The sequence below is a fragment of the Rattus rattus genome, chromosome 7, assembly GCF_011064425.1.
Source record: "Rattus rattus isolate New Zealand chromosome 7, Rrattus_CSIRO_v1, whole genome shotgun sequence".
Classification (NCBI taxonomy): domain Eukaryota; kingdom Metazoa; phylum Chordata; class Mammalia; order Rodentia; family Muridae; genus Rattus; species Rattus rattus.
Genome location: NC_046160.1, coordinates 5,925,461 through 6,069,179, shown reverse-complemented (window position 1 = coordinate 6,069,179; position 143,719 = coordinate 5,925,461). Strand labels below are relative to the sequence as shown.

The 143,719-nt window shown below is 46.9% G+C and overlaps 5 protein-coding genes across 8 annotated transcripts in view; 3 read left to right on the top strand and 2 right to left on the bottom strand.

Annotated features, from left to right (window-relative positions):
* Tmem247 (transmembrane protein 247) overlaps window positions 1–21,960 on the top strand; it is a 23,902-nt gene extending 1,942 nt beyond the window's left edge. The window contains exons 3-6 of the mRNA XM_032908595.1: window positions 2,818–3,121; window positions 14,405–14,572; window positions 21,594–21,627; window positions 21,720–21,960. Coding sequence (XP_032764486.1) covers window positions 2,818–3,121; window positions 14,405–14,572; window positions 21,594–21,627; window positions 21,720–21,960 — 747 coding nt within the window. The remainder of the gene's footprint in view (window positions 1–2,817; window positions 3,122–14,404; window positions 14,573–21,593; window positions 21,628–21,719) is intronic.
* Window positions 21,961–25,687: 3,727 nt separating this feature from the next.
* Atp6v1e2 (ATPase H+ transporting V1 subunit E2) lies at window positions 25,688–29,692 on the bottom strand. 2 transcript variants are annotated; one of them, XM_032908574.1, is made up of 2 exons: window positions 29,074–29,442; window positions 25,688–26,659 (listed from the first exon to the last, which is right to left on the bottom strand). In XM_032908574.1, the coding sequence occupies exon 2, from the start codon at window positions 26,556–26,558 to the stop codon at window positions 25,878–25,880; it is 681 nt and encodes a 226-aa protein (XP_032764465.1). In that variant the 5' UTR covers window positions 26,559–26,659; window positions 29,074–29,442; the 3' UTR covers window positions 25,688–25,877. The 2 variants fall into 2 exon arrangements, with proteins under 2 accessions (XP_032764465.1, XP_032764466.1); XM_032908575.1 differs by lacking the exon at window positions 29,074–29,442 and adding an exon at window positions 29,604–29,692 and having other exon boundaries at window positions 25,696–26,659.
* Window positions 29,693–46,633: 16,941 nt separating this feature from the next.
* On the top strand, window positions 46,634–82,647 carry Rhoq (ras homolog family member Q). Its single transcript, XM_032908723.1, has 5 exons — window positions 46,634–47,263; window positions 47,810–47,868; window positions 77,100–77,264; window positions 77,545–77,640; window positions 79,535–82,647. Exons 1-5 carry the CDS (start codon window positions 46,813–46,815, stop codon window positions 79,688–79,690), a joined length of 927 nt encoding a protein of 308 aa, XP_032764614.1. The 5' UTR covers window positions 46,634–46,812; the 3' UTR covers window positions 79,691–82,647.
* Window positions 79,887–107,644, bottom strand: Pigf (phosphatidylinositol glycan anchor biosynthesis class F). 3 transcript variants are annotated; one of them, XM_032908726.1, is made up of 6 exons: window positions 107,558–107,644; window positions 105,908–106,156; window positions 103,943–104,034; window positions 102,420–102,536; window positions 91,620–91,728; window positions 79,887–82,737 (listed from the first exon to the last, which is right to left on the bottom strand). In XM_032908726.1, the coding sequence occupies exons 2-6, from the start codon at window positions 106,133–106,135 to the stop codon at window positions 82,672–82,674; spliced, it is 612 nt and encodes a 203-aa protein (XP_032764617.1). In that variant the 5' UTR covers window positions 106,136–106,156; window positions 107,558–107,644; the 3' UTR covers window positions 79,887–82,671. The 3 variants fall into 3 exon arrangements, with proteins under 3 accessions (XP_032764617.1, XP_032764615.1, XP_032764618.1); XM_032908724.1 differs by having other exon boundaries at window positions 79,887–80,197; XM_032908727.1 differs by lacking the exon at window positions 79,887–82,737 and adding an exon at window positions 99,442–99,494 and having other exon boundaries at window positions 91,622–91,728.
* Window positions 107,645–107,790: 146 nt separating this feature from the next.
* On the top strand, window positions 107,791–116,054 carry Cript (CXXC repeat containing interactor of PDZ3 domain). The gene is made up of 5 exons (XM_032908728.1): window positions 107,791–107,919; window positions 110,442–110,507; window positions 111,319–111,373; window positions 114,027–114,130; window positions 114,897–116,054. Exons 1-5 carry the CDS (start codon window positions 107,904–107,906, stop codon window positions 114,959–114,961), a joined length of 306 nt encoding a protein of 101 aa, XP_032764619.1. The 5' UTR covers window positions 107,791–107,903; the 3' UTR covers window positions 114,962–116,054.
* Window positions 116,055–143,719: the final 27,665 nt, after the last annotated feature.

Genomic DNA, 143,719 nt, shown 5'->3' with positions numbered 1-143,719 from the left:
CCAAACACCCTGTGATGAAAGACGTCATCACTTAAAAGTGGTGCCTCCTGCTCTCTAAAGTCATAGGTGCTGGGTAAAAACTATGGCTCTACGTTTGGTTTTTTTAAAACCACTTAACCTTGAGCACGTTGCTAATCCCCCTCGAGCTTTGGCTTGCTCATCGCTAAGGCAGAGCCCGCCTCATGGGGTCATCGTAAAGGACGAGTGGGAGAGCGCACAGGACTGCTTTGCACATTAGGTAAGTGCTCGGTAATTGTTAGCTATTACCATTTTTATGAACTCATATCGTTCACTTCTTGACCCGAATGCAGCCGAGTCCATTCATCACTTCTCGCTCTTCTTGGGATGTGATGGATTAGCTCTGCTTTCCAGCTCTGAGTCACCGTCGATTCTCAGAAGCTTGTCATGATCTAAGCTAGACCTGTTGAGAAGGACGTGTGTAACCTAAAGTAAATCCCACCGCAGGACCCCTCACTGCGGGGTATCCGCGGCGCCACGCGTCAGCACCGCGCTCACAGACCTTCTCCTGCTCACAGCTCTGCCGCTTGCCTAAGAAACCGGTCCTGTGCTGTGTCAGGAGGCTTCCCAGAATAAGGCATCACATTAGCTGAATCATTTGTCTCATGGCTGGTCAGCTCCGTAAAGAGAAGATAGGTTTGTTTGTCAGGGTCTGTCCTCAGTGAACTCATGCTGGCTTACTAATTATGTTTTTATAAGAAAAACACAGATACCTGCTTACGTATACATTAAACGATGCTACTGGGCCAGACCAAGCTTACTGAATGGGGACATTTGAAATACATTTCCCCTCTTCTAATATCTAGAAAACCTTTGCCTTTCTCTAGAACACTCGCACGTTCCCTGATACTTTCCAATTCTCGAACAACTTAGACTTTTCTCAGTGTCCGAGGGTTAAAAACTGCTATGAAATTTGAGCCATGAACTATTTAAATCAGGTATGGTATTTGTATCAGTCTGTCTGGTTGCTGCGACGGGTTCCCTGACAAACAGCTTAAGGAAGAGTCCGTTTGGCCCACAGTTTCAGGAACGGTTACGCAGCAGCAGGAGCAGCAGGCTGACACACACTGCTTCCGTAATGGACACCAGAGAACTCAGTCCAGAGCTGCAACCCACCCGATGGCGCCCTCCACAGGTGGGGGCGGGGGTCCGTCCATCTCAGGCAACCTAGCCGAACCCAGATAACCTCATAGGCATGTCTAAAGGATTGTCTCCTAAGTGATTCTAGGTCCTGTCAGATTGACAGGAAAAATTAATGATCCCAGTATTATTGTTAAGGTCCACATGTCCTAACCATCTCTTTTTAATTTGAAAAATATTTGTTCGTGCTGAATGAGAGGAAAGTCCTTAGCATTAAATCCTCTATCTTTTTAAAGATACACCATGAGAAGGGTTTTGAAAAAGTCTACAAATGTATTTATGTGTGCGTGTCCATATAACGCACACCATACACACACACACACACACACACACACACACACAACCCCACACCCCCACACACACACACACACACACACCCACACACACACACACACCATACACACACACACACACACACACACACACACACACACACACACACACACACACACACACATGACTCTCTCCCTCCTTGTTTAGGGCTAACAGAATGCAGGCTGCAGAGTGTGGCAGAAGTCGACACAGAGCCCTGACCACAGACTGCTCTGTCTGCCCCGTGTGGAGGACACTGGACTGCTCCCTCGGGCCCTCCACTGAGTGTCTTCCCTGCCTTTACCTTAGAGGCCACATGGCTGGAATCACTTCCTCCCCTTTAGCGTTGTTTCTTGACACAGTTGCCTTCTCATTTCCTGTATCTGTTTTCAGCCAGGACGTACTCAAGGCCTGCGCCCTTGGGAATAGTTTACAACGTGTTTTATTTGTGGTTCATTCACTAAAACAGGGGTGACACTGGGGGGCTTGGCTTGATTGTGGAGCCTTCCACACATCTCTTTCTCTTAGAGGTTGGAGGGAAAGGGGGGAGAGAGGAAGGATGGATGGATGGGTAAATTTAACTATACTGAATATATCTAAACGAGTATTTCTCACTAGTTTGGGGAATCTTAGTCCTTGCTATTTAGCTGTTAAAGATAAGACATTCTAAAAGAAATATTGTAGAGCAGATACCGTGCCAAATTCTTCAGTTCAGACCAAAACGTTTATATCACTGATAACAGTTAAAATAGGGTCAGTTTGAGCCCAGTTATTGACCTCAGAAAAGAGCATCTCACAATCAGACCTGTCCAAAATCCCAGTGCCCTCTGAGGAACCCATAACTCTAGCCACCTGCCCCAGGAAAGAGCCTCCACCCAGGGGTGGAGGGCTACAGGCTAACCGTGTGACATATGCCAGGACGAGGGAGTCTGAGACTTGTTCAAGGCGTGTGTCCCTTCAGAGTGCCACTGTCTAGAAAACTAACCTATCAGGAAACAATATCCAAAGAATGTTTCTAAGACCCAGAGTCCAGATCTGGGACCTTGGGATCCTTGAAAACTTGCTTACACGGGTAAGCCCCAGGGCAAGACGAGACAGAGAAAGGGCCGCAGTGGTGGCCTAGTGCCCAGGGTCACGAGGGAGGATGCAAGCTCAAGAGAGAAAATGAATGAGATCCCTCTGTGCACTGGTGACCTTGCCAGAAATATTTCTCTTTATTTTCTCCTTCCTCGTGGTCTTGGGAGGGAGGTCTCACTACACAGTGACTTCCGCGAGGTGGCCTCCAGAGTCAGGGCGCGGCTGAATCCAGCTGTGCTGTTGTCAGCTGTGCTCCCTTCTTTCCCACAGTTCTCAGGAGGCCTCCAGGACCTCTTGCTCCCCCAGAACCAATTCGCCATGTTCCTCTACTGCTTCATCTTCATTCACATCATCTACGTTGCCAAGGAGATGGTCTTCTTTCTCTTCTCCAAGCACTACCTGTTCTGCCTCGCGGCCATCTTGCTGTGTTTGATTAAAACCTTGTGGTCCTACTTCCAAGTGCCGTTGCCTCTTCCACCGCTCGCAACGCCATCCGTGCACCACCGAACTCCTCCCCTCCCGTCATACCCTGGCCTGATGGCACAGTCGCCAGCTGCCGACATCTGCAACAACGGTGAAAAGCAGAGAGTAGAGCTGTGTTCAGCGTGGCTAACACCTGAAAAAGGGACGACTCTGGGTCCTGATGCAAAGGGTAGATTCCCATAGAGAGCCAGGCGTATACACAACAAAGGCGTGGCCCTGCCGTCATAGGCTTAGCGAGGTTCTCCTGCAAGGTCTGAAAATTGTATGTAATCTCCTTCGGGAGACAAGTTCTCCTGCACCGGGCCTGGGTTTCCGCTTTCTCCTCCAGGTACGAGAGTCTTAGGGGGACCTCCAGTTCCTTGTAGTCTGTTGTTTCAGGAGTCTGATGGCCGAAGGGAGGAGCACGCGTACCTCTTAGTTTACAATGTCTTCATTCCTGCCACTATAGTTACAAGGCTGAGCCATGCTCAAGAACCGTGACGTGGAAAAGGAGTCTGGGTTATCCAGGTAGACCCAATATCACGACCGGTGTAAGGATCAATCCCCTAGAGTGAGGGGCTGCAGGGCCACAAGTCAGGGCAGCCAGAGCTTTGGCAAGGCAAGAAAGAAATATAGCCAAATACAGAGCAGAGGAGGGTCTTCAACGCAGCTGAGAATGCAAGTAATGGAGCATGGAGGAAGTCGTCACTGCTACTTTACTGGAAAAAATGGGGACGAAAAGACACCAGACACACGCAACTCAGTACAACAACAACAACAACAACAACAACACACACACACACACACACACACACACACACACACACACACACACGCACACACGCCAAGCACACAAGACTATTAAAAATGTAGCTACAAGTCGAGCAGCTGGATCTCTGTGTGCTGGAAGCCAGCCTGGCTAAAGAGCCAAGGCTATGCAAAGAAACCTGATCTCAGATGAGGGCAGTGGAGGGCAGTGAGGTGGGATTAGGGGATGGGATAAAGGGTGGGGAGGGGGGCGGAGATACAAACACAGACTTACAAAGATCATAGAAAACAATTTCCTGTACCGGGATAGTCACTAGGCTGCAAGTAAACAAAGGAGGCTCAACCCAGAGCCCAGGAGCGAAATTTTTACACAAAAAGGAGTTCAGCTCCTGCAGCTCCCCCTTGCTGGTCCCACCCTTCCCCAACGCACCTCTCTACAGATGTCAACCGCTGTGTTTCCACCTGCCCAAGCAGTGACAGCAGTCAGTGCTGGCCCTGAGAGTCACACGAGGGGGTAAAGCTTTTGGTGAGTCCATACCGACCTTCCTCTCCAGTCATGGGCTCGGCTGGGTTCTGTGACGCTCAGTGAAACAGAAGACCGTCTTGGGACCACACTGTCAGGACATATCAGCCTGCCGTTTGTGTCCACAGTGACCTCTCATCTTCCAACCAGTTCAATGCATCCATCCCCACTTAAGGCTGTGTGTGATAGGCACTTATAACTTGCAAATGGTGACACTGGCATTTCTCATTAAAGTTTCATCAGTGGAAATGCTTGCTGTGGGTCAGTTCTCAGGATCGTTTATTCAATTCGGGTTCCTGGCATGAGACCAAGGCAAAGACTAGGGGAGCAAATTGTCACAGGCCCATCTATTCCCCTGTTACAGACAGAGGTGGGCACTGGGTTAAAAACGAAATGTCCAGGCCACCCTGTCACTCCTGTTGTCTAGCAACGCTGGACCTAAATGCTTTTGGTTTTCCTAAGAGGAAGATGAGCTCTCTGAAGTCCTTGAATTAGCATGGCACACCCTGGGTTACAGGTGCAAACTCTCTTTCCCACTGCCCAGATCTGGCGTCTAAAGCATCTAAAGGCAGGAGTTAGGACCTAACTCTAAGTTGAGGATCCCAGGTTCCAACAGTCCCTCCGGGTGAGGCAGCTTTAACACACACGGTCGCTGCAGATAACTTACAGCCTGGAGACCCGGGGTATGAAGGGCAGTTGGTTGGAGCCAGTGGAGGCTTCTTGAAAAGCGGCCCCTGGTGGTTTAGGAAACCTGCGCAGGTAAGTGAGAAGGAAGAGGGAAGTCTTACACAGGGATCAGCACGGAGGTAGACGTTATGGAGCGTTCTTGCTCAGAGGAGTGCTGTAACGGCAGACAGGCTGCACGACTGGCTCCAGCCCAGTGTCATGGTCTTACACTGGTCTCAGAATACAACCTTGATCCTTTGTGAAACTGGGAGCCCTGATGCTTATGAAGAAGTCTAATGACACAAAAGAGGCGAGAGAGAGGCTTCCTCTCCCCATCCCCTCCCAGAAGTCTGGAAACCATGCTCACCTTGACCCCTCTTCCCATTTCTAGTCTAGACACCTTGTTTTAGAGATCAGAGTGTGAAAGAAGAAAAAAGCACCAGGCACTGCAGCTTAACTTAACCAAGGTCTGTTGTACAAACCAAGAAGTTCCAGGTGGTCAGCCCAAGGGCTGAAACTTTCTGTGAAATGACAGAGGGCCCTGGCTTGGGGCTGCCCACCATCCCCATGGCAACAGCTTTCATTTACATCCTGTGGCTACAGTCTAATTCTCTCATGGCTACCACAGCTCCAGGCACCAATCCCCAGGCTGAGAACAGGTGGGGAGGAAGCACTGCCCTTTGAAGGCTTTCCAAACTGGTTGTGGGGGCGAGAATCTTTGATCCCAGCACTCAGGAGGCAGAGGCAGGCAGAGTTCTGTGAGTTCAAGGCCATCCTGGGAGACATAGAACTTGTCTCAAAATCTTTTTTAAAAACCACCACCAACAACAACAACAAAAATATTTCCCAAGAAGCCGCAACCAGAGATTTCCGATTATATCTCATTGGTCAAATACAATCATAAGGCTGCGTCCAGCTACCAGGCTTCTGAGGTGGTAAGGTTTTGCTACAGGGATCCCACCATATATGACTACTCAGACACATTGTTGTAGAAATGATTTAAACCCTACCCAGGGTTTCTACCCTGCCGTTCTTTATGAAAGAACACATAAAACCTTTAGATTTGCCATAAGCCTTCAACAGTACAATAGCTGGACAGGTATCTCACTCTCGGCTGCTAGAATCTATTTTCCTATGGATGACCTCGAGTTATCACTACCTACTATGTTTCATCTGGGCTATTCTTAACTCTGATTGGCCAGCCCACAGGGCTACGCCTTCTTGACTCCTAACCCATGGCGGCTTCTCCCTTTTCCATTCACCTTCCTCTCCTCATGGTTCTCTGACCCCAAGCATGGGAAACCTAAATCCCTCCTATGTCTCTTCTGCTCAGCTATTAGCGGCTGCCATCTTTATTCACCAATCACAATAAACTGGGGTCAGGGTCACTGAGGTCAGGGTCACTTAGATATCGCTTATGTGAGGACTTTCTCATTTCTAGTCTCTGGGACAACCAGTTTGGGGGGGCTCAAATTAGCATCACAATACAAGCAGCATCAGGTCAACCTACTACATACATTTTATAGACATCTGAAAGTCTTTGTTCCAGCTAGCTGGAACTATACCCAGGTGTTCAGAAACCCAAGTGTGGCCCAGAGCATTTAGACCAATGGTCTTTTTAAAGGCAAAGCCCATGTCCTGGTACCTCAGTCAGCAGCTACAGAGGAAAGGTTTGCCCAAGCAAGCAGTTTAACAGAAGCTAGGACAAGCAGTTAGTTGGAAGGAGAGTTTTGCATACACGGACAGGAAGTTTAACAGAAGTTAAGATAAACTAGCAGGGGATCTTGACCTTGGGTTCCTAGAATAGGGTTGGATAATTTTCAATGGGATTCTCCATCAAAGAGATCAAATTCTGGTTAAAATTGAAGAGTGGCCTTAGTGAGAATACTAGACCGAGGAACCTCTGCACCGTCTTGTCATGTCAGTTTTTACCTGAGCACTTTTGCAGCCTGATAGGACAAGGGCAAGGGTTATTAACGGAATAAGAACTAGTCGTCCACCATTCCTGCTTTAGAAGGCCTGAGTTATTGAGTCAGAGCCTTGGTTAGTTGAGACACGCAGGTAGAGCATGGCAGCAGCCAATCTGGTCCTAGCCCATGCTATGTCCACCTGAGGAAGAGCACACCAGGCCACAGCCACATAGAGGAGTAGAAAGTTCATGGCTTCATCCAGATGCATGCATGCCTAGATCTGACCCGACATTTACCACCAGGGCAGCAGCCCTGCCTGGGGACTTAGAAGGGTATGCAGATCAGTGTCAGACCTCCAAAACTGCAAGACGTGTTCAAGGCTAGAGTCTCTCTCCTTCCTGATCTCAGATCCCACAGAACACACCCCACTGCCGGCTGGCCAGCGGTTCTACACCGTGGTCCTACACCCAGCTGCTAAAGATTGCCCCATAAAAGGAGCTCATCACCAAGATATGCCCTGCTTTAGTCCAAATAAACAAAGCCCTAGTAGCATTCCAAGTAGGCAGATGAGAGGAAAGACACAGTTTGTCTCCCTCCAAATAGAATATCATAGATTGCCCACCCAAGTCCACTATAAGCTAGAGCTAAGAGACTACTGTCATTTACTGAAGGGGAAGGGCAGCAGGCATAGTTCTAAAGGCCACTTCCCTCATCTTTTTCTGTTGTCACCTCTGTTGAACAAGTGACTACAAGCCCTTTAATCTTCTCGGGCATCATTGAAGTGACGTGGAGATTACCTAGAAACTCAGTGAGAAAAATAAAGGCTTCTTAATTAATATAATTAATTAATTAACATAGCATCTGGCTCAGTTGACCCAAGGTTGTGTCTAGAGGTGACTTTCAGTGGAGCTGAGGAAGTACCATACAGATGAGGCTCCCTGGGTTCTATCCCAGCCCCGAGTCAGGAACTTGTGATAGGTCCCACCCTAGCTAGGAGCTTGCTGCCCATGCTGGGGCTCCATTCACTGACTGTAGACCCTGTTGTTGACCTGGAAGATTTTCCAGAGGGATAAAAGGACAACGACAAAAAATGAGGCAAGAAGGGGGCCTGAGTGTGGGTCCTAGAAGTGTTGTGGGGGACTCCATTGATACCTGGCATGGGCAAATGCTAGCCGGAGTGTAGCATGGCCACAGGGTACCACCATCTGTCCCTCCTCCCTCTGCCTTTTGACCAGTCCTTGCTATGGGTTTCTGAGGACCCAATTAATTTCAACCAACACCCCAGGAAACACAAGAAAGTTCTGGACTCCCCCAGGCCTGTGTCTGCCTCTCCTGTGTGTGGCTCTGGGGGCTCTTGCTCAGACCCCCCCGTTTGTTATTGAGAGCTTGCTGCTGTTCCTTCAGGAAGGTTAGGCATGATTAAAAGATGGGATTGTTCCACGGGGCCCAGGAAAGCAGCTAGAACTCCCACGTCTTGAGGCTGTTTTGGCCAAGCCCCCTTATATAATTTAAAGTGTGGCTTATTTACACCTAATTAGACAGAGGGACACAGCTGCGGGTTCATTACCAATATTTCCTAAGCTTTGTGGGATCTAAGACTGAAGCAGGGGATTAGCTCTGACTTGCAAGTTTCTCACACCGTGTGCGTGTGCGTGCGTGCGTGTGTGTGTGTGTGTGTGTGTGTGTGTGTGTGTGTGTGTGTGTGTGTGTGGTGATGGTCAGGAGGAGATCGCTTTTGTTCCCCAGAAAGCAAAATGGTGACATCAAAGGTCTTATTGCCCCCACAGTGGCCCAGTAGAGATGGCAGCCCCTCGGCTGGGCTGTGAGCAGAACTGAGCAGGTGAAACGTGTTAACCTGAATTTAAGACCTGAGGGGGGTGGGGAGAACAGGGCTCCAGAATTTGTGAGCTCGGTGTGAAAGGATAGCACACAGGGTCTCTTGTTCAAAACCAATGGCAAGGGTTGTGGAGACAGTTCAGTTGGTAAAGTGTATTCACTCTTTAGAACCCCTGTAAAAAAGCAAGGCTCACCCGGGTAGGAGTAGGGTAAGGGGGTGGGGGAGAGGTCTGGTCAGTCAGCTAGTGAAAGACCCTGTCTCAAAAAAAAATAGAGAGGGAGGGAGGGAAGGAGGATGGGAGGGAGGGAGGGAGGGAGGAAAGGAAGGGAAAAAGAAAAACCACCAAATGGCCAGCACCTAAGGTTGTCCTCTGACACCCATGCCCACGCCATGCCCACGCCCACATGTGGGACAACTATTGGACTTCCTAGTGCTGACAGTAGAGCACAGGTACCATCGTGTGCTGGGCCCACAAAGCCAGCCTGGCAGTGAATGAAGATGTCTCTGGGGTCAAGGTTTCATACGGTCACTTAGGTCCCACCCCTGCGGCAGGGAGGAAGCTGGGCCCTGTGCACTGGAGTGCAACCAGCTTGGAGGTGGGGTGGGTTCTGAGTCTTGTGTCCAAGGCAAACCATTACATGCAGGTCTCAGCTCTAGGAGCAGACGCTGGGCTACAGGAGGGATCTTTTAGTGAACGTGTCACATTGCAGGCCATGGCCACTCCTCATCATAGGGCTTACTGAGAACTCAAGAACTTGGGCGCACCTCTCCTCTCCCTCCTGCCTCCTATTCACCTTACTCCTCCTCAGGCTTAGAAAGTCCCGGTAGAAGAAAGCTACACTTCTTGTCCTCCTGCGCCTCAGAGGACAGACGGTCACTTCAACTCACACTTCTCATCAAAGGGGCCTTTGTTCAGTCCTGGGACAGAAGGAAGGTCTTGGACAGCAGCCACCAGGAAGTCCTGCTGAAAGTGCAGAGCCAGAGAACCTGGCAGAAGTAGGGAGAAGTACGGGGAGTTCCTCCACCCCCACAGTCCTCCCTCACCCCGGGCTGCTCCTCTCTGAGGAAGTCTGCTGCAGCATTGGCTCCTGGAGTTGCCAGGACAATAAACAGTGAGGCTGAACATCCCAGCCAGCTGCTGGGCCCAGCAGCAATTCCACAGGGGGAAAGAACAAAAGAGGGCAAGGGGCGTCTGAGAAAGGGCCCAGGAACTCGCAGACAGTGTACAGGCGGCTTGCGAGGGGGCGTCTTGTCCAAATTCTTTCAGTACATTTGCTCTGTCCCGTGCATTCCCTGGACAGATCGATCACCCTATGGCCACCTAGTCTTAGGCTGTTCGGATCACCACAGCCAAAGCACAGATAGCTTAAGCAGGAGCTTCATCCAGTTCTGGAGATTAGAAGCCTCCTTGGCATACAGATGACTTTTCTGTGTGTGGACACAGCCTGTGTGTCCAGCATATCCTCATGCGTGGCTCTTTCTGGGAACACAGCGATGTCTGACCATCCCAGATACTGGAGACCAAAGAAGAATTCCACTGAAGTTCGGCCTGGTGATTAGTGAATTTATTAGGATGGCTTGCAGATGCATGGGTGCCCCAAAGTCAGCTATGTAGCCCTCAGAAGATCCCTGGGTGATTTATAGGAAGGTAAACCCTTGAGACATCTCACTTCAGTCAACCCTTTGATTCTTAGGTAATCTAGAGAGGAGCAGAGCCTCCAGAAGGTCTCCTGAAGGTCTTAGGAGCCTTCTGCCTTCCTGCTCACAGTATGCTCACAGCCTGGCATCATCCTGCTCACAGTATGCTCACAGCCTGGCATCACAGAAAGCTTCAGCATGTCCTTCAGTGCCTTAACGGGGATGGCCAGGGCCAACCTGGAGGAAATCACAGTAAGGGCGCCATTCACACAGCACTGAGGACTCATCTTAATTACATCTTTAAAAGCCCTGACTCCAGGGGTCAGAGGTACAGCTCAGTCAGCATAGAATCCCTGCCTTGCAAGTATAAGGACCTGAGTTCAGGCCCCAGCACAGTAACAAAAAAGCCAGACGTGATGACACATGCTTATAATCACAGCAGTAAGAGAGGCAAAAACATATCACAGACATACACTCACATACCCACACGTACTACATTCACCATATGTATAGACATACCACACACACATCAAACATACAGGCATATGCTACATACACACATAACCTAAACATACAGACATACATCACACATACATTCTACTCAATACACATACTACACACATGCATACATAACACATAACACTTATACAGACCACACACTGTTGCACGCTACCATACACATATAGACATATACATATACCACACAAACATTTCATATACACAGTACACATATACACATATACCCCTTATACCACACAGGCATACTATACACACATATATCATACATGTGCATATCATATACACATGTCACATGCACTATGCATTTTACATACTACTTACACTGCACATGCCACATATTACCTTACTTATACGCTATATATAACATACATATACCACACACTACTACATACTAAATACACATACATACAGAACATACACATCACCACACATATTACACACTGCTCAAGCATACACTATTCACACTACACATATACCACCCACATACTGCCACACATACTCCCCAAGTACACATATCACAAAACACCACACATGTCACACAAGTACCCACACATGCGTTATAAAATCCCCATTTATACACAAAACACAGCATACATATAACACATACATCCCTCACATATATCATGCATTTCACACACTACTACAATAGATCACATACACACTACACAGACTGCACACACATATCACCCATATCACACAGTACCATACATGAACACACCAGATACACATCACACATACATATACCACATGAACATCTCAAATACACCACACATATCAAATACTCACCACACATACACACATCATAGTACCACACACCACACACATATACCACAGAAACACACCACACCAAACACACACACACACCCCAGAACAGTTAGGGTACACACTCAGACATGTGGGTGCCAGGGAACCCAGGTGTGTCAGATGAGGAGAGGAGCTGATAAAGTGTTGTAGCTCAGGAAACAAAGGGCCAGTGGGAGCGGGAAGCAGGCAGCCCTGCTCCTCTCCTACCTGCCCCTTCACTGTGTGGAGATGCACACACCATGCCCAGCCCAGGGCAACCAGAACTTTCATCTGAGGACCTGCTGGCTTTCAAATGCTGGTTCCATTGTCTTTGGTCGCTCTGTGCCCCTGACAGAAGTCTTTGGGGCCAGCAGCTCAGAATCCCTGAATCTGAGACACTGTTTCTTTCAGGGTAGTCTCTGTTTCCCTCGGAGACACACAGGTGGATTTCTTCGAACAGAGGCACTCCTGGTACAGAAATAGAACGTGATTCAGCCCCTAACAGAGATTAAGCTGAGAGCAGCAGTCACCTCACCTTGAGGTGTTCCGAGAGGCAGATCTCCTAATGCATTTCAAATCAGGTTAGAGTGGCAAAAATCTAATTTTCATACAACTTCTTATAGATGGGAATTTAACTAAAGCCTAGATCAAGATTAAAGAAGGCTCAGTTTGGAGGCCTGGGAGAAGGGAAATGAGGTGGGAGAAGTGTTAGAGGTGGGTGAAGAGGGGACCCTGGCTGTGACTGGGAGAGGCTGGCGACTGCTCTTTGAAGTTTGTAAGACAAAGACAGGTGGGGTCTGGGGACCCACCTGAGAAAGCCAGAGAGGAGGAGCATCATTAGTTGCCATGGTAATGAAGGAAGCAAGGAAAGGGGGAGGAGAAGGGGATGTCGGGAGGAAGGACTGCATTTGCTACTGCTTCTGCCTTTGTTGTGGCCCCCTGAATCTGCTCTTCCTCAGCGTAAGTCAGTTACTGTGAAATTATGTCAAGAACACGTTAAACGTGGATGAGTGGGCACATATTTAGTGAATCTTAGTAAATCTCTGGGTCTCCAAAAAACCACTTGGATTCAGAGTGTACCCAGCCAGCACTGTCTGGCCATGAAGCCCGCGAGTCCACTGTGAGAGCAGCATTTTATGGACTCCTGGGGCTTCCCTCCTGTTCAATTATACATCTTCATTAGAAGGCTTAACGGCTCACTAATCCATTTCTAGGCTCTCAGAAGGCGGTAATTGTTGTGTGCAAGGACCTCGGTGTCATCTCGTGAATTCTGAATGTGTAAGACACTAGTGGGTGGACTCCAGACAGGGCATTGCCTAGGGTGGCAGTGACAGCCACTGTCTTAGTTGGGGTTTCCATTGCTATGAGCAGACACCATGACCAAGGCCACTCTTATAAAGGACATTTAATTGGGGCTGGCTTACAGGTTCAGAGGTTCAGTCCATTCTCATCAAGGTGGGAGCATGGCAGTGCCCAGGCAGATGTGGGGTTGGAGGAGCCGAAAGTTGTACATCTTGATCCAAAGGCAGACAGGAGAAGACTGGATCCCACGTGGCTAGGAGGAGGATCTCAAAGCCCACCCCAACAGTGACACTTCCTCCAACAAGGCCACATCTCCTAATAGTGCCACTCCCAAGGCCGCATACAAACCATCACAGTGACTGTATGGTTTTTTTTTTGTTTTGTTTTGTTTTTTCTTTTCTTTTTATCGGAGCTGGGGACCGAACCCAGGGCCTTGCGCTTGCTAGGCAAGAGCTCTACCACTGAGCTAAATCCCCAACCCCTATATGTTTATTCAAATGTGTTCCCTCTGGCTTTCTTTTGTCAGACTCCCTCCCCCACCCACCCCTACCCCGTGAAGTTCAGGTGAGCTGACTCCTGTTAGCTGCCTTTCTTGCATTTGTGACCAAGGGATAGAAGTCACTGAAGAGAAGATGCCTTTCAGCTTAGATTTCAAAAGATATGGTCCACCGAGGAGGAGAGGGTATGGCGGCTGGAGTGGTTTAGAGATAGTTACTAATCTTCACTACCAACAGGATTGGATCTGGACTTCCTAGGGGACACACCTCTGAGTGTGTCTTTGAGGGCATTTCCAGATAAGCTTAAATGAGGAGGGAACCCCCTCCCTTTCCCCACCGTTAAACTCACACACACACACACACACACACACACACACACACACACACACACACACACACACACACGGGTGGCATTATTCATGAGCTGGGGCCACAGACTGAATAAAAATGTATAGAGGAAACCGAGGAGGACTGCTGGGCAGCGGCCATAGTCCCCTCTCACTTTCTGACTGGGTACTAAGCTGAGGGAAGGAATGTTCAGAAGGCCTGGTAGCCATCTTGTTTTGCCTTAGGAAAGCTAACTGAGAATGAAACCAACTTAAAGAAAAGCAAAACCTGGGGATAGGAAGATACTGAAAGAGGAAACAAGAGAGGGAGAGAGGGAGAGGGAGAGGGAGAAGAGGAGGGGGGAGGGGAGAAGAGAAAAGGAAGAGGGGGAAGGGGAAAGGGGGAGAAAGGGGAAGAGGGGGAGGGGGAGGGGGACAGGAACGGGAGGGAGAGGAGAAATGTGAGTCCTTGGTGAAATAGTTGAGCTCTAGATCCACCAGAAGTAAGAGACACCCCTGAGCGCTCCACTTTTCCAGGTTTTGGGTTGAACTGCATTTCTGTCCTCTGTAATGAGGAACTCTAAGTTGTACAAGGGAAGATGCTCTCTTTATGTGGTACCATCCAGGTTCTGCTACAACACTGAGTCTCTTCCCAGCCTCCCAGTCTGTGGAGAAAGAGGCGGAGATGAACCCAAACAAGGGAGTTTCCAAGCCACAAGGAGAGTTCCTGGAGTACCCGGGAGAGCATGTGCCCTTCTGCAAGGAAGAACTATCGGACCCACTGCACTGGCGAGGTAAGGTAGAGGGCATTGATCATGGTACCCAGAGAATCCCAGTGGGGCCTGGCTGGGAAGGTAAGTCCACTGCACAATCCAGGGGACAGCTGATGCTGCTGATATGTCCTAAATGCCCGTGGTAGGTAGGTAGTAAAATGTGGGTCATCCATACATTATTCCACCATGAGGAGAAACAAAGTGCTTAATCCTGCTCCAGCATGGATGGGTCCTGAGAACATTTATGATGAACCCTGACACAATTCTGTGTCTGTGAGACATCAGAGTAGGAACCGCTGGAGCTGAGGAAAGCATTTGTCGTTGCCTAAGATTATAGGAACAGGGGAATTATGGGTGACAGCCAAAGAGTGCAGGGTTTCCCGTGGGGTCTTGAAATGCTCTGAAACTGATTGTGGTGGTGATTGGCTATAAAGCTCTACGAATAAACTAAAGGCATCCGAATTGTACACTTTAAATGGGTGAAATGTGTTAGATGAATAGTCTCTTAATAAAGCTGTTTCCCAAAGAAGAAAGGCAAGCTAAGGTTCCCAGTCTGTGTGGTAGGGTGAGCCTCGGAAAGCCCTAGGAGACACCATGGAGCTGCCACCACTGTAGACTGACCCCGTCACAAGCAACAGAGACATGATTTTAGGTTAGCACACTGACAATGACTCCAGCCTCAGTCTTTCTCCCAGGAAAGACCTCACCCAGGCGACACATCCAACCATGCTTTCTCTTTCTGGACCATTCCCTGGGGTACATAAAACCATGGAGTTCCCCACCTCAAAGGCCTGGAACCTGTTTCTCAGATCTTCCCCATCCCCCATATGGGCAGAATGTAGCAAGCTCAAAACTGGAGGTAGAGCTGGTGCTGGAAGAGCCACCTGTGGGGAGTGAGGGCCGCTGAGGAGGACTGAGGCCAGGCGAGGCAGCTCTCCACACCGCTACCACACTCTTAGGAAACCATCTGAGGAGCTGCAGATCCTAAATTTAAACTTGACCTGTCAGGTCATTATGAAGTATGATTCACCAGGCAGGATAAGAGGCTAGAACACTGGGCCATGTGTCCGTCCACTTTGTGTCTGCATTTAAATGTCTGTTTTTGTGACACTCCATTTGCAAGCTTCTGCAGGGCCTCTACAAAAGTAAGGAGCTGAGATCCTTAAAAAAATGCTACATTTGAGAGAAGAATCTCTCTCAGCTTGCCTTCCCAGTGAATCAGGGTGTGAGGTTTCCCAGGCTGTGATTACAGATTTCAAAAACACGGTTCATAGAGCCCTTGCTGCAGGCTAAACAGAAAACCACCGCAGAGCCGCCTGAAACCTTGAAGTTTAACGATTTCTCTCAGCTAGGTCTCAGCTGAGCCCAAAGGTTTGGGAGGAGGTCCCAGACTGAGAGGAGGTCCATGAGCTGAGCTAAGGAGCCTGTGCCAGTTTGACTTTCTTCACTTTGCCCTTTCAAGATAAAACAACAGCATCAAACTGACAGAAGCTCAATAGGAATCTCTAAGAACAAGGCTCCACACACTACCCAACAGCTCCCGGAGGCCTCCCTTACCCTACTCAGGCCAACCCACCCTCACCCCTCACCCCTACCCATGCCAACCCACTCCCACCCCTCACCCCTGCCCATGCCAGACCCACCCTCACCCCTCACCCCTACCCATCCCAACCCACTCCCACCCCTCACCCCTACCCATGCCAACACACTCCCACCCCTCACCCCTACCCCATGCCAACACACTCCCACCCCTCACCCCTACCCATGCTGACCCACCCCCACTCTTCACCCCTGCCCATGCCGACCCACCTCACCCCTCACCCCTACCCATGCCAACCCACTCTCACTCTTCACCCCTACCCATACCAACCCACCCTCACCCCTCACCCGTACCCATGCCAACCCACTCCCCCCCCTCACCCCTACCCATGCCGACCCACCCTCACCCCTCACCCCTACCCATGCCAACACACTCCCACCCCTCACCCCCACCCCATGCCAACACACTCCCACCCCTCACCCCTACCCATGCCAACACACCCTCACTCTTCACCCCTGCCCATGCCACCCACCCTCACCCCTCACCCCTACCCATGCCAACCCACCCTCACCCCTTACCCATGCCCATGCCAACCCACCCTCACCCCTCACCCCTACCCATGCCAACCCCCTCTCCCTCTTCACCCCTACCCATACCAACCCCCCCTCACCCCTCACCCCTTCCCATGCCAACCCACCCTCACCCCTTACCCATGCCCATGCCAACCCACCCTCACCCCTCACCCCTACCCATGCCAACCCACCCTCACCCCTCACCCCTCACTCCTACCCATGCCAACCCACCCTCACCCCTACTCATTCAAGCAACCTGAATTAGGACACACATACATACACACATGCATATATACGCACGCACACACAGACAGGCACTCACACACGACACACATGCACACATGTGCAAACACACATGCACACACAAATGTGCACACACAGAAGCAGGAAGGAAGTTGTTGGGAAGGGTTTGGGGGTTTGAGAGGGTAATGGTATTGTCGATCAAATGTAAAGTCAAAAATGATTTTTAAAATGACAAGAAGAGTGTACAGTCACAAGAAATTTGTTAAACAAACTCATTTCTTATGAACACAGGCATACAAAAATAGCCTTGCCGAGTGAGTGAGGCTACAACTACAGGAGACTTCCATTCATAAAGTGTGGGCTAACAGAGAGGTGGGGTAGAAATACGTGCCGACAGAGAGAGAGATGAGCTGGTTCCAACGTCCTCATGTATTTTTAAAAGGGATGGCAGTGGGTAGCCAAGCACTGTGGTGTTGCATTTAGAAACATGTTTCAGAGTACTGTAACCGTTTTATTTTAAAATGTCAATATTTGCAACATACCAGGAAGTGCATTCCGTGTAATGATTTACACTGAGGGAAAATATTTGAACGCTTAAGCCTAAAAATGCACAAGAAGCTGCATAAATTTGTTTCTTAAGAAGTCTAAGAAAAATGTATGTGTGTGCACGTAAGTGTGTATGTGTGCGCGCACACATCTGTGCATGTACACGTGTGTGCATTTGCTGTAGGTGTGTATTAGGTGTGTGTGCATGTGTGTGTTTGTATTTGTGGTATGTATGTGTGTATGTGTGCCTGTGTGCATGTGTGTGCATATTTGTGTGTGCACATGTGTTTATTTGTGGTATGTATATATGTGTGTGCCTGTGTGCATGTGAGTGTACACATCTGTGTGAGCACACGTGTGTGTATTTGTGGTGTGTGTATGTATGTATGAACGTATGTACATGTATGTGTGTGTGTGTGTATGTGTACACAGGCATCCAGGGGTCGGCGCATTCGAAGGCATGATTGCCTGCGATGGAATTGGCATTTGCATGTAATAGGAAGCTGTCTAGAACGCATGCAAAACCTAGAGCTGTAAATGTTCTCTGGGTCTTTGCCAATCTGTCGCAGGCATTCTAGAGGGAAGTGGAACTGTCGTAGACTGGTTAGGTGGGGGGAGAGCGCTCCTTCCCTCTGTGAATACTGTCCTTTTCTCTTTTGGTCTGTTTATCTTGATGGTTCTCTCAGAACTGCCCTCTCTGGCTTACAGATCCAGGTAAGTTCTGCCCTGTCCCATCTTGCCTCTCCTTTCTTTCAGGAAGTTCCCGCACCCCAGGGGTCCCAGCCTCAAAGGCGGGGTGGGGGTGGGGGTGTGGATGGGGTGCCTAAAGCTGCCAGTCCTGTCCTCACTTCTTTTCTCATTCTGTTCCCAAACCTATTTCCTGGCCAATAAGATGTGGATAATCAGAGTGCAGGGAGAGGAAGTGGGCAGATTGCCTGGCACAGAGATTGGTCTGCAGTCGGAGCTGGGCATCCAGCTGCACGCAGCAAATAGTTGCTAATGAAGCAGCGAAATATCGTTTCCAGTCCATCAGAAAAATCGGAGCATCTCCTTCCTTTGCACTCAGGGGACCAAGAAGAGTTCCCAGGCCCTCAAGTCTCCTTTAAGTAACTTGCCAACTTGGGGTGGTGCGCCGACCTTCCCTCCCCTCCTCCCAACAGCTGCTGAGCCTTGGCACAGGCCGGGAGCTATGAGGTCATGCTCATGCCACGTGACCGCTGCTGCATCTATCAACCGTGATACAATTACTAAGACAGTCAGACAGGGCGTTTATGACATTCAAACCTGCTCTTGCCTCCTCCTCCTTCTTCTCCTCCTCCTCCTCCTCCCCCTTCTGCGCGCTGGGCCCTTTCACAACCAAGGGACCGTCTCAAAAGTTCAGAAATCTGAAGTGTATGCCTTCCAGTGGGACACCTTTAAAATAGGAGGTAGGAGAGGGATGGAAATGTCCAAGGTTGTAGTTCCTGCTGCCACAGTTTGGAAACCTCACTTGAGCCCTGATCTTATGTGGAAGCAATTTAGCATATGCTTTAGAAGTCTCTTAAAAATTATGATACTCTTTAATTCCAATAACACAAGTCTAGGGTGAAAATACTTAAAACTGGGGCCGAAGTTTCGGTACCCAAAAATCACTATCTTATTAAGATATACAAAATATACAATGACATTGAATAAATTAAAGTACATACAACAGTATGGTACTAGAAAGTCACTACAAATGATGATTTCTGGCTGGAATAATGGCTCCAAGATTAAGAGCATTAGCTGCTCTTCCAGAGGACCCTGACTTGATTCTCAGCTCCTACATGGTGACTGACCACTGTCCGTCCAGTTCCTGAGGGTGTGACACTCTCTTCTGGCCTCTGGGAGTGGCAGACACCACCCACATATATGGACTCCCATATACATACATGCACACAAAATACTCAAACACACAAGACAAAAATTAAAACAATAAAAAAAAGTTCTCTCCAAGAATGCTTCCTGACATGGAACAAGCATTTTTTAAAAAATGGGAGTGGCTGGTATTTATGGAGCACTTACTGTATGCCAGCCAGTTCTGATGAAGGCTTTCTGTGGAATGATTCTTACACATTGAAAAGGCAAGTACTATAATCACCCTTCTAAAGTGTGGCCGGGAGAAGAAAGTTCCCAGGGTTCACCAGCTGACTAATGGATAAATACTGAGACTTGGAGGTTAGTTGAAGGATGAGTGGCAGGGCCTGGATTTTAATTAGGTTCAAATTAGTCTAGACTCTGATCTCCTAGCCCTCATGCATTTACTGCTTACCACAATAGTAGTGAGTAAAATAAATAAATGAATAAGACCATTTTAAGTCACATTATAGCACTGCATATGCACCATTAGACCAATAATGTATGTACAAAGGAGCCCTATACACAAAACGCTCAGGGAAGGGTGTGGGGAGCTGTGGTCCATGTTTGTATTCCCAACACTTGGGAGGCAGAGGCAGGAACATTAGGATTTGAAGGCCAGCTTTGATTACACAGTGAGTTTGAGAACGCTACTAGAATCTCTCTCTCTCTCTCTCTCTCTCTCTCTCTCTCTCTCTCTCTTCTCTCTCCCCTTTCTCCTCTCCCTCCCTCCCTCTCCTTCCCTGTCTCTCCTCTCCTCCTCTCCCCCACATCCCCCTCTCCTCTCTCTCACTCTCAGAAAGCATTATCTCCATATTTTACTGTGACACCTCTCAGTACCACAATTAGACAGAACACTACATGCAGACCTACTGTACTTTTAAAGATGTGTTACCCACAGCATTGTTTACGAAAGTGAAACTTTGAAAGTAGCTCGGCTGTCAATTTCTGCTGTGTTCATTAAATTATGAAACATGTTGCTTGCACAAGTGTATGGACCTTGAAAATGAAAATTACAGTTGGGCAGTGATGACACAGGCCTTTAATCCCAGCACTCAGGAGGCAGGGGCAGGCAGATCTCTGTGAGGCCAGCCTGGTCTACAGTGGGAGTTTCAGGACAGGTAGGGCTACACATAGAAAACTGGTAAACAAAGAAAATGAAAATTGCATAGACCCATGATCCTGTTATGTGAAAAACTTGGGTATAAAATAAGTATAATAAATAAATTGTGCATATAAAGATATCATTTTTTATCAGGGAAAGTGAGGATATGATAACTTTAAAAGGATAGACAAATTATAAACTTCAAATACTAAACTTTCAAAGTCTTAAGGCTTTTTAATTGTTCTGGACTTCCATAATCTTTTCTTATTTCTTGTATAACGTAGTAATAAAAATAATTCCACTGAGCTAAAGTCTGGCATCAAATTAGCATAGAACACATAGATCTCTTTGGCTTTTTCTGAGAGCTTTCTATTTGGTGTCCTTTCACCGTCAAAACACCCAGTGAGAAGTGATATCTCTCCGCCTTACCAAAGGAAAGTTAGGACAGAAACAGTTACTAGGTTCCTCCAGCAAACGGCTTGCAACTGCACCAAGAACCTCTGTCAGGCATCTCCTGCCCAGTGCCCAGCCTCTAATATGCTGGTGTCTTTCTGACACGGGCTGCAGGAGAACACTAGCAGCTGCTAGGAAGCCCCCAAGCTCTAAGATTCTAGCCTGCGAGCCTTTCCAGCTGGTGATCCTGTAAGCAGGAAGCCACCTTATTCATACTCTCTTGGGACGCTGAAGGTCTGACACCTCTTTTCTAATCCCATAGATACATTGTAATCCTTGACTTCCCAGGATCATACCCTGCCCTTGGATGGAGGGAGAAGCTTGGGTTCCAACCCCTTTCAGTGCCCCTGGTGGTTCCTTGTCTTGATGCCCTTGCCACCTGTATCAGAAGGTTCCTTAAGGCTGAGGCCTTAATTGTCCTGAGCAGATATGGGGCACTTAGTAACAGTGCAGAACATATTTTCAGAGTGCCTGAGTGAGAAGTCTGTTGATATGCAATTCCACTGAGTGAAAAGCCAGGACTCAGATTTAAAAAAAAAGACAAAAAAATTCTTCAAATACCTCCCACTGTTTTCACTCTTTCTCTCCTCCCCTCCCCTCCGTTCTGTCTCCTCCCCTCCCATCTCCTCCACTCCTCTCCTCCCACCCCTCCTCTCCCACACGTCTATATTTCTTTTCCTTTCCTCCCTCTCTTTCCTTCTTTTTCAGAGGTTCGTCAGGACCCACTGGGGGACAGCCCTAGGTAGGTGCCGTGCATGGTTGGAGTCCACCTTCTTGCCACCTTCTTGGGCGCAGTCCTTCCCTGGCCCCTCCTGTCATTCCTTTCTCATACAGGTCCCACTGGTCTGTGGTCCTCACTGTGACTGACCTGAGCTCAGACACCCTGAGTGTGAAAAAACGAAGGTTCCTCTGTGGTACCAGCTATGGCTGTGTAGTTACTGTCATATCTGACCCGCTGGCCACCAAGGCTCCCAATTCCTACACAGTGTGCTTTATAAAAACGAACAGTGACAACGTCAAGCTTTTCAGACTTGTTCCCAATCCCAGGTTATCAGCAGATATCAGCAGGTTATGACCCTGAACGGACTGCTTCCTCACTCCCTCAGGACTTCAGATTCAAGCAGACCTTAGGCTTGTTGGGTGCCCTAGACCTCTGAGCCTCATGACCACCAGGACAAATCTTCACAGGTTTGGGAGACTCCAGGATGAGCCCAGCATCACCCCCCCCCATAGGCTCATTGCCCAGTGATGAAAGAGTTCACACTCATCTTTCTCAGGAGATGACAGAGGATGTGGACCAAGAGTCAGAAGGCCTGTATTTTAGAGCCTGGGGGGTGAGAGGGGACTTTAGCTGTGTCTTCAGCAGAAGTACCCCCTCGTCCCCATAAAAGAGCATAAGCTACCCTGAAGGACAAGTCCCGTGAGCTATGAGTTTGCTCAAGAAAGCCAGGGTTTCTCTTGCTGTACAGCAGAAGCTGGGGGCAGTGATGGGGGAGGGAAACCTGAGCTGCCTTTCTCCTGCTATCAAAGGTGAGGGCAACTTCAGAGGGGGAATCTGAGGTGGAAGGAGTAAAGGGTAAACTGAGAAAAGCAATGTCCCTAGGCAGTCAAGCAAGGCACCACAGTCACTCTTCAGAGGTACAAGTAGGACTGTGGTTGGGTCCAGAGTAATCTGGGGACCCATTTCTAAGGTCCCAGTGAGGTTAGGGTCAGGCCAGAGCCCTACTGAATCCTCATGGTTGCAGGTCTGGTCTCTCAGCTCTCTCTGGGACTGGCCTCACATCCAGCCATCTCTGCTGCTCTCCAGGAAGCAGAGCCGAATGTGTTTCCTCCTCTGACTGATGACAGACCTAACTCTTGATGCAGCACACATCTGTTTGGTGGTGGTGGTAGGAGCTGCCTGTGACATTTAACACTCCCCAGCTCCCCTCCGTGGGAGGAGTCTCCACAGCACCCACTTTAAACACAGCCTCTCTACCGCAGCCAACAGCTTGCCTCACACCTCGGGAGGAGGCGCTAATGAGGGGAGCATGAAGTAGGAGCTGTGCCTGACAGTGGCTTCTCACAGTTTGCTCCAAGAGCACACTTTCTTTGGAGTAGGATTTGATGGCATGAGCACTTCTAAAGCTGTACCCTGGGGTACAGCACAGGGCTGTGAGTGCCACAGCACGGTGAGACAGCCTACCACCCATGTCCAGTTAGTACCAAAGCCATGCAGATTCAAAGGCTGGAATATGCATTTCCCATGACACTGCGGAGGACACTAGTCAGGCACAGGCCCTTCGGACAGTGCTGGTCTGTGCACACAAGTGCAAAGCAAGGCCCATAGAAGGAAGACATACAGAAACCTCCAGATGCGTCAGGGTGAGAAGCGAAGCAGGAGACATGGTGTGCCTTAAGTCCAGCTGCTCTGTTATAGCCCTTTCTTCCAGGAACAGTGAAGAAGAATTCTTTTGGTCAAGTTCTGGTTCTGAAATACCCCAGAGATGCCTTTCCCCAGACCCTGAGTCATTGCCCCTTTCTTTCTTACAAGCCGGAACAGGAGATACCCTGGAGTCCCACATCCAGAATGTGAGTGAATACTCACCCAGAGACTTTCTTGTCACCCAATGCCAGATGCAAAAGCTACAAGCATCAGGACAACAAAGACTGAAGAGGATCCCTGTCTGGAAGGCAGTGTGTGGAGAAGAGACCGGTGGGAAAGTGGTGCCAGCACATAAAGGCCATCTCCTGCTGGTGGCCATCTCGTGCTGGTGGCCATCTCGTGCTGGTGGCCATCTTGTGCTGGTGGCCATCTTGTGCTGGTGGCCATCTTGTGCTGGCCCCTCAAGGGGATGCAGTCCCTGTGGCCAAGAACTGGGGAAATGTCAGAGCTTGATTAAACATTGCCTTTTTGTATTGCTAAAGGGACATGAAGGATTACACTGGAACCATAGAGAGAAAGGACAAGGAGGAGGAAGAGGAAGAAGAGGAGGAAGAGGAGGAGGAGAAGGAACAAAGAGGAAAGTGTAGTACGGTGACTCTGTGAGAAGGAGAATTTGGCAAAACATAGGGATATGGAGACATGGAGACGGGACTTAGGAGATAAAAGATTAAAGTGTGGGGCTGGAGAGATGGCTCAGTGGTTAAGAGCTCCGACTGCTCTTCAAGAGGTCCTGAGTTCTATTCCCAGCAACTGAACTTGGTGGCTCACAATCATCTGTAATGGGATCTGATGCCCTCTTCTGCTGTGTCTAAAGACAGTGACAGTGTGTGCACATAAAATAAACAAACAAATAAATACACCTTTAAAAAAAAGATTCAAATGGCTTTCTGAACCTTAATTCCAGCCCTTTCCTGAGGCCCCATGAGATTTCTGCCTCTGGGTCCTGTGAAGCTCCCCGACTCACTAATAACCTGACCCCAGATTTGTGTTTGAGTCTCATGGGCCTTCTATTCAGTACACGGTTCTAGCCAGACATAAGCACTGACTCTGGGAAGTTGTTTGGAGTTTCCTCTGGTCCAAATCTTTTAATCAATGTCACATACCCAGACACAGATTCAACCCGAAAGCATACACAGAACTAAATACGGAATTCGTGGGGTCCATGTAAACTAAAAGTCCTTTGTTAAAGACAGGAGAAGAAAGTGTGATGCCATTGGGCATGCTTCCTGCCTTAGTTTCTCTGCTTTTCGTGTTTGTTTATTATTTAATGTCTTCTCGAATAAAGAAAAACCAGCACAGATTTTGCTATTCATTCGTTCATGCCTCATGTATGCGTGCCCACCACATGCGTGCCTGATGCCTGCAAAGACTATAATGAATTGGAACCCCTGGAACTAGAGTTCTAGATGAACAGTTCCAAGCTATCCTGGGAACTGGGAATCAAACTCAGGTCCTCTGAAAGAGCAACAAGTGCTCTTAACTACTGGGCCATCTCTATCTCCAGTCCCACTATTCATTTTACATTCTGTGATGCCCATGTGTAGACAGAAATGACCGTGATCTGTGTTTCTTGACTTCTCCCAGAAAGTACTTCAAGCCATTGGGAGAGATAGCCCAAATCCCACTGGCAGTCAACCATCCAATGGAGTACTGCAAGCAGGCGTGGGGATTCTATGCAGGCCATAGACAAACCCTCAGACATCCCTCAGGATCCTGCCTCAATTCTTGATACCTGATACTTTGACGACTTCTGGGTTCTCTTTTCCACCAGCCTCAATAACTACACACTGAGTCCGAGCTGAGATCAGTCTACCACTGTCACCTCTGCACGCCATAGAACACATACACCTTCCTCTGCCCACCATGCACATGGGCGGCAATGTTAGCTGGTAATGTAGAAGGCTGGGCTTCTGATGGGAGAGACAGGCCGAGAACAAGTCTCAGGAATACAGGCAGGCTTCTGGAATCAGTAGTGTGCATAAACCAAGGCCCCAGAGCCATGGTACATACCCAGTGTCCCGTGCAGCCTCTCCTACATGACAGAACTCTGGAGACAGCAGGAATCTCAAGGCAGTGGCTGCAGGGACATTAAGCTGTAGGTGCAGTTTCTGACTGCCTGGGTCTTTTCTGAGCAGGAGCCTGGGGAAGGTGTACTAGACACACATCCACGATGCTGACCCTCATTGAGTACCATTGTCCCAAGTCACTACACCTGAAACCAGAGGGAAAACACACTTCGTATTTGAATAAGCTTAGAGTTTCAGATGCCTAGGTCAAAGGCACAATTTACATCTCACCTAGGGCAAAGCTGACAGACTTCTTCATCCCAGACTTGGAAATGCCCCAGAAACTGTCAAGACAGATGAACTACAGTTTGATTTCTGAGCGTAATTTGGGATTTATTTTGAAGTTGCCAATGTATAACCCTCTTAGCTATTCAAAGGTAGGAAATGACTGCAGAGGAGGAACAGAGAGGAAGGTGACACCCCTCCCCCAGTTCCCCTTTGTCCAAATGACTTAGACTTTTAAGACTCTGCAGTTCAACCCGGGCTTCCCTTCCCAGAGCCTTATGTAAAGAACTTCCTGTTAGAATTATCCCCAAACAAAGTCCTTCGTATCTCTGGCATATTCTGCATGGCTGCGAGATTCAGTCGGCTTTCTAGGGTATTGGAAACCTTTATTTTCCGATCGCTGCTATAGACCTCCACACCTCCGGCAGCATTGGAAGACAAGTATTCAGTTTGATCAATCTGGACCTCCAAATGCTTCTGGCAGAGCATCATGTACTGAGGGATGGCTCTTAGCAGGGCAGACTGCACCAGGTAGAAGTCCTGTTCTCTGCATCGGACAATCATCACCGGCTCCAGCAGCCGGAGCAAAGCTTGGAGCACGAGCTTATCCAGCAGATCTTGGTAGAACTCTTCATCCGACACGATTCTACTGAGCCTCATCTTCGCCTCTTTGAGCAGTTCCAAGATGAGATTGTCTCGGGCTCTCAGGACTGTGATCCGAGCCTGGTTTCTCATGGTGGACAGCTGGATTTTTTTCTGCTGCTCTATCTGTTTCTCCTTCTTCTCAAAATAATCCATGATCTTCAGCCGCTGGGTCTGCACCAGGCGGCCTTTCTCGATGTTGAACTCTTCCTCTGCCTTGGCGTCTATCTCCTCCGCCTTCTCGTTGGCTTCCTGCTCGATGAACGCCATCATGTGCTTGATCTGTTTCTGCACATCTATGTCAGTCAGGGCCATGGCTGCTCTCAGGAATGGGGGCAGAGGGAGGGCGCGTGGACCTTCTCGTGTCTTCAATGTAGAACAAAGTTTCCAGAGTATCGCTAATGTCTGCTCCCTCCCTGTGCGGTACACAAAAGAGGAAAGGGGAAATCAGAGTCCGAAGGGAAGGAGATGGGAAACCATCCTGACAGCCCTCGGTTTGTAGATAGGGCAACCGACATGCAGAGACGGAAAGCGATTTGGAAGAAGCCATTCCCGAGGAACCCAAGCCTCCGCCAGTGCCGTCCTGTCCCTGTTCGCTGACTGTCACCCAAAAGCAGCAAGTCAGGGCCACGCTAGTCCAGAGTTCTCTATGTAGCGATGAACTAAGACCCAGATGGAAATCAATGGAGTGGAAATACCGAACCAATACCTAAGAATAAGAATGTCCCAGCATGGGGCTGCAGAGAAGGCTCAGCCATTAGGACCTGAGTCCACTTCCCAGCATTCACATGGAAGCTACCTGTCACTCCAGTCCTAGGGGATCGGACACCTTCTTATAACTTCTGCAGGCACTGCACATATGTGGTGCACAGACATATGTACAAGCAAACCCCCCATACGTACAAATTTTAAAAACAAAGATCAAAAAAATAAAAAAAATAAATGAATACCTCATGGGGTGGGAAGGACTGAGGAGAATCATACGAGCCTGGTAATGCAGGACTCAGTCCAGGAAGACTGCTTGCAGGCAGACGGCTTCACAAAACCTGTTCCGACTTAGAGTCCCGCTAAGTGGATAAAGGCACTCTGGGGAGAGGCTGAAGAGGCTGACGGCAGTCTTTCACCAGGAATGGGGTCCAGTGGCAGGAAGGACCTTTAAGAAGTCTGTCTTGGAAGGTCTCACTCCATCCTGCAACTCACTGTACCTGCTGGAGTCAAAGTCTCCACCAGTGTCCTCTGGGATCCTTAAAAAACCTCCAGGCTCCAGTCGGAGTGCTTGCGAGCAATCCCGAGAACCTGCGTTTGATCCCCAGAGCCCTCGTGATGGTGGAAGGATAGAACCAAGTCTGTGGGGTTGACCTCTGACCACTGCGAATGTGTGACAACGATGGTGTGTGAGCATCTTCTCCCATAGGCCCTCATCATACGCACATCCTCCTCCAATGGTAATAGTGAGGAGGAGGAGAGGGAGCAGGAGGAGGAGGGGAGAACAGGAGGAGGGGGAGGAAGAGGGCAGGAGGAAGAACAACAAGAGGAGGAGGAGCAGGAGAAGGAGGAAAATCCTCAGACTGGGGGTATATTTAGTGGTAGAGCATTTACCTAACACAACTTGACCCTGGCTTCATCCTTACACACCACAAACAAAACAAAACAAACAAAAATGAAAACACAAGAAGTGAAAAGATCTTTTCTACCTGGGCCATAAAATGCTGCCCCACGGCATGACATGGCTGCAACACTCGGGAACTGTAGCTGCCTGCACAGGGCCCACAGAAGACTGAACTCATGAGCATCCGGGCTTAGACTGAGGAGGGGTCAGCGGGGCCTGCACACCCGAGACAGCTAACGGAAGCCTTGAGTGGCTGCGGGACAGGAAGCCATTTTCTTTAGTGAAAGAGCTGCCCACGAGGGACTTATGCTCCAGGGCCCCACTCCACCCAGGCCCACAGGAGTGACCTGGTCAAACCCAGTGGGTCACAAGACAGAAACCAAAACGAAATCAACGAGACAAACAAAAGGTCAAGAAGACACGGAGGAGATTTGGTGAGAGGACAGGAGGCGTGGTGGGGGTTGGGGGAGGGTAAGGAGGGTGAATGGATGCCTGCGAGCGGAATGTATTAGATACGCACATGAAATTATCAAAGAAACTGATGTAAAAACTCAAAAAAAAAAAAAAACCTGTCAGGCTCAGGAAAATATCTGAACAAAATGAGAATATTCAAAATATAAAAAGAACTAAATTGTGGAGCTAAAAAAATTGAATTAAAAAGACATTTGAGGCCTAAACAGGACTGGTAAGATGGCTCAGTGGGTCACGTGGGTTCTATCCTCGGGATGCACATGGGAAGGAAAGACCCCAGCTCCAGTCAGTTTTCCTTTGAGCTGTGCCCTGATCGCATTCATGTAATTTTAAATCCTCACAAAGGCCAGACATGGTGGCTCATGCCTCTGAACTCTTGGGCTCTTGGGAGGCAGAGGCAGGCAGAGCTCAGAATCTGATGTCAGCCTCGTCTACATAGTGAGTTCCAGGCTGACCAGCTACACAGCAAGTTACCAAATAAAATAATTATTTACCTGAAGAGCATATTATTCGTATCACGTTATTTGGAGGTATACTTTTGAAAACTCAGCTTTTTTTTTGTCAATAGAGCAAAAACACTCCCTGCTCCTACACAAGACATGTCAATTAAATCCTTTTGAAAAGACTCCCCAAGTGACTCCGATGGTCACCAGCTTTTGGAGCCACTATGGATGAAGGGATAAGGGGTGCGAAATGTAGGACACCCAGGGCATGTGTGTAGAGGAACAAACACACCAAGCGAGCCCTTACCGGTTCCCTGCCAGGAGCCGCCTTTGGTCTGGCGCCGGGAGTCTGACACAGAATGTGGAACTTGGAAGGCTCACTGGAACCTGGCACGGCCATACCCTTCTGTACAGATGATTCCGGCCGTCTGACCAGGGAGCTCCAATTCACAGAGCCAGTCTACCCCTTAGGAGGGCTGGCCAGTTCTGCCAAGAAGAGTCTGGGACAAGGCTCCTTGGCACCTGGACTGTGGCCGGGGCTTGTCCTTGCACACTCAGAATCTCAATTAAGGAGGCACAGAGTTGGCCCCACTCTGGGGGTGGGCTTCCCTTAACAGATGTGTATAGACCCAGGCAGCCAGTTTATTAATTTACTAATGAAAAATACAGCTGCCATGCTGGTGGGTCACGGCCTCTCTAACTGAAGGCAAGTTGCCTGTGGAGACAAATCTGAAGGCTGTTTAATGAGAAAGCAGTCTAAGGACAATTCACCAGATGGTCTTTAAGAGAGCCACTCCCACCCCAGGGCTGCTGGGCTGCGTTTCACGAAGGAGGCACCTCTCCATGCCCAGACAGGGCCAGCTTCCACTGTGCAGGCTCCCCAGGGAGGCTGTCTGAGTGCCAGCTCTTCACTGACCACGCATGCGATCATTCCGAAGTCGCTCTGATCCCCCTCCTCATGAGTACGATGGAATGTGACAGCATCTACACCGTGAGGCTGTTGCTTAAACGGAAGGGCGGGTTTTTCATAGCGGCACGCAGAGTTGGTCTTCGTGGACCGTAATTAAAAAGGACAACCCTGCTTGGATTGGGGTGCCGCTCCTCATCACGGCCCCTGTTTGAACGTAAAAGATCTAGATCAGACCTGACTCTCACTAGCTTGGCCTCCTTGTTAAACTTAGTAGCCCTGTCTGGAGTTCATGAACTCTTCTAACATGTCTCGATGCCCTCATCCCCAGTCCAGACACAGTCAGACCCTCAGAGATAGCGGGTAAAGTTCTGAATTCCAAGGCGCTGGCCGGGGGAATCATAGCTCATTGTACACGCCCTGCAAGATGCTGCAGTCCACAGGTCTTGTGGCTCTCTCCGTGCGCACGAGCATTCGTTAGTACCGGACTTGGAAGCAGCTGCGGGGTGGCCTGGGCTGAAATTCAGGGCTGGAGAGTCTGGGCTGGAATTTGGGACTGGAGCAAATGTGTCTGCAGGAACTCGGTATCCATGTCACGTGTCTGGCAGATGTAACTTTCCGCCTGTCTGGGATAGAGATTATGAGCTCACACGGGCCTGTGGTTTAAGCAAAACAGCAAACCAAACTGAGAAAGCCTCATGATTGTTTCTGCACAAGGGCTTGAAAGTGGCATTTGCCCACGTTTAGGGCTGGGGCAGCAGGTCAGGCCTCTAAGGCCGACATGCCTCGCATTATCTCCCATCCCCCACCCCACCCCCTCACACAGACACACAGTAGCAGGCTATCTTTACTGCGTCAGACCCCCAAACACACAAGCCTGGTTCTACTGAGCAACACTTGCTCACACTGTCCCCTCAAGTAAAATGTCCACTTGTAAATCCCACCTTTGAGATCCAGTTTGAGTCACACTGCTTCTTGGGCCCTTGGGCTCCTCCCCAAAATGATGCCCACAAATACAAAATCATGAATTCTGAGATGTGCTCTCCATAGTCACAGTAGAGACGACTGTAGGCAGTCAACATTCTTTTTTTAAAAAATTAACTTTTAAAAATTAATTCTTTTTAAAAAAATTAACTTATTTTGTGTAGAAGCGTTTGTGTCTCTGGGACTGGGACGGTGACTATTCAGAGCTGGGTCCAGGGCCCCGGGGACTCCAGCGAGGCAGGTGCAGATGGGCACTACTTCACTGTGAGTGATGGAACTCGGAGTTAAGAGAAAATGTCCTTTCTCTTTTGTCTTCTTACATTGCAAAATACAACATACATTTGGGGAAAGTACCCAGAATGCAAATGCATTCAATGAATTATTGCCAGGCAAATACTTGGTAACTATTGACCAGGTCAAGAAAGGAACTAGCAAGGACCTCCAAGATACCTCAGTAGGTAAAGGTGCTTGCCACCAACCTGATGACCCGAGTTCAGTCCCTGAGAACTCAGGCAAGAGAACAACAGGCTCCTACAGTTGTCCCCTGACCTCCAGACATGCACACGGCATGTTCACACCAATATGCAAGCACTTCCACACAGAAGACATTAATGTTTTTAGCAAGGAATGTTGACACCCTGCAGGCAGCCTTACCATGGAGGGAGGGGACATTTTAGAACTCAAGGTTTTGTATTTGTGGACATGGGAAACTGTGTCTTCAGGCCTTCACCCAGGTCCTGAGGCAACCGTACTTCATTCCACCCTGCAAACATGCCTGAGGTCAGATGCGTGTGGCATGGTCTCTCTTCCCTGTCAAAAGGGAAGCAGGGCCGGCCTTCCACCTCTAGACACTTAGGGATTGCTAAGTAACAAGAGGAAGGGGGTTTCCCAGGGCTTGGAGCATGGCACAACATGTGGGGCCCAGGAAGTGGGTGAAGAAAGTTAGGAAATCCTTTAGGGGTTTTCAGAATTAAGTACATGGGGGGGGCACCCCCTTCTGTGTCTTTCAGCAAATACTGGCTGAGCTGCGTGTGAGACACTGCGCATAGGCAACAGAATGGACAAGGCGGAGAGGTGCCAGCTCTGGTTCCCAAGGCCTTGGTGTGATGGGAGACTCAGTTTGTAAGCTGAAAACCACAGACGAGAGGGTTAGGCACCAGCAACGCCAATAGAGCTACATGTGAAGGGACCTAGCCCAGACCCTTCCCAAGAGTGTCACCGGCTCTGTCACAACGCATCGTCCTGCAGACAGCTCAGTCTTGCAAGTACCTGGTTTCAAATGTCTGGGTGTTGGCAGTAAAAATGCAAATGGGGGAGCAGAGGATGAAGGTAAATGGAAGGACACACAGACATTTAGAGACACAAACCCTCCACCACCACCCCCAAAATGAGGTTTCAGGAGGATCCGGTACAGTGCCTTAATTTGGAGTAAGTCGCCTGGAAAAGAGAAGACATGCGTAGAATTCACAATTGAGAATGTATCCAAATTGGTAGGAATGGTCAAGACTTCTTAGAGACCCAATTCCCTCCCCACCCCCACCCCCATCAACTTTTATTGATTCTTTGTGACTTTCACATCATGCACCCCAATCCTACACATCTTTCTGTCCCTCCATATCTGTTCTCTGCCTTTGCAGCCTCCCCTCCCCAAAAGAAAACACAAAGAAATTTAAATAAAAGAAAATATAATAATAATAATAATAATAATAATAATAATAATCTACAGCCTTTTGCTTCACTGCAAATGTTCACTGTAATGAGTCATCGGTCTGGTTCAAGGCCTCTGGTTTCTGTGACAATTCAATACTGGATCCTCCCCAGGACTCCTCTCAGTCTCATGGAGATCCTGGAGCTTTGGATCTGTAGGACCGGCCCCTTCACAGGCTCCAGCAGCTCAAAGATGGGGTAGATGTTGGCGTGGGTCAACTGCAATCCCTGGATCTGGACCTGGGTGGTAGCTAAGTTGGTCAGCCCATCAACTCTCCTTGACCCATGGCGCCAGGGCCAGATCTTCTGCACTGCCCAGGCGAATGGCACGGCCAGCTCTGTGTAGCCCCAGAACATCAACATGGCCAGGCAGCAGCCCAGACCAGGGATGTCCACATGGCCTTTGGTGAGTGGGCCAAGGGCCGCAGACACTGACACAGACTCTTGCTGCTGCTGCAGGGTCATGGATCCAGACATAACCCTAGGTGGCAGCGTGGGCTGGGATGTCACAGCCTCAGGTGTGAGTAGCTCAGGCCACTCACATCAGGCTGTTCCTCACCACCTTCTTGGAAGACCCAGTGACTTGGCTGAGGCCTCTGGCTAAGATGTGTAGAAAGGTGCCTGCCACTCCAGGTGAGAAGGGAGAAAGGAAAGGTGAGGCCTGGATAATGCAGCTATAGGTTTTAGTTGAGTGACAGACCCCGTGGCTTTCAAATAGGGTTGTAATTTGCCCAAACGCTGGTCTGGGGGTTTACCAGGTGGTGGCAGAAGGTCATAAAGCAAGTTAGGGCTCAGATGAGGCCCGGGATGAGAAACAAGCTACCAGTGCTGAAAGGGGAAGAGAGATACAAACTATCAGATTTGATACCTGGGCTGGGACTGAGGCTTTGGACAGCAGGAACCATATGCCACTGTGTTCTCAGGAGCAAGCTGGAAGGAGGGAATGTAGGAGAGAACACTCATTAGATCGGGAGGTAGAAGCCCACTCCCAGAGGGAAAAGTGTCTGAAGAGCAAAGACTGCTTCAGTGCTGACAGTGAGGACATCAGTCTTGGAGACGCTCTCCCAGTGGCTAAGCAAGTTCTGGTCCGGGCTGCAGAATGTGAAATGCCTGTAGGGGCCAGGCAGAAAAAGGAAGAGTGAGCTAGCCAAAGACTGGAAACATTTCCTCTAAAATGATTTACATTAAGAACCCACAACTTAGCTTCTTCTAAAACAAACACCTGCAAATCAGGCATTTGAAAGCAGCACTCCAGAGAAGTTGGGTTCCCCCCAAGAGCAGTTTGCTTCAGATTAGCACAGCTTGGTTTCCAGAGATGACAGCGTCCTCCACCAGAAAAGCCCTCCAGTTCCATCTCGACTCCGAGTGACACAACACAAACCACCTTGGAAAAATTAGGGCATCTCCAAGATGCTGGGTTCTCCACTACAACTATGGCTGCGTCTTCACCAGAGGCCTCGCCTGGCTTCTTTAGGGACTCTAACTCTGTCACATGGTGCCACGCATGCCTCAGCTTCTCTTCCTAACCCTTCAATTCTGGGGTTCCCACTGCAGCTGCCCCTTCACCAGTGACCTCTCCATACACCTCACAATACCATGCCTCATCCTCAGCCTCCCCCTCATGACCTCTTCAGTCCTGCAACTTTCATGCCAACAATACCAATACGTGGGATACCAAGTTCACTCGCCAGCTCGAAACGCAGCCTTAGACCCTCTGGACCGCAGCTCTGTGTCCTGACTCTGAGGAAGTGCTTCCTAGGTTTCACCTCAGTGATGCCGGTCTCTTCTTTTTTTTTTTTTTTTTTTTTTTTTTCCCCGAGCTGGGGACTGAACCCAGGGCCTTGTGCTTGCTAGGCAAACGCTCTACCACTGAACTAAATCCCCAACCCCGATGCCGGTCTCTTCTTAATCTCAGCGGATTCTCCCGTTGAAGTTGACCAAGACCCACAGATTATCAATTCAAAACATCAACAGCCCCAGTAGTCTTTGCTTCCCTCTGAAATATTACGAGCCAGGCTTCCACCATCTGCTCACCGTTACCTTCTACACTCCCACAGGCAAGCTCCAAGCACTTGACAGCACTCTCAGACAAAACTTACAAATACTTCAAGCATCCTCCTCTAAACAACACGGCCCGGTCTGTCTCCATAATAACCCATTCTCTAATACCGGCTCCGGTCCTAACTTACTTCCTGTTGATAAGATAAAACACTGACCAAAAGCAATGCGAGAAGGTTTACTTCCTCGAACAGCTCACAGTCCATCATGAGGGAAGTCAAGGCAGAAACCTGGAGGCGGGGGCTGAAGCAGAAGACAGAGAAATGCTATTTCGACCACTTCCTTATACAACCCTGGACTACCTGCCCTGAGAGGGCACCACCCACAGTGAGCTGAGCCCTCCCACATTAACTATTAAACAAGAAAATGCTCAACAAACCCAGGCCATGGTGGTGCATATCTCTAATCCTAGCACTTGGGAGACAGAGGCAGGCGGATCTCTGTGAGTTCAAGGCCAGCTTGGTCTACAGAGTGAGTTCCAGGACGGCCAGGGCTACACAGAGAAACCCTGTCCTAACAAACAAACAAACAACAACAAAAGAAACATATGGGGGATGGGGATGGGGGGGAGTTCAACAGATGTGCCCTTAGGCCATCTATGGACTCATAATTGAGACTGCCTTTCTAGGTGACTCCAGTTCGTGTCGTGGTGACAGCACGGGGTCAGATGGCTTTGACACAGAGAAGCCCTATCAGTGAAAGAGGAATGTCGATGAGCAGTCTGCTACCCTCACAATGGAACTGAAAAGGACAAAGAAACAAAGGTTGAACAAGCTTTGGAAAGTGCTATTGAGTTTGATGTTACAAAGTGTAGCTTCCCTGGCCTCAGCTCCAAGGTCCCTCCCCTCTGACCTTCGCAGAAGCAGACTCCTCTAACCAACCGTGGGGAAGTGGACTTAGGTCATGAGGAAGTCTCCAAGGCATGTCCGAGACTCTAGCCGGCAAGCTGAGCATGGCAGCTCAGCTGAGCTGAGCAGGAAGGAATACAGTGTTCAGCCCCACTGACACATGGCGGTCATGCCTGTTCTTAGCCCACAGCCTTAAGGGACATGTCCAGGGCAAGCACTGCTCTGTCACCAAATTCACTCTCCTTGTGTGTCTCTTCAGAGACGCAGCTCGATCTCTGACACAGGGAAAGTTCTGGTTTGCAAGGAAGAGAATATAAATGTCTACTCCACATTGTCCCAAGCATGTCCAGGGTCTCTTCAGGTAGTTCTTTGGGAGGAGAGTAATTCCTTCCTTCCTTCCTTCCTTCCTTCTTTCCTTCCTTCCTTCCTTCCTTCCTTCCTTCCTTCCTTCTTTCCTTCCTTCCTCCCTTCCTTCCTTTTTTAAAAAGATATATTTATTTTACGTATATGAGTACACTTTAGCTGTCTGCAGACACACCAGAAGAGGGCACCAGATCCCATTACAGATGGTTGTGAGCCACCATGTAGTTGATGGGAATTGAACTCAGGATCTCTGGAAGAGCAGTCAGTGCTCTTAACTGTTGAGCCATCTCTCTAGCCCCCTCCTCTTTTTTACTCATCTCTTTGCTTCCCATGGAGGCCAGCGTGATGTAGCAATCTCATCATGGCTGCTCATGGAGCCCACACATGCAGGACTGGCTGGTGAAGACCTCTATAAATTGCCAACAGCCTTGGGGGTTTTCAGCCCTTTGTCAGAATGAGAGAGGATCTAATGCAATGGGGGCTGGGGGGCTACCCATGCGGGGTCCTCTTACACAGCCCAGATTGTCGGAGCACAGAGCTCCAAGAGAATTCGTAGAGTATGAGGAAGTTATATGAAGGTGTCTGGAGCCCTCTACGACTGTTGTACTCAAAATGGTTACTATAAGGCTGCCGTGGTGCTAACCTATACTCAAGGATAAAACCAAGCAGAGTGGCTCTGCTGGAACTGTGTTCTGTAGCCTCCTGCATATGGAGCTCCTCCAGAACCTAAGTCAGGAGGTCAGAGGGAGCCAAGGCTTGGGGTAGCTGCCCTACGGGAGCTCAAGGTGGAGAGTTTTTACCAAGCAAGGCAAAATTATCTTAGTACCTTTACAACCCGTTTAGTCATGAACTATGGGATATCATCAGCCGTAGGTTAGCTCTGGGTCTGTGCAACCTTCTGGAAGTCCCACACTTAGTTAAAGGCCTGTAGTGTGGGACAAAGGCGTTTTGCTTCCCATAGTGCGCAGTCTGATACCAGCAATATCCAGTGCCCTCTGACCTGTGGGACCAGGACACCTGGACGTGTGAGGGACCAGGGTGGTAGCAGGGGAGCAGACAGGACCGAACAGAGCTGGTGGCACACTTAGACTGCTCTGCCGGAAGGGGGTGCACCGGACATGTTCCTAGTCAGGCATTTGTTTACTTATGTCTTAGGAGCCCGGAATCCTCTTCCCTGACTCACCAACCCTCACTCAGAGAGCAAACCGCTTGCCTTTTTAAGTCCTGAAACACCAAGGTCCTCGTGTCTATATCCCCATTTCTGCGGACAATGGGCCAGGTGCCTCGGATTAGCCCTTGTTCTCAGGTATGGCGCGGTATTACACGTGACATGATTTTGAAGGGCAAAGAGCATGTGGCTGCAGCAGGCGCTCTTACCAGAAGGTCTGTGGGTTCATACACACCCCGCCTTCTTCCATTCTCCTTTTGCCCTTCTGTTCCCCCAGAGTAGATGCGGTAATACCATCTCGGTAGCAGAGACTGGCCCTTTCCAGACATAGTAAAGTCTGCCATGTTTTGATCTTGAGCTTCCCAAGATGTCCATAGGAGCCGGGCACGTCCATTATAAATCAGCCATTCGAGTACCTTTTCTTTTAAGATCAGGAATAGACAGAGGGAGACAACAGTAAATCACATTGCGCCGTCTTAGTTACTTGTCTATTGATGTGATAAAACACCATGACCTAGGCAGCCTGTAGACAAGTGTGTATTTCAGGCTCCTGGTTCCAGAGGGTTAGGATTCATGATGGCAGAGTGGAGGACAGAAGCCAGAGATGAGCTGAGTAGAAAACAGAGAGTGCAGTGCAGGTGAAGTCACTGTGGGTGAAGTCACTGCAGGTGAAGTCACTGCAGGTGAAGTGCACTGTGGGTGCAATCACTGCAGGTGAAGTGCCCTGGGTGAAGTCACTGCAGGTGAAGTCACTGCAGGTGAAGTGCAGTGTGGGTGAAGTGCACTGCGGGTGAAGTGCACTGTGGGTGCAATCACTGAGGGTGAAGTGCACTGTGGGTGAAGTGCACTGTGGGTACAATCACTGCAGGTGAAGTGCCCTGGGTGAAGTCACTGCAGGTGAAGTCACTGCAGGTGAAGTGCAGTGTGGGTGAAGTGCACTGCGGGTGAAGTGCACTGTGGGTGCAATCACTGAGGGTGAAGTGCACTGTGGGTGAAGTGCACTGTGGGTACAATCACTACAGGTGAAGTGCCCTGTGGGTGAAGTCACTGCAGGTGAAGTGTACTGTGAGTGAAGTCACTGCAGGTGAAGTGCACTGTGGGTACAATCACTGCAGGTGAAGTGCACTGTGGGTGAAGTGCCCTGGGTGAAGTCACTGCAGGTGAAGTGCACTGCGGGGTGAAGTGCACTGTGGGTGCAATCACTGAGGGTGAAGTGCACTGTGGGTAAAGTGCACTGTGGGTACAATCACTACAGGTGAAGTGCATTGTGGGTGAAGTCACTGCGGGTGAAGTCACTGCGGGTGAAGTCACTGCAGGTGAAGTGCATTGTGGGTGAAGTCACTGCAGGTGAAGTGCACTGTGGGTGAAGTCACTGTGTGAAACAGAGGTTCTTGAAGCCTCAAAGCCCACCCAGGTTACACCTCCAAGAAGGCCACACCTCCTAATCCTTCTCAAACAGCTCTCCCAACTGGGGACCAAGTATTCAAACATATGAGCCAATGGGGGCCGTTCTCATTCAAACTGCCACAATATTACTTAATGTATGATATAGGATATGTTACGAAAATGTACTTCTGTTTGTTTTCTGTTGGTGTGTTATTTTTACTATAATTTATTTCTATAGATGTTATAAACCATGCAAAATCTTTTAATTTTGCTTTAGATGGTCAATTATCTTCTACAATTTTGGGGGGTATTTTTAAATTTACATTCTTTTTTTTTTAAGATTTATTTATTTTATTCATAGAGGGTTGTAAGCCACCATGTGGTTGCTGGGCTTTGAACTCAGGACCTTTGGACGAGCAGTCAGTTCTCTTAACCACTGAGCCATCTCTCCAGCCCTAAATTTACATTTCAAATGTTATCTCCTTTCACCGTTTCCCATCGATAAAACCTTCTATCCCCTCCCCCCACCCCCACTTCTATGAGGGTGCTCCCCCTCCCAACCACCCACTTCCACCATACCTTGGCATTCCCCTACACTGGGAATCGAGCCTTCACAGAACCAAGGGCCTTTACTCCTATTGATGCCAAACAAGGCCGTCCTCTGTTACATATGCAGCTGGAGCCATGGGTCTGTCCATGTGTACTCTTTGGATCATGGCTTAGTCCCTAGGAGCTCTGTATGGTTGGTATTGTTCTTATTGGGTTGCAAGACCCTTCAGCTCCTTGAATCCTTTTTCTAACTCCTCCAATGGGGGCCCCGTTCTCAGTTCATTGTCAGGCTGCCAGCATCCACCTCTGTATTTGTCATGCTCTGGCAGAGCCTCTCAGGAGACAGCTATAGCGGGCTCCTGTCAGCATTCACTTCTTGACATCAGCAATATTGTCTGGGTTTGGTGGCTGTATGTATATGGGCTGGATCCCCAGGTGGGGCAGTCTCTGGATGGCCTTTCCATCAGTCTCTGCTCCACACTTTGCCTCTGTGTTCCTGTGAATATTTTTGTTCCCCCTTCTAAGATTGTTTTAGTGACAAAGGAAAGTGTCATGTATTTATCTACGTGTTTTACCACCTTTAGGTTCTTAATCTCATTGTAGAGATCTGACTTCTCATCTGGTATCAACACCTGAAGAATGTTATTGGAGTGAAGATCTTATGGTTAAACAGTCCTTAAGAGCCCCGAAAGATGGCTCAGGACTTTAGACATTGGCTGCTCTTCCGGAAGACCCAGGTTCAATTCCCAGTCCCAAGGGATCTGATGCCTGCTTCTGGCCTCCTTAGGTATCGGACATGAAAGTGGCACACAGACATACATATAGGCAGAACGCCCATACACATAAAAAGAAATAAAATAACAATATTTTAATTAGAAACATTTAAGCCTTTTGATATCTGAAAAAAAAAAAAAAACAAGTTACTTCTGCCTTCCATTTTGGAGGATAGTTTGGACACCTGTATTTTGTTACTTAAAAATGCAGACTTCTTTTACCCGGCAGTGTGTGGTGAGCTTGCTACTTCTGAGGCTTGTTTGCAAACCTTGTCGGGGAAATGTCTAAAGTCACCTTGACACTAACCCTTCTACCGGAGCTGCCATTGGATTCCCTGGACTGCTGAACTCACTAAGGCCTCTTCACACACTGGCCAGTGGAAACCGAAACCTCTTCTGGAGCACTGGTAGCCTTTGCCCTGTGCTTAGCATCTTGAAGTTTACCCTACACATATGCAACTTGGCAGTCAGCAACAGACGAGGGGTCCAGCGGCCCTTTTTGCATCCATGCTTTCTCCTCTATGATACCTGGCCCTGAGAGCGTCTCCCCGGCGGTCCCCCAGTCTTTTTTTTTTTTTTTTTTTTGGTTCTTTTTTTTGAGTTGGGGACCCAACCCAGGACCTTGCATCCTAGGCAAGGGCTCTACCACTGAGCTAAATCCCCAACCCCTGGTCCCCCAGTCTTTTGTTTCCATTAATACAATGTTTCCACAGAAAGTAAAGCTTACCCCGTCCCTTTCTTCAGCCACTTGGCCCCGGACTGCACAGTTCGTTTTTGGGAAACAACAGTTTTTTTTTTTTTCTTTTCTATTTTTCTGAGCTGGGGACCGAACCCAGGGCCTTGTGCTTGCTAGGCAAGCGCTCTACCACTGAGCTAAATCCCCAACCCTGGGAAACAACAGTTTTATGCAACTTAGCCTTACTTCAATTAGGAAGAACAGTCCTGGGCTGTTGCTTGCTATGGCAGAAGTGAGCGAGGCTACAGTGCTTACACCAAGTACCCTCAGTGTGGTTATCTGCTTGTCTGCCCCTTCTCGGGGGGCTGGTTGGTTGCAAGCTGCAGAGACCAAGGCTGATTAACCAGAGAAGGTGTGGACACTCCTAGGAGAGTCAGAGAGCACACAGGGTTACGGAAGGGCTGGAGGAACTGTCGAAGGTGAGCGTGGTATGACGTCCAGCACACACCTCAGAGCTTTTCTAGCAAGAAAACCACTTCCAGCACCATCGCTGTCCCCCAGCTGTCCACACGGACGTGTGTCCACCTGTCACTTTTGAACTGGGAACTTAATCATACCACATCTATAACCACTGCCTGCTCTGACGTACCACTTCCCGTGTCAGGAACTGACTTACCTACCCACCACTGACGCGGAACCCTCCAGAGAGGGTGTGGTTTATAGTTAACCCACGTTTCACTAGCTGGGTCTGTAAAGTCCAGCTTGACTTTAAGGTTAGCTCTTCTCTTCCCATGGAGACCGAGACTCACCAACTTGACCTTCCCAATGGTGCGACCCTTTAATGCAGTGCCTCACGTTGTGGTGACCTCCAACCATAACGTTTCTTTCATTGCTACTTCATGCCTGAAAGTTTGCTGCTGTTATGAGTCATAATATAAATGTCTGATGTGCAGGACATCTGAAGTTCGACCCCCAAAGGTGTTGCACCCCACAGGTTGAGATCCACTGAACCAGAAGATGCTTAACGTTCAAAATGTGTTTCTGACGTTCACTGACCAAAACATCCACTGGGACAGAATAGGGACAAAGGAGTTTGGCTGGTAGATGTCATTGCCACCACCTATATCTAAACACCTCAAGGGTCTGTCACTTCTGAGCCAGAGACTCAATTATAGCACTCTTCCTACTGAAGCACGGGGTAAAATACTTATTTCATTTCTCAGGGAAACCTGTGACCCCTCTTTCTTTGAAGTTTATGGGAGGGAACAATTTCCAAATTATATTTCCAGCAATCTCCAAGGCAGTGTCCTCTCCTACAGTGGGGCAGTGGGTGGTTGATAACAGGGGTCACAGTGACCACTTTCCTAACCTTAGGGCATAGAGGAAGGCAGAGGACTGAAAAAGGTTGCTAAGGCTACTTAAGCTTGAATCCTCAGTGTATGGGGTATATCCTGAATTTCTGGGAGGTGCTGAACTGGAAAGAAGGATCTAGTTACATTCATTTAGAAGTGAAAGCCAAGTGAGATCATTTTATTAGACTTGCTCATTAAGGCCCGATGACGTTTAAGAACTCGCCACAGTGTTTAAGTCATTAGTACCTCAGCTCAAAGTACAGTGCAAATCATGCTACCAAAAATGGGGGGGGAGACGTGCAGAAGGAAGAGTGTGTAGGAAGGGGAAGCATAGGCCAGATATAGACTGTGGGCGGCAGAAGGGTCCTTGGCAGTCAGGTGGCTCCATCTGAAGACAGGGGCCACGTTATTGATAACTTCCCAGAAGGAGTTTCAGAGAGGGAGGAGAGACAGAGAGACTTGGAGTGAGCATGGGCTCCTGTATGGGCACTGGACCTGACACACATTTCACTGTCGTTTCCATTGCAGCTTTGGGAGACCTAGGAACTCTGCTGGGCAGCAACCAAGGTGCAATGGATGTCACTGATGGTTTTAGAGATGCAGTATAGCTTGGGTGTTAGGAAAAAAGCCATCCTGCTTTTCACGGGCTACCCTGACCAGCTTAAATATGAAATGAGTGTAGATGGTTAGAGGAAGTCTAAGGCTTTAGTTTAATTAGGAATCAAGGAAAACCCACTGGTCAGAGCGGCCAATGGAAGATACCAACCCTCCCCAGGCTGTTACCAAATCCCATGGATCCTGTCATGTGAATATTCTTGAACCTCATTCTCTGCTTCACGCCGTGGCGATACACCATCCAATCTTACGCAATCTCTCCCTTCCTCTGTCTGACCTTATCTCTATTCTCCAAAGCCGTATCCTGGTGCCAGAGTGGTCTCCAATGACGGGCCTAGATTTGTCATTTTCCCTATCTGCCATCTTGGATGCTTTGTCACAGAACATGCAGCAAGCGGCATGAACTGGGAAGACCACATTTCAGACCGCAGCCCTGCTACGTGGCTGTGCGACTGAGCAGGGTTCTTAAGTGTCTTTGTTTGTTCCTTACCTCGGCTATAACGTGAACACTGTAAGGGCCAGAATTCCTTTGGTTATCAGAAGCTAAAAACGAACTTCAACCCATTAGGAACAGCAGAGTCCTGAGCTTAAAATTATTTACGCTCTCTCCTCCAGCCAAGCAAGATGCCCAAAGGAAAGAAGGCCAAGGGGAAGAAGGTGGCCCCGACCCCCACTGTTGTTAAGAAACAGGAGGCCAAAAAGGTGGTCAATCCTTTGTTTGAGAAAAGGCCTAAGAACTTCGGCATTGGGCAGGATGTCCACCCCAAAAGAGATCTCACGCGCTTCGTCAAATGGCCTGGCTACATCAGGCTGCAGCGGCAAAGAGCCATCCTCTATAAGCGGCTCAAAGTACCTCCTGCCATCAACCAGTTCACCCAGGCCCACAGGCAAACAGCGACTCAGCTGCTTAAGCTCACCCACAAGTACAGGCCAGAGACAGAGCAGGAGAAGAAGCAAAGGCTGCTGGCCCGAGCTGAGAAGAAAGCTGCTGGCACAGGGGACGTCCCAACTAAGAGACCTGTCCTCCGAGCAGGGGTCAACACAGGTACCACCTTTGTGGAGAACAAGAGGGTCAGCTGGTGGTGATTGCCCATGACGTAGACCCCATTGAGCTGGTGGTTTTCCTGCTTGCCCTGTGTCGAAAGATGGGGGTGCCCCACTGCATCATCAAGGGAAAGGCCAGGCTGGGGCGCCTGGTCCACAGGAAGACGTGCACCACTGTTGCCTTCACACAGGTGAGCTCGGAAGACAAGGGTGCTCTGGCTAAGCTGGTGGAAGCTGTTAGGACCAATTACAATGACAGATATGAGGAGATCCACCGCCACTGGGGAGGCAACGTCCTGGGTCCTAAGTCTGTGGCTCGCATTGCCAAGCTGGAAAAGGCAAAGGCTAAAGAACTCACCAGTAAACTGGGTAAAATGTACACTAAGTTTTCTGTACATAAATATAATTACAAAATTTAAAAAATTATTTACATGCACTCGGGGTGTGCACGCATGCATGGGAGTGTGTGTGAATGTACCTTGAGGGCAGCCCCTCAGTTTCCCTTTGCTCTCGGGTTTCATTCTCTTGCGCTGGCTAGTTCCTGAGTGGCGAACAGTTTTCAGACCCACACATAGCCAAGCTATGCAGCAAAAGAGTAGAAAATCCTGCTGTGAACCCCGAATTAAAAAAATTCCAGGAAGGAGTTTTGCTTGTCTTTCTTGCCTTGGGGCAGGGGTTTGTGGGGTCAGGGCTCAGGCAGGATGTGTAAGGTGAAAGCTTCCAGTCAAACCACCGGACGACAGACATGAAGCAAACGGTGCTGACCTAGACAGACGGACTAATAGCGGCTGTCTACGAGTCTCATCTTGCACAGTCGTTTGAGAGATAAAGTAAGCGCATGTATCTCACTGATCACCGAGTGCTCAATGTGACACAGGTACTGCTGCACACAGCAGCACGCTGCCAATCTCTCCCTCCTTCACCATGACACCGCTCGCCTCGTGGTGCCTTTGTACCTTGCTATGGAGATAAAGATATGCTCTCGGAATGCACGCGCCCCAGTGGGAACAGACTGTCCACCTCAGATGCTCAACATCTGCAAAAGGCTCTACGCCGCTCACTCTTCCTTGGCCAGAGCGCACTGTCTGCTTCTCCTGGGCCTTGCCCTATTCGCCTCAGAGCCCCAGGCCACCACCACCACTTTGCAAATCCTTCACAGCACACTGACAGCTCTGCACTGCAGCCTCCTTGGCTCTCCCAGAAGCCTGTTCTTTATTCCCCCCCTACCCCCAGGACTGATTACATTATATAGCAACTGTTTGCCCATCAGCAAGCGCCTTCCGCTCCCTCTCTAGTGAGCGTGCCTTGCCAGCTCTAAGGCCCCTGCCTTCCCCAGGAAGAAAGCCTGGCGTCTAGTCGACCTCAATTCAAGCTTGTTAAACGGAATACTGAATGAGGAGGAGGAAGGAAGGAATAGAGGAGAAAGAGAAGGCCGCCTAGACCAGTTCACTGTTCTCACACAGACCTGTGTCTGTTTCAGTGTTCCCAGTTCAAACAAAAGGAAAAGAGCAGAGGCCTCTGGGATGCTTAGAAACAAAGTTGTTTCCTGTACCCTAGTCCTTGACATTTGAGAACTGGTTTTGGTTTTGTTCTGTTTTACTTGGGCATTCTCTTTTTTGCCCATGGGAAAGTGAGGGTCTTGCAGAGGTCTAATTGTTCCAGTTGAAGGGTGAATGGACTATTAAGGCAGTGTTCTGGGTAGCCGTCCATCCCCCAGCTCCCGCCCCACATCCACCAGGTGTGACTGTCCCCAGAGCTCTAATATTCTTGGCAGCCTGTCTGGCATTACTGTGGGCCAAGGGAATGAGGTCACTGTCGCCAATGAAGTCACCACCGCATGATTCATCCCACATCAGTCCCCAACTTGGAGTGTGCTCCGAGATTCTCAGAGCTTCCCACAAGCCATCCAGAACCCGGGGTCCCTGTGAGATGAGCTCACATTTTTTTAAGGCAGAAAACCGAGGCCTAGAGAAAGGCGGCCAGCCACACTGCTAACTTGTGGTGCTTGGACCAAATTCAGCTTTCCGGCAGAGCTGGCTCCCACAGCTCTTTAACCTTTTCCACAGTTCCTCCTTTCAGAATACTAGTCTTTGCAGCAAACCTTCTTCCCTTCCCCTCCATGGGAAAGTGTCAAGACCTGACTTCAAGACAGTGTGCCACCTTCCTTACCCTTTCAGAATTTAATGAAGTAACTTTTGGATTTATTAGTGTAGTCAATGCAAGTACAATTCAAATACAATGGGCAAGGTATGGAGAGATGCTTCCCTAAGTTCACTTGCAAGGAACTTTAAGCAACACTCGAAATCTTCCTGGTAGAACTGAAATCGGGATTATGATTTGAAAATTGGCGCCTGGGGACCTTGAACGTGAAAGGAGGGCATCAAAGTAAGCATCTCCCCAGGTGGCCCTTAAGTCCTTGAACTCTGGGAGTAACAGGGGGCCTTTTGGTAACCACATCCCAGGTCCCAGTTGCCCCATCTAAATCCCGGGGCTGAGGGTATGAATGTCCCACGTACCTCTCAACGCAGCATTTTCTACCACTATGAATTGGTGAGAGGAAGCTATTTCCCTATCAGCAAGCTGGGGTAGGGTGCGGTGTGAGGTCAGCACAGAGTGAGCCTTCCCTCCAGGCCTTAGGTTTAAAGCAGTACTCGGCCACACAACTGGCCCTGGCCAGACAAGTGCTTCCGGACTTGCCAGACAGAGGCGCAGGGTTGGTCCTGGATCACTGCCCCCCAAATCTCAGAGCACAAGGATGCATCATATTTTAAGGATCACAACTGAACACTTTTGGAGAGACACTTGGAACCAAAAGGAAGCCTCGGACGTTGTCGCCTCCAGGGGGAGCACAAATAACATTTGCGGTCTCCTGACAAGGGCTCGGCCCTTTGTGGATGGTTGGGGGTGCAATTGCTGCATCTCTTAGTCACCAATTTCATAGAAAATGACTCAAGCTCGTGCTGCGAAAGGCGTGGGGTGGCGGTGCTGAAGAGCAAGCAATAAGCCAGGAGTCCCAGCTTTCCAGCTTAGAGACCCACCATCTTCCCAGCCTCCGCGCGCCTTTCTAATTATTGTTATTAATTATTTTTATAACCCTCTTGGCCGCTGTTCCTGATTTCCAGTTGCGTGGAGCACTTGCAGGCCGCTGGGATGGCTCCTGCCTTCCAGGCAGGATTTAAATATATTCATCTGTAAAATTTTGCACAATTGCGTCACCGTTGAAGTTGTCGTGGTTCCCCGAAAGGCCTCCACCTCTCCTCCCCGCACCGGGGCCTGAGGACGCTTCCGGGCTCTGGCCGCACTTTCGCGAGGAGCCCTGGGCTTCTTCCGAGCGGCTGCCCGAGAGCCCCTCCCCCAGCCGCCGTCCTCCCGGCTCCCCGGCGCCTCCTCCTCGGCCTCCTGCGCCCGCCTCGCGGGGAGTCAAGCTAGAGTGAGCGGCAGGAGCGCACGGCGGGCGCGGGCGCGGGGCGCGCGGCACCCGGGAGCCGCCGGGACCGCCCTCCCCCCCGTCTAGGCGGGCGGGGGCCGGGGCGGCACGGGGCGGGCAGAGCCGCCTGGCCCCTCCCCTCCGCCGCCCTCCCCAAAGTTGCCGACTCCCCTGGGGCCGGACGGTCTTATGATCCGGCGGATCCTCCTGGGGAGGCCGGGCCGGGGAGCGGGTTCGGGAGCCGAGCGGCGGGGCCAGCAGCCGGGCGCGGCGAGCGGGACCAGGGCGGGGAGCGGGGTAGCGATCGAAGCGGCGGCGGCTGCGCTCCGGGCCCGCCGCACCTTCCCCCCCGGTCAGGGGAACCGCTGCATGGGGCCGGGGGCGGCCCTGCTGCGCCGAGCGGCGGCGACGGCGGACCCCCCAGGCGGGCTGGGGCTGAGCCCGGGGCCGGGGCGGGGGCTCCGGGGGGACCATGCCCCGAGGCCGGCCGGCCGCAGCATGGCTCACGGGCCCGGCGCGCTGATGCTCAAGTGCGTGGTGGTCGGCGACGGGGCGGTGGGCAAGACGTGCCTGCTCATGAGCTATGCCAACGACGCCTTCCCCGAGGAGTACGTGCCCACTGTCTTCGACCACTACGCAGGTAAGCCTCTGTCCTGCTGACTAAGGGGCTGATCCCGGGCTGGGAACTTTGGAGCAACTTTGGCTGAGCCCCCTGGCTTGCCTCCCCTGAGCTGGTTCCCCTCCCCCGCCGTGTCCTCTCCTGGCGGCTCCACCCCCTCCCCCAGGCTGTGCCTCTGGTCACCCCTCGCAGGAACTCCCACCCCATTCCTGTCTCCCCTTTCGCCCCTCTCCCACACTTCTCAGTCTCTTGAGCGCCCTTCTTGACCTTCCCGCGGCGGTCTCGTCTCTTACTGCCTGAAACCCCTGTAGGGGAAACATCTGGGAACACTAGGGTAGACGTGGCTACAGGGTTTGGTGGGGGTTGGATGGCAGGGGACCACATTACACCTATATCTCGTGCCACTTGGCAGTGAACTGTACTCAAAGAAAAAAGGGGATGTTCTCTTCTGGGAAGCACCCACATGCTTCCCAGTGATTTGGGAAAGGAGGGTACGGTGGGGAACGAAATTGCTAGACCTCAGGTCATTGTGAGCTTCTTTCCCCACCCCCACTTCTGTCCTTGCAGTCAGCGTCACCGTGGGGGGCAAGCAGTACCTCTTGGGACTCTATGACACAGCTGGACAGGTGAGTGTTTTGGCTTCTGGCCGGTTCCCCTTACCCCCCATCTCTCGCCAGTTCTGTGAGGCTGTGGAAGGCCTTTGGATACTGAGGTATCTAGGTGGGAGGGTGTGTCTTCCAGGGGAACCTCAGGATCAGGTTTTTTCTTAAGTCAGCAAATCGAGGAAACAAACCCAATAGAAAACGCAGGCCAGCGTGAGCCCCGCGATGTGAAAGTTTTTGACTGTATGGGTCATTACGTATGTTGCCTGGTGAGTGGGTCCCAACTCCTGTTGCAAAGTGGCAGTGGCCAATGGTAAAGCGTTCTTATTTTTAGTTGCTGATGACCAGGTCTCCCTCTCACAGCCTCTGTCTGGTCCCTCATTGGTGAGTGGTCTGCCTGCCCGAGGAGCCTGATTGGTGGGAAATGGCATCATCTAAGATGATGGGAAGGCATTTGGTCCTGGTTATGTTTATTACAACATCATTGCACTCTGGGACTCCAGTCCCTGAAAACGTAATTTGTGGTGTTACCAGAGGAGCACCGGGAAAAAGAAAAGAAACAACAACCATCAGCCACTCCCTGGGGTTCGGGGTGGGTAGGGTTAAGAGTTCAGCAGGAGTCTGGGAAGGAAGAGCGTCCTTCCCCCTGGAGGGCCAGGTGACTTTGTGTTTTCTTTGGAGAGATTACACGCAGAAAGGAAAGGAACACTTCTGTCTGCAGCCTCGGGCTAGTGTTTGCAAACCTGAAGGGCCGGGCTGTTCTCCTGTAGGGTTAAGGGGGCTTCTGATTTTCTGTCTACTGCCTTGCTGGGCCCACTTTCATTCTTCTGAGGCTAAGGTGATAAAATTTTGCAGAATTCAGCTCTATCATTTGCTCTGAAGTCTTTGGAAGAAGTTTCTGTGTATTCTGCAGACTTGAGCCCCCAGGGGACCTGTGAGCCATTGTGTGATTAAGAGTGACTCCAATTGTGGGGCCTCCTTATTTGTGAAGGGGTGGTGGTGGTGGTGGTGGTGGTGGTGGTGGTAAGGAGGGGTGGGGTGGGGGTGGGGCAGAGAGATCTCTCCACAGATACTGTAATTTCAATGTGTGTTCGATTAGATTTGCCTTTTAGCATTGTAGGCTCTTGTATTCTATACTGAAATCTAGAAACATTTTGTGGGTTTTGGGGGTGGGGTGAGGGGCTTGATTTGGCCCTGATTTCTAAACTGTCAGAGCAGTGGTTCTCAGTCTAAGGGTCATATATCAGCTATTCTGCACGTCAGATTCCTAACAGTAGCAAAATTACAGTTATGATAAAGCAACAAGATAACTTTATGGCTGGGGGGCACGGCAACAGGGGAACAGAATAGGAAGGTGGCAAAGAGGCATCTGAGGACTGAGACCTGCTGGCAGTGCAAAGGCTAGAGGATGCCCCCTTTCCCTGCAGTTGCCAATGCTGCCGAGGGCTGCTTCTCAGCTCCTGGGCCTGTTCAATTGTCCTTTAGCCCCGCCAACGCCACTTTTGTCAGTCTTGGAGGGCAAGGAGAGGAACACAGTTAAGAACCTCCAACTTTGGTGTTGGGGATTTGGCTCAGTGGTAGAGCGCTTGGCCTAGCAAGCGCAAGGTCCTGGGTTCGGTCCCCAGCTCTGGAAAAAAAAAAAAAAAAAACCTCCAACTTTAAGTAGTGCCGTTGATAGATTAGGAGTTGACAGTAGTTGAGGGTAGAGTTTTGGAGAAGAAAGTTCTCGACTTTAATTTCTTATCCTACCTCATCTCGTTTCAGTGGTCATGTTTTAAGCGTGCACTTTATTCAGCGAGCCCAGTTAAGATTTGCCTTCTACATAGCAGAGACAGGGGCAGCCATGTGCCCATGTTTGCACATCTAAGCTCACACAGCTTACGAAAGCTTGCTGCTGAGATAAAGGACCCCGGGCCACTCCAGTGGTGTCTTGGGAAGTACTGAGGTGTCCCGGGTTCGGTCAGATTGTTTGCATGCATGTAGTATTTGAAGTTTTGCAGCCATTCTCTTGGCTGTAGTCCGGGTGAGGGTGGGGAGGGTGTGATCAGGGGGTCTCATGTCACCTGATGGTAGGTACCACACGCTAATACTTAGGATTTGGGGCTGAAGTTATTGATAATTAATTTCGTTAGTAATAAGCAAACTTAGCCATTATCAGACAAAGCGGCAGGGCTATTGTATCGTGCTAAGTAAACATCTAAGGTGTGCAAAAGAAAACATTTAAGTTATGTGGTCGCTACTGCTTGTAAGAGTCTGGATCACATGGTTGTTCCTGCGTCTCATGTAGGTTTCTGTGCTGATTGTTAAGACCCCACTTCTCTATAGATAGATACCGGCTTCCTTTTATGACAATAATAACCCTAAATAAATACATGGGCACACACGCACATAATCAGATGCCAGGGAGTTTTAGACAGATATACAAAAGGGGGACATCTATGGGCTTCGGGATTAAAACATCTTGGGGTCATATCTTTACCTGCACTAGGCATGTGATTCTAACTGACTGGATTTACTTGCTCTGTAATAGTAAAATGTGGATAATTAGAATCTTCACCGCAGAGACGTAGGCTGTCTTAAATTCATTAACCTTTGAGAAACAGTTGGCATGAACAGTTCTTTGTGTGTGGTAGGCGTGCAAACGATATCACAAGAAATTACTGTGTTCTGCTATGGGTGGGGTAACTTGGGGGGTCGGGGGTGGTCCCAAGTGGAGGAGGACAACGTATCATGCCCGAAGTTCATACACTCCGCTAACCGTGCCGGATCCCAGAGTCGTTAGCGGAGGTGTGGAGACAGAGAAATAGTTTCAGGCTCCACGTAGAGGTTGAGAAGCAAGGGGCATCTGTAGGTTTCGGTTGGTTCTTTTTCTAGAGACAGTGGGATGAGGAGGAGGAGGAGGATTACAGGATGGAAAGCACTGGCCTTCTCTCCACACTGCTCATGTGTGTGGGTGCTCAGCGTACCCACCTAATAAATGCAGCAGTACGCCCTCAGGTTGTCACCTCTACTCCACGTTTCTCACTCTTGGCCTTCTTGACGACTCCAGTCAAGTCCATAGTCACAAGCATCGGTGACCCAAGTTCATCTATTAGGGGATCTACCAGTCAAGGGAGGGTGGTTCGGAGGTGACCTTTGGCCTTCGTGAGCAGGCTCATGTCTATCTATCTGCTATCAGCAGAGAGAAGAGAGAAGGGAGCACACAAGTGTGTTGGACAGCAGTCCCTGGCGTGCGCCTTGTCTAGGGACTTCTGTCTGTGCTCCACTCACTCACAAGCATGGCCGCAGAAGGGAACCCTCTCCCCTTCTTGGCTGAACCCTAGATTGCTCTAGGGGCAGTGTGCCGTTTTGTCTGCCAAGCGTTCTGGAGTGGAATTCCACACAGGCACCTTCTCTACTGTGGGGCCTTGCAGAGAGGCCTGGCTTCTTCCCAGGTCTGTGGAACTTGTCCTTTCCTGCCCGCCTCTGGGCCTTCAGTGTAGGCTCTGCACTAGCCCTCTGCCCACGTGGGAGGGAATTAGAAAGGTGAAATTGTTACCATGGCCTCTACTGTTGGGAATGAAAGGAAGCGGGGTGAACGTTCCCTGTGCCCAAACAAGCCGGCAGGCGGGGATCTATCTGCTTGGCAGGTTGCCCCCTGCCTGCGGGCTCCAGGCCTGATCTCTTAATCCTTGGCAGGAAGGCAGAACCTGATACTCTGAGGAGGGAAGCACCAAAGTCCAGTTTATCCCAGGTCTCAGAACACCGACATTCAGGAGGGTGTGTCACGGTGGGGTGAGTTTGGGATCCCTAAAGTTCTGGATTTAGCCACTGCCTCCGCGTCCAAGTTCACATGTACCTTTGGGCCCGTTGTTGCTGTATCTGGCAACTTAGGCATCCAAGTTCAGGGCTGCATGCGTGAGAGCTATAAATATCCTTGCTCCAGGCTCCCCTGGGGCAGCTTCTCAGTGACAAACGAGATTTACTTCGCACTTGCTGTAGCCCAGCAGCTGTAGCTGCCCCCTTTCCCCCAGAGCCCTCTGGGTACCCAGGAAGGCACTTCCCCCAACAAATGGAACCTCGACTGGAGGCGGCAGAAGGAGGTCCCTCCTCTTCTACATTTTCGGGGCAGCACCCAAGAATTTAGCAGAGTGCGTGTGGGGGGAGGGGCAGTGGTACCACCTCATCAAATGCCTTTTATCTTGAGGTAGGGCTTGTTCATGACACCTCTCCAGGTAGACTATTCCCCAGAGGGAAAACAAGTGAGGAAGCTGGTGGGAGTGAGAGAAAAAGGTTTTCGACTTGAGTGTGGGTGTGCAGCACACAGACACGGCCACTCGCATCCCACCGGCTTCTGGTTCCCTCAGCCTCTCGTTCCATCCTTGAGGGCACAGAGCGTGAGAGGGGCCCCGAGTCTCTTTCAGACGTGAGCTGCAACAGGTGAGATGTGGCACTGAGCATCTGGTCTCTCTTGGTAACACACCGCAGATTTCGCTAACGTCCGTAGAAGCTACTTAGACCCCGGGCTGCACTGTATCACACAGGCATGCTTGGCGGCCTCCTCTGGATTGAGAAGGTGGTGGCCTGTCCATTCGTAAGCTGTTGCTCTTTAAAGGACACTGGGTTTTCCTGGGTGGGACTCTGGCGGTCTCTTCCAGTCAGGCAGGAACTTAAGGGTGGGGGAGTGTCCAGTTGAGCCTCGTGCTGTGTCTTTCGGAGGGCTTTGATCGGCTTCCAACGCGATTCTCCTGAGGTCTCATGACCTTTCTAGTCTTTAATGCTTCCTGACTGGTATGCCAAGGGCGAACGCTGCAGACAGAACGAGATGCTGCTTCAGCAGCCTTGGGGGCTGGTGAGGCGGGGGGCCTGGGGAGCCGAGCACGAATTGCTGTGTGTGCCACGGTATGGCCACAGAGCGAACTCTTTTTGTTTCTTTACAGTTATATGTCAGTACACTCATTGTCTTCAGACAGAAGAGGGAGCCCTTTAGAGATGGTTGTGAGCCACCATGTGGGAGCTGGGAATTGAACTCAGGACCTCTGGAAGAGCAGTCAGTGCTCTTAACCGCTGAGCCATCCCTACAGCTGTGTACCCCCCTCCCCTTTAATTACTGGGGTTTGAACTTGTAGCCTCATTCCCTGGTCAGGGTCTTTTGGAGAACTGGACTTTTGTGGTTTTGTGGTAGAGTTTGGGGTTTCAGCCTAGCATATTTCCAGAAGAGTATCAGTCTCTAGCGAGGACGTGTGTTAGCAGCAGCAGGTATCCCAGAGGCCTCAGCTACCGTAGTAGTGCTTCAAAGAGGAAAAAGGCAGCGGCCGAGAAACCAGGCAAAAAAACCCCAAAACCCTACAAATGCAGCTTAAAAAAAAAAACAAAAAACTAACCGAACTATTTAAGATGGGCTGGATTTCCTTTCACACCCTGGGGAGTTGATTTTGCCCTAATTTGGCCCGTTTGGGCCAGGGAGTGGCCTTCTTTGCCCTCAGCACTTTGCTGTTCCTCTTTCAGTGCCTGTCACAGCTGCTCTGAGCCCAGGGAAGCCTGCAGGTGGCAGGTGGCCAGCTGCCCCAGCCCTTCATGTGCCCCGGGGAGTGGTGTGGGACCACTGCCTGCCATTGTCTCCGTGGGGCCTTCCATAAAGCTCCAGGATGGTAGCCCACTGTGTGTCCTCCACTGCCTCCCACAGCCCAGCCAGTGCCTCATAATGCTAGGCACTGATGATACCTTAAAATGAGTTCTTCTTCATTGGCTCTCCACTTGCTCAGCTGAAAGCTAGCCAGTGGCTCAGAGCACCAGGTACAACTCTCCTCTGGTGATTCAGCTGTCGTCTATGAGAGGGCTGTGAAGCAGGCACGTGGATGGCGCATCAAACTATCCCTTCTGTCTGTGACCTGGCTGGCTAGGCTCGCTGGTTACCAGGCTCGGGCCTTTGCATCGTCAAGGTCCTCTGACCACAAGGCAGTTTGGCGGTGGGATGAGGGGTTTTGGATTCTGCTGAACACCAAACCTTGTCTATTTTTGTGTGACTAAGCCCAGGTCACTAGCCAACTCCTCCCGGGGCCTCTTTCCTTCCCTGTGTGATGGGAGACAGTTCCTGCCTTGCAGGTTGGCTCCAGGGCTTAGGATTTACGCATATAGTTACTCACTCTCAGGAGTGCTAAACCTCCTAGGTTCTGGAGTTGCTGGTTTGGTGCCTGCTCTAAGTTCCAGCCTTCTGTGGGGGAAAGGAAGGTGATGAGACCCTGGGAAGTGTTGTTGCACAATTGTGAAGCTAAAGGAGGCCAGTGCTGTAGGATATCCCCACCCCTGCCCCTCCCGAGTGTGAGGCAGGAGGTGGGAGAGCACTGCCAGCCAGGGTGGCCGGCTCACTGGGCTGTGGAGTCCTGACCAGGTGCCGCTGCTTCCCACGGGATGCTTCATCTCCACAAACTAATGTGTACATCCATATTATGGGGTTATGATTGTACCTAGGGGGCCAAGTCAGAGCTTCCTGTTTCCCAGCAGAGGAATGTCCTCCCCTTTCAGGGTGGCTGGGAGGGACCTGGGACATGCTGATGCTCAACTTTCCCCTCCAGTCACGCACCCGTGCCCTGGGTCCCAACCAGCTCGTGCTGGGCGAGCAGCTCCTTTCTCTCTGTGCCACCAAAGGCAAGTCTGAGAAGCGTGGCACGGTAAAAGGCCATTGGCACAGAGCACATGAGAAAGCTCACCCTTGGCAGGGGTGCAGGGAGGCAGTGTGAAGAGGGCAGGCCTGGGAGGTGTCCCACGTGTGTCTTTGTGGGCCTGGGATCCCTGCTTCCTCTGCCGACTTGAGGTGTATGCTTGATAACTAAATTACAGACCTCCCCTTTTGATTGACAACTTAGTAATTAGAGAGATATTAATCTGCTGCCTTGTTGCTTCTGTTTTAGCAGGAAAGTAAGTGGGGGAGGAAGAGGCCTTTACTGTTGCTATTTCTTTTGTGGTGACTGGCCAGAGAGGTGAGCCAGCCTCCCCTGCAGGTCCCCAGATATATGGGACCTCAGAATAGACTTGGGGGCTCAGCCTTGGATGGTGATTTCCCACAGTGCTACAGTTGTTGTCTCTTTGCCTTCCCCCCTTCGTGAGTCATAGAGGCTAAGTGGTGTTTGCCCCATTTTGCAGAGTCAGGAAGGTTGAGTGGTTTGCTGCAGGCCATAGAGTTGGTGAAAGTTAAGAGATGTGTTTCCAGGATAGGCCTTGGAATTACAACTCCTGGGTCTTGGTATTAGCTGACACTAATCAGCTTGCCTATAAACGAATGCCTTGTCCCCGTGTTGACTATTTTTTTTTTTTCCGGAGCTGGGGACCGAACCCAGGGCCTTGCGCTTCCTAGGCAAGCGCTCTACCACTGAGCTAAATCCCCAACCCGACTATTTTGTGCAAAAAAAAAAAAAAAAAACCCCGCAATCACTTTTCTGGGTGAAAGAGTTGGTGGAGTGGTGTCTGGAGGCTGGATGTCAGGGGCTGCAGCTGTTCCAGTAAACGTCGTTCTGTGAACTGGAGACCGTTTTGTCTTGCTGTCCATACACCAGTGCACGTCCTGAAGGAAGCATGCCTGGGGGGTTCTCGTGCCACGCTGTTGATGGGTAAGTGGACGAAGCTGTCTGCCATTTGCATTATGCCCTGTGTGGAATTGTTGGATGCCCCTGAACCCTAAGGGATAAAAATCCCTCCACACCCCTTTCTGCGTCCTGTCATTGTGTCCACCTGCTGCTGGGAGCTGTGCTAGCTACTTAGGGGGCCTCTTTTATCCCTCTCAGGGTTTTCTTATTTAGGGGAAGTTGCCTCTTTGCAAATGTATGTCTGGGGCTTGGGGTACACACAGTGGTGAAGAGCTCGCCTGTTATGTACACTGGAAAGAAATTGTCTCTTTCATCCCAGGCCCCCTAGCTTCTAGCTTTCTGTGGTAGTTGTCTAGATGAACATCCCTCTAGCTTATCCTGTAGCCAGCCAGTAAGTGGTTCCCTGAGAACCAAGTCTGGCCCAGGGCCTGCAGTGGAAGCACAGTGGGGTGTTTCTGGGGTGCAGAGGAGACCAGGGGTGCTCTCCTGTAATGAATTCCTATGGAGAGCTAAGTCCGAGCAGGGCTTCCCAGGTGGACAGAGTGCCAGACTGGATCCCTACATGCGCTGGCTTCTTGGAATGTGCTCCTTGATGTCACAGCCTGCCTGGGAACTTGTTCCCGAGTCTTAGGATCTACCCCGTCTCCTCAATCACAAGCTTGGGGAGCTCACTGTTGATCCAGACTGGACGGGCGATTCTGAGACAGCCCAGAAAGTCAAAGCTGCTCAGATGCTGTTTGAGACCTGGTGTCTCCCCTCGGCGAGCTGCCACCATCACCCACCTTACACACTGTCCATGTCTGGGGGACATAACTGAACCTCATGCTTAATCTTCTCTCCTAAACATTCTTGTGGCCTCCTTCCTCATCTTGAACATGTGTTGGGACTCTCCACATTTGCTTAATGAATGGACTTAGGAGAAAAATGGAGGTGAGAGACTCCATGTGCAAACCTTGGCTCCAAGAGTGTGATGTCTGCCCTAAGGGTATGCAAATAGTAGGCTCCACGAGTATTCCTTGAACGTGCCAAGCCACGTTCTCTCCTGCCCGTAGTGGATGGGCAGTGGTACTCTTCTGGTGTGACCCCAGGCAGGTCTCGGTGGCTGGAGTCTGAGGAAGTGCTGTGTTGATCAATGCTCACTTTCGCAGTAATCGCTTTCCCCATGGCTGACCTCAGTGCTCTGTGGAGCGACCTCCCTCTCTACTCCTCTGCTCCCCTTTCAGATGTTATCTATTTGTTCCCCTGGTTGTTTTTGTTCCAGTCCAGAAGCAGCATCCTTTGAATGGCGTAACGGTCAGTAGTGTGAGCGAGTTGGCTCTGCAGAGGCCCCTTGTAAGAGCTGCCACTGAGAACGCTTAATTCCGACGCTCCAGTTCAGTTAAAGCTCAATTTGCTCCAGCTCAACTGCAGGAGGCTGTCCTCCTCGGCCATCTGGGTCAGGGCTCGCTCACCCTTATTACCTGAAGGTGGGGATGGTGCTACATGAGGGGAGAGGACAAAGGAGGGCAGAGGAGGGATGGGGACTTCTGTTTCCACACTGGGAGCTCTGTCCAAGAGGCCGAGGAGTCACCCAGGCCTCATCCAGAGATCAAGGAAGTCATTCTGAGGCCCCCATTTGAGGCTGACATGTACCACATTTCTGAATTTTAACCGAGTAACTGGCTGAGCCACGGCTTGACACTTGGCTTTGTTCCTGGGTAGACCCTTACTACCCATGAAGATTGCTGACGCCCCTAAGGGACACCGTATGTGACACAGCGTTTTACGCAAGGTTTGGACATCGCCATAGGAACCAGGTGAGTGTTGGATTCCGGAGAGCCTGTTGGTCAGATTATTATGGAAAAGCCTGACTTTCATAAATGGCCCTGCCATTTGGAAGAGGATTCTGACCTGTCTAGACACTGTCGAAGGCTTTTCAGTCAGCTCGTAAGTGGTGGTTTTTATGCACTGCCCATGTAGGCCTAGTGACACTCACTGCAGAGCCCAGAGCAGACGGACTGTCAGATCCGTTTACTGTTCTCCAGCGAGCCTCGACCCACAGAATTGTTATGTCGGGAGTGCCTCCAGAGTGGGCCGTGCCGCCAAGAGGGAGGATCGGGAGGGATGTGTTGTTCAGGTGGGCCTAGGCGGGCATGCACACCTGTGTGCCACTTGGGTAACGGGGATGAGTGACATTCACAATGGATCAAACTGCTGATGTACGTGTGTACTCTTTGGAATTTAAAGCTGAGATATTATAAATTGCACAAAATATTTATCACCCCCACCCCCAAAAAACTTCACACCCATTATTGGTCACCCTCCATACCCTCTTCCTCCCTAGCGACCCCCTAGCAACCATTGGTCCACTTCTGTAGATTTGCCCACCCTGGATGTTTTGTACTGAGATTTGTTCTTTTAGCTTTAGCTCTTCGGTTTAACATGTTTTCAGGGTTTATCTGTATTGGGGAAAGTGTCAATGTCTTGTTCCTTTTTAGCAGGACTTCTCTTTCGGTCTTTTCCCGTGGACATTCTTCTGCAGGCTCTGGGGTCATACTTGGTATAGATGCAGGATGGAAAGTTCTGCTGGCCTTAGACTACCAGAGGAACCGGGCCACTCTCCCCCTTCCTGTTCAGGCAGAGTCTCTGGAGAGTCACCCCAACTCGGGAACAGTTTTATTGGGAACAGTGGTGGATGGTCAGATCCCTGGGTTTGATTGTGTTGCTCTGTAAGAGGTGAGAGTCTCGGTGGGGTCGTCAGGAGCCATGTAGGAAGAAACAAAGCCACAAACCTATAGGTCACAGAAGAAGGAAAGCAAGTAGCCACGCGAAAGCCACTGTTCGAAGACATGCAAATAATAAGACCTGTAATCTACTGGACTGGATAGGAAAAAGTGATATCCAAGAGACAGGAGAGTTGACCAGACATGGCTGACCTATGGCCTGTGGGTACCTGTACCTCCAGATAGCTATAAATGTGGACCAGGAAAAAAAATTATGAAACGTATTTAGAACATTCTGAGATCTTCGAGTGAGAGATTTTCGTTAACTCAATTACAGAGTTCTCGAGTGGGAACTTGAAGATGATAGCGTGGGGCTGATGCAGCAAAAGTTTAGACATGGGGCAGGGGCAGTTTTCCAGATGTAAAGTGAATGAATGAATGAATGAATGAATGAATGAATGCATGCATGAATGAAAGAAAGAAAAGGTTGGACATACCATGTTGGGAGTAAAAACTGTCCCACCTGGTTTGAAGATCTTTGACGAAGCCCCTGAATTAGCAGCGACCCTTTCCCCCTTACGTATAATCAGAAAACCATCATGGTATACAGAGGTTTATAGACAAATGGGCTTCTTCACATCGGTACTTGCGACAGTGAGCAATCATGAACGCACCGAGGACCGGTAGAAAAGAAACTGTGAAGCACAGACCGACACGTGTTAGGGTAATAGCAGCCATTAGAAAGCGCTTTCACACAATTTTAAAGAAACAACGTAGCAGGCGAATGATGCATGCAGTGTGAAATGCATGTATTAGAACTCTACACAGCGATGGCTACAGTGGTGAATGTGTGTACAGTAAACAGGGAGGTTGGACCCACAAAGTCCAGTGATCGCTCTAAGCCATCATACTGAATGATTTTAGGCATTTCTTCTTTATTCTGTTCTCCCCCAGGATTTTAAAAGTCATTTTATTTGTGTCAAAGTTTTAATGTCGATGCCGGGTAAGATCCAACAGGTCTCTCCATGCGTCTGTAGCAAGGCCGTGCCCCCTTTCTTGTGATCTGCACTGTCTGCTCCCAGCTGCTTGGTTCAGGAACAAACATTCTGTCTTCACTTCACACTCTGAATGCCCCAGCTCTCTCAAGACACTTCCCATGTGCGCTTTTCTGTTTGTGACTAGGTGGTCACAGGTGAGCCATGTAGGACGCCACACCCACTCCCTGTCTCCTGTGTTTATGCAGAGTTGGGGACTGTCTTCTCTAGCTTAGCATTCATAGCAGCCCCACTCTTTCCCCTCCAGCCTGCCCTTCGTGCAGTCACCTAAGTCCAACATCCTGTCAGCCTCTCTGTGGGAGCTTCCCTCCGGAGCCTTCCAGCTGCTCCTGTTGGCCTAGTGCCTCTCCCGCTGGACACTAGAGAGTTTCCTGGTTCCAATCCCTTAGTTAAATCCCCATGTTCAGGATGTCATGGCTTCTCCTTCAGTTCCTCCTCACTCTGATGGAGGACATATTTTAGTCAGTTCCTGAGTGAAGAAGGTTTATTACAGGCAAGTGTTCTTTGACATTAAATAGGTTTTTTGGTTTGTTTGGTTTTTTTTGTGCCCCCCCCACCCCCCAAGACAGGGTTTCTCTGTGTAGACCAGCTGGCCTCGAATCAAGTGTTTGCCACCATCGCTAGACCTAACATCTTTTTTGTTTGTTTCTTTCAGACTTGGTTGACTTTTTCTTTCTTCCCCAGAATTTCAAAGGCATAGCTTTGTTCTCTTCTAGGTTCTGTTAGGTTCTTTGAATCTCAAGCTAACTGGGTCTTGACCTGTCTTCAGGAACTTGGTTCTGGAAACAGTCGGGACTTAGATTTCACCATCCTGGAAGGCAGCGGGCATCTGTGCTGGGTAGGGTCCGACTGGCCGCTGCATCCCACCACAGTCTAGAGATCCGCACTCTGCTTCTGGGAAACGCTTTGGTCCATTTCTTTAATGTCCTCTCCTCTTCTTCTTTCACTTCTCTTACCAGGCTTCCTGGAACATCCTAATTTCCTTATATTTTATTTTCTCTGTTCATTTTGCTCTATTTTAGGGTTATTTCCTCAATTTTATTATTTACTGGTATGTCCCTATTTTGTTTTTTAAATATGATTCTATTTTTAATGTTGAATAGCCTTTCTTGCTTTCTGGATCCCCCCACCCCCTGGTTACTCAGCTAGAGGTCTTTGTTCTTTGAGACAGAGTCCCAGTATGTGGCCCTGGCTGGCCTGAACTCACTATGTAGATCACTCAGAGATCTACACGTCTCTGTCTCCCAAATGCTGAGATTCAAATTTTCATAGCACATCTGGTGGTTTGTTTTTTGATGAAATACTTTCTGTAATTCCTCTAAGGACGTTAATGATAGTTCCTTTGAGGTTTGATTAACTGCAGTATATTGATCTAGCTTATTATTTGTTCTTATTTTTTATTATGTCTAATTTACAAAGTGAATTTTATTATAGTATATGTATATTGGAAAAAATACAGTATGCTAGGTTTGGATAACATCCACAATTCTCTGTGTCTGAGTCTTAGACTATATGCCCTGCAGATCTAGGAGAATTATGCTGCGGAGTGACTGAGTGTGGTGACTATTGTATGTATGCCTGTGGGAGTGATTGAGTCTAGGAAAGGAGACTTTTTTCTTCCATCAAGTCCCTGCTTGCTGTAGATATAGCTTTGTCCTTTGAGTGGACCTTGCTTTCTTGTGTTTTTGTTCTTTAGAAGTTTTTGTATAGCCTCTCATCTCAACCCCTAACACTCAAGTGGGCTAACTTGGAATTTCCAAAGGTTCTACTAGTACTTAGCCCATGGGAGATGGGTATGTGAGGGGGTTAACTCAGGTCTCCTTGTAGGTCAGGACTTCTCAACAAGTACTGTTAGTATGGCTGGACTCTTGTTCTTCGCTGGGAGGAGGCTGTCTTGTACACTCTAGGATGTGTAAAGAACCATTACTGGTGTCTTCCCTGTATATGCTAACAGTATCCTCCTCCAGCTGTGGCAATCAAAATGTCTCCAGACATTGACATATGCTCTCTTGGGGCAACACCCCTTGTACTCACTTGCAGTTGAAAACCATGATTATACCATGACCCGTCTACACCTTTCCATTTTGGGATTCTATAAAGTTAATAGGTTTTTGTCTTTGCTCGAGAGCTAGGGCCATTGTCTTAGGGTTCCATTGCTGTGAAGAGACACCATGACCAAGGCAACTCTTATAACTGGGGCTGGCTTACAGTTTCAGAGGTTCAGCCCATTATCATCACGGCAGGAAGCATGGCAGCATGCAGGCAGACATGGTGCTGGAGAAGGAGCTGGGAGTTCTACATCTTGATTCAAAGGCAACCAGAGAGTGGCATCCTCAGGCAGCTAGGAAGAGGGTTTCTTCTATAGTGGATGAAGCCTGAGCACAGGAGATCTCCAAAGCCCATCCCCCACAGCAACACACCTCCTCCAACAAGGCCACACCTCCTCACAGTACCACTCCCTATGGGCCAAGCATGTTCAAACCACCACACCCACGCTTCCCAGAAAAGAATTATCCAACAGCTGTCTGAGTTGGGCTTATACAGAGTTGCCAGTGTCCCAGGAAGCAGGTGGAAAAGTAGCTTGGAGGGCTCAATTTTAAGCATATACTTTCTACCTTTTGCAAAGTTAAAGAGTTTATTGTGGTAGAGAAGGGGACCAAAAGTTAAACCCTCTTCACCTTTGTCCTATATCCGAAAGAACAGACTGCTCCAGCCTCATGCTTCCAGGCCGGGGCATGGCGATGCTGCAGACGGCTGCCCCCAACTCTGCGGCTGCCTCAGGAGTTGCAGCCCTGGGTCTGCTAAGCTGCTTCATTTGGCTCTTCTTGCCTCTAGATTCTAAAATGTTGTGACTGTTATCTCCTTTCTAATTGGGTTTTTCCATGTGACTTTATGCCTTAAAACAACAACAACAAAAAACAAAACAAAAACAAAAACACCAGACCTTGGTAGGTCTTAGAGGACTCTGGAGAGGTAAGAGATGAGTGCGTGTTCAGTCGGCGGGGATCTAGCTGAAGTTGTCCCCTTTATATTTAGAAACAAATGTGTTCCAGCAGTGGCTCCCTTTCAGAGCCGCCTCGAGACACTGGGAAATGAATTTGTAAGACGCTTACTTGGCATGTGGGCTTTGGAGCAAAAGTTATTGGATGTCTCAGAGATTTTGTCCTTTGAGTCCTGGAACTGCAGCGAGGCCTTCTCCTTCCACATGGAGCCTGGCTTTCTGATGACCAGAGTCTATGTCCACCAAGTCCAGCTCTGGGCCACTGGAATGCTAATGTATTCCAGCTGTGACTAGACTCTCTGGGGTCTGTACAGACCATGACTTCCTAGCGGTCACTTTGTCCATGCAATCCCAAATACTGTCTTTAGGGTGCAGCTGTCTTTGGTTGCTGTGGAGTCACCCTGATAAGATTTGGTTGCTTTCCCGTTCCCGTCACCTTAGTCACCAGCACTACTGATGACTAGTAAACACAGATTTCCATTCACTCAAACATCAAAGTGCAGCCTGATTGCCAGTGACCTGCTGTGACCCCTTTACATTAACTGTCACAGAGTGGTTGATCCTGGAAGGCTGGAGGGAGCACTTCTTGCTTTGGGTCAAGGAAGACTGTCCTAGTTAGGGTTACTATTGCTATGATAAAACACCATGACCAAAAGCAACTTGGGGAGGAAAGGATTTATTCGGCTAACATTTGTCCCGATCACTGCTCATCACTGAAGGAAGTCAGGACAGGAACCTCAAACAGGGCAGAAACCTGGAGGGAGGAGCCGATGCAGAGGCCATGGAGGGTGCTGCTCACTGGCCTGCTCCCTGCGGCTTCCTCAGTCTGCTTTCTTATAGAACCCAGGACCACCAGCCCAGGGGCAGCCCCACCCACAGTGGGCTCTCTCTGTTTAATGGTGGATGGTGTGGTTGGTGACAGTGCTCAGTCAGTAAGATGCTTGCTGTGCTCGCATGAGGACCTGAGTTTGGACCTTTAGCACCAGTCCATAAGCGCTGAGTGGGACAGCACACATCTGTGAACCCTGTGCTCAGGAGGCGGGGAGGAGGCTTCCTGGGGCTTGGTGACTAACCAGTTTAGCCAACCCGGTGAGCTTCAGCTTTCAATTTCTGATCCGACGTGTCTCAAAAACTAAGGTAAAGAGCGATGGGAAGATTCACACACACACACACACGCACACGCACACGCACGCACGCACACGCACAGGCACACGCACAGGCACACGCACACACACAGAGATACACACACACACATGCACACATGCACACACACAGACACACATAGTCACACACACAGACACACACACACACACAGACACAGACACACACACAGATACACACACGCACACATGCACACACAGACACACACACACACACACAGAGATACACGCACACATGCACACACAGACACACACACATGCACACACACACATACACACACGCACACACACACACACACAGACACACACACACCAACACACACACACAGACACACACACGCACACACACATACACACACACACACACACAGACACACACACATACACACATATGCACGCACACACAGAGATACACACAGACACACACACATACACACACACGCATGTGCACATACCACATAGACACACGAACAGACACACACACACATATACACATGCACGCGAGCACACACACACACACACACACAGATGATGAGGAGAGGGTCTGAAGAACACTGAATAAACAGTTACACGTGTGGTTTCTGAGGCAGCACTTGTGCCCAGCCCAGACCCTGCACTCTGCAGCCCGTGGTTCAGAGACTTCATGCCACCAGATCGCACCAGTTTCATTAGATGACCCATTCTCCAGGCAGCACATGACAACTTCCGTGATGGACCAAGGGCTCTAAAGGGACTCAGTGGTGGGTTCACAAGGCTGGGTGTGGGCCAGAACCAAAGGCTCCTATACAATTCGGCCAGGTCACAGGGTGTGGTCTAGCCTGGGAACCCTTTGCTTCTGGGACAGTGTCATCACTGAGCCACCCAGAGTTGGGCTGCTGTCTTCACTGCCCTGGAGGGAGAATGAGGGACGTCTTATCCAGACTGACCCTGCCTCTGAGGTTATAAGGATTAGTAGAACACTTGCCTGGCGTGCGTGAAGCTCTGGGTGTGGTAAACTTGTAGTCCCAGCGCAGTGAGAGGTGGAGGCACGCAGGTCAGAAGTTCAATGTCGTCCTCAGCCACAGCATATCTGAGGAGTGTGAGGACAGTCTGGCTACATGAGACTGTCTCCAAAAACTACACAAGAACAGATGTGAAGCCCCAGCACAGACAGGCACCAATATCCAGCCCAGTGCCTTGCTAATGCTGGCTGCACTTCTCTGCTGTAGTACTGTCATGTTAGCATTGTCACGCTGGCTCTTAGCTTGTATTCAGTCAGTGGGAAGCCGCTCTGGACTGGCTGAAGAGAGCTGTGTGCTGAGCACTCACATCTGTGGAGATGCAGAGGTCGGCCTCACATTTGTGTACGTGTATGTGGGGATGCAGAGGTCGGCCTCACATTTGTGTATGTGTATGTGGAGATGCAGAGGTCGGCCTCACATTTGTGCACGTGTATGTGGAGATGCAGAGGTCGGCCTCACATTTGTGCACGTGTATGTGGAGATGCAGAGGTCGGCCTCAGTACCATTCCTGTGGTAACATGTCTTACTTTTTGAGACACGGTCTCTCAGTGGCCTGGGTTTATCAAGTAGGCTAGTTTGGCTGGCCGTGAGAGAACTGCCAGTGTCCGCCTCTCCAGTGCTGGCATTACCAGCAACACCACCACACCCAGCTTTTTAAAATGGATAGAACTCCGATTCCATACTTGTAAGTGAAGACTTCACTGACTGAGCTGTCTCCCTTGCCCCACTTCTGACGTATATTGATTTGGCAAAACATTTATGTGTTTTTCTCAAAGTCAGTTTCATCCACAGTTCTCACACACACACACACGCACACGCACACACACACACACACACGCACATGCACGTGCACACACACACCTACCTATTCATAGCTCTACATCAAATCTGGAACTGAATGGAGAGAAAACCCTGCTGGGGGGGGGTGTTACGGACTAGCAGCCGCCGTGTGCTAAGTGCTTTTCATACCCCAGCTCCTACACCCCCCACCTCCATGCACACCCCGCTTGCTGTGAGGATCTCTAGTAGTCTAGAGAAAGGAAACGGGAAAGGGAGTCTAATAGAGACTGCACAGCTAGCAAGGCCAGCCAGGCTCGGGTCAGTCTCACCTAGGATGCATGGCTGGCAAAACTTGCTGTCTAGAAACTTCGTTTGGCCTGAAGTTCTGCCCAGCTGTGACGCTGGGCAAGTGATAAGCTCCCTCATCAGTAAGGGGAAGCAGCCCTGTCACTGGGGAGTAATGGTAAAGCCCAGTGAGAGGCTGGATGTCGTGTGAGAGCAAGATCCAGGTAGCCTTTCCAAGATCAGGGCTGCAGGGCTCCATGGAAATCCTCACAGAACAGCAAGGTTGGAGCTGAAGGAAGTATTCAGCATGGAGGTGGGACGGAGTGTCGTACTCATGCCAGGAGATAAGCCATGCCCCAGGGTGTGGACGTGTGTATAGCGATTCTGAGGCCCCTGCCTCTGTCTCCTAAGGGCTCAGTCCACAGGCACTGTGAATGGCTTATGTGACATTGGTGGTCTACCCCAGGGCTTCTCAGAAGCTAAGCAAGCACTCTACCATCTGAGCTGCATCTCCAGTGCCTATCACAACCATGGTTATGCTACTGTGTTAAGGGCTAATATGAAGAAAAAGTCCTGCAGGTAGGCACAGCATGTGTGACTGAGTTGTCACACATACAGAATTGGACTTTCTCTAAAGACTTCCCGCGCCCCTTTAGAATGGAATAGAGACACAGGCCAGGCACTGACCCACTGCTGAGCATGCCCTGGCCTGACTCCATGCGTTGCAGATATGGGGAGAGTGACGGAGGGGTATCAAGGGAGCAGCAGCAGGGGCAAGAACATTCTGGAGTGTGCAGGTATTCCTACTTTGTGACTGGACAGCTTAGGTCATGTGCTCACACAGGAACTTAGTTCCTCCCAAGTACAGCCCTTCTCTAGCCCAGCAGGAGATCAGGTTCCCCAGGGCCAAGTGTCTAATGGGAGGAGATGGACCTTGAACTGAGTCAGGGGCCTGGAAGGAAGGAGAGAACAAGGATGCTGGACAATTTCCTCCTCACCTTGGTGACATAAATGTCAGGTGGATGTCAAGGCTGTGGTAGGTGCAGTAGCAAGAACTAAGGTGCTGGGAGTATCTCAGTGTGTGGCTCCTGGGCTGTGAGGCCACTGCTGAGTGAACTTAGAGCGAACATCGAACATCGTTCAGCAGAAAGATAGCCCTGCTCTCAGGGCCAATTTGATCTCTCCTTAAAGTGACAGTAGCAACCGAACAGAGTTAAAACGCTTTCTCCAGCTCCAGCTAGCACAGTGCACGCTACCCATGACCAGGCAGCAGCCACTTCCTGGTTGCACCTCCCACCGGCAGATACCTGATACCAGGCCCTGCAGACCTGCTCCTGGGGGAGTCCCGAGGGGATATAGCTGAGGAGAGACGCTGTTGTTACAGGGTCAGAACCAGAAGCAGCCCATTGGTGCTGTGGAAGTGCAGGACATGGGGTGATGGATCTGAATCTGCATCCGCCTGAGATCTGTCAGATGAAATGATTTATAGACCAGGGCTTACAAAGTGAGGTGCTGCTGCCCGGGTGAGAAGTGCGGAGAGGGAAGGGGTCTGAGCGTCCCGAGCTGTCTATCCACCGGTTGGAGACCTGTGCTTTGATCCCTGTGTGCGTTTGAGTTGCGACTGAGATTTCTGGATCTCTAACTTAGGAAGCTTGAGTACACAGCAGTTTCTTGTACTGAGGTGGCAGACTCCTGAGTTGCAGACTTGAGAAGTGAATTTAGTTCAGAGTTGTCAACTCTCGAGGTTCTGATGAGGCCAGAAGTCTGTCTGTAGCCACCTAGAAGATGTCTCAAGCTCAACATGGCCAACGCGGGCCTCTAGTTTCCCCCTAATGGTTTGCTCACTCAAGCGTTTCTCTGCTCTGTAAAATCAACTGGCCACCTTCCTAGAAGTGCTACCAAGAACCCTGTCTACCCTGGCTCCCAGCCTGAGCTCAGTGCCACCTTGAGGAGCGGGTTCTCCGGGAGGGCCAGCTGCTTCCACTTGATCTAGGCCACCATCTTTGTCCTGCAGCATTCAGTAAAACAGTCTGTCTCGGGTTCCTGTTCACCTCCGGTTTTTAGAAAAGTCCAGTTCTGTGACTGCTCTGCCTCCAGTGATCCAGTTCTCTGTGTTCTTGGCCTTTCTGGGAGCATCTGTGACTATCAGGCCTCGGGGCTGCTCTCAGACCTCAGGCTCTCTGTTAGAATCCATCTTTCCGCTTAAACCCTTTCCTAGCTCCTGGGCCTTCCCTCCCCAGCACTGTGTCCAGCCTGTGCTCGCCACCGTTCTTGGGGCAGCTTCCCTCAACAACAAGCTTCATCAGACTCAGCCCCCTCCCTGCCTGCCCCCGTTTATATTTATGCTCAGGTGGAGTTGACAGCCATGCGAGCTCTCTAGGGTCGTAATTTGAAGTCAACGTTGAACGCTCTATGAGTATGAAGGATGGCTGTGGGAAAGCGATCCATTGCTAAGTTATTTATTTCAGTACTCAATTCCTAGGTTCCCAGGGTGAGAATATTCCTGAAATCATAATTTCATAATCAGGTACCTGTAATTACCATAAATGCAACGACAGTCACCGAAGTGACTGACACAATCGTGTTTTTGTTGGCCATTTGGATGCTAAGAGCAACACTGCTGGCAGCCTGTGACCTTGGGCAATGGCAGATCACCGTGTGATGTTTCAGCACTTTGAACAAAATTCCGTTTGCATTGAGATTACCTTCCTAGAAACTTTACTTAAATGGTGCTTTAAAAAATGAATCATTTATGCTTATATATTTAGTCATGGCAGGTCCTGGAGTTGTGTAATCACGAAGTTGTTTTTCTGAATGCTGATACTCAAGCAGTTGTATGGGATCCAGGAGAGCAACGTCAGAATACCTGTAGAGACCCCATTCTCACTTTGACAGTCAAAAGCACCCCTGGGTTCCAGAGCATTCTCCAGACAGTCGCACTGCCTAGACGACAGTCCCTTGCTAAGCCCCTTGGTTTCTGCAGAAGAGCGAAAGGTGGGACCCGCACCTGCTTCTCATGCGTGTGTACACCACACTCAGCACTGTGCTGCCAGGCGTATGTGGGAGTGCGTGATCCCAACAACATGAGATTCCTGCCAGCAAGTCAGGCAAGACATACACCCAGGAGAGTGAGCTGGCATTTAGCTTTGTTCCTGGTGCTGGAGGCCAGCTGACCTCTGTTTTAGTAAAAGCATCTTGTAATTATAGCTCCTGACAGTGTAGAATTTCAGCTCTGAGACCTCCCCAACCAGGGGAGTCACCTCGCCCTGCATTGAAGAGACAGCACTGGCCGCGAGGCTGTGGCTTATCTTTTTTTGGAAAGTCAGGCTGATCTGCAAGGAGAGCACAAAGCACTTTTCCAGCTCTCTTCTCTCAACATGTGTATGCTATATTTACTGTCCCTCCGCCAATAGGGAAATGAAGATTGCTGGACGCAGGGCCATATCTGGGTAAGCCTTGTGGGCCTAAGACTCGAGCTTTATCTAAGAATGTAAGTCTTTTCCTAGGGCTGTTCACAGAGTGAAAGGCAGAGACACGAGGACCTGATGGCTCGTTCAGACCCCTCCTTTTAGAGAGAGGAAGTACTGTTCCACAAGGGTCCTTGCTGGCTGTCATTCAGTCCCACCTCATCACGAGCACTTCCTGTCCTTCTGGGCTAACTGAACTGGTGCTATGATCAGTCAAGTGGCCACAAAGAAGGTATCGATGGAAAAGCCCACAACTTGGGTCTACAGCTCCAAACTAATTGTTCAATTAATGGTAGAGACTGACCCGTTAACACACAAAGTATTCAAACCCCTCTCCCTCTCCCTCTCCCTCTCCCCCCACCTCTCTCTCTCTCCCTCTCTTTCTCGTTCATTTGTTTGTTTATAGTAATGGAGAATCTAACCCAGTACCAAATGTTGTTCATGCCAAGCAAGTGCTCTACCACTAATTAAGGTGAAAAAAAATTGCTACTCTTGTTTGACAAAGTTCAATAGGAAACAGACTCAGAAGTGACAAATTGATTACACGGCAGAAACGAAGTTTCAGATGCTATTGCTAACACACACACACACACACACACACACACACACACACACACTTTAGAAGTCAGAATGCCAGCCTTCAAGTTCAATAATTCTTTGCCTAGAGCTAATCAGACCCATGACCAAATACCGTTTCATAACTAAAATAAAGACTGAAAAGTGCAGGAAGAGAAAATAGTTTTGAAATAATAATATGAAACAATAGTTTCTTAGGGAGTTATAGCACCCTAACTATTATTTCTCCTCCCCAATTGCCTTGAGTCTACAGCAGACGGAGGTAGTAGAAAGGTAGTGGGTGAGCTCAGAAAACTCCTGGGTGATGAGCTTTGAACCATATTGATCAATGTAGTCACCAAAGGGCTAAGGGGACTCAACCCAGGTTCTCTGGAAAAACCAAGGTGTTGTTATTGTTCACAGTGCTGGAGATCTCATCTAAGGCTACACACGCGCTCTAAGGGGGCCCTCTACCACCGCGCTACATACCCAGCCTACCCACTTAAAAAAACAACAACTTTTTTTAAAGGTGAAGTTTTATGTTTAGTGATGTGTGTACAGTAGGGGTCGGGTGGTGTGTACATATGAGTTCAGGTGTCCGTGGGACAGAGGCATCATACCCCCCTGGAGCCATTGTAAGCTGCCTGACACTTGCTCTGGTCCTCCGAAAGAGCAGTGTGTATCCGCAGCGCTGAGCCATCTCTCCAGCTCCCCCTAGAGTTTTACTCTGAGTCCATTTGTTTGTGGTAATAGAGAATCTAACCCAGTACTAAATGTTGTTCATGCCACGTAAGTGCTCTACCACTAATTAAGGTGAAAAAAAAAATTGCTACTTTTGTTTGACAAAGTTCAATAGGAAACCAACTCAGAAGTGACAAATTGACTACACGACGGAAACAAAGTTTCAGATGCTATTGTTACTGCAGAGACAGAGCCTGCTCGGTGACTGCATGGCACCCTTTGAGGGCTGGGCTGTTTCCACAGGGCAGGGTGCCTATTTTGGGCGTCTCATCTGAAACAGATGTTTGAGAGGGATGGCTACTGCACGCACTGGAAACGACAGTTGCTTTCCGTGTATAGCAGAGCCACAGTTGTCGGGGCATTCGTGGTTGTTAGACAGCTTTTTCAGCTCCAAGAATAATCAGCAGCTGTTTTGGACTTAGAAGGCTAGGGCTTGGCTGAAAGAATTCGTCCTCTGTGGCCTCACTTTCTCTCCTTCCAGACTGTCAGAGACAGAAGCTTGTAGACTTTGGTAATGGGCTATATTCTGGATGACTGGAAAGTATAGTTTATCACATCCGCATTTTCTTACCTTTGAAGCATTTGTCACCGACAACCTCCCACTTCACAAACTAAGGGTCCCAGAGATACGAGGCCTGATCAAGGCCACACCTCGTATGTGTGTAGTCTGCTCCAGCTGTAAGGTCTGATTCACACATGCTCTGAGAAGCCTCTCATCGGCGTCTCCTCACCTCCACTGACACATACAGCATTCTGCCTTGTAATGACATGTTCACACACAACTTGTCTGCCTTGCCATGCGCTCTCTGAGAGCTATGGCTGTTTGACGTTTGAGTGTCACCTCCCACCCGTGCATTCGACCTTGGGGCTCACCTTGTGTGTGTTTGTGCAGCAGCCTGTAGTTTCATCCCTTTGGGGCTGTGGCTTACTGGTTTTTCAAAGCCCTAATGAGTTGCAAGGTGTGTGTGTGTGTGTGTGTGTGTGTGTGTGTGTGTGTGTGTGTACATACACACATATACATATATATACATACATATATATACATATATATCACAGATGCTTATTCAAGTATGCTCGTTCAAGTAACATCATTGCCTGAATTTTAAACATACGTCTTTCATGAGAGAACCTGTGAACGTTTCTAACATAGTTTGTAAGTTGGGTTTCGAGTCGTGCGGTTTTTGCCTGTCCCTGTTTATAGAATGATCTCAGCACTTTGGGGCTATTGAATGGTGTTGCTTGGAGTAACCATTTATCTACTTAACCCATTGAGTCTCCTCTCTATCTGTCCTGTTGTTAGATATGATCTTCCTTTTCTATTTATGTCCTGACTGTCCAACTAAATTATAAACCCCAGAAGGTACAGTGAAGTCCTTTACGTGTGTATGTCTTAGGACATCTTCATGCAGTGTAATCTCAGGGTGATAGGAATGTTCACTGTCTGCACAGCAGAAGCATGCTGTCCAGGATCGGTGCTGGGTGAGGGATCTGTATCTTGGATGTATAGTTTAAACAGATACTCAAAGACCAGCCATGTGGGAGCATACCTAGGGCTGTGTGCAGGGACAAGGATAATGCTGAGGAGGGGAGGCTGGGGGCCCTGCTGGCTGGGACAGGGCACCTGCTTTAGTTCACTGTCACTCCTGAAGATCTTAGTTTTCTTTCTGAACACATTTCTTCTCTTGTCTGGTATTCTTGTGCTAAGTGTATGATAATTTATCAGTTCTGGTTTTCAATAATGCAAATCCCACTCAATAAGCTATAAAAATGTGTGACTTTAAAAACGGAAATCTCTGTGAAATATAGGCACCTAGTAGGGAGCTAAATAATTCCCTTGGCAGCCCAGAAGTCCTGTTGACGAAATTCAGTATTTTGATGGTGGATAGTTGTCCTTTAATACACTTAGCTGTGCTCCTGAGAACATTCTAGTTAAATGTTTAAATACTTATTTTAAAAATCAAAACTAAAATATATAGTCGGTTTGCTAATTAGAAGGACACAGGAGACTCGGTTGAGACAAGTTCTGACTTGGACACATGGTCGTTTAAAGGTAAGGGCTCGCACATGCGAGCCTCACGTCTCCGTATCTAGCCTGAGGTGAGGCCCCGAAGCTGTCCTCACTCGCAGACCACCGGCTAACACTACATTGTCGTCTTGTAAACATGGTGCGATGAGGAGAAGCAGTTTTACTCGATGCTGGCTACAGTATGCATGAGGGCTAATTTATTTTTTAATTTGTTCTCTATTATTAGCCTTCTAATTACTCAGATTAGATGAAAGCAGGAGTGATCTCATTCTCAAAATAACCGCCAATTATTTAGCCCATGAGGCAGGCAGAAGCCGTTCGTTCCAGGTGGTCCGGGTTGAAGAAGCCTCACTTACTCCAAGAAGTTCTGTGCAAGCATTTGGTTTTGATCAGTTTTTATAGCCCCAGCTCCTTGAGGGTAACTGTTCTAACCCAAAATGCAATTCCTTCGAACCCTAGAAAGGATTGATCCGATTGTCCTCCTGTATGTCCACATGTCCCCACTGGGGAAATCAGGCCTGATTAAGTGTGGTCATGAGAGCCATCAGTACCTGGGTTAGTGTGACTAAGCACTTCTAGGGAATTCTGAATTCAACTGCTTTCTTTTCACAGCCCCTCAGAGAGAGAGTGCATGGTTCTGTCCCCCCGATGAAGTAATCGTGGCTAAAAGTGAATATGTAATTGGCATTCTTAAAAACTACAGATAGTTCTTTGAATGCTGGTTGCATTCCAAACTGCCAATTAGTTCAGTGATAACGAATCCTTGTCCTGTCAATCAGAAAAGAATTTGCCCCCACGATTCTGCTTTGGGTGTTGTGATGAGAGCGTAGGAAACTTTATTTCTCAGTAAAGAGACTTCTCTGTAACTGCTGGGAGATAAAGCACGGGGATTTTAGGATCTTTTGGGAGCTTTTGAGGATTGCCGGGGTTGGGAATCAAATCTGGATCATCTGCAAAAGTAACAAGTACTTTTAATCCCTTGAGCCAACTCTCCAACCCCTGCACGTCATACTTTAAAATCGTGTTTCGCTGTGATGTCTCCATACATGTCTACAGTTATTTATATTTTGGTTATTTCTACCCTCCCAACTATAATCTTTACCCTCCTTTGTCCCTGGGTCTCTTACCCTTCCCTAGCTGCCCCACTACTTTCCACAAGTGAAAGAAAACACATTGTCTTTCTCAGGCTGGCTTATTTTGCTTAACATGGTAGCTTCCAGTTCTATCCACCGTCCTGCAAAATGACAGGATTTTGTTGACTGAAAGTCCTTTGCACATGTCTATGTGTATGTATATGTGTGTGTATACACACATGCACACACACACACACACACACACACACACACACACACACAGAGGTGCCTTCTGCAGGGCACTTCGACTGGTTCTGTAACTTGTCTACCGTGGGTGACAGTCCTCAGGGACCGTGAGTGGAGTGGGCCCATCTCTTCGTGTGCTGACTGTGATTCTTTTGAGTGTGAACTCAGGCTCAGTCTAGCTGCCTCGTGTGGTAGTTGTGTTCTTAGAGGGTTTGTAGGGGTGATTTAGGACTTCCTGCTTTTCTTGGTGGCTGTACTAATTTAGGTTCCCCAGCCCCTCTGTACCCTTGGCAGTGTGGCTCCATTTGTTTCATGGATGATAGCCATGCTCACTGGGTGAGTAGTCTCGGTGCGTCTCACTTCCTGTCGCTGGCTGCAGAAGAAGGTATTTATTGGCCATACTGCCGGCTTTTTAGATAAGTGTATGATTAGGTTATTTGTTCTTGTTGTAGTTTTGAGGTTTTTCCCCGGCTGGTCCAGGTGTATCGTGCTTCAAACCTACTCTACCTGTTTCCTCACAACCAACCCCCCTCTTTCATGTTTGACCGGACTGGGAACAGTGGTTAACTCAGTACACTGCAAGGGCAACACATTGGGCAGTGACCGCACTGCTACTGCCTACGGCCTGATTTCTAAACCCATGGCACAGAGTGAGTTAAATGCAAGTAGCGACTTCCACACTGAAAGAAAAGGCTTGGCCTGGAGAGAGGGCTCAGGGGTTAAGAGCAATCGCTGTTCTTGCAGAGCACCCACATGCTGGCTCAAAACCATGTGTAAGGCCAGCCCCAGGGCACCGGACACCTCTTCTGGCTTGGTGGGCACCGGTATATACAGGCGAAACACACATGAACATGAGAAAAAGGATGGAGGGAGGGAGGGAGGGAGGAACATAAAGATTGTGGAGATGACATTTTCCTATTGTCCTGTTTTATCAAAAATGGTCACTGCCTATGGTTATAGAGTTCCATGTCCACTGCTGAGCCAGCGACATGAATAAAGCTGCTTAGAGCATATTGTCATTTGAAAGACTCACAGAGACAGAAGTGCAACATCCATAGACAAGATATGTGGTGATAAACACACAAGTCCCACTTTACACAGTCAGCCCTCCATGTCTGCAGATGTCATCACCAACTATGGATTGAAAATATTTAGGTTAAAATATACATCTCATGTGCAGGTCTTTATTCCTGGTATTGTTCCCTACCTGTCTTTTGCAGAGTTTCTAGTGCTGCAATGAAACACTGACCAAAGCGCATGTTGGGGAGGAAAGGGTTTATGCAGCTCTCACTTCCACATTCCTGCTCACCACTGAAGCCAGTCAGGGCAGGGACTCAGGAAGGACCGAAACCTGGAGGCAGGAGCTGATGCAGAGGCCATGGAGGGATGCTGCCTGCTGGCTTGCTCCTCATGACTTGCTCCGCCTGCTTTCTTATAGAACCCAGAACCACCAACCCAGAGATGGTCCCATCAATCACTAATTAAGAAAATGCCCTACAGCATGATCTTATGGAGGCATTTTCTCAATGGAGGCTCCCTCCAGTGAGTCTAGCTTGGTGAAGCTGACTTAAAACAAGCCAGGACATTGAAGAATAGAATAAGCTAGCTCTTTGTGTTTCATTAGGCACTATAAGCAATGTGTCAGCGGTTAGGATGTGCACGAGGTTGTATAAGTTACATATAAGTAACAGCCATTTTACAGAAGGGGCTTGGAGCATCTGCAGATGTTGGTGTCATGGGGATTTTGGAACTAATCACTCACAAGTAAGAGAAGAGTGGCTGGAACTGAAAGTTACAGTGAGAAAAGTATCAGATGACATGAAAGGAAAGTACTTCAGTAGGGAAATAATAAGGCAGAAACTAAATGGGGATCTTTTAAAATCCTCTCTTAGCTCCATGTTTATACTGTTCTACTAGTGAAGTGGGTCATTTAAGAAGGTAGTCTGCACCAAAACCAGTTTCCATGAAACCAGATGAGTCCAGTCATGGCAGAAATGGATCCCTGGCTCCATTCTCTTGCTAGAATGTAAGTAGAATTTTGTGTCATCTAAAATAGTCCATGCAAAATGAGTTAGTCACTGTGTTTGTGGCAGAGACGGAAGCACCTATCAGGTAGAGAGCCAGGAAGCAGCAGTTTAACCCTTCCAATAGCCCGGCACATTGTGGTGTGGAGAGATTGCCAAGACGGACGGACCAGGTGGTCACAGAGCAGAAGGCACCGTTTGATCTCATGTATAGCTGTATGAATGTTTGCAGCTCTGGGAATACAAACTAAACCACACCAAACAGACCATACTACACCAAACCAAACCAAAACCACACCACACCACACCAAAACCAAACCACACCACACCAAAACCAAACCAAACCAAACCACACCAAAACAAAACCAAACCACACCAAAACAAAAATCAAATCAAACCATACCAAACCAAAACCAAACCACACCAAAACCAAACCAAACCACACCATACCAAACCACACCAAAACCAAACCAAAACCAAATCCAACCCAAACCACACCAAACCAAAAGTCAACCCAATCCACACTAAACCTTACCAAAACCACCACCACCACCACCACCACCACCACCACCACCACCACCACCACCACCACCACCACCACCACCACCACCACCACCACCACCACCACCACCACCACCACCACCACCACCTAGCAAATACAGAAGAAAACATTTGGAAAAGGAAGGGGAAGTAGTGTGATGTATACATTTGTCTTTAAATGTGTGTGTGTGTGTGTGTGTGTGTGTGTGTGTGTGTGAGAGAGAGAGAGAGAGAGAGAGAGAGAGAGAGAGAGAGAGAGAGAGAGAGAGAGAGAGAGAGAGAGAGAGAGAGAGAGAGAGAGAGAGAACAAGAAAGTCACAAATAAAGGCTCTCAGTGAAGGTTCACTAAGCACTAAGTGCGCTGCCCCATCCTCCAGCCCCCAGTTTGAAGCCCAGCAACTTTTCTCTGACCGTCCGTCCTTACAGGTTCTTTGCCTTCTGTGCCTCTGTATGTGGACCATACAGTTTTAAGGATGAAGTCCATGACCTGTACTACTGTGATACTTGGGGTATATTTCAGGGTGTGTTAGCACTGAGCCCGCCTCGGTTCTTTGACCAACCTTGCAGTGAGAGCTATAGGAATCACATGTGTTGCTCCCCACCCCCGTGTGTGTTTCTTTGTATGTTCTGAGATGGATCTTACTGTGTAGCCTGGCTGACTAGAATTCCCCATCTCCCTTAGGCTCCAGAATGCTGGAGTTACGGCAGTGTGCACCCCTCTGTTTTCTTTGTTTTTTATTTGATTTGTTGATTGTACTTTTTTTTTTTTTTAACTAAGAAAAGAAGAAAACCAAACCCAAGTGAAATCATCTTACTTCACGGAGAGATAGATTCCAGGCTGTTCTTTTTTTTTTTTTTTTTGGTCCAGCGCTGAGAGCCGAACCCAGGGCCTTGCGCTTGCTAGGCAAGTTCTCTACCAAAGAGCTAAATCCCCAACCCCTCTGGCTGTTCTTTTTGACCTTGTGATCTAATGTAGTTATCGCTATTAATCTGTAGACATGGAAGTATGAACAATGACTTTCCCTTTTTTTCCATAGGAAGACTATGATCGTCTGAGGCCTTTATCTTACCCCATGACTGATGTCTTCCTCATATGCTTCTCTGTGGTAAATCCAGCCTCATTTCAAAATGTAAAGGAGGAATGGGTACCAGAACTAAAGGAATATGCACCAAATGTCCCCTTCTTGTTAATAGGAACTCAGGTGTGTCTGCTTTGACTTTATTCATTTAAGAAGCTCTATAGTTTTAGCCTTGGGGGACTGCTCTCAAACAAGACCCCGTGATTACCAAATGATGTGCTAAGCAAGTTTCAAACCAGCAATCCCCCTCATATTTCTATTAAAATATTTCCCCCAAATTGTATTTATATCTTTAAAATCTTATTTTATGTAACTTTTTTAATATGTGGAGATTAAATGGGACTGTATGATTGGTTTCTTTTAAAATACATATTATAGGACATTATTTATCTTTCTTAATTAGATTGATCTCCGAGATGACCCCAAAACTTTAGCAAGACTGAATGACATGAAAGAAAAACCTGTCTGTGTGGAACAAGGACAGAAACTAGCAAAAGAGGTAACGGATCCCCACCAGGCTTAACGCAGATGGCTCAACAGACAACGTGGCGCTGTGCCTCACCTCCCAGCCCTCTCCCACTATCCAATCATCTCCGCACCGAGGAAGGTCTATTTCCCTGCTGACAAGACAAGAAAGAATGGGGCCCTTTAAAAGTAAAAAATGGCCCAGCTGGGCTTCCAGCGCAGATGCTCGGCCACCTGTGCTAGGCTGATAGCTATGACTTTAGAGGCACCTGTAGGAGCTAGCGGAAGCAGAGGCTGGGGCTTCTTAATTATTTAATTTATTATTTAATTATTTAAACATTTCAGCTGTGCCAGGCTCTGCTTTCAGCCTACACTCCTGCAGGTGCAGTGGAAGTGACATTAGGTGACAATTTAAATCTGTGGTTTAAGAGAAAATTATGGATAGTTCTCTACAAAATACTTATGGATACATAAAATACCTTTTAATTTAATTGGCATGATTCTTTACCTAAAGCTAGATTCTTTCCCCTGCCTATGACTACAAGATTGTTGAGTTCTTCTAGTTCTTTTTTTTTCTCCCTGTTTTGTTTGGCTTTAGTAGGATTTTTTTATAAGTACAATCTAACAAGGTCTTTTAAATGTACTATTGGGAGAGAGGAAGAATCAAGAGAACTTTCTGGAGGACAGCTTTTCCCAAAGGAAAGAGAAATGATTTTACCAACAAATCATTTCAGAAATTCCTTGCATTGAGTTTATAATCTTGGGGAGAGAGGGAATTTCTAAATACAGAAAAGCAAAAGTTATAAATGCAGGTTATCTGAGAACATAAATACGTGCCATTACGCTGGATGTCAGAAACAAATCAGATTACTGTGCAGGGCATTGACGTCTTTAGTACATAGGAACCCCTTGCATAATATGATTTAATCAGAAGAGGGCATAGACCCCAGTGGAAGAGTGGGCTAAGAACATCCATCCAAAGTCACCAAGTGTGAGGAAGTCATCATGAGCTTCCACTCCAAGGAGAATGAGTAGAAACTGCATTCTAGCTGGGTACAGGGGCACATGCCTTTAATCCCATCACTTAGGGACAGAGGAGGGTGATCTCTGTAAGTTCAAGACCAGCTGCTCTACAGAGTAAGCTTGAGGACAAGTCAAAACAAGCAAACAAACAATAAATTATCTATTCTTACTTAAGGTCTGACATCACAGCAGAATAAGCTAAGTCCCTACCCTGCTCTTAGCAGATTGTGTGTGTGTGTGTGTGTGTGTGTGTGTGTGTGTGTTTTGTTTGTTTGTTTCTTTGAGGGAGAGATTACAACCCAAAAGGAGTGAGCATAGAGCTAGAATGCCAGAAGGTAATGTGTAGTCTGAAGACGACAGGAAGGTAAAGTAAGGGACGGAGCAGCCGGGCAACCCTGGAAAACAGACAGACAAGAGAACGACTAAGGTCTACACAGGGAAATCAGTGTTCTCTCCCATCTGGCTTACTGTGTCTTAGATATGGCAAGCATCTCCCACATCGGTCTTGGGGTTTGGGCCCTTGGAGATTCATTGATGCTCAACCTTGACCATTGAGAAGGCACTCCTGAGTATCACTGTCCTCCTGTTTCCCTCTTCTCTTTGTCCCAGCATTTTACTAGTGTCTCTTCCGTATCCTTTCTCTTGCCACAGAGCAGGACACCTTGGTCATTGCCATGTCCCCAGCACCTAAACAGTTGCTTAATGTGCAGTGATTCTCTAATATTTGATGAATGAGTTTTCCATAGAGAAACCTGGAAGGCCACACACTAGTATTTTTACCCTCTGGGTACTGTGAATGTGCACAGTGAGGCCCTTTTTATACAGCTATATTATAACCTCCCTTTTAATGCGTTGTTCCTGAGTTGTATAAACTTTTCTCTAACTTTGGCTCTTCTCCTTCCCAGATTGGCGCATGCTGCTATGTGGAATGCTCAGCTCTGACCCAGAAGGGTTTGAAGACTGTGTTTGACGAGGCTATCATAGCCATTTTAACTCCAAAGAAACACACAGTAAAAAAGAGAATAGGATCAAGATGTATAAACTGTTGTTTGATTACGTGAGAAACATCTTTAGTGGCCAAGGAAACTGTCATTTTTCCCAGAAAGCATTTGAAATGCTACAGCAATGTCCTGACCTCTTACAATGAAGCAGTTTAACTTGAGGGGGGAGGGAGCCTGTCCTCAGCATCCTACAGAGTTCATTGAGAATGTTTCATAAAGGTCTAAGCGGCAGCGAACAGCATCTGAAGCCACAATCTACTATAAATACTTTATTTCAACTAGAAGGTACAATCTCTCAGGGGTTTCATAGTTAAAAAGCTACAATCACATCATGTTGAAATGACATTTAGAAAACCACAGTGCTGTAAATGGACGGCTCGGCTTTGACCATGTACACTTCTGCACAGCCCTTATGGACTCTGCACAAAGAAATCACTTCTCTCCCTTCTCCTCTTAATTGTTCTTGTATGTAAGTTGCTTTCTATTCCAGTATATCCAGAGTGGCGAGATAACCAGGCCAGCCACGTAGCCAAAGGTCGCTCCGAGTGTACAGGAGATGGGCCACACCTAAGGAAAGAATTGAGATCTAAGCCAACCGATGCTTTATTACACTTGAGCACAAATGAAGTGTACTGCACACATTTCTATAGTGAAGCTTAGTGTGCTTCATAAAGAATGCCAAGGTTAATAGGTCATGACTGCATTGATCATAACACTAAAAGTGTCCACATTTTAGTTAATGTGCATTAAACAGTAACATGGCCTCTGGCAACTGTAGCTCTAGTTTGCTTTTATCTAAACTGCATGAAATACATGCAAAAGTAACATGTAAAAATGGGTCATTGTTTACCATAATCCTGAACTCAGTTTGGCTCTGAATTAGTTGGCCATTTTTCTAATTCCTACACTGGCTGTGTACATCAAATGAAATAAGTGAGCAAACCTTAGAAACGTTCAGTCATGTGAGAGTGAAGACCTGGGATGTGAGCATGTCACGTGGAATTTGTGGGTATCTGCTTCCATCGTAAGCTGATGTCCACTCGGAGCTGCAGATAGTGTGTCCACAGCAGAAGGTCTACACACCACAGCTTATGTACACACCTAGAGCGTGAGGCAAGAACACACTCCCCACGCTACATCTCACTAAGCCAGAAATAGAGGAGACTTTTTAATGCCACAGACAGGGTGTGTGTGAAAAGTCTTGCAGACACCTTCATGTCCTTTGTAAAGTTTATCTGGTGTACTGCAGCCTTTCTTACCCTTCTCTGGGGAATCGGCCATCCAAGTGTACTGGAGGGAAACCATCCTAATAACTGGCTGCTACCTCGTTGGCTTTCTTCTTCCGTCTGCTATGGATCTGCCTTATTCTAAATGCCATGCAACAGACAGTAGTGTAGGCAAAGCTTCCATGTGAACCACCTCATGCAGTCTGGGGAAGCGCAAGCGAATCCACACATTGGTACCAGCCTCCCTTAGGTTCAAAGTTGCTGTTGCTTAAACTACGACATCTCTGTCTTTAGCAAGCTTCTGTTATCTTCCATGGTTTGTGCTTAAGCTTTGTCTAGTGCACAGATTGGGTAATGGAACACTAAACATTTATACTTGAAAATGACAGCCTTAAATGTTCATACCAGTCACAAATCTAGATGTACTGTCTTGCATGTGAGCTTTGTAGGAGTTTTTAAAATATGAGCACCACACTCCCCACGCGGTAGCAGACCGTCTACTGACAAGAGCTCTCTTGGAAGTGGACGCAGGATGTCCTCAGGCAGTGGCGGTTCACATTAGGTATATCATGGCCTTATTTATGTATGCTCAAATGGGACTTCTGTAATTTTCCCATTTAGTTTCGGTCTGTTTTTAGATAGAATTGAAAGAAATTGTATAGTCGGCTAACGTACTAGCTAAGTTGTCAAACCTATGATATGAAGGAATCAAGACAGTAAAGTATTATTCATTTCCAAGTTGCCTTTGGAGATTTGATGGTTTGTTTTTTTCTTCAAATCTACATCTGTGAAACCCTTGACACTCGGTGTGTTAGCAATGAGATAAAGTCAAGGACTTGCCTGCTTCAAGAGAAAAGGATTAAGACTCTAAACGTGCAGTGGTGTCACCTCAGTCTCCTCATGTGTGGCCGTGGGGGGACGACCGCGTGTCCTAGTCATTCTTGAGCGCTTATCACTCTCTCCTAGTTGACAGCAGTCCGTTGGGCTTCAGCTTCTCCAGATGGTAAGAATCATGTACACAGACTGTTTGAACTCTAAGCAGACGATTGTATCATCTGAACCTGAGGTGCCTTAGGTACTCTACTTACCTTGATGGGGTTTGGAGTTTCCCATTGCTTGTTAAGAGCTCTTTGTGTTTGTTATTTAGTATTTCTTTTTGCAAAATCTTCTCTGCCACTTTAAGCAGAAAACCAAAGATTTGTTTTCTATTCATGAACAGATTATAGAGAGACTGCCTTATTTTCAGACGCATGTCTTCATTTATGGCTTAGGTTGCCACAGAAATTCAGACTAATCTCTAGAATAACTCTTTCAAACTAGTGAAATATCTGGGAAAGAAAATTCTTCTCAATGTTTTATTAATATGAACTGTGTTAGTGAGAACACTGCTTCAAATAAGGTCATGTGTGAAAGAACATACAACAAATTATAGTTGGTTAGTGTTTGCATAGAAAATCTGTTCTAAAGCCCTTTAAAATGTTGAGGGGAATCCTGCACTCTAACAGCCTCTCTTTGCTAACGTACGCCCTTCCTGTCCTTGCAGGTACATTGTAGCTCACTCGTGATGAATTATCGTATTTCAATAGGCAGAGCTTGAGTTCATACTACTTGTTATCTTAGTTATTTTACATACTGCTTCCGTTTGACTTTTAATGATTGGTTTTAAATACCAAATTAAATGCTGGTTTGTTGGTTGTTGTTTTTAAATGATTGTTACTTCAATAGCATCCCCTCCTGACATATGGAGTCATAATAAAATGAGATGCATAGTTTACTGTTTTATGTAAAGCACTGAACTTCTTACCTCAGGAGTTTTTATTTAATCCCCTCTCCTCTGCTGTGTGACTGCTCACCCTGGCAACCTGTAAGCTCTTGCGTCCCCTAAGAAGGTCAGGGTGTGGGAAAAAAAACAATCCTAATGGGTCCCAGCCACATTCTTATTTGGGGCACCAAGTTCTGTTTTAATCACTCTGTGACTTCAGTGTGTTCTCTGTTCTCTCTCTCTCTCTCACACACACACACACACACACACACACACACACACACCCTCACACACACACTCACACTCACACACTCACACACACACACACACACACACACACACACACTCACACACACACTCACACATCCTTCTGACACTTGCCATACTTCACCTCCAAAGACTGGAAAATAAAGCAAATGTTGTTTTCAGTGTTTTCCTCCTGCCAGGAGGTAAGGCTTGGAGCACTCAGCAATTCAGTCACATAAGACTTAGCCATCCCTGCCAGCAAAGTAAATGCTGCAACTTTGCATGATTCCCTAGTGATGCCCCAGGCTTTGTGGGTACCAGGGTGCTGCTGTGAGTCTCCTGCAGTACAATTCGCAAGTCCTTAACTGTTGACAGTTCTCTCTTCCTCCCGGCTTTCTCATGATTACCACACCCCAGCACAGAATTCACCCTGACTTATCCAGTCAGCCTAGTTTAATTATATTTTAATAATGAGATCTTAAGTTTTCCACTTAAAGATTTCCTTGTTTCACCGATACTATTTTTATTTTCTTCATGCCACAATATTTAAAAAAATCTGTAGCACCTATTAGCTAGTTCAACTGCAGAAATATAAATATTTCTCTAAATTATGATCATCTGAAATAGCTACATATAATTATTGTTTTATGTAAGGAAAATAGGAAATTGAAAACAGAGACGTTCATATTAAGAAAGCCATTCACAGGGTTTGTCACCAAAGTGACAATCATTTTATCTAGTTTCCTTAGCTTCAAATGTTTCTTTAAATGACTCAATGGAAGAACCATCTCATGCTGCATAACAGTGTAACAATGCAATCAAGTAGATAAACTTAGAAGGCACCAAAGGAAACCTTTTAAAGATGAGCGGCTCCATCAGGTGAAAAGCCGGCATCCTCGGTATGCATCATGCACACACCTCTCATGCCCGCAATCGGGAGGCAAGGAAGACACGGATGGGTAATTTGAAGCCATGCCGTTGTTTTAGGGTCACTGTGCTTTAATGGAAGCACAGAATGCAAAAGCGACTTGGGGAAGAAAGAAAGGAAAAAGAAAGAAAGGCTTACACTTGCACATCACTGCCATCTAAGGTGGTCTGAGTAAGAACTCACACGGGGCAGGAACCTGGAGGCAGGAGCTGATGTGGAGGCCATGGAGGGGTGCTGCTTACTGGTTTGCCCAGCTTGCTTTCTTATAGAATTAGGGACCACCAGACCAGGGGTGGCACTGCGCAGTGGGCGGGGCCTCTCACATGGATCCCTAATTAAGAAAATGCCCTCCCGGCCTGTCTAAAGGGTGATCTAAAGGAAGTGTTTTCTCAACTGAGGCGCCCTCCTCGCAGATAAAATCAGTTAGCACAGCCACAAAGCAAGACATTACCTCACAAACCCCACTCGGCTGCATTCCTGTGACCTTGTACTTCAGAGGCTGGCAGGGTAACAACAAGGGAGGACCACCATGAGTCTGAGGCCAGCCTAGGCTACAGGGCAAGATACTATTTCAAAACACAAGACACTAAAAGGGAAAACAAAACTTCAACTCAATCTCTGCCTCCCTTCTCCCCAACTGCCCCCCCCCCCAAAAAAAAGCCTTGCATTTAGGGCGCCATTACAGTCCTTCTCATAATCAGGTGCCTGTGGATTCACTTATCACGTGACCAAGAAAGGCCAGTGTTCTCAAAGTAATAGAAATTAATAAAGATTTTATATTACCTAGCATAGAATTGGAACAAATGAAACCTGTAGTAAAGTTTTTTTTTTTAAGAAATAAAATATTTTCATAAGCCAAAAAGCACTTTTAGATGTATAAACTGAATGTGTGGTTGTTTTTTTCCCCCATCAAATAAAAATTGTCTGAAAGACACAATATGGTCTGGGGCAGATGGATGACAGTTAAGAGCACACTGCTCTTCCAGAGAACCTGAGTATGATTTCCAGCACATGGTGGCTCACAACCATCTGTGACTTCAGTCCTGATCCTCTGTGGGTAGACGTGCTGCATGCATGTTATATGTAGACATACATGCAGACAAAACATGTAGAATAAGTACTTTAACAAAGGGAGTTTAAAAGAATGCAACAATACAAAAGTGTGTGTCCACTTTGACGTTGGGAGGAAACTCTCCTTTGCTCACACAGCTATGCAGGGTTCACCAGTTCTCCACTGTGCTCTAAAGGTAACAGTGAGGAAGAGCACAGGCTCTGGTAATACACAGACTGGAGTTGAATCTTAGCTTGAAGAGGTCTGTGGTAAGCCATCCAGCCAGTCTGTGCTAAGTTACAAACCCTGTTACCTGCAGGCATTCACACATGGCAATAATAAACACAAATGTAAAACATCATGATGCCTTTTCCCAGTTTTACTAGGATAGAAAAATCAGTATTTATGAAACACTCATTTTTAAAAATTACAGATACCACAAATTCTTAAATAATTTGAAATTAGAAGTCATAGGACTATAACTGAATGTTACTGCAAAATGCCAGAGTAGGGAGTAAAACAGGTCACGGGTCTGTCTCATTCTGAATGAAGACTTGTGTGAATTTAGGTTAATTGGTATTTCCCTTACCAAAGGGATTATACTGTGTTAAACTAAAATGTTAGCGTACCATCTACATGTTTCAAGACTGGGGAAAACTAGTATTTAACAGAAGATGGTTTTGGATTAAAGATCTGCTCACATCAGCTAATTCTGCTGACAGGACTATGGCAGGACTTTCCTGAGAGACTGACTGGCCCGGCTCACTTACATGTGTGCATGCGTGTGTTCAGAAGTATTTATTGTTCCTTTGACAGGAGTCCTGGCCAGGAGTTCACTGCTCCACAAGTAATAGGTTCCTAAGTATGTGTCCCTTGCAGGAGAGAGGTCAGAGTAAATGCAGGTCAGTGTCCATTACTATTAGCAAATGGGGGCCAGAGGAACAGATGTTTGTCACTTGTGTGTGTGTCCTACAGCGGACTGCAGCTAGGAGAACCCGACTGCTGCACTTATGTTAGGAGAACCCAGGCTGCTGCATTTCTGTTAGAACCCAGACTGCTGCACTTATGTTAGGGAAACCCAGGCTGCAGCATTTCTGTTAGGAGAACCCAGGCTGCTGCATTTCTGTTAGGAGAACCCAGGCTGCTGCACTTATGTTAGGAAAACCCAGACTGCAGCATTTCTTTAGGAGAACCCAGGCTGCTGCATTTCTGTTAGGAGAACCCAGGCTGCTGCATTTCTGTTAGGACACAGACTGCTGCATTTCTGTTAGGACACAAACTGTTGCACTTATGTTAGGAGAACCCAGACTGCAGCATTTCTGTTAGGAGAATCTAGCAAAGCACTCAAGACCAAACTGAGAGGAAATGTGAGCGACCACCTGAAGGCAGCAGCTTTGTCACATGGGTTCTAACAGTCAAGCAGCTGAAAATTTGTTCAGCACAATAAACAAACCACTGAGAAGAACCTATGAGAACAGGACTGACAGCCTGGGCTCACCTTCCTTTGTATCTGAAGAGAGAGGAACTCCCCCTCTGCAGATCACCCCTTTCTCCTCTTTACTCTGAGGGCACCCACACACCTGCAACTCCAGCTCAGGGTCTCACCACTTCTGGACTCCATGGGCACACAAGAGATATGTGCACAGATACCCACACACACAGAAACAAGGACGCCTTAGTAACAAGTAGAAGTCAGAAAATGATAGAACATGGCACCTGTCATCTTTCTATGGCCGCAGGCTACATACATGTGTGCATACACAGAAAAGAAAGGCATGCATTTTTTTTCAGACAAAGACACTATAAATTAGCTTTAACAATGCTCCTACAAATATATTAAGATTTTGGTCTAAAAATACAGACATCACCAGAGTGATCATGACATTTAAAAGAAGCAATGTGGGAAAGGAAAGCAATTTAATATTTATGCTATTCTAAAGAGAACAAAAGCTCTGGCTTAAAAAAAGAAATAAACACAGTGTTTCAGTCTCCTGCAGAGAAGAGAATCGAGGTGTAGGTGGGGTTCTTGTTTGAATCCCAAATCTTCTTCTTGCCAATTAAATACCAGTGAGCACGACGTGTCTCCTCTCTCCCACACTTTGCCTTTGTGGTGGGTACTAACAGGAGTAAGATGGAGCACGCTCTGCTGTCATCATCACATTACCTCTGGCATAGAATCAGACTCACACCTGGTACACAGAGACCTACAAATGATACTATGATCTATTATTATGTTCTATTATTATGTTCTATTATTATCTGAAATGTCAGGCAGAATTGAACATGATATGAAATTCAAGTAACTCAAACTGGTTTAACAAAATATAAAAGGAAAGAAACTCACATAGGAGTGCGAGCAGACAGAACGAGACACAGGACGAGAACTCAGCATAAACAATGAAGCCTGCATCTGCTGTGCGGGAGGTTCTGTCAGCTTCTTCAGGGGTCACAGCGTGTAGTAGGTGCCTTCTACCCTGCTTTCTGTGACCAACTTTTGCTGTCTTCTACACAGCACAGAGGTCTTTCTTCATGTGCACAGACCTATCACCATCTATCACTAACTACTAAAATCACTGAACACTCATGTAAGTTGAAAATAAGTTCATGGACATTAACTTTCAGTGAGCTTTCTCTCTCTGTCACTTGAGGAAGAATCCATCTGAAAACTATATGCACCTGAAATTTGTCATTATGGAACAGTTGATGCCAGGCCACAGGAATATCACACAAAATCAAATTTGAGTTCAGAGTAGAGAAAATGGCATTCAAACATGTGTTCATGTATGCGTATTTCTAAAGAAACCAGATGTTCCCATCTCTAAAACACAACAAGCATCACCCAGAGACCTTGCTGAAACATGATTTACAGTCCTCAAAAGTGCACCTGGCTGCAGGGAACGAAGAACTAAAAGCTCCTTTTGACAGCATGCTATCCTGACAGGAGAGTTTAGACAGTACTATCTTCTCATGGAGCTCTGCTCCAGCAAATTTTCCACGTTTATGAAATGCCTGCCCTCTGACCTGGCAGATTCTGTCTATATGATTAACCAGTGAGGCCTTGTTCTGTGTAGGCTGAAGCACTGGAAAATAACAGTAGCCCCACAAAACCTTGTTTGCTGAAAATGAAGTGAAACCACCTTACTTATTAAAAAACAATCAAAAAACACTGGTAAGAAGCTGAATAAAATCTGAGAAATGTCAATTTTATTCTTCCCCCATCAGTACATATTAGACTTTAAAAGGATCATAGAGAATAAGCCAGCCATTAATTTAAAATACCCCAAAAAACAACAATAAGATTAAACAGCCAGTGTATTCCATCTAAATGAAATCTTTGAAATATTTTAGCCACTGTAATAACTTCAAATCAGCTTAGTCTTTTAGGACGTCTGTAACTCAGGAGCTGGCTCAGGATAAGTAAGATGCTTGTCAGAGTGCTAAATGAGGTCTGGTCCCCAGAGCTCTCAGAGAGCTACACAGTTGACCAGCCCAGGACGTGGGAGCGCAGACAGAAGGTCCTGGAAGTTAAGAGAGCAGGCTAGACTGCTGTGTATGTATATCGAGGCCTCGTCAGTGGACTTCTACATGTGCAGTAGCACATGCGCTTATACACACTCCCAAAGACAAAGTCAGTTGTCAGACATTTTGGCCCATGACTGCAATCCCAGGACCTGGGATGTGCTGAAAGTAGGATCAAGTGTTTTGAGGCCAGCCTTGGCTACATACAGAATTCCAGGCAAGCCTGGGCTACAAAGTGAGCCTGCGTCAAAGCTATACCTTCTCCAAATGTCATAGGTCAAGGGAAAACTATAGTATTTTTAAAATCTGATGTTAATTTGAATCTAGTTCACTCTTTATTGTAAATACTGAAGGAGAAAAATTAGTAAAAAGCCTAAATGATCTAAAAATGGACAACTGAACTGTAATTCATGTCTTCTAAGCAAACTTAAACACATGCTTTAGTCAGTATGTCTGCTTGTCACAATTCAGTTTCTACTTCTGTTATCTTGCAGGGAAGTTCAAAATATGTAAGATCAAATTTTTATATAATAAAATAGGCAATGTATATACAAACTGACATTTTACCAACACATTAAAGCTTATTCTATATTTAGATTTAATTATACTAACTGAAAGTCCTGAGTCTCGAAGTCTGAAACAGTTCCTGTGCCCTTTTCAATAATTTTGCCCCCCAACTTAAGCAGTGACACTCTTCAGTGAGTGAGCGAAGCATGGGTGACGGCACAGAGATGCCAGCAGCAAGACCACCAAGTGGGGGTAGGACTTTGCCCAAGCACTAAATCCTCAACAAGGACATGACAGCCACCACGGTCCCCACGCCTCTCGAGACCTGCACATGACAATCAGAACAGGGCACACAGCAGACTTAACTGAGGGCCATGGGAGAGACAATGCTAAGTGAGGGCACAAAAATGCACCTAAAACCAGGCAGTCTGCTCTCCTGAAAACTCAGTTCCTGTCAGTGAGCAACACAGGAAAGATTTAGCTCCGTCCACTGTTGCCTAGAATTCAGGATTTCAGCAAACGCTTAAGAAGGAGAAGTGTAGAATTGATGCTATACCTGTGAGAACCGAAAACAACCTAACATTCCAGTTCTGTAACTCTTCACTAATACACACTAACACCGTGATATAGAGCTGAAAGGAAAACACATTAAAAACATGTACATGATGAACAGCTCAGGTGGAGAAAGAGCTGCAAAAACTCACCATCAGAATAGAAACGATGGCGTTCTCCCAGTGGGTGAAAAAAAGTGAATGTTAACTTTCTGTAAAAACTATTAACACAGCTTAAAGTTAAAAGGCAAATAAGTCTTCTCTTTGAAACAAGAAAAACATTCTCTCCATATTGGAAAAAAAGTACGCCATTTTTAATAGCACAGTTCTTACTAGAGAAACTATCAGGAAAAGTCATGATACTGCAGATGAAGGACGTCATCAGTGTACTGTAGCAATATACTGGCGACAAGCTCAACGACCCAGAGTGAAGTTTACTACACTATAAATGACTATACAGCAGAGAAGCACAGTCTGAAACAACGGGAAATTAGTGAGACAGGATTTTGGGGACAAAAAAAGGCAAATGTGTTTGTGTGCCAAGTTGACACAAAGTATGGAGTGTCCTGGCTAGTCCTGTCAACTAGACACAGCGTCCTCTGAGAAGAAGGCCTCCACTGAGGGACTTCCCAGTGCAGACTGGCCTGTGGGCAGTCAGTGGTGGCTACCTTATTGTTAATCAATGCAGAAGGACCACCCACCATGGGGGCACCATCCCATGAACTCATTCCATAAAGCATGAATCTAGACAAGCAAGCCAAGTGGTGTCTGATTCTTCAAGGCTTTGCTTCAAGTTCTTGCCTTGAGTCTCCCCTTGACCGTCCTCGATGATGAAATATAACCTCGAGTGTAAGCCACATAAGGCTTACCCTCCCTAAGTTGTTTATCACAACGACAGAGAACACCAGCACATGGCGACACACACCTGTGATCCCCAACCCTAGGGAAGGGAAGTATGAGGACCAGGAACTCAAGGCCACACTCAAATATAAAATGCATTTAAGGCCAGCCTGGGCTACATAAGATCCTGTCTCAAAACAACCATATTTTAAAAACGGAGGTAACGATGCTGGGTGGTGAGTGTAATCCTACTAACCATGAAGCCTGTGTAAAGGGATCCTTAGTTTCAGGCCAGTATGGATGACACAACAAGCTCAAGGTCATTGTGAGCTAAGCGAGGAGGTCTTGCCTCAAAGCACCAAAGGTAGGAGTTTGGCTCAGTGGTAGTGTACTGTAGGTTTCCTCTCAAACACCTGCCTTTATTTTAAAATGATGCTGGCGCGGCAGGACAGCTCAGTGGGTAAAGGCGCCTGTTGCTAAACCCAATAACCTGCTTGCTGGGTTGTAGAACAAACTCGGTGGAAGGCAAGAACCTATTCTGACATCCACTCTCGTACTCTAGCATGCACACGCCCACAGACACACCCATAGGTATGCACACACCCACAGGCACACCCACACCCAAGGCACGCCCACAGGCACGCCCACACCCACAGACATGCACACACATAAAATGTGGCAATGCTTTTTTAAAAAATTACTTTGCTATATGCTTTTTAATATATTTCAAGGGAGTATTTAATGTGGCCATCAATCTAGTTAATAATATATAATCTAAGATCAGAAGTGTAATAACTAGAAAGAAAAGATGAAGAAAACAGCGCCCTGTATGTGTTGGCAAAATAAACTGTTACAAGTGTAAGGACAGGGACTAGCGTGTGACTGCTCTGCAAGATGATGTCCTGAGTTTGGGTCACCGCACCCATGTGAAAAGCCATAGTGATGACACATTTGTCATCTCAGTACAAGAAGGTGAAGACAGGAGGATCCCAGAGCTACCATGGCCAGACAGCCTAGCCATTGCATAATCTCTAGGCTCAGGGAGAGACTGTGTCAAAAAATGAGGTAAGCCACAGAAGACACTGATGTCAACCTCTGACCTTCACACAATAAATGCATAAGTGCACACACGCACGCACACACAGTTTGAAGAAGAAGCCTTCACCTATGCATACAGAAAACACAGCTGGATGGCAGGTAGACCCCAGCCAACATGGATGCCTGTGGCTGGGCAGTCCCCTAGACTGCTCTGCCTTCCCTCCTTTCACAAACAATGAAATACCTGGCATCACACGGCAGCTTTCTTCAGCTTTCCTACTGCTGGGCCAACACGCATTTGTTAAAGTCTCTGAAACCAACCTGCCATGGTCTTTCCCAATCCAGTGGAATAGGAAATGCTCCAAGCCATGCTCCTATGAAACTAGAAACTGTAGTAATCTGAAGACTGTTCTCCCAAACAGATGTAACTCTGTAAGACACAATACATATGTCATTGGCAGATTAGGTCATAACAGCTGGAACAAACTGATGCTACACAAATATTTTCATCCAGTTAACATAATCAACTCAAAATGACGTAGAACCATGAAGATGCAAATGTCTTTCCATTGGACAGGCACTGTGAGAGGCAAACAATACACGACAACAAACACATCCTCTTACCACAGCTCCTGAGACCTCCCCCCACAGGTCACTGCCATTTCAAGTTATATTATATGCCTTTCCAGAAAGGGTCTATGCAGGTTCAGTTATGCACACAGATTTATCTTACATATAACTGCATAAATGAAATGTGTATGTACTTTCCCAATTAAGACTTAAGTGTACCATGTTATAAGCCCAATGGAGATTTGTTTTCTGCAAGAGCAGCTATGATAACCCATGTATGGATAGAGAATGGTTTTCTCAACTGTCTTCTCCATGCTACCTTTCATTCACCCAACTAGACAAATTAGGGCCAGAGAACAAGAACTTCCAAAACCCTCCTGACAGTGGACATGGTAGCTCTCAGGGAAGGCTGGTGCTAAAGCAGTGACTTCAAAGTCACTGTGTACTATTGTGGCTGGTCTTGGCTACTTTGTTGGGTCTTCTCCTCACATTGTATCCTCCCCAATCCTGTTTCACCCCAACACAAGGAGAGGAACAAGGATAGAGGAGAGAGGAATTAGGAAAATCCCTGAATCTCATTTCTTTCCTTTTATTTCTTCTCTGACCACAACTACTACAAACTGTGGCCAACCTCTGAACGACCATCAACCACTCACCCCACCTCTTGGGGTCCTGGCATTTATGTGCCCTCTGAAAAGTTCTCAGAATTCCAAACGTCACACAACTGTAGAGACTATCTGCAGATTGGATAACCATGCCTCAGTTAGAGCATGAGGTAAATCATAGCCGCTGCGGACAGTCTGAAGCGGCCCGTACCCCCACACCTGGGATTAAACAAAAGCACATGCTTACAATGTTTCTGTGGTTTTTTTAAGATGCCAAAATTCCAGAATTCAGTAACCGTCTCATATGTGAATGCTTCGGTCAGAATAGTGTTTAGTAAGGGCCCACAACAATGCAGAGTGCGGCCAGACTCACTAGCTCACAATGCGGGGTGGGGTGAAGTAAGTCAGTGAAAGGCAGCATCTTCTGGCTGGCACAACAGAAGAACAGTTATTTGATTAGATGATTTTTCATTAGAAACTCTCCAATTACTGTGAGCAAAATATGCAGTGAATTACAGACATCCAAGTGAAAGTCAGGTACTACAGCCCTGTCCACTGACATCCCACATCTAAGGGATTCTTGTTTCTTGTAAAACTCCGGGCTTGGGGGAAGTAGACAATCACCGTCTATCCACGTTTGTATTATTTATTGAACATTACTGCTCTGCACTTAAGGTAATGTCTGTAAATGCTAGACAGTTTCAACTAGCAGCCAGCAGGAATAGGAAAAACTATTCCTACACTGAAGAGGAAATAAACTGACTTAAACAGAGACTGTCCAGGAACCGTAACAGATTCTCAAAGGTCAATCTTCACTAGGTCTGTGGGGACCGATGACAGCACATAGCTCATCCGGGATGCAGCACAGCAGTCATGTGCCCAGAGATGGGAAGTGTGGGAGAGGCACAGCGCTGGAAAGATGTGTCTGAATACAGAAGAGGAAGTCATCGTTGAGGGAGTAAGAGGTGTGAGACTGTAAGCTAGAAAATGCACTACACATGAGAGGCCAGCTTCCAGATGGGCAGAGACTGAGAAGCAAGTTTGCAAAAACAACTCAAAGCCACCTGTAATTCCAGCACTGAGGCTGTGAATCAGGAGGAATACTGCAAGTTCAAGCCTAGCTTGGACCACATAGCAAGTTCTAGTCCAATCTGGGATACAGGAAAAAAAAAAAAAACAAGAAACAATCCAGCTTTATTGAGTATAGCAAAACCAAAACCAAAACCAAAACAACAACAACAAACCCCTAGGACATCCTGTTCGGGCCATGTAACTTACGTAAGGTTATAACACAGTGGTTTTCAGGACAGTTTTTTACATGACCATCACCAGCCATGTTTACAATATTTTAATCACTATAAAAAGAAAGTATTCACCTATCAGCTGTAAGTCTCCATTCCTCATTCCCACAGCCCTAAGCCACCAAGTTATTTTATGTCTATGCATTTGCCTGCTCTAAGTCGTTCATTTAAGTGGGCTCAGGTGACATCAATTCTCTTACTGATTTTTTTTCCCCTTAGAATACTCTTTCCAAGAGTCATCTGTGGTGTGGCATGTGCCAACACTTCAGTCACACCCTATCAGTGGGTGACACGCCCTTGTATATACTGCAGACTTCATTCCTCCATGCAATAGTTGATGAACATGAGTTGTTACTGCCCTTTGGTATTAGATATACTGCTACTAGGAACATTTATGTACAAGTCTCTGTAGGGACATGTGTTCTCACCTCTCTTGGGACTGTACCTAGAAATAGTTGGGTCACCTGCTCTTTAATCATTTGAGGAACTGACAATTTTCTAAAGCAGCCCAAACAGTTGATGTGTGAAGGTTCCAACTTGTCTACATCTTCCTAATAATGTGGGTGACAGTCACTCTAGCCTGAAATTCTAGTGTGAAATGGTGTCTCAGTGCAGCAGACTTATGGTTAAGACTGTGCTAAAGTCACGCTATGGAACCACTGAAGGACCTGAATCAAGCTAACGATGAGATCAGAGCCACTGGTGGCTAGAAACACTTCCCTTCAGCTTTTTTCATTATTCTAGCACATCTGTAACTGACTTCTGCTTATTAAGATAAAAAGTGCAAATATCACAGAGGTTGATTTCAGTTTTGATTGTTTGGCATATTCATGAGTGTTTGTGATCCTACATACAAGAAATGCTAAAAAAAAAACCCAAAAAACAAAAAACAAGACCTATAAAACTATAAAGGTTCCTGTAACCTGTATTTTTAAGTAAATATATTTGTCAAAAATAACTTATATCTTTCAAATCAAAGTCTCCTCCCCTGATTTCTACACCCTATAGATGCTTCATTTTATATATATATATACATACATATACGTACATATATATGTGTATATATATGTATTCCAACATACGTGTTTGTGTGTATATACATTTCATGTATTATATTTCAAGATTTCATTTCTTTCTGCATTTCATAACTGTTGGAGAAGAGCTCCTTTTGGGAAGCTTGGGGATAAAGGAGCCCTGAAGAAGCTGGCAGCTCCAGCATGAGGGTTAGCTGACACAGCTGAGGCTATTAGGGGTGCAATTCTATTTTCTCCACTCCTCTTCTTCCATGGTTCAAGTTGTGTCACTTTTACAGTATCTTCTCCATATCCCTAATTCATTCTAGTATTTTCCTGACTTCATGAGCCACTTTCATATAAAAGCTGAATAACTCTTTCAATCAGGAGAAGCATCTTTGACTTTTCTTTGCCCTAGGAGCACATTACTGAGTCTCCTGTCTCCGTATGTCATGTTCTCTACTTACTTTATGCCTCCAGCTCCTTTCACATCCCTCATTCAATCTGATTGGCTCAAACTTTACCTTCGTGTTAAATTTTGATTTTCTAGTTTGCTTTATACTTCTTGATATTCCTTTTGTTGTTTTGTTTTGTTTTTTGAGGCAGGGTCTTTCTACCTAGCCCCGTCTGTCAGGAAGCCACTACGCACACAAGGCTAGCCTTGAACTCAAGAGCTCTGCCTGCCTCTCCCTCTGAGTACAGAATTAAACGTGGGCACCATTCAGCCACTTCTGGATATTTCTAATGTATATTTTATAAATGTGGTTTAGGTTCTAATTTTGTGGCATTGATTCTGCAATCTGGTCTTCTTTATTTTGGCTGATTTTCTCATCTTTGCTCTTTTTATTAAATAAATCTGCATGCTTTATGGTAAACTGTGAGATTTGCTTGGTTTGGTCCAGGGCTGTTTTCTCCAGATCCCGTTACTCATCTGCCTGTGCACGTGTCTCTCCGTCCTCTGCCTCCCCATCTTCCCTTCTTGGTTGCTGTACCACGTCTGTCTCTCTACCTCACCCTTGCCATGGCAAGCTGCGATGGCTACTGTCTGCTCAGATGTAACAAATAAGCTCACTTTGGTGCTGTCTCCACGTCTTAACTGGCTCGATCTTTCCTGTTTCCTTGGATGTTCCTGTAGGCTTTACTGGATGTTTTATCATGAGTCAGAAGGAAAGAACGGAGAAGAACAAGGCAGACGCTCACTGTGACTCTATAGTAATACTCAGCTGACATGCAGTAAGTGTGGATCCATGATTCAAACGTTAAATAATCCTGGCCAGGGTTTATACATCCTTTCAGAAACCAGATGAACCTAGTATAGCGCCGTCTGTGCCCGTGGCAGAGGACCAATAGAAAGCAGTCATGAAATTCATAAAAAGCAAGGAGACCTGACAATAGTCAGGGAACGGCTGTTGTGTTGGTAAGAAAACTAGCTGTGCACACATTCTCTGGATTAGAATCTTAATCTGACCGTGTCAATGAGCTGCCTGTGATCCCTGGGTTCTAGTCCAGGAATTTAGTTCACAGAAACTCATGTCTAAGTTTTGCTGAAACAAAGATGTATTCACATTACTTACAATTGTTAAAAACAAACAAACAAACAAACAGCCCCTTGCTCAAGTTTGATGAAACAAAGATGAACATCACCTTACTTACAATTGTGAAAATGAGATAACATTCAATAGTAAATTAATCACAGAGTATTAATGATATGATGATTAGACTAACTTGATCACAGTGACTGCTTCTCCTTCTCAGTAATCAGGGCATAAGGAAAGAGAGCTACTGCCTTCTCTCATCTCTAACAAGGACAAGGACCAGAGAATCCCTAATAGGCAGTCACGTGCTATCTATATGCAGAAGCACCCACTGTCTATACTGCAGCATAGCATGTTCCTTCATGGTAAAAACAACACAGCCTGAGGTCTCATCTCACTTAAAGATAGGATAGTTGTGCTGTGCAAATGTGCTATGCAAAAAGTGGTACATCGTACACATACGCACAGAGAACAATATTCATACCATCAGTGGAGCAAAGTACACTATAGGGCAGTGACTACAACCTCTGCTTCCATTTCAAAATGCACATCACATATGAAGAAACAAAACCGAGTACATAAACTGTAATTAGTGCCTCTTTATAGTATCACAGTAGTAGGCTATCCGACCTATGTTTAATTACTTGAGGTTTTAACATGAACTATATTTAAAATTATATACTTTTACTACAAACTTTACACATTTTACTACTTACTTACATATATGCACTCTCTTGTAAAAAAGAGTGGAGAGAAAAGCTGAGGCAGGTGAGTTCCTCCTAACTAATTCTTTCAGGACCAACAGTGGCTTGTCACTTCACAGGGTCACATGCTAAACTGTCTCAAGTGTGCGATCACTGCTAACGCTGTCATAACCACAGGGCTGAGAACAGACTAAATGGCCTATTATTCTATGAAGAAACGTTTAAGGTAATTCAGGAAAGGCTACAGATCACTCTTCATGACAAAGGCCTAAGTACCATCCATGTTATTTGACTTCTCTGACATTCCTTTCATCAAATGTCAACTCTAACATGCCCCTTTGAGTGCCTTCGGTATGTCAATGTGTTAGCCACTTGAATGCAATTAATAGTAAGCACATGTGGTTTAGACAGGTTCTCATCACAAAATTTAAAGATTTTGAAGGAAGAGGGGCGCAACTCCTCCTGGTGGCTAAGTATGGGTTTTCCCCAGTAAATAAACATTAAATCCATTGCTTCTTTGCTACTAATTTTTTTCAACCACATTCGGACTAAATGTGTAGTAGAATTTATTTTATGTGCCTGGCCCTTTAAAGGACCCTATGCCCTTCAGTGTCAGTTGCCTCTTGGAATTCTGGGACAGGAGAGGCTATGAAAAGCCAGTAGAGGCTGAACTGGGAGTAGGAATCAGGGGGTAGCAGAGAGGTGGTACAAAGAGACAGAAGAGTAGGGTCAGAGAGCAGAGGGAGACGAGAAGACAGCTGAGGCAGCTGAGGCAGGAGAGGCTGGGCTGAGCCAGGGAAGACATTGCTAGAAGATAAAGAATCCACAGATAAAGTGGTGAATATAAAGAGAAATAGAAGCCACATAAGGTGCCTACTTTTTTTACTTTTTTTTTTTTTTTTTGAGCTGGGGACCAACCCAGGGCCTTGCACTTGCTAGGCAAGCAAGCTCTACCACTGAGCTAAATCCCCAACCCCTAGGTGCCTACTTTTATAAGCATACATTTTCAGCCATTTACTCTCCTTTCCTCTTAATGTCTGTGGTGGTTTCCTCAATATAAAATCTATATCAGTGTAGAGATGACAAAGCCAGACTTGGTTGTCTCATGTACAGAACAGGCATTACTGGGAGGTTCCACCTTGACAAGACCATCCTTTCCAGGAACGTTTTTTAGCTCAGGTGACCAAATGGCACAAAGGAACTGACAAACCTTGAGTACAAAGCACAGGTCTGTGATAGGTAACTGCTACGCTTCTCTAGAAGAAAGTCCACAGGCTAGACAGATGGCGCAGCTGTGACGAGCACTGACTGCTCTTCCAGAGGACCTGAGTTCAATTCCCAGCACCCACACGGTGGTTCACAACCATCTATAAAGGGATCTGAGGTCCTCTTCTGGCCTGCAGGTGTACTTGCAGACAGAGCGCGCGCGCTCACACACACACACACACACACGCACACACACACGCACACACACACACACACACACACACACTCCACAAGTGAAAGAAGCACACTTTGTGATAATTAACAAGGCAACAAGCTGAATGAAATTTACAAATGGAGCACATCCAGTATTATGCATAGCAATAAGAAGAAACCAAATTACTTTCTGTCTTCAGTTTCTCCACAAAACGTTCTCTTGAAGTTGGTTTCATTTACTTTTCTGGAATAACTTTAAGAGTAACTGTTAAAATAATGAAATTAAGTGTCTAAACTTCAAAAGCATCAGAATTGATCCTTTTTTCTCAGGACAAAATTCTCAGTCTTCAAGCTCAAAAGTTTAGTTTTCAGTCTATACATGATTGTCATCTGCTCAACACTGAATATACATGAATGCAAATAAATGCATTAAACCCAGGGGAGGGAGAGACTCAGTGGCTAAGAATGCCTGATGCTCTGTCAGAGGACCCAGGTTTGACTCCCAGCACCCTCATGCCAGCTCACAGCTGTCTACAACTCCAGTCCCAGGGGACCTGACTACCTCTTCTGGCCTCTAGGTACCAGGAATACATGTGGTACACAGACATATATGAAAGCAAAACACTTATAAACATAAAGTGAATAAAAGTAAATCAAACCGTGGTTATTTCAGTTAAAATAGTACAGACTGCTTATACTGATTTGAGGTGGGGTAGGATATGATGTCAGTTCAAAGTAGACCTGCTTCCCCTCCACATCTCAGGCTCATTTCATGGCTTGTAACTACACTAACGAATGTGGAGCCATAATGCCTTCTGCTCCACTCGTGACCTGGGCCATGCGCACATCAACTGAATTAACTGGCAGAGCTTTACTCTTCTCTGAGTTATCCATGCACTGCGCTTGCTGGTCTGTTCCAAACCAAATACAACTACTGAGACAAACCGTGCGGGATGGCAATACGGTACACAGATGCTGCCGGTCTTCTTAACCTACCTGACAAGCACTTGCTCTTTGACTTTACTGTCTTCCTCACTCTGGCAACACCCCTGAAGAGCACACATGCATTTTAGTTTGATCATATGAGATCCATGAGAACCCATGGAGCCAAGCAGCTTGTCTGAGATGACGACTACGTAACGAAGGCACAAACCCACTTTCCGACCCTGGACCACTAGCATCTTACTGCTGAATCCAAGTCCCAGCCCCGCTGCTCACTGACTGTGAAACATGAGGAAAGGATTCATCATCCTTCAGGATGTTCAGCATCTTCATAAAGAATGTTTGATTTTACTTCATTATGATTTCCTGGCATCCCACAGGCTGGTAAATGGCAAGGTTTGTATTACAAACTGACTTTTTTAACCACAGTCCTTAGCAGCTTGCCGATTACCTTCAATTGATTGCACATTGGAAACTTTGGGAGGGTAGGTCTTACAGTCTAGTGACTTTTGGTGGCATCTGAGAAACCTAGCAGCCTCTATTACAGCCCTAACTTTGGTAACCAAGAACCAACTCAATATCAGTACCTAATGGTTCTCATTGTGGGCAAAGCTCAAGTTTCACAAGCTAAGAAGCTCCAGTGGAAAGTGTCCTGCATGTCTGCCAGCTAGTCAGAGATAACCGGTATTCCATAAGCTCCTGTCTTCTTCAGAAGTCAATGCGACTGACTATTTCTTCCACCTTCCAACTCTGAACACAAATGCTGCATCCTATACACAAGCTTTAACCTTGGCGGGTTTTGTTTGGTTGTTTGGTTGGCTCTACGAAGACAGAACTAGATTCATGGTCACTTGGGAACAGCAACAAGGATGGAAGAGTGTACTTGTATTTGAAATACTAAAGACATTCTAAAATTGACTCTGGTGTTGGTATGTATATCTGTGGCTATACTAAAAAGCCATTCTGTCAAACTTTCCAGTAGCTGACATTTATGGAGTGTGAATCATATCTCAATAGTTTTTAGAAAATGGTGTCTCCCATGAACTGGGAAGATGGCTCAGCAGGTGTGCTGGCTAGTTTGTTTGTTTGTTTGTTTGTTTTTGTAACTTGACACAGCCTTACATCATGAGAAGGAAGAATCTCAGATGAGAAAATGCCTAACTAACAAAGCAGGTAAAGACATCTGCTGTCAAACCTGCCAACCAGAGTTTCATATCTGAGGCCAACTTCCAAACTTGCTCTCTAACCTCCACACGTGCCCTATGGCACAACAGCACCCACACGGACATGGACACTTGTGCATACACACACAAATAAACTAGTAATCTATCGCTCTGTGTCCCAATTGTATGCTTACTTCCTGCATTATAAGCTGTGTCCATCCACATGTGGTGTTAGTTCTTAGCATTCCAGCACCATCTCTCACTGCTCCATAATAACTGACAAGGAACACATTTCAAGGCTTTTCCTGGAAAAAATGCTATTTAATGGAATGTCTCTATGTGGTTGAAGCCTTTCAGTGTAAAACTGTGCTGCCATTTATTAAGTTCCTGGTTCTCTTCTGTGTCATTAATGAAGTCTCCGAGCAGACGTCTCGAACTCTGTCCTTTCCTGTACAAAAATCTCTCTGCTCTTTGCGACTGACTTTTTGCAAAGTACAGTAGGTTTTAGAACACATAGGTCAAGGGACAGAACAGCCATCTGTAAAACCAGATGACAATGTATCCAGCAAATATATAACTTAGGACACAAAACTCAGAGTTGACTAAATCACCAACACCAACCTAAACAAACTGTCAAAGTTTCAGCAGTTTCTATATTTAAAATTTTCAAATTAAATAAAAGAATTCCATTGGAGATACCATGGTTATAACGTGTGTGTGTGTGTGTGTGTGTGTGTGTATGTGTGTGTGTGTGTGTATGTGTGCATGTGTGCGTGTGTGCGTGTGTGTGTGTGTGTGTGTTTATGTGTGTGGTGGTGGTGGTGAGATTCAGTTGTTATGCTTTTGTTTGTAGAAACTTTATGATTAGCCAGCACTTCCAGAAAAATAAATATATAAACACAGCAAGATCAAAGCTACACACACATACATAAAATAATACTCATTACCAAAGAAAAATGTAATTTATAGAGATAGGCTATGCAGAACCCACCCTGTGCACTCCTTGTGCAGGTGAACTTCAAATTACACAATACCAAGCTTGCTTCAGTTTTATGCTCCCTTAACACCCTGTAGACAGTATCTCTCCCTTTTTAAGTTTCATCAAATCTTCTATTTCTGACCCAACTCATGACAGATCGGTCAGTCCCCTTACAGCCCCTTTCTCTGCTGCTTCCTTCCCTATCCTCCAGCACTTTTAGTGGCTTAATGCCAACTCATGTCACTCTTAGCCCTTGATCAGACGAGGTCCTCTGAGTATTCTGGAACCCACACAGAGTGAGGTAAGGGGGAACACAGAGTAAATGCTCAAGGTCACCAACAGGGCAAACCCGTGAGAACTAATGCAGCTGGTTTTCTTAGTTAAAATTAACCATTTTTAGTATGTATCATTCCAGGGGCTTTAAGGAAGCTAAATGTTAATCTTAGCTATGCTGAAAATCTATATGGTAGCTTTAGAACGGAGATCTGGGAACACTTGCTCTTTCGTATCTTACCGTGGGAAAGACAAAGAAGAGACGGTTAGTGTAAACACTCGTAGATGACTATGAAGAAGAGACGGTTAGTGTAAACACTCGTAGATGACTATGAAGAAGAGACCGTTAGTGTAAACACTCGTAGATGACTATGAAGTGCTAGAAGTCCTTGGAGTGCTTTACCTGGCCAGTGTGGAGGAAGGAGCTGTGGCTGTCACTGTCTGGGGCCCTCTCTTTCCCACCTCTGTTCCCTAACCTCACCGGCTCTTTCTGCCATCCCTGAGAGCCAGCACTGCCTACAAACACTCAGAGGATGAGTTTATTGGCACGAACAGAAAAATATTTCCCTACTTCCTTTAAATTACTAACATCACTAAAGTGTAAACTTTAAACTTACCCATTTCTACTGAAAACTCTCAGCCACGCTTTGAGATTTGGTCCTAACAAACACAGACAAGGTACTGTGGTAAAAGTAGACAAAACAACTGCAAATAAAAAGGTTTCCAGCACCAACCTAGGAGGAAAGAACACTGTTAACTCTCAAAGTATTCGTGGTGATACACACACAGCACAGCCCCTCCAATACCGGCTTCACAGGTCGCCTCGAAACACTAGATAAGGACTCGACTACTCTACAAGCCAAACTACCTGGTTCTCATCATAGATTTCAAAATGTTAAAATCTGAAGATTTATACTAAGGTCTCTTACAAAAAAAAAAAAAAAAAAAAAGACATCTCAATTTTAGATAATTAGCTTGCTTTCTCATCAGTTTCCAGAACTCTCAAAGTTGAACTGCCTTTTTTCCCACATGAAGAGACTAAAGATCAGCAAGTTTCACTTCAAGAGTTTACGACTGAGGTCTAGCAATTTGGATGTTGGTAAAATCTTGAACACATTGTCCATTCATTGATTCTTTTATGATGGATTAGATAGAAATCATCTTCCATGACAAGGCTTCCCTGCTTTGCTTAAACAGAACAATCTGCTAGTTTAATGTTTATATACAACTCTGTGTGTGTGTGTGTGTGTGTGTGTGTGTGTGTGTGTGTAAAACCACTCCTTTCACCATCATCAAGCACTGCCAAACTTAAATGTCTCATCTAAGAAATATTTATGAATTAGCTTCCACTAGTTTGAAATTGGCCGAGTTTTAAAAACTATAAAATTTTAATATAAACATTAGTATTTAAAAGGAATCTATGTACCTTACAAAAATAACCTCAGCTACTCTAGAATCATATTTATGAATCATTGAAATGCTATTTATAACCAACTTATACCCATTGCAATAGTGAGTTGCCTGCAGAAATCAAGGTATATCCAGCGTGTAGGCCTTGGCCAATGATAGCATCAATGCCTCCCAAATCATAAGCCAATCCTAAATACACTTTTGTAGATGACCACATTGTGTTATAACACCCAAAAGGCTGGACAGCTAGAGGTCTTTAATGTACATTTATTACTATAGCATACAGTAATGGTGCTAACATACATTTATTACTATAGCATACAGTAATGGTGCTAACGTACATTTATTACTACAGTATACAGTAATGGTGCTAACCTGCCCTACAGTATACAGTAATGGTGCTAACGTACATTTATTACTACAGTATACAGTAATGGTGCTAACCTGCCCTACAGTATACAGTAATGGTGCTAACATACATTTATTACTACAGTATATAGTAATGGTGCTAACCTGCCCTGCTCATATGTAGAGTTGGGCATCAGAAACTGAACAGCTGAAATGTGTCAAGGTTTAAGTTGTCTTGATGTTTTTAAAACAACAGGACAATGACAACTGTCTCCTACCTTGACGCATTAATCAAGCCTGCTATGGTCCCATTCTAGCTGCTAAAGTTAGCATATCATTTAGGACTCACACGGTAAACACAAAGTAAGCATTCAAGACTCACTCCATCAGTGGTGCTCCATACAGAACAAAGATTATATGAAGGAAAAAACAAGACGCGAGAAAGTAGAGCCAGCATCTGACAACTCGGGCTACCTGAAAGAGAAAGGAAGAATCTCAAGACTCAAGACGATACCTAAGACCCATACACTCTGCCAATTTACACACAAATATAACTTGTTGCCATGGTGTCTGAAACAGCTGGACGTCCTTTGTCGGATAACCTCGAATTGGATCTCATGTCTCATCACAGACACAGCCCTCAAAACAGACTTCAAAGATGGGGCCAGCGAGTGAGCTCAGCAGGGAAAGGCCCTGGCCACCAAGCCTGACCACCAATTCAATCCCTGGGGCCCACAGGATGAAGTGAAGACCTACCCTCTGACCTCGCTGCTGAGAGCTGTGTTGTGTGTACACGGTTTAAAATGTGCTCTTTGTGTTTTGTAATTATAGCATCTGAAGTTCCAGACCATGTTCTAGGCATGGGCCCTATTAGTAGATGTTCAAGTGTTTCATGTTTTTTTAATAGTTTATTCTACAACATGAATATGATTTGGGAAATTACTTAGTGTTTTGCTTTTTTGATGGAATTTACCCAGTTTTGCTTTAAAATGAAAAAAAAAACCATAGCATTCATTATTTTTTGTAATTCATGTATCTTTATATAATAAGGTCACTGTGGTTTTTGTATCTCAAAACTCAGTTATCAATATTTCTTAAGTATTAATAATATCTCAGTCATACCACATAACAGAAATCAATTTTTACTTTTATGCTGGTATGGTGAGTAGCATATATTTGTGTGATAGTTGTCTTTAGAGGAATAGAATGAATATTTTGTGTCTGTGTATGTGCACATGTGTGTTCAAAATGTTCTAAAAGGGAATTAATCATAGTATTGAGTATTCAGTAAGAATTTTAATTTAACATAATTGTTGAGTGTCATAGCGCAGTGAGCATTCCAGAAAAAATTAATTCTAATATCTGAAAACATTTAACTGTTTACACAATGCCTCATGTGAAATAACAGTTGCTATGACTTAATTTGCAATTAACTAGAAAAATCACTTATTTAAGGATTCAAAAATATGGGCGTGGCCTTGACCCCTCGCCAAGGGAGCTATTGACAGTTGATAGCTACTAAGGCAGACAAAGTCAGTTTTCCTTGGGAGTGTGGTCCCTGGTAGGCTGACCAAGCTCCAGTGGATGGCCCTGCACCCACTCAGATATAGGGTTCTAAACATTCTATCAACAACAACAAAAGTTATGAGGTTGGCCAGGTACCCCCAAGAATAGAGTAGGGGATGAATGCATGTTATCGAAACACACTGCATGCAAGCATGAAATTATCAAATAGAAAAATATATTTTAAAAAGTACAGGCCTAGGGGACAGTTCAGTCAGTAAACAAGGACCTGAATGGATTCCTGGAACCCACAGTAAAATGTCAGGTATGGGCACGCTAGTCATCCCAGCACTGGGGAGAGAGGATGTCTGGGGCTCATTGGCGAGCCAGTCTAGCCTAACTAGTGAGCTCCAGGCCACTGAATGTCCTGTACGGAGCAGGTGGACACTGTTTCTAAAGATAACACTGGAAGTTGTCCTCTAGCCTCCAAATGCATTTGCATATAGCATAACCCCTCCCAACACACACACACCTAAAAATATACAAAAATAAATGAAAATAAACTGTAGTGTCTTGTACGCTACCTTCAGTGATGACATAAAACCATGCTTGCATCCAGGTCGCTTGCATTGTGATGCACTGAAGGAGTCATAATTCCACAATTAATGCACAACAAGGATCTATCAAACACTGCAGGAAAGTGTCAGGCTACTAATGCTTTGGGAGGTGGGGGTGGGGGGACTTGGTTCCCTTTACACTGTAAATAACTCAATGAGGACACAGCAACACTTCACTCTCACTATAACCGCCATCTAAAAACCAGTTATGCAGAGCTGACCCTTACCTTATGTGACAATGAACTTCTTTTAGAGGACACATTCGGTTTCACTACCAAGTATAACAAGAGATTGGCACCAGTCACAAAAGCAGAGCAAGTGCCCAACCAGACCAAGTGAGTTTCCAATATTGAGAAGTTGTCCAAGAAAAAGGATGGGATAAAAATGCTTAGGAAAACTGAAAATATGCACAAAAGATTGGTATATAGAAGTCTCTTGATGTCAGTATCTTTCATGGTGTCTTCTTGGGTAACTATCTAGTAAAAAACAAAGAAAAAAACATGTCAAAATGATTTTTTCCATGTCTCAAACACTTCATCACTCAAAATATATAAATCATGTACTAATAAGTTTCTATGGGCAATTATTTGTTTCAAAACACAGAAAATGCATATGCAAATTTTAACTTCCTTTAAATTTTTCTAATATGATACAAATCTTTCAGAGCCTCAGAAAAATTCGGTAAAAAATTAGATATTTGTGACTGGTTTCTGCAAAGGGGGCATGTATCAGACACAAGCAACAATTTTACTTTTTTTGGCCAAAATCAGGAAGTCCTGCAGTCCCCAAATGACAACCAAGTATACACTTAGGTATGCAAATGGTGCAGAACCAGAGTAAGATGGTCATTATGATAAACTAGGGGCCCACTGTCTGTTACAGATGCTAAATCCTACTAAAAGCAGAACGTAAGTGGGAGGAGAAGCAAAGGTTTACAGTTTAAATACATGTGTTTGACCTAAAGAACATTTTTTATGTTATATTGACTAAAATTAATTAAGAACTTTAGCAATTGTTACAATGTGATAAAAATCTGGCCCAAAAAGGAACATCCACACAAAAGGAGGAGAAATTAACAGGGAACGTAAAAGTGCAAGTCTGGGCGTTGTCCTATTTGCCCTCATTTAATTCACACTATCGTTTTCAAAGGCAAATATGGTACTGATTAAGCAAACTGGCTAAACAAGTTAGCAGAAGCGGCCAAGGTTACACACACTAAAGCCATTTCAAGTATCGCCTCTTTAACATGAAGATACCCTCCGGGGTCGGGACAAGAACGGATAACAATGAAAAGACTTCGGAAAAGTTTCTCAGATTCTCCCCTCCACTGCGGGATCGGGCAGGTAGGGGGATCAGAAATCCATCCTCTAAGTAGAGCGCGTCTCTGGGCCACCTGCAAATCCCTATCTAACACGGCGAGCCGTGCCCAAACGCAAAGGCCGGTTGAATGGAGCCCTTCCTCGGACACCAGCGGGCGAGTTTCCCTAGCACCCCACACCTGGGAAGCCGCCCTTCGGAGTCGCGATCCCACGAGAGCCCGGTGGGAAGGCATGGCTGCTCCCGAACCCTCCTGAGCAGCCTTTGCCCGGGCGCTGACCGCGGCTCAACCCCACCCAGGTGACTGTCCCAACCCCGGACAGCGCGAGTGTGGGCAACTGAGGGGCATCATCAGAGAGAGCCCGGGCGGCCGACCCGGTAACCTGAGAGACGGTGACAGAGGGTCGGTCCCGCGGACAGACGCCGGGATCTCAGAGGGTCGGTCGCGCCGTGCATCCTCTGGCCCGCCGGAAGCGTGGCGCCTTGGAAGCCACCGCAGCAGTCCGCAGAGCGACCTGCGCCTGCCCCAGGAGAACTTAGGAAGCATCCCTCCCGCTTACCTAACTCTCCCGCCCGCGGAAGGGAAGGGGACACCACCGCCTCCCACCCTCAGGTGCGACGGGCTGCCATGGCCCCTTGCGCAGGCGCAGACCAGAAGGCGGGGACTCACAAGCGGATAGCCAATCGTTGAAGAGGAGAGGCGGACCGATAAAGGAAGCCCCGCCCATGAGCTCGCGTTTATCCCTCCCGCGACTTTCTCCATCCTGGATAGGCCGGAGCGGGAGGGCTGAGTACGGAAGCGAGCTGACGTAACCGGAAGAGGAAGTCTTCTCAGCTGTGTTGTTGATGTATTTTGGCAGCTGCTCCTGCTTTGCGGGTTGAGGGGACAGGACGACCCGTGGAAGGATGGTGTGTGAAAAGTGTAAGTTAAGGCGCTGCTTCTGTGGGAGGTGGAGGCTGGAGGAACCCGACGAAATTCTCTTGGGATTTCGGCCTTTGTTTTTTCTCACCGGTCTGTAGTATAACCTTTGTCTTCCTTCCTTGCCCCACGGTCCTTGCCTATCCCGGGACCCTATAGCCCTATGCTTTGTGTTCAGAATGGTCTCAGTTCTGCACATCTATGCTTGTCTCTGTCGCCGTCCTCGCGCCCTTCTTGGATCTCTTTAATTATAACTTCTTGACAGGATCCCAGAGACTTTAAAATCTTTCTGGTAGCATCTAGAGTTGCCAGGTGTAACAAATATAAATCCCAGGCTCTCAGTTACATTATAAGATTATAGGCAATGATTAATTTCTAGTATCATTAATATATCCCGCATAATATTTAAATCTTGGCTTTTGTTTGCTGTTCCTTACTACAAAACATGCCACATTTAATACAGATTTTACTTTAAAAATTAATTCAGTGGTCATCTGAAATTAAGTTTAATTGAATATCTTATACCATCCCATCAGTTCATTAATACAGCATTAGGTCAGGTGAAGGAGAGAGTCTCATCATCACCAAAGAAATCTATGTAGTCATCCCTGGCTTTTAGAAAGGTCTTTTTAACTCTTTAAGTTACCATTCAGTAATTCCAATGAAACCCCTGAGATTTGTTGAAAATACTTATTGTTTTGTTTTTTCGTTTTCTGTTTTTTGTTTTTTACTGCAAAAGCTGTTGATTTGTTTAAAACGGCTTTCTTTTCTTGATCTCTTTCTTGGGCTAGACAGCCTTCTCTGACAAGATTCCAACTTGTATCTCAGTTAATGGCTAATATATACAACCACAGTACATAGAACTCTGGACACAGACACCCCCAAGTAGCTGTGGCATCAGACTCAGCCACCATTCTTTTTTTTTTCCAGTAAATTCTATTTCTTTATTATTTTTGAGATAATATAATTGCAACATTTCTTTCTTCCATTTCCTCCCTCTAAACTCTCCCGTATATCCATCAAATTCCTGACCTCTTTTTTCACTAATTGTATTGAATGCATACATGTATATAGTCGTTTTATAAATGCAGCCTGCTCAGTTCATATATTGTTACTTGGATGTATGTTTCAGGGCTGACCATTAGCACTGGACAACCAATTGGCGTGCCCTTCCCTCGGGAAGACCACTCCTAGCTTCCCTTCATCAGCTCCATTCTCAAACAGCTTTTTATTCTTTTTGAAAGTGGGGAAAGTGTTTAATTAAATGTGGCCTAAATGTAGATATGACCCTGTCCTTTGTGCTGTGCAATAAAAGGCCATTTCTTTCTATTATAGTTACTCCTCTGAAAAATCTAATGTTTTACTATTTGTAACCTCCTAGTCTGTGTGCTCATTACACTCACCCTGTATGTAAACTGAACTCCTGCTCATACAGAAGCTGTACTGTCAGGCAGCCACCTCAGTTCTGCCTTTCCTTCTGTCATAAGTTGCTCAAAAAAGTTCTTTGTCTCCAAATTTTTAGAGTTGTCTTCCATTTACTAGGTTCCAGGGAGTTTGGTCTTGGTCTGCTTTGTTTCTGTTGCTCCGTTAGATCTTTGGGGAATGTTCGGCCTCAGCTAGCACATCCATACCACTGAGTATCCAGTTCACCTCTCCACCTGACCTTTTCCCTACTTAAACTGTAAGAAGTAACTGTCCATTTGGATCTTGACGTCCGAGGCCCTCTACAGACAAAGACCTAAGCTATCCTTCCAACCTCCTTTCTCCCGCCTCACGCTGAGCTAGTCAGAGTACTCTGTGCACTGTGGTACCCTGAGCTCCCCATGCCCGACCTGGGGATGTGTCCTTTATTTACTGTTTGACTTCATCTCCTCATCTACTTTCCCAACACTTAAGCTCCATCTCCTTAGTTCACAGCTCAGGCTTCCAGCTTATAGTTCTACTGAGGCTTCTTCACTTTTCAGAAAGGCTCCAGTCACTTGGAAACGCTGTAGAGTCAGAACAAGAAAAGGTTATAAGCACATGCTCTAGGTTTCTGTGCAGTCCCACCTGCTTCGTTTCCTCCCAGCTATCAGCCTACGAGCTGTTAAGGAGCTAGTGAACTTGGGTCTAAGCCCCTGAATCTAGACTCATGGCTTTGTTTTCCTCAGTACCTCCCACAGTGCTTTGTACAGACTAGGTGATTAGAGAATGTGGGAGGAATGAATACGTTTGTCAGAATTGTTTAAAGTATAATCAGTGGGAGCTGTTGGTAGAGCATCTTGTTGTCCTGGAAGTTTTATTTAGAACCAGTATCTGTTGCCCACAGTTGCTATCATTCATTCATTGATTTCTACCCTGGTGTTAGTAGGTTCCTACTGTAATCTCACTTTTCATGTCATTATGTACTTCAGGCATAATACAGTATATTTATTATTTTAAATTATTATTGTAACGTTAGCAGAGAAATGCGTTTCGTTATTTTATTTCCACACAGTGTGTGTATTAGATGACAGTTGTACTCTTTTGCTATCTTGCTACAATAGGTGAAAAGAAACTCGGCAGGGTTATCACTCCAGACACATGGAAGGACGGGGCCCGGAACACCACAGGTACTGCTTGCCATTAGGAAACAGGAGCTGGATCAAGCGCTTGTGGACACAGCTCAGGGCTTCACTGTTTGCAGAGTGCAGTGTTAGATGATGACTCTCTCGTCCGTTAAACACAAAGAGGACTGGATTCCCCTGTGAATTCATATCTTTTTCATCATCTGAGTTTCATGAATGGACTCCTCATATAGATAGTCAAGAAGGAGTGAAATTATTATTTCAGTGTATTTTATTTGATTCAGCTTAATAAAGTCTGTATTTTAAATTTCCTTCCTACATCTTAAAAGTTTTACATTCTCGAACAAATTTAAACTGCTTTCACGTTTTTTATTAAACCCATACACCAAGGCCTGGTGGGGTGATACATGCCTTTAATCCCAGCACTCGATGCCTTTAATCCCAGCACTTAGCAGGCAGATCTCTTGAGTTCAAAGCCAGCCTGGTCTATAAAATGAGTTCTGGGACAGCCAGGGGCTACCCAGAGAAACCCTATCTACAAAATAAAACCAAACAAACCACCCCACACAGCGAAGTCTGTCTTCAGTAGTGGGGACCCAGCGTTTCTCTGTGTTCGGTTTCTGACACCAAAGTAGACAGATGTCACACATACAAAGCGAGGGTACGCGTTGTCAGAGTTACCCTAAGACTGAGTAATGAGGCAGTCACACTTTATACCAAGTTCATCAGAAACTGGGCTATGATGTGCGCATTTATTGATTGAAAGTCAGGGTGAGTTTGGGTATTGCACATTACATGCTAAATGCACAAAAGTGAATGGCCCACCATGTATGCACTTTTCCTTTTTAACATATAGAAAGTGGTGGAAGGAAGCTGAACGAAAACAAAGCTCTGACTTCGAAGAAAGCAAGGTAAGCGAGGGCATCCCTGGGGCAGTCGTGAAGTTCATGTTTTAAGTGGCGAGCCTAGCGGAGTGAACTTTTGCCTGATCCTGTTGTGGTCATGTTTGCATACAGAGACGGACTGTTTGCTGTGGGCCCCTTCTCCACCTTATCCGACATGTGTAGATACCGCTTTCTACTATTGTAACAGAAGACTCGATTTTATTTTATCTCTGAGAATGAGGACAAAATCTCCCCAATTCTGACACATTGCTTCATTATATTTAATTTAAACTTTCACACGAACCCTTCCCACTGCTACCCCAGTTCCTTGCTTACTTTACCACAGTGAAGGGTTGTTAGCCAGAATGGGCATACAGAAAGATCATGTGATTCCTTTGCTTAAAGCCTTCCGATGGCTTTCCTTTTCCAGTAGAGCAGAATCTGAGCTCTCTACTACAAGTCTTCCATGATATAGTGGCTTCCTCTTCTGAGACTCCACTGTCACCTAAGGCCAGTATTTGGTGCTCCGAGGTTCCTCCTGACTTCTTGTCACTTGAAACATGACTGAGCTCTGATCTCAGAGAGGGGTCCTTAACCAGCATTTCTCTCCTCTCCGCCAGCTTTTAGCTGGGATTTTCTCTATAACAGTTGGGTGAGGGCAGGGAATCCGTAGTGTTCATGTTTGGTATTTAGGGCAGTATTGGATATAGAAAGCACTCTAGATAATCTGCTGAGTGAGTAAGTAGCCATTGAGTGTCAGTACAGTAGGAATTAAAAGAAATAAAAGTGAAGCTTTTACTTTATAAAGTGGCTGGCACATAGCATCAGACTATATATTGTTGCAAGACAATGCTTGCTAAGACCGGGTTTACTAGTTATTTATCTGAATCGTGCAACTTCATATACATCCCATTCCTTTTATTCTGATATTTCTGAAGTGTAGCTATTATTTTTGAGTACTCTAGCATGTTTTAGAAAGTATGCTACTGTATTACATTAAATTTTCAGTTCCGTTATTTATAAGGAGCAAGAAACTCTGTGCGGCTGGGGAACTGGCTCAGTGGTTAAGAGCACGCACTGCTTTTCCTGAGGTCCTGGGTTCTGTTTGGACATCGAGAGGCTCACAAACGGCCTGTGACTCCAAGTTCAGGGGATCCACACTGTCTCCTGGCCTCAGCAGCACACATCCCCACACAAACACAATAGAAACATAATTTTAAAAATGATAGAATCTTTAGAAAAAGAACTAAACGCTGCCACTTGATGGTAAGAGTTCATTTGAAGGTTAAAATGTCATTTTAGAACAATAAAAATATGGTTTCTGAAAAGGATTCTAAACATCCAAATCTAAACAAATTTTACTTAACTCTTGTGGGAGTAAAGTGATTCAGTTTAGAAAAGTTAACCTCTAAAAATTTACCTGCTGCCTAGCCATCGTGGTACCTGTGGGGAGCTGAGCAGGAAGATAGCAAAGGTCACGACAGTCTGGGTTATAGAGCCAGAATCTGTCTTAAAAGTCAAATGAGCAAACAAGTGAAAGGTGTCTGTTTAATAATGAGATAATAAGGCTGGAGAGATGGGTCAGTGGTTAGAGCACTGGCTGCTCTTCCAGAGGTCCTGAGTTCAGTTCCCAGCACCTATATGGTGGCTCACAACCATCCCTAACTCCAGTCCCAGAGGATCCAGTGCCCTCCTCTGGCTCCCACAGGCACAGCCCACTTGACACATACACATATATGCAGGGAAGACACATGTACACATAAAATTAAAATACACAGATAAAGGTAAAAAAGTTAAAAGAATCTCATATGCTATAGTCCAAACAAGACACCAGGACTATAAAGTCACATGAAGAAAATGTAAATAGCTATTCTGGAGGAAGGCAAATAGTCAGTTTTGGGAGAACTATTTCTTATAAAGTTATTTGCCCTCTGTTTCCTGTAAGATACCATGTTCATATAGTAGAAATCCCTTTATCCAAAGGGACCAAGTGGAGTCAGTAGAAAAAGCTTGTTAAAGTGAGTAGTCATTAGGAAATGCGCCTGTCTCATTAAAGTGAACTGTACATGTATTCATCTATTGCTGGGCATTGAGATTAACCCTTTATGGTCGGGTCTGCTGATGAGAGTTTATATTACTTCTCACAGAAACCATCACCAGAATATATTATATACCTTCAGAGTGGAGCAAAAACTAAGCCGGGCGTGATGGCATGTGCCTGTAACCCCAGTGCTTAGGTGTTGGTGACAAAAGCATCAGGAGGTCAAGGTCATCCCAGCCTGGGTTCACCAAGGGAGGGGGGCAGGGAAGGGGAATGGTCCTGGAAAGATGACATGAGTTTGCTTCTTAAAGCCACGTGTAACCCCATCTACAAAGAACCCAAACCCTCTGGCTTCCATACTACCTGCACACATATGACATACATATGTACATAGTGAACATATGGAATCCTCCCTCCCGTTTTTAGTAATTGGCTTACCCATATCTAATCCCAGTACTGGAGAGGCAGAGGCAGGTGAATCTCAGTGAGTTAGAAGCCAGCCTGGTCTACAGAGTAAGTACCAGGATAGCCAGAGCCATACAGAGAAAGCCTGTCACACACACACACACACACACACACACACACACACACAAAAGTTTCTATTGTGGTATGAATATCTTTTTTTTTTTAACTCTCTAGGTTTGATCCATATGGAAAAAATAAGTTCTCCACTTGCAGAATTTGTAAAAGTTCTGTACACCAGCCAGGTTCTCATTACTGTCAAGGCTGTGCCTACAAGAAAGGTATGTTCCTTTAACTCAATTTTTCGACTTAAATCTATCTCATTTGCTGTTGGTTTAAGTATTGAAAGGAGTAACCTTTGAGTTGTTAATCAAATACCCTTTTTTACTAAGATAAAATAGAATTTAAATTTGTAGTCAAAAGGATATCCTTTTTTCTCTTTTATGACGTTTTGAAGTTCTTAAAGATTCTCCGTCTGTCCTTCTATCTGTGTCTGAGTGTGTGGTCATGTGTGCAGCTCTGTCCTTCTATCTGTGTCTGTGTCTGAGTGTGTGGACATGTGTGCAGCTCTGTCCTTCTATCTGTGTCTGTGTCTGAGTGTGTGGTCATGTGTGCAGCTCTGTCCTTCTATCTGTGTCTGTGTCTGGGTGTGTGGTCATGTGTGCAGCTCTGTCCTATCTGTGTCTGTGTCTGAGTGTGTGGTCATGTGTGCAGCTCACTTACGCATTAGGCATGTGTGCCCGAAGCCAAGAGAAGGCGTCTCTATTACCACACGTTGTGAGGCGGGGTCTCTCCCTGACCCTGAGGTTCCTGTTCTCAGTTGGGGTAGAAGCCAGCAAACCCCAAGGATCCTCCTGTCTGCACCCTACTTGGATCTGAAATTATGGGGATTTGTGAGCAGATGTGAATGTTGAACTCCAGACTCTAGTTTCCATGATGACAGAGCAAGTGCGCTTGACCCATGAACGAGCCGGGCAGCCCCACTGAGCTTTAGTTTAACGTAAATAGAGCAACTGGCTGCTGCTCACATGCTTTTTTTTGTTTCAGGCATCTGTGCGATGTGTGGCAAAAAGGTTTTGGATACTAAAAACTACAAGCAGACTTCCGTCTAGGCTGTTGATGAAGATTCCCACTCTACGGTTGTATTTGTGCTTCGGCTTTTCAAGCGTAACACGGATGTCCATCTTACAAAATGACCTGTTTGAGGATGAATGATTCAGTCCGAAGCAGGGACGTTGATCAGTATTGATCTGTCTGCTCTCATGAAGTTGTGAATGAAGTTTCTGCCTTAGGTGGATATTTTCCTTGTGAGCATTTTACTGAACTAGATAAGTGACAAAATTAATGAACGAGGTTTCCCAACTTCTGTACGCACTGTCTACTCGACATTATCTAATTAATGAGTACGCACTGTCTACTCGACATTATCTGTATAATTAATGAGTAAGGTGTTCCCTACTTCTGTACGCACTGTCTACTGGACATTATCCATATAATTCCTATCTGACCCACGCGTTTTATTTATAGATATTGCAAATGTGAAATCACTGATTCTTTGCTCTGAACTTGACATCCAGACTTGAGATTTCTCACTTTCTCACAAACATCGCAGTTCTTAGAACAAGCAGCGCCTTAGTTACTGCATTTTCATGAGCTATAATGTCTGAGACCATTATTGCAGAGTGGATCCTTGGTGACCAGTCCTGCCACAAGTCTAAGATAAGTTGCATTTTTATTTAAAGTTGTTGTTGCTGCTAAAGTGAGTTTCTTTTACGTGTGACTGACCGCCATGGGGCCCGACTGTCCAGGCAGGCACTGAAGTTCAGAGACGTGTGTTCTGTCAGCATTATCTTAAATTCAAATGAGAATACATCTATTCTGTTTGGGAATGTTCTTTGAAGCAGGAAACAAAGCTTTCCTTAACACCCCCCAACCCCCGCTGCCACTCCCTCAGAAATAAAGAAGGCCTCTGGCCTCTGCATCTTCAGTGATGTTACTGTAGCCTGCCGGGGGCTGCTGTGAATGAAGGTTTTTCTTGTTGCCTTCTTAGGGTTGGGCCTTCCACCTTTAAAACCCTCAGCCTACCCAGAGACCAAAAGCATATTCTCTGTTTTTATCTGCAGGATCTTAAATGCATATCACTGTGTAATGTGAGACCTACTATAAACAATGAAAAAATAGACATTGATTATGGTTTTAAAATTACTTTGAAGAAAAAATCTTAATTTAATTTTATCCACTAGATTTTTTTCAATGTTTTTCTAGGGTGCTTTGTTAATTTGTTAATTTTTAATCAGAAAAATTACAGAAATAATACAAAATACAAATAACATCTCAGCTGGGCAGTGGTGGCACACACTTTTAATCCCAGGAGGCAGAGGCAGAAGGGTCTCTTGAGTTCAAGGTCAGCCTGGTCTACAGAGTGAGTTCCAGGACAGCCAGAGCTACACAGAGCAACCTTGTCTAGAAAAACAAATAGTATCGCTCAGTATGAAAATACCTCCTATGTTTAACTTGGGATTTTTGGGGGTTGGGTTTTAGTTTTTTGAGGCAGGGTCTCTCTACATAGCCCTGACTGTCTGTAGACCAAGCTGACCTCTCGAAGTGTTAAAATCGTAACGCAGAGTCATAAAGGACCCAGCGTGCTGTACCCTTAAGCAGGTCCTTACCGTGCAGCACAGGATGGTCTGTTTTGATCTGGGCTCCGTTACTGTGGTCCTCCCACCCGCCCTTAGCCCTGCAGTGAGTCCAGATGTCCCCGGTTCATGTTGTAAGATTTCTTGGCAAACACTTCACATGTATGATTACCATGTATCAGCCTGTGCACACGGGGCGGAGCTTCCCTCCCAGGTGACTTAGTGAATGAAGCTGACTGCTTTTAAAATTCAGCCACTACTTATTGGATTTCTGCTTTATTACTCCAAATGTCTGTACATAGAGTAGAGTTGAGCTGTTTCAGAGCAGTGACGTTAGCCAGTAGTGATGAGGTTGGAAGCTGAGCTAAGATAGCGGGAGGAAATGGAAACTAAAGATGCAGCTTCAACGGCCCAGTGAGGTGGCTGGACTGACTGAGTGAGAGGAGAGGCTGCTGTCACTGGGGCCTTTTCAACGTGGTAGTAGTAGGCTTCTCCACCAGGGGGCAACGATGCTCTTCCTGGTTTTAATTTGCAACCATCCTAAAATATTTGCAGTTAAAGCAAGCCAAAAGATCAAATGTGTACACTTAAGTCCCAGATGACATTGTGATAAGATAGTCAGAGAGGGTCGTCATGAAACATTTACAATGTGGAAATAAGGGTGGTGGGGAGGGCCCGAGCACGTGAAGCCGTGGCTCTGATTCCTAGAACTGTGTCACTAGGTGTACTGACCAGCACTTGGGAAGTAGGGGCAGGAGGATTAGAGGCTACAAGTGTCCCTGGCCTATATAACAAGTTTAAGGCCATGAACTATATATATATAAAACTTAGCTTAGGAGCTAAGCTCTAGAATAACTACACGAAACTATCTTTTTTAAAGCAGGGATGGGCAGGAGTGGGGAGGTTCCTGGTTAAGAGTGTGTACAGCTCTTACCCAGGACCTGGTTTGGTTCCCGGCATCTCCATGGTGACTCACAACCTGGCCTCTGGCCTCCATGGTCTCCCACACACAAGTAAATCTATAACACTGGAAACGAGGTTAAAATGTTGTTAAAGGGCAGTCTTCAGAACAAAGATGGGAAATGTGAGAAAATGAATCCAGTAACACAAGACAATGTTTTGTGACCAATGTTGGCTTATTCTAGGAATTCAAGTTGGCTGACCTGTTTTAAACCCATTAAAGGTACCCACATTAGAAAATGAAAGACAAGCTGCTACACACACACACACACACACACACACACACACACACACACGTGATTCCAGCCCCTATGAAATAAACCGGGTCCCCTGCCAATGCCCATGGCCCCAGGACTGAGAAGGGCAAAGACAGGAGGGTTGGTCACTGCTGCTGGTGTTCTTTCAACCTAGCAAAGACTTGAGCCCCAGGCTTAGGAACAGACACTGCCTCAGAGGAACTAGGAAATGGTGGAAGGTATGTGATGCCCTCTTCTGACCTCTGCTTACACACACAGCGAGGGCTTACTGTTATCCTGCTTCAGTCTCTAGAATGACGGGGTTGTACACATCAACCACCATGTCCAATTCGCATGCCCTGGGCAAAGTCTGGGAACTAACTCTTCAGCTCCCAGCCCACTCCTCTTTTCCCACAGCCTGTGGGCTGGCACACTAGATAAGGTTACCCTCGGATGTGACAAAGATACATGAAGATGTGTTGCTGCCTTTCTAGGACTCTGCCCTTTATCTTTGAACAACCCCCATGGCCTTAACTCTAGCCTTGGTCCTCACCCAGTAAGGTGAATAGGATCTGCTCCTGTATGGCCCGAGTCCCTCTCAGGAGTCACAATCCTGTGCTGCCCTTCTCCAATATCCAAAACCAGTTTTCACGATTTTGTCCCGTTTTTAAGAATTGATTAGAGCAGGAAGGTAAATGTGGCCCCTGGTATTTTGTCATAGTCACCCGTGTCCATTACACATGGCCTAAGATGTCTGTCTTGATAAAGTTCCCCATCCCAGTAAACCCGTGGTAGGCTGAAGATATTACAAACACACCCAGCAACTGGAATCCCGGCTTACAGCATAGCTCACAGGAGCATCCGTTGTCAGCCCCACCCTCCCGCCTCCTCCCTCCACATGCTCTGCCAGCATCATGAAAAGCTTCGTACTGCCTCTCACCAGCCTGGGGAAGCTCAGCATTCCGAATCCAAGTGCACTTCTGAATGTACACCGCTCCCTCGACATTCTAAATTCAGAAGATCCGAAGCCAAGCTGTCGTAAGAGGACTGTGTGGCCCAGGCTTGATTCAGCCTTAGCCTCCCAAATGCTGGGATGAACAAGGTATGCACCCCCATGTCTGGCTGGTCTTGTACAGTTTCTTAAAGTTGTTTGCCCTACAGACTCTGCCTCTTAAAGTTATTTTTCTCATTTCTGCCTCCCCCACACCCCCTCACCCCCAGTTTCTAAGGACAGCTTCTCCCGACCTTTCTGGCCATCTGTGCCCACGCAGACTCAACAGTGGAGACTGTCAGACTGTTCCGCACCTCAGCTTACCATGATTAGCAGGCCAGCCTCTCCAACAGTATCACTGGATGATACCGTTGACTGGGAAGACAGTAACAAGCACCTTTCACTTCTCTGGAGGTTAACGTGGAGGCAAAGAGCCTCAGTGGTCAGTGTTCAGTCACTGGCTCCTCCTACCCTAAGCCCACCTCGAGCTGTGTGTGGTGAAAATCCGTTTCCCCATCTCTGGAGCTGGCACCTCGAGGTTTTGGCCATAGTGTGGGAGAGCAATACTCCTCCACCAGTAGTATGCATAGAGGTTGTGCTTCAGGGCCAGGAAGTCACGTGACTCGTTTGTCCGTCATTCAGCCAGTGTGCTTTAAGTCAGCTTTCCAGTGCACTTTCAGAAATGTCGTAAGGTTGTGAGCCAGCTAGCATTAAAGTGTATGCCAAACTTGTCCCCATATGTACTTAATGTCATTGAAGTTTAGCTTTTCCAGAAGTGACAGGTCTATTGCCACTTGTTCCTCCACCCACTCAAAGTTGCATCCTTTGATACCTCCCTTCACTATCTTTGGGGATCACACCATTTCCCCCAAAATATTGGTAATGTAGTTTTAGAGGAGAAAGTTAAGGATCAAAATTAGATGTTTTATTTGTTGACATTTCCGAGAAACTTCAACTCCATATATTCTTATAGTTTTATCACCTTCCTAATGTTCACAGACACTCATATACCTGTCTGTCTTGCTGTCTATGTATCTATCTTCCTTGTCTTCCATCCGTATGTCTCTGTCTATCTATCCATATCTATCCTGTCTGTCTGTCTGTCTGTCTGTCTGTCTATCTATCTATCTATCTATCTATCTATCTATCTATCTATCTATCTAGTTGTGGTACCTGGGATTGAACCTAGGCCTTCACAAATGTTAGGCAAGTTCTCTAATTAGATTTTTGACCTACAAATTCAGTCCTCTTAACAGGAGAGGACAGAGGCAAAGTCAGAGAATGGAAAGAAAGACAGGGACAGACAGAGATAGGGGGTTCATGGGGATGTGAGAGGTTAACCTGGTGAAGTCCTACAGTTGCATGTGTGAGAGAATGTGCTTGCTATAGTTATTCCTTTTCCCTAAGTGTTTTACACTTCAAATGAACAGTTCACCCTGATCCCAGCACCAAGTCTGCCTTTCCATCAGGCATCTGGCTTCTAACAAAAGCATCCAGGCTTCTTCATGCAATATTTATAAATATTACAGGACACTGTCTATTGGCCAGTGACTAATACACTTTCACAAAAGTCCTCTGCGAACCTTCAAAGAGATCCTAATTTTCCCAAAAATTTATAATCTTTCTGCATTGATGTACTCATTCAGAATCAGGCATGAGGGTATCACAAACCACTGGCATGTTAACTATTCTGACAGACATTGTACTGGAACAAAGTCACAGATGTTTACTGGCTGCTTTCTCATAAGAGGACAGGATCATAAAGCCTAAAACATTTACTACTTGTTCCTTAAAATAAGTTTGCTGTTGCAAGCTTTATCCTAGTTAGAAATGATCAATACATTTGAGAAGCTGAGTTGACAGAAAGGGTTAATGGTTGCCCAGCATTGGCTTAACATTCTCCCAGACTATCCCTGATGTTTTTTAATTCCTTATGAATTACTGTTAGGACCAGAAGCCTCTCAGACCTCTCTGAAGATTATCTTACTGGCATGAGTTAAAGCACTTATCATACACTGATGAACTAAACCACCAGTAACTTGATCCACATGACCGTCAGCAGTGAGCGCAAATGTACTCAGACTTCTCTGGTTATTTACTCAAGGATTATACTTTCTTGCTACGTTCACTCAGAATGTAATTATTTCCTGTGTGATCTAGACTTTATGGGCTTTCTCCAAATTCAGCCCTCTGATTCGCTTCCATGATGTGAAGTTGGCCTTGGGGTGATGGTGAGGTTCCCCAGGCAGGCAGGTATCCTTCCTTTTCACAGCTACAGAAAACAACTCTTTCTCCCGATCCAGGGGGCCAGAGAGACGCCTACAACTCAGGCGGTTCCTATTTTATAAAATGAATTCTAACTCAGTTTCTCTGTGGATTATTTGCAACCAACCTGTGTTTTAAGGAGTTTGCCCCACACTTAGACGAGTGTTCAGCTAAGGCAGCTCACTTGGACAAGGTTTAATATGCAATTACACTGCTCGGAAAAGGTCTGCTCCAGCGCTCCAGTGCCTCACGCATGCTCACCGACTCCTTGCCTGAAATACAGACCCTGTAAGGAAGGCACTGCTTCCTCCCCACCCCCGAGGAACAAGGAGAGGAGAACCTGTGGGGTTTGCATTTAGAAGAACCCTCCATGGGCTCTTGATTCCCTCAGCACATGGTGATAATCGGGGTGGGGTGTGCTGGAGTCTTCTTGCCTGGCATGAAGCAGCTCCCTCTTTTGATGGAAGAAAACGTGTGTTCATGGCCACCAACTCTGAAACATCAATCCCACCACAGCTTGGGGTGAGTCAGAGCATCTCTCGCTTCCTCTCCTACTAAAGGAGCAGTCTACCCGCAGCTGGCCCGTTAGAACTTGCCCACACCCTGAGCCTCTCAACTCTCAAGTTTCCACCTGCTCAACCTTCTTTGCCCACACAGAAAGCTTTCTTTGACGCCCGAAGATCTTGCCATGTATCCTGTCTCTCCGTGCCCTACAGCCCGCATCCGCCCCCCCATATTAAGATTACTCCATTTTAATTTATGAAAGGCCTTCCATCCCTGCAACTGAACTAAGACTCAGACACCCAAGTATAGCACATTTGTCATTCAACAGGCCCCTAAAGTCACCAGGATGAAGACAGACCTAGCCATTCCCACTTCATAGCTCCAACAGAAAGTCAGTGGCTTTTAATGAAGTTTCAAATGAATTAATGGCTTAAGATAGTTTGTTTCTTGTTAGGGTAGAAATGACTTAAATCAGAGGCAGCTGAGTTTCCAAGAGTCTGAGGGTTAGGGAGTTTCCAGAGAGAGAGGGAGGGAGGCACAAGAGGGAGGGAGGCGCAAGTCCACGAGACCTTAAATAGAAAGTCTCAAGGGGCAGCCACTGCAGAGTAACTGCTGTTTCTTCCCCCAATTTCCTGCCAAGACTTCGGCTGAGGATCTGCCACCAACAGCTTCTATCATTCACCAGTCCTGAGAAAATATTCACATTTTACTGCTGTGGCCAAAAAAAGCCCAGGCACTGAGTTCTGAACGCCCACTCCCCTTTATTAAAAAAAAAAAAAAAAAAAAAAAAAAAAAAAAGGCAAGATTTTGAAGACAATGTATCTGATGCTGGGGGGAGGGATCCTATTTTAGTTATTATCAAATATGTTCACTTTTTGATTAGTGTCTAATTTCATCTGAGGCTGCTTGGCTGAAGTGCCGCCACCCCTGGATCCAGAAACCTCTGCTGATCTGTATATGTGGCATGGTGATGGACGTCCCTTTCATCATGTTCCTCCCTGGCTGTTGCTCTCCCCAGGTAGCCTAGTTTGTTTTCTGAGCCCAGAGAAGACATAACAGCAAGAAACAGAGAAACAAACAAACAAAAGTCTTCCTTGCTGTGGTTTTAGAAGCTCGCTGGGGATGGGAAAAAACAAAGTAGCGACATAGACACAGTATTTGGAAGAAAAGAGGAGCGTAGAATTGGGACAGTACTCTGGGAAGAGAGGATTAGATTTGTGGTAGGGAGTTCTGCCCTGTTACCCACCTCACCTGGGAAGATAAGCAGTCAACTGTGTTGGTAGGACTTGGGAACTGAGAGGACACGTTCCTTGTGACCTTAGTAGAGTCACCCCCGGAAAGTGGGAGAACCTCAGGAAAGAAATAATGTGCTCGTGTGTGTGTGTGTGTATGTCTATGAGCATGAGGGGACACATGCACACAAATTTTCCTCTCCGTTACTGTGATTTAACACTGACCAAAACTGACTTGCAGGTTATAGTTCATCACTGAGATAAACCATGGAGGAAAATGTTACTTACTGGCTTACTCCCATGACTTGCTCAGCTTGCTTTCTTATAAAACCCACCTGCCTATGGATGACCCCACCTTGAATACCTGGACCCTCCCACATCAAACACCATTAATCAAGAAAATGCTTACAGACATGCCCACAGCTCAATCTGATGGAGGCAATTCCTAGAGCGTCCCTCTTCCCAGGTGACTAATTTGTGTCAAGTTTACAAAAATGTAACCAGAACAATATTCAACAGAAATATCTGCAGGAATCATTGGGGATTCTAGTCCATGGACTCCAACAGACGCACTGTCCTGCCACACGGCACACCATCTGTCTTTGTTAGGGTTTACTGCTGTGAAGAGACACCATGACCAAAGCAACTCTTATAAGAGACAACATTTAATTGGTGCTGGCTTACAGGTTCAGAGGGTTAGTCCATTACGATCAATGGGGAAACATGGCAGCATATAGGCAGGCATAGTACTGGAGAAGGAACTGAGAATTCTACATCTTCATCCAAAGGAAGTCAGGAGCAGACTGACGTCCAGGCAGCTAGAAGGAAGGTCTCTCAAAGCCCACTTCCACAGTGACACACTTCCTCCAACGAGGCCACATCTTCCTTCTCATGGTTCTACTTCCTGGGCCAAGCATGTTCAAAGCCCTACATCACCTTTTTGCCATCTGTAGCTGTGCAGCTTTTCGAACCCCATTGACACTTTAGCATATCCTGGGCCAAGAGAGTGACAGAGATGTGGAAGGCAGCCCTGAACCATGAAGAATGCCCCAATACACTATGGCATGGAAAGATGTGCTTAAGGATCAGGTTCCTTAGGCCTCTCACTCACGGAAATCCTAAAGGGAGGTTGAAAGGCCTCAGTTCTCTGTGGTTCCACTCTGACAATGCAAAGCTAAGCAGGTCTGAAACTAAGTAGCTATGTTTCTGGTGGTGAACTGGCCTGCTTAGGCTTGAATGTCATCTGACAGTAAAGACAAACTAGGTTCATTCCCGTTTGTGATTAAACCTCTCGTTCCTCAAGAATCGGGCTATGTCCCACCAGTAACCTTAACTACAAATGGTTCTGAACTGCCTATTCCAGGAAACAACCACCATGTCTTCATTTTAAAAAGTCGTTATGACCACCGTGCAAAGCTAACTTTGTTCTAAAAGGTTCTTATGACTACCTTGTTCTGACCGCCTTGTTATGTTCTCTGCCTGTAGTGCCACCTATTTGCCCGCTATATTCACCATTTGGAAACTCCCTACCCCTGAGCTATAAAAACCTTGTCTTCCACACATCCAATGCTGATCTCTTGAACCCTGTCACGGGAGGTGGCCCTATACAGACCATGCACACAAATAAAATAAATATATGCTTGCTTTAATTAATTCGGCCATGATGATTTGGGTTGGCGATGTTTTATCTCAAATCTTTTGGATTAACATTGTCTAGGGGGCTTGATTGGACTCGTTTTCTCTGCCAAAGAATGTAAGAGACAGGAATGGTCTCAAGTACGACAGGTAGCAGGTGAGAAATTATTGAACAAGCAAACACGGCAGACAGAATCAGCTTTTATTAGGGAAGAGGAAACGCACATAGAAAAAAGACTGCCAACAAAGCAGAGGCACGACTCAGGAAGCCCAAGCCAGCTTCTCCATGAGGGTTTGCTTTAAGTCCTTTTAGGGTCTTCTCTCCCCAGTTTAGGCGGTCAGTTTGAAGAAAGACAAGATGGCGGTTGGCCCACAACTGTAATTTAACATATCCTGAATGGACCTTGAACTTGTTGGGCCAGTCCAGCACCAGGGTGCTTGACTGTAGGGAGAAAGATCCAAGAGGTCTTTGTTTTAAACTGAGAGATTTGTTTCAGGGTCAGGAGGAAGAAGCAGCCATCTTGGAAGTTCACAGTTTTCCCTACCTAATCATGGCTCTCCTTACTGTCTGTCTGTCTGCCTCTCAGGGAGTCTAATGTTTAGTTCTCCCAGTTATATTTGTCATAAAAATGTGTTAACGAAGAACTATACCAATCATTCACAGCTTATATGCAGATATGACATTTCCCATGGAGAAACAGTCCTCAACTGACCGATTAAGGGTGCTAACATTCTGGAAGCCAGGGGTAAATGAACTCTCTGGACCTGTGGGATGCAAAGAGCATCAGCAACTGGGGAAAGGCTCCTCTTAAGAGTAAGGTGCCCCTGCCATGGCCCTCAGAATCAAGATGTAATATGAAAAAGAGACAGCAATCAACTCCACCCAAAGTAACCTGTTCCCTCAAGAAGGACCCTGCTTTTAGGATCAGCTGCTTAAAAACACAGCCAAGACATAGTAACATTGCAAATTAATTAATTTTAGTTTACTCATGGTGGGCATTGTAATACGCATGCACATTTGAAAACTAATTCATACAAATGAGCACACATCTCACTCTCTTTGCAGAGAGAACACACGGGGTCTGCAGGCTCATTGCCGTTAACGCCACAGCTCCCAGAGGCCCAGGTTCCGAAAGGTGAGACCTGCTTGACGGAATAGTTTGACATAGCTGGTCTTGCATTTAAAATCCAGTATGCACGCTCATGGCGTCCGTCAGGAAGCACTCGTCTGCCCCGCACACTCACAGAAGTGAAACTCAGCCTCGTAATGCACCAGCCTTTCGTGTTTGCAAAGTCTTCATGCCGGCTGAATCACAGCTTGCTTTTCACTCCTCCTAACACCTTGCAACATCACAAAATATTTGCTGGAGTTTGCGAAGGGCGGCTGCAGAATTAGTAAACCAAAGCGAGGCCTTCCGACACTCCCACCCTCTTGGCACCTTCTGTTCCAGCAGCCCGAGAGGCAGCTTGAAGACTGATTGCTCCTCCAGATTATGACAATTCTTGGCACCATAGCCCAGGGCAAGAAGGGAAGTAGAGGAACCGTTATGGGGCTTTGCAGGTGCTGGTACATAATATTGTCACTTTACAGAATCGGATTTCTAAATGACTCCATGAAGGTGAGTTGCTATGGTAACCAGCATTCTCAACTTTTATATCTGGGAGTGAGGATAGCGTGGGCCATTTCTATTTGGGAATATATATTCTAGGTTTAATGAATAACATTCCATGATCCTACTCCTAGGTAACCAGGCACATGTAATACTAGAGCAGGGAAGGGTCCTTAGCAACCATCTAATCCACCTAGTTAGACACAGGGATCTGAATCTCAGAGATGTGACGCTGTGCAGGGACCTGTCAGCGCAGGGACCATGTTCTTCTGTTCAGAATTTTTTTAGTGCTTTTTAAATTCAGGCCACACTGCCTATCCAAATGGGCTCACACAGCGTTCATGAGGAGATGAGCAGACATGAGCCACAGGTAAGGACATAGGCACAGTGTCACCTTCACTAAGGTATAAATCAGGTCCACTGGCTGTGCTTGCTTCTTAAGGGCTTTCTCCGTCACAGCACACTTGGATTCCATGTTTCAACTTCCATGAACTCACAATGGTGAATAAGAGGACAGCACAGGAGCCTGGGTGGGACAGGAGGAGTCCTGGTGTATGCAACATGGATAGATTATTGATCTCCAAAGAATTACAATATGCCACAATTAAAATGAATATGTTCAAGTCTCTTTAGTGATTAAAATGTTAATCCTTTGGTTGTTTTCAAGGCCTGCCTAGTTTCCTGAAACTTTTTCAAATAAACACATGCAAAAAATACTTCAGGGTAAGAGCTCTCTTTTAGTTAATAATTTAGCAGCCTAAAGAAAATGTAGCCACTAGAAGTGTCTATGAGGTCCTTGTGAAGAAGAGCCCAGAGTATACAGTGAAACTCCGTCATGAGCAAGACAAAAGTCCGGATTTAACATTAAAAATTAAATTAAAGTACTAGTATATTTGGTATATTACCGTCCTTGGAAGTCTTTGGACATATGCAGATCACTCAGAGAACTTGTTAAGGTGCAGATTCTTGTTCAGGTCTGGGGTGGCACTCCACATCGCTCCCACGTTCTCGGCTGGGCAGTGCCTCTGACCTTTGCTTTGCACCTTGAGTAGAAAGGTTATAATGTCTTTGCTGTCTTCCTGATGTGTTCTCTGGTCACCTCTGACTTTCAGACCTGTGCCTTTCAAAGGACTCTTTCTGCTTTTAGACTCATGCTGCCCTTGTGATGTGTAGCATCTGTGTGGCACTGAGGTCCCGCTGTGTGTGCATATGTCTTACCTGTGCACATTTCATATCACTGACCATGTTGTCAACCCAGCCATTCCTCAGCCCTGTGTGTGAACTTGTTATTCAATTTGCAGGTTGTGCCTTGTGCCCCAAGTTAGGTCTTCAATGTGCCAATTCAAACAGCTTAATTATTAAGTGCAAAGCAGAAGAAGGAGAAATATTCCATGTGGCCACATTGGGAAGAGAGACAAAGAGATCCAGTGAATCCTTAAGTCTGTCTCTGGGACCCAACATAAGATCAAAGTTTAAATTGTGGTGTGCACATCAAAGCAGTTTCAGTAAAATCCGTCCACCACTGATCCATCCTTAGTCTCATCCCACACTGTGTCTCTGTCAAGGAGAAAAGTTCCCCTTCTGGTAGCTGCCCTTCCTTCTCCCAGCATGAGATTCCTAGGCAAATTCCCATTTCTCTGGGATCCCTTGTTTCAGTCATTTGAAAGATCGAAGGACACAGTATCTCTTTCGATTATCTTCATTTCTGACAGACCAGTTACCAACCTAGTTGCTGATGAATGAACTTAGTTGCTGAATGAATGAACTTAGTTGTTGAGTGAATGAACTTAGTTGCTGAATGAATGAACTTAGTAGCTTTTCATGAATGAACTTAGTAGCTATTCCTGAGTGAACTTAATAGCCATTCATGGTTGGTTAATACACAGAAGGTTATTTTCTCCTCTCACCAATTATGTTTAGGCCACTCACGAGCTCAAGACTTAAAGGTCTGGCCCAAGAGATATTGAGTCTATTCTGACTTGATCCCGCCCCCTTCTCTAAGCTGACTTTAGAAACAAATGACCATGCAAAGACTTCTTATTGGGACCATGACAAGACACCAATCACCCGTGAGGATTGTTTTAATAGAAGGAAGTATACTGTTGGCTTATGAAGCCACTAAGATAGAAGCCCTAGAATATTCTAGAAAGAACTCAGATGTGGAAACCCACACATTCTGGCTCCGAGTGTTATTTTCCTGCTGCGGCTTGTGTATCTTAAAAGTTACTTCAAGTTGCTTGAAATTACTTTCCTCCCTTGTAAAGCGGGCTAGCTTCTCCTGCTGCGGCTGTAAGAGCTGTAGTACACGCTGTAAATTGCCTAGCATGGCGCTCAGTAAAGACAGATGTTACAAACTCAGCAGAATCCCTTCCAAGCAGAATTGGAAATTGAACCTTTGCCACCCATCTCTCAGGTCTGAGAAAGCCTGCGGGATAGTTTGAGCGAGGGGCACTCGCGCCATCTAGTGGTGACTACAGCTGAGGCTTACGGCGTCTTCTCCAGGTACCTGCGAGTGGTCATTTGTTATTAGTTATTATGGTTATTTGCTATTAGGTCATTATTAGTTTGTTTTGTTCAACAAGCATTTGTGAATGCCTGCGGGGTACCAAGCCCTGGTTTAGTCACTGAAGCTTCAAGAGTGAACACGATAAACATGGCCTTGACTTTAGAAAGTTTGTCATCAAGTAGGAAGGACTGAAAACAATTGACAAAAATAAATTCATTTTTTAAAAAGAGACATAAAGAGCACAAGGTCCCATGAGTCTAAGATAAACCTTGCCTGGGGAAGCGACATTGAAAGAAGAGAAGAATGTGGCCACCTTAGACGCATAGCGGCCTCTCCGAAGCATCTCCCTGGACAGACAGACATAGCAACCACACGAGTTTACGCCGGTGATTGGGAGCCCCAGTCTTGAACTGGGCCTCTCGAGTCAGTGGTTTATTGCCGACTCACCCTCTCCGAGCAAGTCAAGTCCCATGATGCATTGCTGATTTTGCATAGTATTATCATCTTGCAGACAGACTCGCCCACAGTCATAAAATGGCCTGCGAGAGACTCAACTCCAGATCTTTCTCCCTGAAAAGCCTCGCTCTTTCCAGCTTTCTTTATTCTGAACGATGCTACAGAAAGTAGACCTTCAAAGGTGCTTGGGGAGAATGAAGATGGGAAGGGGGCAATCACAGCGTGGTGGGCCACATCGAAGCTGGGAGAACTGCATGATTATAGAGAGGAAACCCGGGGTATCTGCCCCGCCCCCCAGACAGAGAGGATCCCACACCATGCTCCTTCCACCCCGTGATTGAGATGCATTGTGGCTGCATCCAAAGTTATAATGATGCAGGGACCGTTTGGAGACAAGATGTGTTTTCTCTGGAAATTCATAGGAAAGTGCAAAATGTACTAAGCATCGATCACCAAGGCATCCCTGTGAAGAATGGGGGGGGGTGTATCTCTGTGAAGAATGGTGGGGGGCATCTCTGTGAAGAATGTGGGGTGGGGGTGGGGTGTTAAGACCTTTCCTGTTAACACAGGACTTTCAAGTGATTGGTTCCAGATGAACAAGACAACTGGTCACCCTAGCAACAGATCAGACTAGGAGTATTTGATGTATCTATTAAAGTCAAGCCAAGGCAGATACGGAGATCTGGGGTCCATCAGCAGCCTTAGTCATAGACCACTGCAAAACAGGTGGGACAAACTTAGCACAGGTTCCTCTGTAAGGGTATGCTTGCGTTCAGTGTCTGGGTTTCTTTCTTTAAGTAGTTTTCTAAATTAGCATACCAGGTGCGGGCAGAACTGGCTGGTCCCAGACCGCAGAGCGCTCTGCTCGAGCATAGACAGCACTGTCAGGCCACGCTGTACCTGCTGGTCCTGTCTAAGTAACAGATGGGGAGCGTTCCCTCCCCTAAGACAACATGCAATTGTATTAATTAATGCAGGGAGAGTGGCCCGTAGGCTGTAGGAAGTGTCACCGTGGCATTCTCAAGAAGAGGAACGAATATGTGACCCTGGCTGGATCACGACTTCTGGAGGTCAGTGTCCCCATCTGTAAGAATCCCTGCCAAAAGATATGAGAAGGAAAAGAGCAGAACAGTCAACAGGAGAGAACTGGAAAACAAGACTTTATTCTCAGGAATCAAACCACCTGGCCATATTGAGCTCAGCCATAAAGATTCCATTCATTTATTTACCTACCTCATTTCAGGAAGTGCTTAGGGGCCAGGCCCCATCCGAGTGTTTTCCACACATTAGCTCGCTTACTCCTCCTGGTGCTCTTAAGGAGCAGCTGCTCTTAGCCCTTCCATCTTATAGAGGAAAAGTCACAACGTTCTGGTCTTCTACAAGATCTTAAGAGAGTTTGTTATTGTTTCCGTTCCCCTCAAGAAATAGAGACGATACATTGTGGCATCTTCCCCAAAGGTTGCTATGAACATTAGCTGAACTAGTCTACACAACGCACTTAGGAAAGTGCTCAAAACAAAGTGACCTGCTGCACAACCGGAATGGGAAGACACGTATTCACAAACAGGACGGACAACACAGAGCTGGGCTTAGCGGTGCTGACCTGCAGCCTCGGCACCCGAGAGACTGATGTGAGAGGCTCGTAAGTTCAAAGCCAGCCACGCCTGTCCCAGGATAAGAGGGGTGTGTGTGTGGACTAGCAAGATGGCTTCGTGGGCAAGAGCTCTTGTTGCACAGTCGCGAAGACCTGTGTCCAGGTCCGGGCCGCCAGGTAAAGAGCCAGGCCGAAGAAGCTGTGAATAGTTTCCCAGTCCAGAAAGCCTGGGTTAGGTCCATGTTTCCACCATGGCAACTCTCCCTTCCCCTGCCGGTGAAAGCACCTTATCTGCAACCTTCATCTACACCTTGGCCCACCAACCTCAGCCTCTCCACATCTGATTGTACCCTGGTCAAGACATTCCATCCACCTTAAGCTAGGGCACCTCCCCAATGAAGACAACTGGGCAGAGATGGGGACTGTGAGGCTGGAGGATTTCCTGAGGAGAGACGTGGTTAAGCTGTTCTCTAATAGTGCTGGGGTCCTGGCTAAGTCACCCCACATTCTTCCTGGTGGGGTAGCTGCTGGACTGTGTTTTGGAAAGTACGAGTAGGTCTTGGGGCTACTAAGAGGAAAGAAGAGCCCCTCCTCCCGCTTGGAAGAGAAACCCTTCCCTGGGGCCAATGACAAGAGCTGTTCTAGGGTTCTACAGGACTGACTGCCAACCTACAGTCACGTCAACCTACAGTCACGTTCCTCGGGATGGAGCGTGCTCTCAGGATGGAGCGTGCTCTCAGGTCCGGGGAATTCACCTCATTGGCCCTGTTTGCTGTCAGTGGCTTCTCCATCCTCTTTCTCTCCTGCATCAGTCCGCTCCTTGCATGGTCGTAGTTTCATTTCATGTGTGCTTCATCCCTAGCTGCTCTCTTCCTTAAATTCCTAGTGTCCAGCATTTAGCAGGCCAGTATGTTTCTCCCCATCTGGGTATTACTTCCTGCTTTGGTGTAAGCCTGGCAGTCTCTGGTCTGTGTGGAGGAGAAAGATGGCCCTGGGCTCTTTGGTCTCAGGGCTACAGATGGATGGCTGAGGTAGAGCTAAACAACCAGGAGACTCACCCTAGAGGTGAGGGATAGGTTGTATTGTCCTCAGATGGTTTGTATGTGCTTGGCCCAGAGAGTGGCACTATTAGAAGATGTGGCCTTGTTGAAGTAGGTGTGGCCTTGTTGAAGTGGGTGTGGCCTTGTTGGAATGGGTGTGTCACTGTGGGTGTGGGCTTAAGACCCTCATCCTAACTGCCTGGAAGTCAGTATCCTGCCAGCAGCCTTCAGATGAAGATGTAGAACTCTCAGCTCCTCCTGTACCATGCCTGCCTGGATACTGCCATGTTCCTGCCTTGATGATAATGAACTAAACCTCAGAACCTGTAAGCCAGTCCCAATTAAATGTTGTCCTTATGAGAGTTGCGTTGGTCATGGTGTCTCTTTACAGCAGTAAAAGCCTAAGACATCCTCCAAATGCAAACCGAATTGCCTCTCCAGAACAGTGTGGCCTCCAGGCCAGTGAGAGCCAGGGACTCTCACCATGTGACCTCTGGTTTCTACTAGGGGAGCCTGAGTGTGCTCCATTAGCACTGCAGTTGAGAGCTGTGTTTCTACTCCAGTTTTGCCTCATCCCAATCTCATGTACACTACTTTCAACAAAAGTTTGATTTTGTTCTATATTAACTGTGGACCAGCGATAGTCATGAGACCTTCCTACTACCCAACACTGCTACAAAAGCACTAGACTGAATGTCTGTATGTGCTGTGTGTGGATGTGTTCACATGTCTGTGAGTATACATGTGTGTGGTATATGGATGTGTGCACATGTCTGTGAGTGCACATGTGTGCAGTGTGTGGGTGTGTGCACATGTCTATGAGTGCACATGTGTGAGGTATGTGGGTGTGTAGGCATGTCTGTGAGTGCACATATGTGTGGTATGTGGATGTGTGGGCATATGTGTGAGTGTACATATGTGTGGTATGTGGATGTGTGGGCATGTCTGTGAGTGCACATGTGTGTGATATGTGGATGTGTGGGCATGTCTGTGAGTGCACATGTGTGTGGTATGTAGATGTGTGGGCATATCTGTGAGTGTACATATGTGTGGTATGCGGATGTGTGGGCATGTCTGTGAGTGCACATGTGTGTGGTATGTGGGTGTGTAGGCATGTCTGTGAGTGCACATGTGTGTGGTATGTGGATGTGTGGGCATATGTGTGAGTGCAGATATGTGTGGTATGTGGATGTGTGGGCATGTCTGTGAGTACACATGTGTGTGGTATGTGGATGTGTGGGCATGTCTGTGAGTGCACATGTGTGTGGTATGTGGATGGGTGAGCATGTCTGTGAGTGCACATGTGTGTGGTATGTGGATGTGTGGGCATGTCTGTGAGTGCACATGTGTGTGGTATGTGGATGTGTGGGCATGTCTGTGAGTGTACATGTGTGTGGTATGTGGATGTCTGTGAGTGCACATGTGTGTGGTATGTGGATGTGTTGGCATGTCTGTGAGTGCACATGTGTGTGGTATGAGGATGTGTGCACATGTCCGTGAGTGCACGTGTGTGTGGTATGTGGATGTGTGCACATGTCCGTGAGCGCACATGCCTCTCACCCTTTGCCTTATCCTCTTGAGGCAGGGCCTCCCATTAAACCTGGAGCTTGCTGCTGTTTTATTAGCCTGGATGGTCACCAAGCCCTATCGAGCCTCCTGTTTCTACCCACCAGGGCTGGGGCTACAGGTATTTAGGGTCACACCTGTCTCTGTATGGATACCAGGGGTCTGGGCGCAGGCTACCATGTTTGTGCAGCAGACAGTCTTACTCTGAGAGCCATCTCCCCAGTTCCCATATTTCTATGAAATTGACTGTCTCTTGATGTGCTCTGTATGGGAACAAATGCAATGCGAGTCAAGAGGGCCTCTGTGTACTGCAAACACCTTTGGCACAGGGGTTATAACCAGAAAGGCAGTGAACCCAGGACAGTTTTAAGTCACTACGTTGGTGGCTGGTACTAAAGTCCCTCTTCCCACAGGCTTCAGGAGCTCTGGTGCACTCCCTTACTTCACGTGACGGCAGAGGGGCAGACTGTCTCCTCAGACATGCTGCCGGCACAGTTTTCTGATAAGTCACGCTCACCGTGCACACCTACAGCCACATGCCCCCTTTGCCTTTCTTCCAGGGTCTTTGGGCTGTGGGGAAGCCACCAGTCTCCAATGTCTATGCTTACTGAGACTCCTGGCTGCATTCCCGGGAGCTGCTCTCTGCAGTCCCTGTCAACCCTCTGTCTCTGCAGGCCTCTCCTTCAGCGCTGTGGGAATAGCCTCGCCAGCTTCCGTCTCCAGCTTCCGTCTCCAGCTTCCCTTTGGAGGCCTTTTCTTTTCCAGCATCGTGCCAGCCCACACATCGCCCTTGTGCGATGCCCTTGGTTTACCTCAGCTGACTGGGACATTTCCATTCACCCTGCTCAGCAATGTGGGTCTGAATTTAGGCTGCCTGTGGAACAGGAATTTGGTAACCTTTGGTTCGTTATGAAGGCAGGGAGGAAGATATAAGGACCAAGAGGGTGTTTGTTTGCTTTGTTTGGTTTTTACTTTGGGGAGGGAAGGTGTGTGTGTCCTACACATCAACTTACAGTGATCCCAGAAAGTATTATTTACCCTATGTCACAGATTAGAAAACAGATCAACTGACGTGAACAAAATCTCTAAACTAGATGACAGAGGTGCAAGATGCTAGTATCCGCTTAGCGTTAAAATTAATGAGAAAATTTTAATATTTCAGTTCTTCAAAAGAAATAAGAAAGCAGCCCTGCATTGAGCAGAATGACTTGGGGAAAACCCAGGAGCCTCTCTGGGCTGTAATTTGAACATCTTTGAATCACGAAAGTAGTCTAGAGAGTTCTAACACACACACACACACACACACACACTCACTCATACAAACACACTCTCACACACACTCACACTCACATACACACTCACACACATACACTCACACACACACACTCATACAAACACACTCTCACACACACTCACACACACACACTCACTCATACAAACACACTCTCACACACACTCACACTCACATACACACTCACACACATACAGTCACAGACACACACACACACACACTCACACACACTCACTCATACACACTCTCACACACACTCACACACTCACACTCACATACACACTCACACACATACAGTCACACACACACACACTCATACAAACACACTCTCACACACACTCACACACACTCACACTCACATACACACTCACACACATACAGTCACACACACACTCATACAAACACACTCTCACACACACTCACACACTCACACTCACACTCACATACACACACACATACAGTCACACACACACACACACACTTATGTAATTTCCTAGGGATTTGTAAAGGTTTTTACGAGCCACAGGAAATTACATTCACAAGCTCTAGTTCCAAGAGCACTACCAGCATTGAGGGTCAGGCTAAGATTAGTAAATAGCTCTGAACCCGATTCTGACCTCGCTACGCAGACCATCTAGATGAAGGAGAGTCTGGGAAGCTGCTAAAACCTGCTGTCTTCACCATCAGAGGTCCCCTCCCTTACTGAGGGACCCCATCCTAGACTCCAAAAAAAGGACAGGTGAACTTGAAAGCTCTTATGCCTGAAGCCATGCCTTGTTCCTGGTTTATGGATGAAGACCCACTGTGGACTGGTTACAGCTCAGGTCAAGCATTCTTTGGCACCTTGCACCCCGCTGCTCACCCTCTGTTCCCACCCCCAACCTCCTCCTCCGGCAGCCAGCCAAGCAGCTCTGTGCAATTCAACAAAACTTCTAGGGCGCTGTGCAGCTTGGCACTGTGCTGAGGAAGACGGTCATCCTGGGAGCATGTCTGTTGCAAGCTGTCTGACCTTGGGCTTCCAGAGGGATTGTGTCCTTGCTCTGTCTTACAGAAATAATGCAAGCCAATGGCAAGAGGCTACCTCGAACAACTAAAACGATGCTAGGACAGTCAAGGATGTGCGTGTCTGTCCAACTCAGGTTATTTATTTATGGTCTGGAGGGCGGTCTGGAGGGTGGTGCAGCCTGGGCTGGCCTTAAACTGTTGACGTGCCTGCCTCCACCTTTTGGGTTCTGGGGTTATAGGCGTGCATCCCTGAGCCTGCAGTTTTGAAGGAAGGTGTGCTTCATTTTACTTTGTCCTTTACTTTCTGGGATGGAGAGGGGAGCCTTTAGCAGTGATCATGGTTCTAGGTGACTTCTTCAGTCATAGCAGCTCTCTTTGTCTGTGGTTTTGGTTCCTACACTTGAGTTACCAACTGTCAGCTGTCATCTGAAAACGCTAAAGGACAAATTTCAGAAGTAAATATTTTAACTTGTATTATAGTCTAACTGTGTTATTTCATTCCTATTTATCTCTGTCAATAGTTTACCGTATCTAACTGATAGATTAAGCCTTACCATAGACATACGTTGGAAAAAGCAGAATTTACAGGTCTCAGTGCTATCTGGCCTGTGGCAACCTCTAGGAATCCTGGAAAGCGGGGCTAGTGTATTTGATGGTAGTAACTTAATTTCTATTTTTATTAACATCTCCTTTGTAAGGGACTGTGGAGACATTGGGAACTGAGCGTTCTGGAGGCTAGACACCCTGGACAACAACGGAATAAACAAACAAACAAACAAACACATAAATAAGTAAATGTAGGTTTAAGTTGTTTTATCACCTCCAGCTCTGCCTCTGCATTTATATCATTTGTGCTTTCTTATCCTCTTTCTTTTTGTAGAGATCCATTTTATTTTCTCTATGTTTAAGAAAACTAGCTTTCCAGGACCACTTATTGAAAGCCTACTGTCCCCTGTAGCCACGGTTCCCTATAGCCACTATCCCTTATAGTCACTGTCTCCTATAGCCACCACTGTCTCCTGTGACCACCACCCCGTATGACCACCACCCCCTGAAGCCATCCCCCTATAGTCACCACCCCATAGCCACCACCCCTATGGCCACCACCCCATATGGCCACTATCCCTATAGCCACCACTTCATAGCCACCCCCTATAGCCACCCCCTATAGCCATCACCCCCTATGGCTACCACCACCTAGAGCCACCACCCCATAGCCACCACCCACTGTGATCACCATCCCCTAAAGCCACCCCCTATAGCCACCTCTAGTGTCCCCTCTGTCATTTGTGTGCTACTTCATCCCTGCGCTAATAACAAAGTTGTCATTTCTACTGCTGGATGCATTCTCTTCGTTGTCATATTCCTTCTTATATCTACCAAAATGCAAACAGAACAGTGGAGCCTGGGTTACAGAAAAGTGTTTGCTCTGCACCCGCCTTTTAAGTCTGTGTCCACCAGCTCAATATAAAGAAAAACCACCCAAACGCTACTAATTGTGAGTCTCGATACTTAGAAAGCTAAGCCTCTCTTCTTCAGAAGCATCCTGTCTAGCCTTTGCTCTTGGCTGTTTCCTGTCAATTTTGTCATGGTTGGTCAGATTCTGAAAGAGGACATCGTGTGTAAGCGAGGGCAGAGGTATGCAGCGACAGACAGAGAGGCGAGAGGGAAGCCATGTGGGGGCAGAGCATGTGTCAGAGCCCTGGCCTGGCTGAAGTCCAAGGAGCCAGGACTCAGGGAGCCAGGATACCGCAGCCTTTCACAGAGGCGCTCCGCCGGTGTCAAAGCATGTGGCTGTCTCCGTGTGTTAGTAACTCTGGCTATTTCTCACTGAGCCTCTCTCTCGCTGAGCCTCCTGTGGGGAGATCTGTTAAAAACTAGAATCTCCCCCCCTGAAAGAGCTGAGGCCAAATAACTTAGTTGTTGAACTCAGCTCTAGGCGAAGAAGATCCGTGGAAGAAGAAAAGCAAAACCAGAGTCTGGGGCTCTGCTTCACGGTGATCAATCATCTCTGCCCCGTTGCATCTAGTTCATCAATGGCTTCCTAAGCCGCGCTAGTGTCAACCCAGGCCACTGGTGACTACTCTGTTTATTTAAGGTAAGGGCTCTTGAGCATTTACTATGACCCTGCCTCTCTAAGCATGCTGTGGATATAACGGACCCCTCAAAATCCAAACTGACTCCAAGCGTGAGTCCACTCAATGACTGAGCAGTCAGCATTTTCCTCTGAGGAAGAGACGGCTGAGAATGCCCTGTGTGTACAGAGCTCTGGCAATCAGCCCTCCAACTGGGCTTTGAGACCTTTTCCTAATGGATCTTACTTATTTAACCCAAACGGAAAAGATGCGGACCGGGAGTCATCAGGTTGTACCATTGAAAAACGAGGGCAGACAAGATGCTGACTGCATCCTCTGTGAAGACAGGGGCAGGAAAATGAATATCTACCCTCCACACTTAGGGTACCCATTATGTGCTCTGAGTCCACATGAACAAAGGCTTGGCCCCCTGCTCTGGACCAGGAAGTCCTTGGTATCGGACGCCAAGTATTGGCGTCAAGGATTTTCCAACAAGGAAGGCAGCCGCCTGAAATCCTTTGTAGAGCAAGACAGGTTATAAATAGACTTATAAATTTTTGTAAGCAGAAGGCAGCAGGCTCAGCGGAGCTACTCTTCCCCTTTGGCTCTCCCTGCACGCCTTGCCTATCAAATCCCTGCTGCTAGGCGGAGCCATCTGCCTACTAGCCAATCCGCTGCTCCAGGGGAGCTGCCAGGGTGGAAACTGGCTTCTATGACAACCTCAGGTTGCGACCTTGTTTGCAGAGAGAGTAAATCTCTCTAACTTACCTCTGGCTAATTGGGCAGGAGGTAAAGGAGACGGAGTGCAGCGTATCTCTAACTGGCCGGCTACAGCATTTATCCAACCCTGGCAGAGGCAGCCTTGGCTTAGCAACAGACTGGGGACAAAGGCCGTGTGCTGAGACCTGCTCTGGGGGTGTCTGTGTGTTCAGGAGCGGGGTGGGGGCCTTTCATCTTTTCTAGCAGATGCAGAGGCATCTGGGCATGCAGATGCAGAATTGTTTAGGACTTTGCTGGGCTCAGAGCCACCTGGAGACTCATTAAAGCGCAGGTTTCCAGGGGTCAGTCCCCGTGTTTCTGATCTGGTAGAACTAAGGGAGGGTTTAAGGACTTACATTTCCCATAAGCCACCGGGTGTCACTGATACTGCCAGTTTGAGGAGGATGCATTAAAAACCTTTAGTTTAGCTCAACCTCCTGATTTTTACAAACAAGGATAACACCCCCTCCCCCAACAGTTGATAAAAAGACATGTCTAGGAGTCCTAAACTGGTGACTGGCTTCAGCCAGAGTAACTCAGAGATTTCTGGACTCTCATTTTGGTATTTTCCTCTACCACTTCAGGCTGGCAGAAGACCAGAATTAAAATAGCAAGGTGCTATTTTAATCATAAATGCATTGCCCTTTGTGACTGAGGATGACCAATCCCACACACCCCTGCTTCTCTTCCTCTGCTTTCTCTACTCCAACATAGGCTCTGCGGTCTCACACATAAATAGCCCACTCTGGTTCATCATCCACTATCCAGTAGAGCACGGAGTCACACAGTTGCCACAGCCGGTGTCCACTTCTAAGAGCCTCGCATCTACTTTACTGCCCCGCTATCCTTGTTAGTCAGTGAACCCGGGATCCGAGGACTCTTGTGCTGACTACTGGCAGTGCCGACTGGCTCTGAGCTATAACTCTTTCTACAGCCTCCGTGCACGTTGGTCTTGGTGCCTGATGTTTCGCTTTATTGCCCCACCTCTCTTGAAGAATTCTCCTCTGAACGATCATCCATTGTGGGAGCGGTGTTGGATAGTGGTGGGGTTGAATGGGGTGCTGTTGGTGCTGGTGAACTTTTCTTAGTCCCATTCCTGGGTTGGAACGTTCTCCTCATTCTTGAGTTGGGACATTAACCTGTACTCAAACCTGATAGCTATGTCTTACTTCTGGCAAGCAAACTTCTCCATGATATCCATCTACCCAGAGGACTCTGAACCTCTAGCTGCTTCTTAATTCTCCTAGGCTATGCTCTGCCAACCAAGCTGGAAAGCTCAGACTCAACCTGGCATGGAACCCAAGCTGCCCACTGCCTGCCCCTTAAGGACTGACTTCCGCAGTGGAGCAGTCCCCAGGGCCATCACACCCTCTCCACATTCCTTCAGTTCTTGGAGATCTGGAAAAAGGATTCCTCCAGAGAGCAAGTCTTCGAGTGATCCTCCTCAGTATGGAGAAGGAGCAAACAGGGTCTACTGGCAGCCGTGTCCTGCCTGGATCCAGAAGAGGACAGAGATGGCTAACTCATTCTGGATTAATGGTTGGTCTGGCAAGATGGCCCAGCAGATAAAAACACCCACCCTAACCCTGAGGATCTGAGTTCAGTCCTATGGTGGAAGGGGAGAACCAACTTCAGAAAGTTTTCCCTGCCTTTCACGTATGTACTCTGGCACATATACACCTGCACTCATTGACATGCACACTACACACACTGCACATATATCACACACACACATATACACTGCACACACATATCACACACACACACACTGTATACACATACCACACACTGTGCACACATATTACACACACATATACAACACTGCACACACATATCACACACACACATACACACACACATCACACACACATATCACACACACACATTGCACACACACATCACACACACTACACACATCACACACACATATTACACACACTGCACACACATATCACACACACACATTGCACACACCACACACACACTGCACACACATATCACACACACACATTGCACACACATATTACACACACTGCACACACATATCACACACACACATTGCACACACATATTACACACACTGCACACACATATCACACACACATATCACACACACACACATATCACACACACACATTGCACACACATTGCACACACACTGCACACACACATATCACACACACATTGCACATACATATTACACACACTACACACACATATCACACACACACATTGCACACACATATTACACACACTGTACACACACATAGCACACACACACACTGGAGTGGTCTGCCATAGACTCATGTATTGGAATGCTTGGTCCACAGGGAGTGAGACTATTAAGAGGTGTGGCCTAGGCAGAATAGGTGTGTCCTTGTTGGAGGGAATGTGTCACTGTGTAGATGGGCTTTGAGGGTTGCTACTGCTCAAGCTCTGCCCAATGAGGAAGAGAGAGTCTCTGCAGGCTGCCTTTGGAACAAGAAGTAGAACTCTCAGCATCTCCTGCACCATGCCTGCCTGGACGCTGCCATGCTTTCTGCCCTGATGGTAATGGACTGAACCTTTGAACCTGTAAGCAGCCCCAATTAAATGTTGTCCTTATAAGAGTTGCATTGGTCATGGTGTCTATTCACAGCAATGGAAACCCTAACTAAGACACAACACAACACACACACACACACACACACACACACACACACACACACACGAAGGAACAAACTGGCTGGTGACAGGAGGGGATGGAGAACATACAAGAGGGGGTCTGGGGACATTTTGAGTAGTCCGAGGGACACAGAGGCTCGAAAGCAACACAGGGGTTCCTTCCATGGAGCAGACAGAGGACTTCCCCTGCTCAGTTGGTCTGCAGTGAGACAATTTCACCGCCCCTGACTCCAAATATCGGCATTCTTGTGCCGCTGTGGAGGTGGTGACACGGGGAGATGGGCGAGCAGTGTGACCTGCTCGGTTCACATCTACTGTGTGTAGTTCAAGTGACATCTCAGTTCTGGGCTGCCACGTGCTGCCAGGTGGTGAACACGGGAAGAGTGGGCAGTGCTGGGGACATGGGAGGGGGCACTATGAGGGGACACGGGCCAGGACGGGAACATTCCTGTTTGCAAAACATTCTGGAAGCTTCTAGACAACTCTGAGGTGGTGGTGCTGGTGATCCTGCGATCCACCATCACTCTAGCCGTTTGAGAACTGACCTGATCTGAGACACGGTAGATTCTCTTCAACTTGGACTCGGCTACCTTGGAATCTCTTCTCCAAAACTATCCATGTTCCTTATCAGTGAAGAAATGAATACAGAGTAGAAAGAAGGTGGGAGGGAGAAGGTGGGGCTTTGTGGAGGAGCAAGCAGTTCAATACTGTTCACACACCATCAAAGTGGCTATTGTCCTAGAAGAAAAACTGTAAAACTCTATTGTTTTCAGGGATTTATGATTTTGAAGAAGAAGAAAAAATAAGCCTCAATCCTTTTGACAGTTCGATTTAGGGACAATTCCAAATGCCTTCCCAGCCCCCCCCACCCCCAGATTTTATCCAATCATTTCTCCCAAGCAGACCTTGCATTGTGTAGAGAGGGTGTGGAAAGACAGGTCGACACATCTGAGAGGCTCCCCAAAGTGTCATGGGGTGAGATTATTTTCTCTATCTTTTCCAAATAAGTGTCAGTTGTCAGGGCTGGCTGGATGCTTGGCATATTGTGGTGGGAATACAAAGGAACCGGAGAGAGGCCTCCTGCCAAAACCATTCCCCTTCTTTATTTGTCTCTAGGCCAAGAGCTGCTGGAAAGTGCCTCTCAGAGCACACCTTGGTCCTTCCTGAGAAAGTCAAACTTGGAAATGACTAGCAGGCCTAATTGTACCTCTGTTGGGATCCAGATTCTGAAAGGAGTCGATGAGCTGTCTAGAGGCCTGTCTGGGTGCTCGATGGATTCCATCCAAGCCTCGCATGGACCCAAGAAGCTGCCGGGGTGCCTGGGCGAAGCAGAGCTGATCTGGGCAATTCATTCCAGATGGCCTGCCTGCCTTCTTTGGATTTGGGGCCAGTCTGAGCTCCCGGGCGGTCTCCCAAGGTAGCCTCCCAGAGGGCTCAGGGCAGCTGTCCAGATGGGAGGGACCAGACTAGGGATCACTGTGGGCAGCTTAGAACTAGAGGGAGAGGCCTCCTCCCCTGTGCTGAGCATCTGGAGGTCATTTTTCCAGCTTTTAAGAATGCTAACTCTTCTTCGCTACATGTAGCCAGTTCTTTTCTTTTTTCATTTCAAGCACTTGGGGGACAATTTCAGGCGAAGTGGTTGCACCCAAATACATTCAAATAATCTGAGGGTGATATGGTGCAGCTCTGAGAAGGGGCTATGCAGCTTTCTATAGCTAACCACTCCCTCTCCCAACCTCTCGGCTTTGTCCTCTAGCAATGAGGCTGCTGACTGCAGAGACTCCGGGGCAATGCCAGGACTTTGCAATGTATTTTACTGTTTAGGCAGATGTGGAAGATTTTCTTCCCTGTGGAAGGCTCGCTGACTAGGTGATAGCAAATGAGCGTGTGACAGAACAGTGGTACAGGATGAGTAGATGGCGGAGTGAGGGGAAGGAACAGATCACTAAGCCTCTTGGAAAAAGTGTCCTCTGTTTTGCGTCCCCTCTGGCTGTGGTAGCATTCTCTACTGTGAAGTGCAAACCTGTTTGCTAACACTTGGCTACATAGCTCTGAACTCAGTCAGTCAGTCAACAGCACCTTCTCTAAGCCTCCTTGTCTAGGGGAAGCAGGAAGATCATCTGTCCTGTGTGTGACCATAGTGATTTTTTTCCCTGCTCCTAGTAACTAAATCCTGCCTTATGGGTCCTATCTTTCCAGAAAATAGATAATCACAGAGTAGCATGCACTAGGCATGAAAGAAAGGAGTCCATAAGTATCGGTGACTCGTGGTGAACCAGGGACCAAAACAGGGGTCATCTGGGAAGAGAAAAGTCATTAAAAGAAATATCTTTTCTGATCTAATAGTCAAACAAGGCAAACCCGGTCACAGCTGTACTCAAACATCCTGTTTTCTGTGGTGTTCCCTCTGAACTGTGCTTTTGTGGAATGGTGTTAGACACGTCTTGGAAAGATGCATAGCAGAGTTTAAATTATTATCTATCTAATTACTCTCCCAAGGTAGACATGTCGAAGGATGAACAAGTCTTACACACTTGGTAGCCACCTCTCCCAACATTTCCATTTCTAGGGTCTCAGTTACTCAGAATAAGCCTGAAAATATTAAATGGGAAGTTCCAGAAACGCTGTTTTACATTCTGGATTGTTCTGAGCATTGTGATAAAAATCTATTGCCAACTCCACCCATTTCATATGAACTATTTGCTGTCCCTGACATATCGTGCTGCATACACTCCCTGGTCCCTGGTCACTTAGCAGCTGTCTCGGTCATGTGACTAACCACTGAGGTGGAAATTTATGGGTTCTTTGGAAAGTCGGTTTGATGGTGTTTTGCTGGGGCAAACAT

Bases quoted from the DNA above. Each gene is read 5' to 3' on its own strand.
- Atp6v1e2 (XM_032908575.1), bottom strand. From the start codon at position 26,558: ATGGCCCTGACTGACATAGATGTGCAGAAACAGATCAAGCACATGATG.
- Rhoq (XM_032908723.1), top strand. From the start codon at position 46,813: ATGATCCGGCGGATCCTCCTGGGGAGGCCGGGCCGGGGAGCGGGTTCG. The intron at 77,265-77,544 runs GTGTGTCTGCTT...TTTCTTAATTAG, and splicing joins TCTTGTTAATAGGAACTCAG to ATTGATCTCCGAGATGACCC. The intron at 77,641-79,534 runs GTAACGGATCCC...TCTCCTTCCCAG, and splicing joins GACAGAAACTAGCAAAAGAG to ATTGGCGCATGCTGCTATGT.
- Pigf (XM_032908724.1), bottom strand. From the start codon at position 106,135: ATGAAAGATACTGACATCAAGAGACTTCTATATACCAATCTTTTGTGC. The intron at 91,729-102,419 runs GTAAGTTTAAAG...TGTGTCTTACAG, and splicing joins AGAGTTTTCAGTAGAAATGG to AGTTACATCTGTTTGGGAGA. The intron at 80,198-91,619 runs GTTGGTTTCAGA...TTCTTTCCTTAG, and splicing joins ATTGGGAAAGACCATGGCAG to GTGTGGCCCATCTCCTGTAC.
- Cript (XM_032908728.1), top strand. The intron at 110,508-111,318 runs GTACTGCTTGCC...TTTAACATATAG, and splicing joins CGGGGCCCGGAACACCACAG to AAAGTGGTGGAAGGAAGCTG. The intron at 114,131-114,896 runs GTATGTTCCTTT...TTTTTGTTTCAG, and splicing joins AGGCTGTGCCTACAAGAAAG to GCATCTGTGCGATGTGTGGC.